The 144179-nt window shown below is 42.4% G+C and overlaps 1 protein-coding gene across 3 annotated transcripts; it reads right to left on the bottom strand.

Moving 5' to 3' along the window:
- Positions 1 to 17780: 17780 nt before the first annotated feature.
- Positions 17781 to 95233, bottom strand: PARM1 (prostate androgen-regulated mucin-like protein 1). 3 transcript variants are annotated; one of them, XM_075849783.1, is made up of 4 exons: positions 94992 to 95233; positions 52660 to 53358; positions 25826 to 25904; positions 17781 to 19938 (listed from the first exon to the last, which is right to left on the bottom strand). In XM_075849783.1, exons 1-4 carry the CDS (start codon positions 95062 to 95064, stop codon positions 19854 to 19856), a joined length of 936 nt encoding a protein of 311 aa, XP_075705898.1. In that variant the 5' UTR covers positions 95065 to 95233; the 3' UTR covers positions 17781 to 19853. The 3 variants fall into 3 exon arrangements, 2 of the variants coding, with proteins under 2 accessions (XP_075705898.1, XP_075705900.1); XR_012880602.1 differs by lacking the exon at positions 17781 to 19938 and adding an exon at positions 36404 to 36621 and having other exon boundaries at positions 25825 to 25904; XM_075849785.1 differs by lacking the exons at positions 17781 to 19938; positions 25826 to 25904 and adding an exon at positions 50128 to 50210.
- Positions 95234 to 144179: the final 48946 nt, after the last annotated feature.

Below are 144179 nucleotides of genomic sequence, written 5' to 3' on the forward strand. Positions count from 1 at the left end.
AGGAAGGAGGGGGTGAGGTATTGTTCTCATCTGAATAGGTGTGAATTAGGGATAGTACAGTGAGAAAAATAGGGCAATGATTTTGCTGGATTAGAAAGGGGTTGGAAGCAGTTAGGGCTAAAATAGGTGGTGGAGAAGTGGTGAGAGTATTACCTGTATAGAATTCAGAGTAGCAAGACAGAGACTGCAGCAAGAACAGCAATGAAACCATAGATCTGTCTAGCGTGGCCGCCATTACCGCCAGCCCGATGGACCTTAAGAACTTTTCCACCACTGAAGTCAAGCCCAGTAAGTCCAATCCCAAGCGTAGGTTGGAGGCTGGGGAGCATTCAATGGTTCCCATGTCGTGACACCAGCAGTGCAGGCTCTGGATTTGTCTTCAGCCTGGCTGGGCAATGTCTAATTGGGGGCTGGAGATTCAAATTTAAGCAAGCGTATTAAAAATGTGGTTGAGGACACTGACAGGTTTAGTGCACTGGGAAAAAATTTGAGGGAAGACCTAGATGACCTATGCGAAAAGCCATTCTAAGCTGATTATGGGAGAGGCTTAGGGGTTACTCTGATAAAGCTAAAGCTTTAAGGGAAAGTTTTACTGTTGGTTTAAAGTTAACGGTTAATGGTTTGTTTACGGGTGCTAAGATGTTGAGGAACTTGAAGTTGGCTGATGAGCTACCAGAGGTGCTAGAGGAGAAGCTCAGTAAGGAAGTGTGGCTTGAAAGGATGTAGGGGCCATTCAAGAAACCTCCCATAGAGGTTATGTTAATTTAACCCTTGGGAGTGCTACTAAAAAAGGTGTAAGGAAAGATCAAGATGATTCAACAACTTTCCTATCTGAAAGAGGATTCTGTAAATGATGCAAAAGCATAGGAGCTGTCAATCATTTGAGGTAGCTGTGAAAATGATGAAAGGGTGTGGAAAAGCGGCATTGATGGCTTGATGACTTCTTGATGGTGGGGCCAGCTGGGTCTGAGATGTGTGGTAATTTGTTGCAGAAATTTTGAACATTGCTGGAGGAATTGGCGGTACCAGTAGCTGGGGACAAGATGATAGAGATAGGTTGCCATACCTTGGGATTAAGGTGGACTCGGTGGAAGGTCTATTTAGTTTTCCAGAGAATAAGATGACATAATTAAAGAGGGAAGTTGGAAAGGTCATAAGTAGTAAGAAAATCTAACTCTGTAGTATGCAGTCATTATTGGGATCATTGAGTTTTGCCTGCAGGGTAGAGTGTTCTCAAGGAGGCCGCCATGTAGCATGGCAGGTGTGAGACAGGCGAATCATAAGATCAGAATTACTAAAGCGCTCAGGGAGTATTTGGCTGTTGGGGTAAAATTCTAGTCTAAGTTTAATGGGGTAAGAATGTGGATGAAGGAACTATGTTCTAACCAAAAGCCTAGACTTTTTATGGATGCAGCTGGCTCAGTTGGATTTAGAAAGACAGTGTGCAAGAGAGCGGCATGCAGATTGTGAGGAGGGTTGGCTGTGAATCCTCATACTGTTGGAATTCTTTACGATGGCTGTTGAGTTGTGGTAGGACAGGTTAAGGTATAGGTGGATAACATTCTGGATGGACAATGGGTCTGGTTGGGGTTATGAACAACGTGTCAAGCTGTTCAAGGCCAGTGATTGCTTTATTCAGGTATTTTGCAGTGCATGCAGTTTAATATTAATTTCAGGGCAGAACATGTGCTAGGGGTTAATAATTATATTGTGGATAAACTGTCAAAAGTGAGAGACATTCTTTTTTTTGGCACTATATTTTGAAAGAACTGGTGAAGTATGCCCTAATACTATTTAGCAGGTAATGGTTCATTTATAGAGTGGCTGGTGGAGAGCTCATTGGCACCAAGCACGTGTATGGCTTACGAAATGGCGTGGAAGCAATGGGAATAGTTCCTGAAGCAGAAGAAATTCGGTGATGTTGCATGGCACTTTAAAAAAATATTGAGTACCATGTGGCAAGAATGGGCAACGAAAGGTATGGCCTCCTTCTTTTCCAAGGCGGATCCGACCTGGAATATTGGGCAAATGTAGAATGTTAAAAGGGGTAGTTCAGAATATGGCTTAAGGAGCAAGAAAGGAGGGAGCCCCTCGACTCGGTAAGGGTGACGGGCCTTGAAACAGGTCTGGAGGCATAATGTAAGAATGCTTATTAGAGGGTATTATTTGCAACAGCTTTTGTGTTAGCACACACTAGGGTAAGACTGATCAAGAGGGGTGAGGGGCATGGGTGCACATGCCCAGGAGAGAGGGTATTGGCAATGTCAAGAGCATCAAGGGGTATTTCTTTTAGAGGGTGACATGTGGAGGGATTCTTACTCAGGCATAGATATGGTAGTGCCCTATCACAGGCAGGATCCACCTGTTATCGATCACATCTAAGTTCCTGACCCACTGTCACTGAATATGTCAGTCCCGCTGACCTGATGGATTCAGGTCTCAGCTCACGACACAGCTGCTGAGTATCCAGGATACAAAGCAGCTCTATCTGAAAAAGTACAAATATTTTTCATTAGTGTTGCTGATACTGTAGTTCCACAAGAAGATGATGCCGGGAAATCCAAGTAACCTCCTCTCACAGACACTATGGGTAGCGAACACAATTGAACATAGTGTAAAACCACAACCACTTTTGAAACAAATTAGCTTTTATTATACTCACAAATTATAAAACTCAAACAAGCTTATTAGTATTTTAAAAAAAAATCAACACCATTGTGCTGAGGTATACAGGGATGAATCGCGTGACTATTAACCATTTCACACCGACAATCTGTAGATTCACGTCCTATCCGTATATACCCCGTGCAGATAGGACGTGAATCTGCAGACCTCTCCTTATGCCGGCATATTGCTGGGGAGAGCGCTCTGACGCCGGCGGTGTCAGTGTCCCCGGCTCCCCAGCAACCTGTTCTCTGATAGCCGAACCGATTGGTTCGGGTACAGAGAATATGATCACCGTTATTAACTGCTTCCTGACCGCCCACAGTAAATTCACTGTGCAGCGCCAACGTGAATTCACGGTGGGTGTTAAAAGTGCCATCCGGGTGTCTCAGAGTAGCGGTGACACCCGGATCGCGCTGTCAACCCCTGCCTCTGGTTTCCGGACACATGATCGGGACCTGATTGGTTCAGGTCCCGATCATGTGATTGAGGGGAAAGTTTGTTGTAGCAATTGCGGGTGCTGCCGTCGGTTGCATGGCAAAACCGGAGGCCATACAACGGACTCCGGTCTGCCATACACAGAAGCCTATGAGGACCAGCCGGTCCTCATAGGCTTCCTGTCAGTGTGACTGTCAACGTCACACTGACAGTTTATAACACATTACACTACCTAGGTAGTGTAATGTGTTATAGCAGCTATCAGTCTTCAAGTAAAAATAGTAATAAAAATGTTTTATAAAAGTGTAAAAATAAGTTCTAATTTACAAAACCAAATGAAAACGTTAAAAAAGTATACATATTTGTTATCACCGCGTTCGTAACGACCCAAACTATAAAACTATAATATTATTTTTCCCGCACTGTGAACACTGCAAAAAATAATTTAAAAACAATGCTAGAATCACAATTTTTTTGGTCATCACCCCTCCCAAAATATAGAATAAAAAGTGATCAAAAAGTCCATGTACCCAAAAATAATACCAATAAAAACTACAACCTCTTACACAGCTTTTTTGACTGAAAAATAAAAAAATTATGGCTCTCAGAATATGGTGACACAAAAAAGAAATAATTTTATAGAAAAGTGATTTTATTGCGTAAACGCCACAAAACATAAAAAAAAACCTATATACATGGTCTTTTACATATGTTACAGATGGCCGTAGTTGTACACGGTTGTTCATTTTGCTAGTGTGGAAGAAAATTGAAAAGGAGTAAGGGTACTGAGTTTTCTGTTTATACATGTAGAATATGTCATGTTTCTGATGTTCGAATGTCATTTTGGAAATTGGATATCATGTATGTAACATGGATTGTTTTTTGTTTTTATTCTTTATTTCTTCCTTTGTATACTCTGTACCTCAATAAAAAGAATGTTAAAAAAAAGAAACTTTCTGAATGCTGTTTTGAATACTTTGAGGAGTGCAGTTTTTAAAATTGGGTGATTTATGGGGACTTTCTAATATATAAGGCCCTCAAAGCCACTTCAGAACTGAACTGGTCCTTGAAAAATAGCCTTTTGAAATTTTCTTGAAAATTTGAGAAATTGCTGCTAAAGTTCTAAGCCTTGTAACGTTCTAGAAAAATAAAATAATGTTCAAAAAACAATGCAAATATAAAGTAGACATATGGGGGATGTTAATTAGCAACAATTTTGTGTGGCATCACTATCTGTTTTACAAGTAGATACATTAAAAATTATTATAAGTTTTGCAAATTTTCTTTACATTTTGGTGTTTTTCACAAATAAGCTATGAATTTAGTGACCAAATTTTTCCACTAACATAAAGTACAATATGTCACGAGAAAACAATCTCAGAATCGCTTGGATAGGCAAAAGCATTCCAGAGTTATTACCACATAAAATGACACATGTCAGTTTTGAAAAAATGGGGCTGGTCCTCCAGGGCCAAAATGACCTTGGTCCTGAAAGGGTTAATCCCTGCGTCTTGAGGTGAAATGCTCCTTCCTCCTCCTGGTGGTGAGCTAGACTCTTATTTTTTAATTCTCCTTCGTTCTCATGGTCCATACCTTTATAGATCCCCACTGTCTCCTATTTTCAGAAGACCCCTTTCAAGAAATTGTAAATGCAGCTGTTTGAAGAACTTCAATACAAATCCACTTAAATTCTTCAATTTGCCAGTCATTGCCATATATCTTACAAAATGACATTAAAATATATTATAACTTTTCAAAAAGGGCTCTAGGTCTTCCCCGGGTAATTATAGACCAGTAAGCTTAACATCCATCATGGGGAAAATGTTTGAGGAGCTAATGAGGGACTATATACAGAATTATGTGACAATAAATAGTATTACAAGTGACAGCCAGCACGGTTTTACTAAGGACAGAAGTTGTCAAACCAACCTGATTTGTTTTTATGAAGAGGTGAGCAGAAGGCTAGATAGAGGGGCCGCTGTGGATATAGTGTTTTTGGACTTTGCAAAGGCATTTGACACTGTCCCCTCATAGACGTCTAATGGGTAAATTAAGGACTATATGTTTAGAAAGTATTGTTTGTAATTGGATTGAGAATTGGCTGAAGGACCGTATCCAGAGAGTTGTGGTCAATGATTCCTACTCTGAATGGTCCCCGGTTATAAGTGGTGTACCCCAGGGTTCAGTGCTGGGACCACTATTATTCAACTTATTTATTAATGATATAGAGGATGGGATTAATAGCACTATTTCTATTTTTGCAGATGACACCAAGCTATGTAATATATAGATGCAGATCAGCAGCACAAGACAATTTTTTCAAGCGGGTGCACGCCTCCTAGGTCACAGTCCAAGAGTGACCCCTCAATCAGGACAAAAAGAAATTGAGACAGCACTACCAAATATTCAAAACGAAGATCCTTTTATTCCATGTGTGTGCAACGTTTCAGCTCGATGTGAGCCTTTCTCAAGCATAACAGTGTGACACTCAAAGCACATATATATGCAGTACAAAATCACAAAACCAATTACATATATATAATAAAATCGTGAAGAAATGATACAACAAATATATATAATATTATATCAATAGGATCCCTTATGAATATGACGATACATACATAGGGAAATATATGTAAAACATTGCATGTGTTTAATATAAATAGTGTGTTTACTATAATAAGGCCAATCAATCAGATGGGCTACATGTGTATGGTAACATGTGAACAGTGTCAAAGACAGGTGTGTATTATAAAATTTAAGTTAAAAACATCTTACCCTCGCTGGATCGGCTGATGGCATTTTACACTCTCTACTACGCAGATCTAGACGTTATGTAATCCTATCACCTGTTGGTGTGAGTCATCGCACAACGCGTCATTTCGCGCATGCGCATGGCCCACTCATAGCGATAATCGCCATTTTGGAAGAGAGCCATTCACCCTTTCATGTTTCATGTAAATGGCGTCAGATACTCTCAATTTCGGATATGAGTCACAGAGCATATCATCAGTTTGTCCTTTCCCAAAATAGGAATCGTCAGTGAGTTTCGCGCATGCGCGAACTGATGATATGCTCTGTGACTCATATCCGAAATTAAGAGGATCTGACGCCATTTACATGAAACATGAAAGGGTGAATGGCCCTCTTCCAAAATGGCGATTATAGCTATGAGTAGGCCATGCGCATGCGCGAAATGACGCGTTGTGCGATGACTCACACCAACAGGTGATAGGATTACTTAACGTCTAGATCTGCGTAGTAGAGAGTGTAAAATGCCATCAGCCGATCCAGCGAGGGTAAGATGTTTTTAACTTAAATTTTATAATACACACCTGTCTTTGACACTGTTCACATGTTACCATACACATGTAGCCCATCTGATTGATTGGCCTTATTATAGTAAACACACTATTTATATTAAACACATGCAATATTTTACATATATTTCCCTATGTATGTATCGTCATATTCATAAGGGATCCTATTGATATAATATTATGTATATTTGTTGTATCATTTCTTCACGATTTTATTATATATATGTAATTGGTTTTGTGATTTTGTACTGCATATATATGTGCTTTGAGTGTCACACTGTTATGCTTGAGAAAGGCTCAAGCTATGTAATATAGTTCAGACTATGGAAGATGTTCGTGAATTGCAAGCGGATTTAAACAAACTGAGTGTTTGGGCGTCCACTTGGCAGATGAAGTTTAATGTAGATAAATGTAAAGTTATGCACCTGGGTACGAACAACCTGCAGGCATCATATGTCCTAGGGGGCGCTACACTCGGGGAGTCACTTGTTGAGAAGGATCTGGGTGTACTTGTAAATTATAAACGAAATAACAGAATGCAATGTCAATCAGCTGCTTCAAAGGCCAGCAAGATATTGTCGTGTATTAAAAGAGGCATGGACTCGCGGGACAGGGATGTAATATTACCACTTTACAAAGCATTAGTGAGGCCTCATCTAGAATATGCAGTTCAGTTCTGGGCTCCAGTTCATAGAAAAGATGCCCTGGAGTTGGAAAAAATACAAAGAAGAGCAACGAAGCTAATAAGGGGCAAGGAGAATCTAAGTTATGAGGAAAGATTAAAAGAACTAAACCTATTTAGCCTTGAAAAGAGACGACTAAGGGGGGACATGATTAATTTATATAAATATATTAATGGCACATACAAAAAATATGGTGAAATCCTGTTTCATGTAAAAACCCCCTCAAAAAACAAGGGGGCACTCCCTCCGTCTGGAGAAAAAAAGGTTCAACCTGCAGAGGCGACAAGCCTTCTTTACTGTGACTCCATGGAATAGTCTACCGCAGGAGCTGGTCACAGCAGGGACAGTAGATGGCTTTAAAAAAGGCTTAGATCATTTCCTAGAACAAAAAAATATTAGCTCCTACGTGTAGAAATGTTTCCCTTCCCTTTTCCCATCCCTTGGTTGAACTTGATGGACATGTGTCTTTTTTCAACCGTACTAACTATGTAACTGCATGTGCAAATGATTGGATCACCGTGAAAGTTTAAAGGGGTTTTCCCAGAATCATAAATTATTACCTATCCTCAGGATAGGTGATCATTTTCTGATTGTTGGGGGCCGCACTGCTGGAATCTCCACTGATCGTCCCTAACCCACTATTCCTCCTCACTGCCGGACCTCAGTGAGGAGGACATTGAATGAAGGGGCCATCAAGCATGCGCACTGCCACTACATTCAAAGTCTATGGGAATGACGGAAATAGCAAAGTTCAGCGTTGTCATTCCCATAGACATTGAATGGAGCAGCGGGCGCATGTTCGACCTCCGCTTCAGTGCAGGGGGTGCAGTGAGGCAGATCTGGGGTTTGAGACCCACATTCTCCCTGTGGATAGGTGGTCATTTATGATTGTGGGAAAACTCCTTTCATTTGTACATCTTCCTTATAATGAATGTTAGGTATTCAAGCTGATCTATTATGAAAATATGCTGGCGTGTTTCAGGGCTGAATATTATAGTGTCAGGTCTGCTGGGCTATTATACCAAACGGACCAAAACAATATAGTGCTGTTTAGATATTAGCCTATAAAATGTATAAAACAAGCATATAGTTATGAGTTTGCTGTATTCACGAGCCCACCAACCCCCTCCCCATCTCATCCCACCCCTCTCACCAATGCTTGATATATACAGGCATACGAACAGTGGCGGTCAATAATTAGAGACGAGGTGGATGTAACGCAGCAGACTCTTAACTAGAAGTACACTGTGTTGTTTCTTAGTGGCTATTAACCCATGTTTTTGTGCACTTTGGAATGCTAGTTAGCCGGACCTGTCATATTAATTACCACAAATCCCATGCCTATATGTCTATCTGTACCTACAAGAATATATCATAATAAATAAACGCAAAACTAGATGCGGATACGAAACAGATCCCATCCCCACAGCTAAAAACCATAAGGGTATGTTCACACGGCTTAGCAAAATACATCTGAAATTACGGAGCTGTTTTCAGGCGAAAACAGCTCCTGATTTTCAGACTTTTCTGTAACTACTCGCGTTTTTCGCGGTGTATTTTACGGACGTTATTGGAGCTGTTTTTCAACGGCGTCAATGAAAAACGGCTCCAAAAACGTCCCAAGAAGTGACATGCACTTCTTTGATGCGGGCGTATTTTTACGCGCCGTCTTTTGACAGTGACGAATAAAATTACACCTCGTGGGAACAGAACATCGTAAAACCCATTGAAAGCAATGGGCAGATGTTTGTAGGCGTAATGGAGCCGTTTTTTCAGGCGTAATTCGAGGCGTAAAACGCCCGAATTACATCTGAAAACAGTGCGTGTGGACATACCCTAATAGAGAAAAGTCTATGTACTATATTGTTTTTAGCTGTATGTATGGAATCTCTTTCTCAACCCCATCTATTTTGGGTTTTTGTAATTTATTATGTTATATTCTTCAATGATTTTTTTAATGTAAATTTGTCTCCTAATGCATCATTAATAGAGTAATTTGGTATTTATATTGTAATATCGTCCTGTCATTATTTTATACTGCTCTTTAATAGGCCAGCATATGTCTGCTATATACTACTGTATTGATAATCATATTTTTTCATTTCTTTGACCTGTTCAGCTAAATTTTTAAAGATCTTTGTGATTTTCTATAAATTCACACATTTTGGTGTGAATTCATTCATCTGAGGGAGGCAAAGAATGTTGCATTGCTTACTTATCCATGAGTTCCGTAGCTGAGAAGTGGAACATATTGAAGAGCTGTCATGTCCAGTCCCTGTAAACATAAATCAATAATAGCACACAGCAAGGACAAATATAGTACCAGCGAAACGTACAATAGCATATTAATGAGGGATACCTTATAAATAAGTAGTCGGTGAGTCATACAGTATTGTTTACAGGCATCCTATCAAACATTATTACAGCTGACCTTTCATAGGTTAGGGCATGACCACACATGGCGGAATTCCTCCGCAACTGTCCGCATCAATGCCGCACAGAATCTGCGTTGCAGATTCTGCAGCGGATCTGCACAAAATGTGCAGAAAATTGATGCGGACTGGCCGCTGCGGACTGCAGGAAAAGTGCTTCTCTTCTCCCTATTCAGTGCAGGATAGAGAGAAGGGACAGCACTTTCCCTAGTGAAAGTCAAAGAAATTCATACTTACCGCCCGTTGTCTTGGTGACGCGTCCTTCTTTCGGCATCCGGCCCGACCTCCCTGGATGACGCTCCAGTCCATGTGACCGCTGCAGCCTGTGCTTGGCCTGTGATTGGCTGCAGCCGTCACTTACACTGAAACGTCATCCTGGGAGGCCGGACTGGAGACAGACGCAGGGAGTTCTCGGTAAGTATGAACTTATATGTTTTTTTACAGATACATGTATATTGAGATCGGTAGTCACTGTCCCGGGTGCAGAAACAGTTACTGCCGATCGCGTAACTCTTTCAGCACCCTGGACAGTGACTATTTACAGACGTCTCCTAGCAACGCTCCCGTCATTACGGGAGCCCCATTGACTTCCTCAGTCTGGCTGTAGACCTAGAAATACATAGGTCCAGCCAGAATGAAGAAATGTCATGGTAGTAAAAACAATACGCTCCGCAGCACACATAAGATCTGCGGACTTCATTGCGGAATTTTGACTCTCCATTGAAGTCAATGGAGAAATTCCGCCATGAGTCCGCAACCAGTCCGCCACTGCTCCGCAACAGACAGAGCATGCTGCGGACAACAAATTCCGCTCCGCAGCCTATGCTCCGCAGCGGAATTGTACGCATCGTGTAAACGAACACTGCTAAATTAAAGTGAAAGTCAATGGAGAAACGGCTCCGCTGCGGATTAACGCTGCGGAGTGTCCGCAGCGGAATTTAAGTGAAATTCCGCTATGTGTGAACCCGCCCTTACTCTCATTTATTTATGATTTTAATGCCATTATTCTTCAGAATAGAGCAGAGTGGAGTCAACCAACAAAGTGTGGGGTATAAGAATGAAACAAAATTTCTCTGTGCTTATTAAGGTGACAGTCACTGTGTTGGGTATTATACAATTAGAGTACCTGGCTGCTGATGGGTAGAGTTTTATAATGCTTGGAGTAAAACACAGATACTCAGTATATTGTATAAATAAAGTGGTGACTAATAGAACATCTGTCTTCATGACTTTGAGGTATGAGTAATAGTAAGGGGGGTGTTAGAAATTAAAGGCGTCTCATCAGGACAATAACTGTCCCTTTTAGGGAAAATGGGTGTCATAGAAGGGGTCGGGCTAACCCTCTATTAGCCAGAGCAGAGAGCCGCTGCAAACAGGGTCTGTCGCTCCGGCGTACCCGGCCTATCCATGTTTTGGAATGGCTGGCATGTAATATTACATTGATTTCCCTGCAGTGGCCTCTGCATGGGAAATGTATGGCTGGCCAGATCTAAGTGATCAGCTGATCGAGACAAACCCTTTAAGAACTGCAACAATAACTAAAGTTCTTCTTTGTGTCACATGACAATCACAACAATAACTGCATCTATTACTTGGCATCTCAGTAGTTGCTATTGGTTTGACTCCTATTCCTACCAGCCCATCTTCGTAACACACAAATTTGGCACACCCCAATATAGTAGATTAAAGGAACAGTAAACATAAAAAATTCACAAGAAAATAAAAAATATGCCAGCAATTCCTCTCATAAATTTCCCCTCATTTTGTCCCATATTACAATTAATATTAAGAAATACATCAAGAATTCTAATACATGTGTTCTAGATCAGCCATTTCGCCCCCATCCTTCTCACATTCCTGTGTCTGGCTGAAAAACAATTGGCTGCAACAGGAGGCTCCTCCTCTGCTGTAGGACACACAGATTGTTCAGCCCCGCCTTTTTGTAAGCCCCACTCCTCAGCCGTTCACCAGCGGAAATGGAACAGATCAGTAGGAAATTAAAGGGGTTTTTCAGTGAAAAGAATTTGATGACCTATCCTCAGGATAGGCCATTAATATCTGATCAGTGGGGGTCCAAATCTCAGCACCCCCACCAATCAGCTGTTTGGAGGGGCTGCGGTGGTCGTGCTGCTTCCACTTCATTCTTGTCACTGCTCTGTACTGTAAAACGACAACACACTTGTAAAAGTGCTTCACAGTATTACAGCCACTTAAATGGGAGAAAGTTTGAAGAAGTTTGATTTAGCGGTGGGAGGGCAAAGGCAGCGGTAGCTCATAAAAACACCGGACTCCTACCTCATAGTGATATGCAAGTGCTGCAACAAAAAAAAGTGTACGTTTTACAAAAACGACACCACAGCATCTGAAATCAGTGTCTCTGTCACTACTTATAGGTTTGAAGAGAACCTGTAATGTTAAAATTGCAGTCTTTTTGGCAGACTGCATGTTATAGAGCAGGAGCTGAGCAGATTAATATATAGTTTGGTGGGGAAATATTATGTATAACTTGTAATCTGTTAATTCAAACCTCTAATCATTCTGGGCTTAGGAGTCCAGTGGGCGGTCAATGATTGAAAACCTCTACTGTATAAGTGTGCTTACAAATAACTGAGTAGGACCGCCCACATGACCCCTAAGCCCAGAGTGAGCAGAGGTTTAAATGAATAAATAACAAGTTATACGGATTCTTTTTCCACAATACTATATATCAAACTGCTTAGCTCCTCCTCCAATCAAACATGCTGCTCACAGATTGGACTGCATTTTCACCGTGACTGGTTCCCTTTAAAGAGGACCTATCACCTCTCCTGACATGTCTGTTTTAGTAAATAATTGTATTCCCCATGAAATAACAATTCTGGAGAAATTTCTTAGAACTTTACGTTGTACAGTTTTTCTGTCATTGCTCCTAAAAATGTATGAATAAATTGACAGCTGGGTGTTACCAGTTGGGGGTGTGTCCCTACACAGACTGACAATGTCCAATCAGTGCTCACAGAGTGAGACCATGTAGAGACACGCCCCTTTGACAAGTGGAATGGTAACACCCAGTTGTCAATTTATTTCATACATTTCTTGGAGAAATAAGAGAGAAACGAAACAAAGTTGTAATAATATATGTTCCATAATTGTTGTTTCATGGGGAAAACAAGTATTTATTAAAGAAGACATGTCAGGAGAAGTCACAGGTCCTCTTTAAGGGGTTAAACTGTATCTCCATTTTGGAGTTGTTTTACATACAGTAATATATCAGCCAGGTACAGACTGCATTTTAAAGGAGTTGTATTACAGTAGAAAAAAAAGGTTTGCTTTTTTTTCTAGAAATAGCGCCATTTCTGGCCATCCATGGGCTGTGTCTGGCATTATAGGGTTAGGTATAGTGTGTGTGTGTGTGTGTGTGTTTTCCTGGTTCCAACCTGCCCCTCCCCAGAGCTAGGGAAATAGTCATTACAAAATAATCACTCACTGCGTTGATGAAACGGCTTCCAATAAGACAGCAAAATGAAATGGAGTTTAAGCCTTAACACTTTATTGATTGAAAGAGGCAAAGAAATGATATACAGAGTGTGTAATACATATGTGTCTTAGGTAATGCTTGCTGTGCTCTACGAGCAAGGACAGGTTTACATTCTCATCAATCCAGTGTGTTTCAAATATGGTTGTAAACTGATATTTCTTAGTTACAATGATGTATCATACAAAACATCACAGTAGGTCAAAATAAATAGCAAGCTACAAAATGCCTTGAATGCTGATTAGCTGAAAGCATCATAAGAAACTGGAGGCTAGTAAGTGACGGCATTCCTAATGTCACCATGTCACAACTAAAACGCAAAACTATTGAATTCAACAGCTGATAATAAAGGTGGAGTGTGAGAAAAACATGAATGTTTTTGGAAAGTAACTTAAAGAGATTGTCCAGTTTAGACAACCCTTCAGACTCAGAGTGCCCCTGGGGCAAAGTCTATTAGTTGGAAATGCTTACATTCCCTGCAGAATTACAACAGTGCACATAACACAGCTTGTGCATTTTATAAGAGTTGTTCAGTAGACAACCCCTTTAAAAGCAATGATTATTAGGGTATGTGCACACACACTAATTACGTCCGTAATTGACGGACGTATTTCGGCCGCAAATACCGGACCGAACACAGTGCAGGGAGCCGGGCTCCTAGCATCATACTTATGTACGACGCTAGGAGTCCCTGCCTTGCTGCAGGACAACTGTCCCGTAGTATAATCATGTTTACAGTACGGGACAGTTGTCCTGCAGCGAGGCAGGGACTTCTAGCATCGTACATAAGTATGATGCTAGGAGCCCGACTCCTTGCACTGTGTTCGGTCCGGGACTTGTGGCCGAAATACGTCCGTCAATTACGGACGTAATTAGTGTGTGTGCACATACCCTTAAGGCGGTTGTCTGCATTTGGCAATCCCTTTTTACTAGAAGGTTGCACTGGAAATCAGCTGATGATAGGATGTCCTGCTGCTGGGACCCCATGCAATCAATTGTAATCTGCAAAGGAACCTGGTAGCAAGTGTTCAATTCCCCTGCAGTGACACCACAGGGGGAATGAAGCATTACATGGCATCCATTGAAATCAATGGGTTGTCCATGTAATGCATGTTTAGGTCCTCCAGAGTGAGAGACGCTCTTTGTAACTGCTCCATGCTCTGGCTTGTTAATGGAGGTCTAGAATGAAGGATATTAGCTATAATCTAATAAAATATAATCTGATTAGGCATATGAAAATGGGTTGTCTAAACCAGACAAACCCTTTAAAAACAATTATATATTGTGTGGGTGAGGTTCCCTGTGTTCTCATACTTTCCGCTGGCAGTTTGATCCAGCTATAGCTAATGTTATATTGCGGATGTTGTAAATCCCTAATATTTTCACTAATTCGGGGAACCTTTTACGTTAAATAATAGCTATTTTTACATAATACCTCTTCATCTCATATCCCTCAAAATTGTAAAATACCACATACAGTACAGTTCAAAAGAGGCCACAACACAAATGAAAAGACACGGCAATGATACATTAAGCAATCACCACAGGGTATATATTTCCAGCAACTGGGCTTCGATCTATTTCCCTGCTTCCAGCTGTTCAGCCCTAGGATTTCCTCTGCAAATGACTCACATTTCTGAAAAAAGTCACACAGCATAATACTTTGTGATACAATACTTCCAGTGTTTAGTAAATGTTCTTAAGGTGATTTAGTATAAAACCAGTGTACCAAGCAATGTATTGAAATGACTGATATGGTTCACCAAATGCGAAAAAGGCTAAGGGCGGGTTCACACGTGGCGGAATTTCACTGAAATTCCGCTGCGGACACTCCGCAGCGTTAATCCGCAGCGGTGCCGTTTGTCCATTGACTTACACTTTAATTTAGCAGTGTTCGTTTAGACTAGGCGTAAAATTCCGCTGCGGAGCATAGGCTGCGGAGCGGAATTTGGTGTCCGCAGCATGCTCTGTCTGTTGCGGAGCAGTGGCGGACTGGTTGCGGACTCATGGCGGAATTTCTCCATTGACTTCAATGGAGAGTCAAAATTCCGCAATGAAGTCCGCAGATCTTATGTGTGCTGCGGAGCGTATTGTTTTTACTACCATGACATTTCTTCATTCTGGCTGGACCTATGTATTTCTAGGTCTACAGCCAGACTGAGGAAGTCAATGGGGCTCCCGTAATGACGGGAGCGTTGCTAGGAGACGTCTGTAAATAGTCACTGTCCAGGGTGCTGAAAGAGTTACGCGATCGGCAGTAACTGTTTCTGCACCCGGGACAGTGACTACCGATCTCAATATACATGTATCTGTAAAAAAAAAATATAAGTTCATACTTACCGAGAACTCCCTGCGTCTGTCTCCAGTCCGGCCTCCCAGGATGACGTTTCAGTGTAAGTGACGGCTGCAGCCAATCACAGGCCAAGCACAGGCTGCAGCGGTCACATGGACTGGAGCGTCATCCAGGGAGGTCGGGCTGGATGCCGAAAGAGGGACGCGTCACCAAGACAACGGGCGGTAAGTATGAATTTCTTTGACTTTCACTAGGGAAAGTGCTGTCCCTTCTCTCTATCCTGCACTGAATAGGGAGAAGGGAAGCACTTTTCCTGCAGTCCGCAGCGGCCAGTCCGCATCAATTTTCTGCACATTTTGTGCAGATCCGCAGCAGAATCTGCAACGCAGATTCTGTGCGGCATTGATGCGGACAGTTGCGGAGGAAATCCGCCACGTGTGGTCATGCCCTAAAATTAGTTAGAACATGAGGATACAAGAAGCCAATGCAGAGGGAAAGCTGAACATTTCACTAAAAGTAAATTCTCCAATTTGCATAGGGTTCTTTAAGAACAAAAAGAACAAACCACTTTCATTTAGGTAAATGCGTTACAATACATAAAAGCTATGTACACCTTTGAAAAGTTTATATATATATATATATATATATATATATATATATATACACATATACACATATATATATATATATATACATATACATATATATACACACAAATGTCTATCAATGTCAGTGGTGCAACTTTGTAATTACTACAGGTTATTAAAAAAACAAAAACTTTTTGAGATAAAGCTGCTTTGTATCTTGCACTAAGACCTGAATCCGTCAGGTCATCGGAACTGATGGGTTCAGTGAAAGCGGATCTCATCCACCTGTTATCGATCACATCTAAGTTATGAACTTAGATGTGATCGGTAATAGTTCGATCTTGCGTGTCAGAGAAAAAAATATTTTTTAAAGGCGTACATAGCCTTTAAGGGCATAAACTGGGACAATGTCCTCAAAAATAAACACACACAAATTAAATAGGACATTTTTAAAAGCCTCTTAAATAGGCCCTGAGAAAAATATATACCTTATGAGAATAAACAAGCTAGAAAGAATGAAACCCATGTGGTTATATAAAACAGTAAGGGGGCAATAAATGATAAAAAGAAAGTGTTCAAACTACTAAAGCAAGACAGTAGTGATGTGGCATTAAATAAGTATAAAGAAAAAAATAAGTTGTGTAAAAGACAAATAAAGGAGCAAAGATTGAAATAGAGAGACTTGTCAAAGAAAGTAAAAATAACACAAAAATATTTTTCAATGACATAAATAAGAAAAAGAGAAAAATAATAAATAAATAAATATTTTCCAAAACAAACCAGGCACTCTTTGGGATAAGAATAATTTTGTATAAATTTTATTGAATTCCATATAAAAATATATTTTTTGGATTTTTCATATATATATATATATATATATATATATATATATATATATATATATACACATGTATACCTATATCTCTTTCCTCTTTTTTCCATAATAGACATTTTTGGGGGAAGAGGAAAGGGTTTGAATAAACACATTTTTTTCAAACCAGATGTACACAATTTAAAAATGTCTCCTGGCCAGGATACCAACACAAACTTTTATAACCTTACTTCCATCAATTTATCCTCCTCTAAACATAGTGACATATCATCATGATAGGTTAACTAAGTAATATAAATTTTATACACAAGCCATTTAAGAAACACATATGAGTAATTAGCTGGAAAAAAACGTTTTTTGAGATTTTTATTCAGACACCGTTGGTCTCAGTTCACACTTGCGTTTTTTCTTCTTTTTAAATTTTGATCCGAAACTAGCAAGGACAGTTCCTCTTATATGATGGCAATGCAAGTATAGGTAAAGAATTTAATACTCATCTTCATGTTGATCTCACAATTCAGGACGGAGAATTGTGATCGGCCATTGAAAAGACCGAAGGGGTAAAAACCCAATTGGTATATCTCCAAAGTCTGCCTCAACCCTACAATTGTTCCAGGAGGAGGAACATAGTGGAAAGGAGCGAATCTCCAGTCCGTGCTGAATTGTGAGATCAACATGAAGATGAGTATTAAGATAACCTATCATGATGATATGTCACTATGTTTAGAGGGGGATAAATTGATGGAAGTAAGGTTATAAAAGTTTGTGTTGGTATCCTGGCCAGGAGAAATTTTTAAATTGTGTACATCTGGTTTGAAAAAAATGTGTTTATTCAAACCCTTTCCTTTTCCCTCAAAAATTTATATTATGGAAAAAAGAGGAAAGATATATATATATATATATATATATGAAAAATCTAAAAAATATATTTTTATATGGAATTCAATAAAATGTATACAAAATTATTCTTATCCCAAAGAGTGCCTGGTTTGTTTTGGAAAATATTTATTTATTAATTTTTTTTCTCTTTTTGAATTATTGTCTTCCAAAACGGCACCGTGCTATATATTGAGTGCATATTTTGGGATTTCTATTAGGTATGGTTTATAACCATTCTTTGTGTTTAGCTCATAAATAATAAGAAACTGAAAGTATTGGCCCACTCAAAAATAATCTGGATATAATTGTGGAGGAGGATGAGGAAAAGTCCAATCAATCAAATGCCTTCTTCTCTGATATATTCACACAGGAAAATCCAATGACAGACGACATGATTATAGAGATCAAGTAAATTCTACATTAAATGTCACCTGCTTAACCCAGCAAGAAGTGCAGCGCCGCCTTAAAATCACTAAAATAGACAAATGCCCGGGTCCGGATGACATACACCCCCCGCGTTCTGCAAGAATTAAGTACCGTGATAAACAGACCCTTATTTCTGATATTTAAGGATTCTATCATGACTGGGTCTGTTCCAGAAGACTGGCGCATAGCAAATGTGGTGCCAATATTCAAAAAGGGGTCAAAATATTGGAGGGTCTTCTAAGAGATGATATTCTCGAGTATCTCAATGCAAATAAACTGTTAATGCAGCATCAGCATGGGTTTATGAGCGATCGGTAATGTCAAACCAATCTGATCAGCTGATAAACTTAGATGTGATCGATAACAGGTGGATGCTGCGACTCAGAGACCCGCAGGACCCGCAGTCACTAATTCCAAGATATTTGTGGTTTATTTAGTCAAGCGATACCGATACTCACCTCAGAGCGTCTGGCAGACGCCATACCACTATACCAGGCTTTACTCCTATACAGCGATTGTGACAGAGGCCTGGGATAGGCCGAAACGTCCAACAAAAAATCGCTTGACTAAATAAACCACAAATATCTTGGAATAAAGCATTTTTAAAAATCTACATTCATTCTTTCTACTGAGTGCTAGGGTTGTTCTTTGTATATCATATATCTATTGGTTACACATTGTCTTCCACAAGCCCCCTTATGAGCGGAAAGACACCCCCCATCCCACCCTGTAGGGTGTACCTGAAATAACCTTGTGTAGCATCGGAAGGCAATATATAGCAGAAAGAACTTCCTGTGACCTCATCTAAACATGTAGCTACATGTATTGAAATGGTAGTCACCCAGGCAGGAAGTCAAGTTGTTGCTAGGCAACTTGAACACTCACACTTTACTCAGTATATAATCTGCTACGGTATGTAATACTAATGCATGTATGTAGTTACTGCAGTAGAGTTCGATTTTAAGGTGCCAGATAAATTATATAGCTCAGTACCAAATGACAACTTGACTACATCTCTTCTGTTGCAACTCACTACACCCTGTACTGTATAAATAGGAAAATAGAATAGGCTAGTATAATGGAATATAAAATAAAGAAATCAAGTACTAACATAAGTGAGGTGGTCTATACAGGGGCAAGACTCCGCTGACCTAAACAGCCCTACCTAGTGCAATATTTGTACATTATACCCTGGCGTATGCTAATGGCAATGTGAATCACACTTCATTTTTATGTGCTAGGATGCTCAATAATTTACTATCAGCTATCGTTCTGCATAATAATAATAATAATAATGATACAAAATGATCTGGATTAACCTTGATGTACATCTGTTATATAAACTGTAATTATGTGTAACAACGCTTTTCTTTGGGTTTATAAAAAATGCTTTAATAATGTTAATATTCCTTAAAATTATTGATTGAATGCCAGGATCATTTCACATGTGCAAAACTGCTATTTCATTAAAAAATATATATTTATTCATTTCTTAAATAAGGCTAGTAGTTATTAGGATATGGAACAGACTATGGAGCCATCATCTATGTGATTTGCTATAAGCCAGAAGACATGTATGGAGAATGATGATTACACAGAATAGTACAGAAATTTCACTTTGGTTTTCAGTTCATGACTTTGTTCATTACACAGCAGATATACAATGTGATAGGTTATTTCAGCAGGCCTGAGGATTTAAAGGAATTGTGTATTTGTTGCTCTGACCCGGCACAACAATAGGACCAAAGACAATGTTTTGTTCTTCTTGACCATGCAGTCCTTCCCTCATGAGTCATCATAGAGAGGATTGTTGTAGTTTCCTAGAGACCCATAATCTTGGTCTTCTAGTAGTCTTCCATATGATGAATGCCTAGAAGATATAGATTAACAATATGAGAAAATAATGTTGTTGGATTAGAAATACTTCATTTACATAATAATTGGATATTTAAGGGAGTCTGTCAGATGATTTACGCCTGCCATACCACTTACAGTGCTTGGTAGAGTACTTACAATGGTGGACATATTTATGTGGGCTTTCATAGTGTTTTCATTGAAGAGAAAACAAACTTTAATCCAAATTAGCCCGCAAGTGCTCCGAGGGTGGTCTCAGGAACGGAAAATGCTCCTGCTCTTGCCACTAAACCCTCTACTAAACACCGAGGAGGAGTTGGACATGGTTACAAAGTGAGACCCGGAGCACTGGTTGGGACTGCCCGCGTGGCACTTGCCACCTCATTTGCATACTGCAATAAAGTTAATTTTCTTGTCAATGAAGAGGCTATGAAGGGACACGAAGGTATGTGTCCACATGTTTTTAAGTGCCCAGCGCTGGGAGTCGTTGGGTGGGCATAATTCTGCTGACAGTTTCCCTTTAAAGCTGAGGAAAGTGTTTTTGTTTATTTAAATATGTTGACAAAATTCATTGCATTTTATGAAAAGAATTCTAACTAGTATTAATGCGTCAGATTGCATCAGGATTGGATTATTAGGGCATGCCCACACGTGGCGGATTTCCTCCGCAACTGTCCGCATTAATGCCTTACAGAATCTGCGTTGCAGATTCTGTTGCGGATCTGCCCAAAATGTGCAGTAAATTGATGCGGACTAGCTGCTGCGTACTGCGGGAAAAGTGCTTCCCTTCTCTCTATCAGTGCAGGATAGAGAGAAGGGACAGCACTTTCCCTAGTGAAAGTAAAAGAATTTCATACTTACCGGCCGTTGTCTTGGTGACGCGTCCCTCTTTCGGCATCCAGCCCGACCTCCCTGGATGACGCGGCAGTCCATGTGACCGCTGCAGCCTGTGATTGGCTGCAGCCGTCACTTAGACTGAAACGTCATCCTGGGAAGCCGGACTGGAGACAGAAGCAGGGAGTTCTCGGTAAGTATGAACTTCTATTTTTTTGACAGGTTTCTGTATATTGGGATCGGTAGTCACTGTCCAGGGTGCAGAAACAGTTACTGCCGATCGCTTAACTCTTTCAGCACCCTGGACAGTGACTATTTACTGACGTCTCCTAGCAACGCTCCCGTAATTACGGGAGCCCCATTGACTTCCTCAGTCTGGCTGTAGACCTAGAAATACATAGGTCCAGCCAGAATGAAGAAATGCCATGTCAAAAAAGCAAGACGCATCCGCAGCACATATAAAATTTTCATGACAGCTGCGGACTTCATTGCGGAACTTAGAATCTCCATTGAAGTCAATGGAGAAATTCCGCCATGAGTCCGCAACCAGTCCACCACAACTCCGCAACAGCCCTAGCATGCTGCGGACACCAAATTCCGCTCCGCAGCCTATGCTCCGCAGCGGAATTTTACGCATCGTCTAAACGAACACTGCTAAATAAAAGTGGAAGTCAATGGACAAACGGCTCCGCTGCGGATTAACGCTGCGGAGTGTCCGCTGCGGAATTCAAGAGGAATTCCGCCACGTGTGGCTTTGCCCTTACAGGAACCAAAACTCAGCAAAATTTCTATAAACAAAACTTTTGTGCTCCACCAACTGTCCCACTAACTTCCTTGGTCATTTCAGCATAGAAAAGACCAAATTCACATAATACAACAATCCAGCTTTTTTTCGTGGGTGTCCAATTAACTCTTTTTTTTGTGCCATTGCTCTATTTATTATCTACACTTTAACTTTGACTATGAGGCGTCCATCAAATAAAAGGCAATTAATTGGAGGCTATAATTGTTACATGGCACCATGTAATAACGCAGGAAGAGCTTCAAACTCTTGGCTCAAAGAGATGTCGCTGTGAGGCTGTTTTAAAAAAAATAAAGGCTACCCTACTGAATAATGATCGATAGATTGATCATGATTGCAAAATTTGCAACATCATTTATTTTGTACTAGATATTTGAATTCTGTTTTTGTATTACATTCAGCATTAAAGGGGTTTGCCCATCAGGGACATTTATGGCATATCTACAGGATATGCCATATATGTCCGATAGATGCGGGTCCAACCTCTGGGACCCATACCTATCTGTAGAGCGGGACCCCCTAAACTCAGTTCTACCTAGGGGATTGGGGGCATGTGTGAATGCATCTTCTCTGCATGTCTGTGTATATTCATTACTGGTAATAGTGATTTAATTGTAAAATTAAACAAACAAGTAAAATCAGAAAATAAAAGTAAAAAATACAAAAACAGACTCTCTACCCCCCTAAAAAGCGTACACCTCTCTGAATCCACAGGCACCAGCTCCAATTTTAAATAATAAGAAAGCCCCGTGTCCGAAAAAAAAAACAAAAAAAACCCAAAACTTAGGTTAAGCCTACATTCACACGAGCGTATCAAATTCAAGCGCGTGAAATACGTGCGTAAATCTGGTCCGTGTGCGTTGCATTATTGCATCTGTGCTTTGCGAGTGGCATGTGTTCTTCACGCACTCGCAAAGCACATCTTTTTTATTTTTCAATGGAATTGATGTGCAAATCACGCACAGCACACAGATGTGCATCCATGTGCTGTGCGTGATTTTCATGCACCCATTGACTTCAATGGGCGCGTAGGTGCGTGAAAAACGCACCAATATAGGACATACAGTGAGTTTCATGAAACGGACACACGCTGTGTGAGAACTCACGCATGTGTGAATGGCCCCATTGAAATCAATGGGTCAGTGTGCTGTGCGGGATTCTCACGAACAGCACACGGATGAGTTTTACGCTCGTCTGAATGAACCCTAAGAAATATTCACCTTTAGAAAACATGATTCCAAAAAGAGAAAATATTGCTTTGAGCATCAAGGTCTGAAACCAGCCGGTCATGAAAGGGTTAGATGCCCCTGGTTGGACCATTTTACTAGATATGAACATTTGCCTGAAGTTTGACTTTCGGTATATGTCTCTTTGATGGCACCCATAGTTGCTGATGGCTTGTGTGGCTCACTCACAAAAACGAATTTCATCTTCTTTTATTTGGCCATGAATGTGTTTTTTCTTATCCTTTACTTTGCTGTTGGTTTCATAGACATAATTCTAAGTGCAATTTATCACAGTCAAATTTCAATATCAGATAGCCATCCCTTAACAAGCCAAACAGATGTTCCAATGCCAGTTGATCTGCTGACTACATCGTAATCGGAACCGACAGACAGGAACTTCTTATTACAGATAGCAGACGGCTTTTCACAAGTTGATGAATACTGTAATGCAATGTTCTGCTCTGAGAGGTGAAGACTTTAACCTTATCAACTCAAATAATATGAATGCAGGAAACAAATTTGAGGTATATCTGGCAATTTTTGTCCAAAAGGGTACCTATCATTTTGCAAAGTTTTGTGCTGATTAATTTTATGATATTTCTTAAAAGGGGTCAGAGCTAAGAGCTCTACATCCCTTCCTTCCTTGCTTCACACAACCATCTAGATAAATAATTAAATTCTGGCAGCCAAAATCTTATTGAAGATAGATTCAGAGGCTTTAGTTACTGCCAGACCTCAACACCCCCATGCTGCTGGTATTCCGCGAGAGGAGAGGATGAAAAAAAAAAGCCAATGCCCGTTCTAAAATATAGAGCTTTTTATTTCTGAAAAAAAAAAAGAAGAAATAATATACACATAAAATTTGTATTGCCGCATCCATAACCAGCCGTACTATTAAACTATGTTCTGCCCGCGGTCGCAGACCGCCGGCACGTCCTACTTACTGGCAAATGCGACCGCAGGACTCTTTCTTCATGCCGACATCTCCATCCCCAGAGACGCCGGCACACGCGGCTGCAGCTCCCTTCTATGTCATGTAAGGTGCACGTGCGTGCTCACTCTCGGCCTTAAAGGGCCAGCTCGCGCATTAGTTCAAAGTTCCCCAGCCAATCCTTTTACACCCTGGACTTTAAAAAGGGCCCTTCCTCTCCTTGCCTGAGCATTGTTGTGTTTGCCCCTGTTAGCCTTTTGCAAATGGTCCCTTAGTTGTATCCTGTATCCAGTGTTCCCATTTCCTGTATCCCGTATCCAATAATTATGTTTGTTCTAGTGCATTATCTAGTGTCGGAGTCGAGAGTGTCATCTGTCCAATGTGTCATCTGTGCCAAGTGTCTACTACGCCACGTTTCTACTACACCTAGTTTCTGCCACGCTGAATGTTTGCCAAATCATCTATCCAGGTACTCTTATCCTAGAGACTGTTATTGACTTTTGGCGGAGTGGCCTAGTGGGTCCACATACCCCATAGCCATGACAAATTAACATAAAGTAAAAAAAACTAAAAGACGATAGTATCTGTTTTTTGTTCACCTCGCCTCTAAAAAACAGGAATATAAAGTAATCAAAAAGTCAAATGTACCCAAATGCAAACTACAAGTTATCCCTCACAAGCCCCTATAAAGCTAAGTGGATGGAAAAAGAAAAATGTTATGGGTCTTGTAATGCGGCGCCACAAAAATGAATTATTTTGTAAAGAAAATAAAATGGTTTTCATAGTGGTGAGGGCACAAAACATTGACATTCAAAGTGGAACATGAGACATCTGCATTATCTAGGCATATCCTAAATTTTTTATTTCTTGCTATTTTCTGGGGTTTTGAATTCTGCAATCAATAGTGTGACCTTCAGCCGCTTTCAAACATCCTTATAAGTATAACATTTACAAGGCCTAGTAAGAAACTGACACAAAGGTAAAGTAGTCAATAAAAGTCATGACATACATAAATGGTTACCAGGCCAATTTTATACACTCTCTGGGCTACTTTTTATTTTATTACTCTATTACTTTATGGCCTTCAACAATGTACCATATTGGAAAATTAAACAGAACATTTCTGTAAACGTTTTAATGGGATTTTGTTAATCATTTTATTAACCCTTTATTGCTTTGTAATGTTTACTCCTCAGCTTTAGATAAGCTTACTCTCCCTGTCAAGGTTCTAAAGACAGCTAATAATAGTATGTATTCCCGTCTCTTGTAATAACTAAAATAGTCTAGAGTGGAGGAGGGTTAATCTAGTGGACTCAAGTGAACCGACTTTCATTTCCCAGTTTAGCTAATTGTTTACTATCCATTGAATTGAAACATTAAGGTTCTGCTTCCCTCTTAAAGACAAGAGCTGGCAATATATTTAACAAAATTTGCAATAGGGTCTTACGGTGTCCATAGACATAATTCCAATTGTAAGCAACATGACTGGAAAAGACTATCTTTAATAAATATCATTATGTGTATGGTACTAAAACAAAATGTGTTCCATCAATTGTATCATTTCCTTTAAATTGTATGTTCACACTAGAAAAAGAGATGCAACTTGGTAAATATTATACATATCCTGAATTACAATTGGTATTATAGTCCAGAGCTGCATTCACAGTTCTGCTAATTGTTGTTGTAAACAGTCGACAAACTGACTGACAGATTTCATCACTCCTATAATGCGGTGGGAAAAACGTTTTTTGTTTTTTTTCTACATTTGACTACTATACAGTCGCTGGTGTAATGTATACATCTAATTAAACTATGCAAGGTATTCTTTGTGGACATTGATCCCGCAGGAAACACAAGAAGATTTCAGAATTGTGAATTTAGTTAGTGAATGTTTCTCAGTACAACATAAATTCATGCGTGAATTTGACAGTCTCAAATTATTGCACAATAAAAAGAAAGGAACTCAAAAAGGGGGCGATTCTGATAGCAGAAAAATTGATAAAGCGGGAATTGCTGTTTATATTATTCCCTTATATGAGTAAAGTTTTAACTCTGTCTTGTCAAAGCTAAAATTGAGTGTAAACTCCTGAAGTAATATTAAGGCACTTACCTAATCTTCCAGTATGCTGCTCCTCCAAATATTAACAGGACAATGACAATTACTATTATTGTAATGGCAGCAACACTTCCTGCATAAAAATGAAAAACAAAAGATCAGAGGTTAATGTTTAATACATTTACAGAAGTTAAGGTTCTACACAATAACAATGCGAAAGATAAACTTCCGTGTTAAGAACGAATGATAGGCAGTTACATAAATCCTACTGGTCTAAATAACTACATCCAACGTTCAAGGCTACGCCCTCATAAAACAGCATGATGAATCCATGGCCCTTACATAAATAGAGAGTAAAAGTATACGTCCTCTAAAAGCGAAACAATGAAGGTTCTCATTCAATGACTGAAAACCGTAAAATGTAATAACTTTTCATTATACAATAAGTAATGTTTATTTTCTAAAACTGAAATACCCCTCTATGGGTGTGTTCACATCAGAGTAAGGGTATGTTCACACGGCCTATTTACGGACGTAATTCCGGCGTTTTTGCCCCGAATTACGTCTGAAAATAGCGCCTCAATAGCGCTGACAAACATCTGCCCATTGAAAGCAATGGGCAGACGTTTGTTTGTTCACACGAGGCGTATATTTACGCGCCGCTGTCAAAAGACGGCGCGTAAATAGACGCCCGCGTCAAAGAAGTGACCTGTCACTTCTTTGGCCGTAATTGGAGCCGTTATTCATTGACTCCAATGAATAGCAGCGCTAATTACGGCCGTAATGGACGCGGCGTTCAAGCGCCTGCACATGCCGGTACGGCTGAAATTACGGGGATGTTTTCAGGCTGAAACATCCCCGTAATTTCAGCCGTAACGGACGCCCTCGTGTGAACATACCCTTAGGTTCCGTTGATGGGTTCCGTCAGGCCTTTTCGTCAGGGGAACCCATCAACAGAAAGGCAAATGTTTCCGTTGCCAATGGTTTCTGTAGGGATTCTGTTGTTTTTTTGGCGGAAACAATAGCACACTCGACTTCGTTATTGATTCTGTCAAAAAAAACTGAAACCTTACAGAACCGAGACAAATGGAAACCATTAGCAACGAAAACATTACCATTAAGATAAATGGTAATGCTAACGGGAAGCTATGATTTTTGTTTGCCTTTCCGTTGATGGATTCCCCTGACGGAAAGGTCTGACGAAACCCATCAACGGAACATAACGCTGATGTGAACAGGCCCTAATGGGAAGAGACCATGAATGCACCGCAAATTCTCTGCTAGAGACAGGGATAGATAAACGTCCTAGAAGCTGGAAGTCAGAGCCCTACCCATCACACGTTTATGGCATAACTGTTGAATGAAAACATGACAGAGCCTTTCTAGCAATGTGAACTAGGCTAAAAGGTCAACAAGCGCCATGCTATGTCGCGATTAACCACTTCCCGTATATTCACGTACATGTACGACACGGGAATGGTCCCCTTGTGGAATTGTGATGTGCATGTACTTGGTGATTCGTACGGGCCGACAGCCGGGCTCCTGCTGCAACAGCCGGGATCAAAGATAACTCCAATCCGTTTAACCCCTTAAATGCCGTGGTTAATAGCGACCATGGCATTTAAGTGGTTTCACAGAGTGAGGGGGCTCTCTGTCACACATTGGCGGCCTGAAAACGAGGCCTTCAGCTGATAGGTGGTTTAACAAAGGCCCCATGGCCTGCCATAACTGTATGCCTAATAGGCCGTGCCTGAAGCCTGGCCTAATAGTCTACCTGTCAGTTTTACACTGACAGTTCCAAAGCATTATAGAAGCAATCAGCAAATCGTTTTGTGAAGTCCCCTAGTGGTACTAAAATAAAAAAAATGTAAATACAGTTGATTAAACTTTAAGAAAAAAATAAAGAAAAAGTGCGCATTTTAAAAAAAGTAATAAAACCATTCTTCTCATAAAAAGTGGTTATTTTCTAAAAGTAATTGTTGAAGAAGAGCCTCCAATTTTGTTGATATTTTTATTTTTTATTTTTTATTGTCCCTCCGTGCTCTGGTGTACACCACCTATTGAATAATAAAAAGTGTAGGTATGGGTAAAGAGGGAAAAGTAGAGCACGGTGGGTTTAATGTCGCCTTCAATGGTTTTATTGATACCGACTAATGTAGTAGGGAAAAGATTTGTCCTGTGCAATGTCCCCTTTTATTGCCACAATTGATAATATTTTTTTTTTTTTTTTTTTTTTTTATTAATAAAGTCTTTCAACCTTATTTTATTATATTATGTATTTCTTGGTTTTCAAATTCCACTGATAAGGAAGCTATTGGAAGCTTTTCTCCTTCAGTGGAAATAGAAGAGGTGGTGCTGCAAGCGTCTGTATTGGATTTATTATAAACCCTGCGTATGCACACCGCAAGGAATCGTGCTCTGTCTCAGTGAACAGCTGACTGGTCACTGAGTATATTGTTATATATATATTCTCTCCCAGCGTGGCCACTCGGGTCTTTAAATAATTAGCAGCCCAGGATTACCAGCTGCATCTGTAATTTAGTAGCAGCGCAGGGTTAACAGCTATCGTTGCGTTTAGACAGGCAGACAGTCTGAGTGAGCAGCTGATTGATCACCAATGCGTTTTATTTGTGTGATTTTCTCCCAGCGTTGCCACTCCAATCTATTGTTGAACAGCAGCGCTGGGATGACGGTTATCACTGTGTTTAAACAGACGTAAAGTCTCAGTGAGCAGCTAACTGCTCCCCGAGTACGTTTTCTCCCAGTGTTACTGCTCCAATCTGTGTTGAGCAGAGGTGCTGAGATGACAACTATCGCTGCGTTTAAACAGGCAGACAGCCTAGTGAGCAGCTGACTGATCACCAATGCGTTGTTATTGTAATTTTCTCCCAGCGTTGCCACTCTGATTTATTGTTGAGCAGCAGCGCAGGGATGACGGCTATCACTGTGTTTATACAGACGTAAAGTCTCAGTGAGCAGCTGACTGCTCACCGAGTATGTTTTCTCCCAGCGTTACTGCTCCAATCTGTGTTAAGCAGAGGTGCTGGGATAACAGCTTTCGCTGCATTCGGATAGACCGACAAGAATGCCCGTTAGCAGTCAACACTCTTAGGTAGTGAGACTGGAAAATTGCTAGCTGGATTATGTCTGCAATATTCAGAGTCTCAGCCGTGAGAACGGCTGAGTGGTGTGCAGTGTAATCGCCACTACACTCATTCGTTCCCGCTCTGTCATGAGCGATTCTCTAGATGCGGTAGGATTAGTTTATGTTATATTTTCATTATGCTAATCTCTCCCTCTATGTAATCTTTCCCTACTATCAGAGTCGGTATAGTCCCTATTTTCTAAAAGTGTAAAACAAAAAAATCCTGACACATATATATGGTATTGCCGCAACTGTAACGACCCGAACAATAAGGTTAGCGCATTATTTAAACTCCATGGTGAACACCGGGCAAAGAAAACACGAAAAACTTCGGTAGAAAGGCTTTTTTTTTTCTTTCACCCTACATAAAGTTTCATGTACCCCAAAACTGTACCATTAAAAATAACATCATGTCTCGCAAATAACAAGCCCACATATGGCTACATTGACGGAAAAAGAAAAACTTTATGGCTCTTGGAATGTGGCAATGCAAAAACAAATAATTTTTGTCTAAAAGTGTTTTTATTGTGCAAAGTAGTAGAAAATATACAAATCTTTACTTATTTGGCATCGCCGTAATCGTACCAACCCATAGAATAAAGCTAACATGTTATTTACGCAGTATGGTGTACGGCGTCAATTTTAACTGCAAAAAACAATGCTGGAATAGATGTTTTTTTAAATCCCCTACCACCCAAAAAAAAAAGTTGGAAAAGTTGATCAATATTTTATTTTTACCCAAAAATGATGCCATTAAAAAAATAAAACTCGTCACGCAAAAAACAAGCCCAACAGAAAAATAAAAAAGATTTGGCTCTTGGAACGAGACGATGAAAAAACAAAAAGAATACTTGGTCACTGAGGCCAAAATAGGCCTGGTTGTTAATAGGTTAAAAGATGTTCCTAAAGAGATGAGAAAGAAAGTTATTGAAATATATAGTCTGGAAAGGGTTGATCTAAATCACTCCAATTTGATCACTCCGAATGACTAAAAAAAAAAATTAAGGATTTGGAGAGTCAAAATCCTGACTTCAACCCATTGGGATGCTGTGGAATGATGTTAAATGGACTTATGGCCTCATGCACACGAACGTAAAAACGCCCGTAATTACGAGCCGGGAAGATGCCCGTGCCATTGAAAAATATGGAACATGTCCTATTTTAGGCTGTAATAACGGCACGGGCAGGCCCATAGAAGTCTATGGGGCTCCCGTAATTACGGGTGGCTACTTAGATGCACCCATAATTACGGGAGCGTTGCTAAGCGACATCAGGGGATAGTCACTGTCCAGGGTGCTGAAAGAGTTAACTGATCGGCAGTAACTCTTTCAGCACCCGGGACAGTGACTACCGCTGGAGTTAATAGTATTAAAAGTTAACTTACCTGCTTCTTCCTCCAGTCCGGCCTCCCGGGATGACGTTTCATCCCATGTTACTGCTGCAGCCAATCACAGGCTGCAGCGGTCACATGGACTGCCGCGTCATCCAGGGAGGTCGGACTGGATGTCAAAAGAGGGACGCGTCACCAAGACAACGGTACGTATGAACTTCTTTTACTTACAATCGCTGTGGAAACTCTGCCCGAAAGGGCTGCCCCTTCTCTCTTTCCAGCACTTATAGAGAGAAGGGGCTGCAGATTAGTGCAGAGAAAACGGGTCCGTAAATACGGGTGGAATACTGGTGATACCGGACCCGCATTTACTGGTGGAATACGGGTCGAATACGTGTGACAAAGGACCCGTATTTGCTGGAGGAAAAAAAAAAGTTTGTGTGCATAAGGCCTAAAGCAGGGGTGGGGAAGCCTTTTTTTGCTATGGGCCATTTGGATATTTAGAACATCATTCGCGGGCTGTACAAAATTATCAACTTAATAATGCCACCCCCATAGCTGCCCCACACACATTATATTAAACACAGTAAAGCCATTTGGCTTTTGGAGTGCAGATTTTGCTTGGCAGTTGTTCTGTTTGGAGTTTTGCTGGTATTTCAGTTTATAATGTGGGGGCATATGTAATCTGTGCGGAGAACATCCAGGCATAATAAGAGGGTATAATAATGTGGTAAATAAATAATATTTCAGAGATATGTGGCCAGTGTCGATCTGATAAATGGTGCCCGATCTTATCCGCTTTTGGACACTCTGCACATTATGTGTCACCATATTCTGAGAGCCAGAACTTTTTTATTTTTCAGTCAAAAAAGCTGTTTAAGGGCTTGTTTATTGCGGGACGGGTTGTAGTTTTTATTGGTACTATTTTGGGGTAAATGCGACTTTATGATCACTTTTTATTCCATGTTGTGTGAGGGGTGGTGATAAAAAAAAAAGGGATTCTGGCGTTTACTTTTGTTGTTTTTTTTGCGGTGTTCACTGTGCTGGAAAAATAATATTATACTTTTATAGTTTGGGTCGTTACAGACGCGGCGATACCAAATATGTGTACTTTTTTAACATTTTCATTTTTTCCCAATAATAAAATCTTCTTAAAGTTATTGTTTGCTTTTATTAACTTGAAACTTTTATTTTTACACTGCTATTCAACTTTTTTATTAACTTTTTTCTTTTGTCACACTAGGGGACTTGAGGTCCTTCACCTCTGATCTTCACTCTAATGCATTGCACTACCCACGTAGTGCAATGCAGTCATTCACTGACAGCAAGCCTATTAGGTCCCATCTGTGGACGGGGTCTAATAGGCTATCGTATGTGGCAGACCAGGAGGCAATTATTAGGCCTCCAGTTGCCATAGCGGCGATCGGTTTCGTCACGATTACATCGTGCCGATCGCTACAAACCACTCAGATGCCGCGATCGGGGCATCTGAGGGGTTAATGGCAGAGATCAGAGCTCCGTTCCCTGCCATTACAGCTGACACCAATGGCTGATGTAACAGGCTCAGCTTCTGAGCCTGCGGCATCTTGAAACTGCGGCCGGACGCCTCTGGGCGGGACCTAGCAGGCTTCCGTTCTAGGCAGACAGGAGGCCATTGTTAGGCTTCCGGTCTGCCGGAGCAGTCATCGGAACCCCGCAATTTCATTGCAGGGTTCCGATCGGCTTGTAAACACCATAGATGCAGCGCTCGGTTTTGAGGGCTGCATCTAAGGGGTTAATCGGCCGGATCAGCGGCTAGCTCCGGTCCTGGCCTTGAAGCAGTGATAGCGTTAAGCTATCACTGCTTTAAAACTGTGTCTGCAGACGTGTCTGCCGACACAGTGCCCTGTTAATTCTGTGACGTAATAGTCCGTCAGTTTGTGTTAACAGGACAACTCCTGTGACAAACTATTACGTTACATAGCGGGAAGGGGTTAAAGGGGTTTTCCAATACTTTTTTTTTTTAATCACTGCAACGCTTCTCAATTTATCTATTAATGCCCCCTGAATATCGTTATCTACATTTTTATTTTTTTATTTACCATTATTTCTTTTTACCTCTGTTTACATTGAGAGGTTTGTTTACTTCCTGTGTGTTCGTTGTCTTGCTCTTCTGGTCATACAGTTCCCGGCAATGCGCCGGCAGCAGGGACTCATCACGCCTACTACACCCAGCTATAAACAATCTCCGTTGCCATTTTACTGTTCTCATTAGATCAGTGAGAGCCAAAGATAAACCTGCAACATATCCGTGCTGTACCAAACAACACTCTCTTACATAATTGTTAAAAAAACCTTCATTTGACTATAGAGTCCCAGAGCAGGGCAGAGCGCTAGTATAGGCTCTGCTACGGGACTCTGTAAAATCCCCTGACATCACTGTCCATATAGGCTCTGCTCCGGGACTCTGGGGAATCCCCTGAGATCACTGTCCATATATGGACAGTGATGTCAGGGGATTCCCCAGAGTCCCGGAGCAGAGCATATACTATCGCTCTGCCCGGGACTCCAGCTCTGGGGAAGACCCTGACAACACAGAGTCCCGGAGCGGAGCATATACCAGCGCTCTGCCCTGGACTCCGCTCTGGGGAAGACCCTGACACACTGTCCATATAAGGACAGTGATGTCAGGGGATTCCCCAGAGTCCCGGAGCAGAGCCTATACTAGCGCTCTGCCCGGGTCTCCAGCTCTGGGGAAGACCCTGACAACACTGTCCATATATGGACAGTGATGTCAGGGGATTCCACAGAGTTGCGGAGCATATACTAGCGCTCTGCCCTGGACTCCGCTCTGGGGAAGACCCTGACAACACTGTCCATATATGGACAGTGATGTCAGGGGATTTCCCAGAGTCCCGGAGCAGAGCCTATACTATCGCTCTGCCCGGGACTCCGCTCTGGGGAAGCCCCTGACAACACTATCCATATATGGACAGTGATGTCAGGGAATTCCCCAGAGTCCCGGAGCAGAGCCTATACTAGCGCTCTGCCCGGGACTCCGGCTCTATCCCCAGCACCGGAGTCCTTGTCGGAGCGCTACTAGCAACTGTCTGCTGACATCACATAATTTCTAAAGATAGTTTTCAGTCCGCTGCTAGGGGGGAGAAAATGACGTGCAGGCGCTGTGATAGTGCAGGAGTGGCCATGCGTGGTAAACACTGCTAGTGTAGAAACAACGCATGCTCAGAGACTAGCAGTGTTTCTCTCCCCTAGCAGCAGACCGTAAACTATCAGAAAAAGGGGTGTTTTCGGTCCACCACTTCCCTCAGTGTACAGTGACGTCAGGAATGACGTACCCGTATATTGAGCCAGCCGGAAACTCAGATCATGGACGGGCTAGCGCCGGAAGTAAGGATTTCGCATCACGTGACCAGCGCTGGAATAGGCTGTTAGAGGATGAAATCAAAACGTAAGTATATTACAAATTACATTATTTTTATATGTGCAGTGAAATAGAAATTTGTTAATTGGTTCTGGAAAACCCCTTTAATAAAAGCGAAAGACATGTCACTAGTTATGCTGCTGAAGGTGGCACACCAGGTATTTAAATAATGAGGGGATCCAATTACTTTTTCACATTTTTTCCTTTAATAAGTGATATTAAAAATTTTGTCTGAGGAGCTAAAATAATTATGCGTTGGAGCAAAAAAAATTGCAAGGTATTGTAATTAAAGTGGACAATTCTAATAATAATGTGCGATAATGAGCTAATATTTTCTGAACAGCAACTGTAAGGTCCCATTCACACGAACGTGAATAATGTCCTTGTGCTGCGTATGGAAATCATGTGCAGCACACGAACCCATTGATTTCAATGGGGCCGTTTACACATGCGTGTGTATTCATGCAGCGGGAGTACGCTGCATGAAACATCCGTGTGTGGTGCACGATTTGTGCATCAATTCGATTGAAAAAGAAAAAAGTACTTTGCGAGTGCGTGAATAACGCATACCACTTCCAAAGCACACTGATGATGCATAACACAACACACACGGAACATTCACGCGCGTTTTTCACGTGCGTGAATCTGATAAAGCTACATTCACACAAGCTTATCACATTCACGCACGTGAAAAACGTGCGTGAATCTGATAAGCTCGTGTGAATGTAGCCTTAAGAGAAGCTTCACTTTAAAGTAAATAAAGTTATAAATAAAAACATTAGCGTATTTTTCTCATTTTGTTTTATCTACTCTTTGCAGTTGCAAAAATTGTGGCCATTCGATTTTCCAAGTAATACATCTAGGCTACAGTCCAGCTCGGGCGGGTCTGTTATTGCGCTATACACTTATCAATAATACAAGTTGTGGTATTAACTGCTACGATTGCTTCATTCCAAGCGTTCCTATAAGATTACAGTGAATTGTGTTTACAGCTAATCCATATTATATGCAATCAAAAAATGTCATTTACTGCACACAAAAAATGCTCTTTTTTAGTGTATTCACACAACCAACAAAACCTATTTGTGTGAATTCACCTTCATTCTGATAGATTCAGCTCTTACTAATTATTCGCAGTTATATGCTTTTAAAGGCTTTGTCATCCTTTGCAACCATTTTTTATTTCATTGTTCCACTGAAACTAAAATGAAAAATTACTTAACTTTAGGCCTCATGCACACGACCGTAGCCATGTGCACGGCCGTGATTTCCGGGTCGGCCGGCCACGGAGTGACAACCGCGAGCCACCCGCAAATTGCGGGCTGTGCACATGGCCGCAGCCCTTATTTTCAATGAGCCCGGCCGTAATAAGGCTTGCCCGTTCTTTCTGCGGTCCGGACTCCGGGGCCATGCACGGACCGTGAAAACCACGGTCGTGTGCATGGCCCCATAGGAATGAATGGGGCCGTAATTCTCCAGTGGATTTTCGGGGGAATTGTGGCCGCAAAAGCACGTTCGTGTGCATGGGGCCTTACAAATAATCTTCATTAAAGGATTCCTTCCATTTTGTGTGTCTATAGCTGCTATGCAAACCTATGTGGCTCCATGGTAACAGACTACAAACAAAACTTGTGTAGTCTAATCCTGCAGTCATACTATACTTATGGTTAGTAAGAAGTAGAGGATGGATGGAAATGAGTATGACTGCAGAATCAGACTGCACAGAGTTTGTGTGTAGTCTGTTACCATTAACATAGGTCTGCATAGGAGAGGTAGACACAAAACTGTAGTTAATTTGCTTCACATTTCATTTAGATACATTGGAGCAATAAAAAAAATTGGTTGTGAAGGTGTACATAGCATTTAAGCCAGTTACCACCGACCACTTGAAAGCTTTTTCAAATGTATGAAAAATTTCAAACATAGTATAACACGCCATAGGCTTAGATACACTTCCGGAACTGCACGATTGTTGGCAACTATGGTATTTCAGTAAATATGCTGAAGTGGTAGCAAGAGAAAGGATCAAGGAAGAGAATTTTCATTCTCATTTGTTGAGGTATCCATGGTCTTAAAAAAACGCAGAATTTAATGGGTATGTGCACCTTTAAACACTATTTCACAGTTTATATATAGAATAAGTTCTGCAGCTTTAAAAATAGATTCCATTACTTTTACTATTATATACTGATCCTGAGTTACAACCTGTATTATACTGCAGAGCTGTATTTACAATTCTGTTCACGGTCATTGGAAACAGTCAACAAGCTTGCTGTCAGAACTGAACCTCACAGTATCTCAGATCACGCAGGATGAATGACACCTGCATTGCCGTCTCTTCAAGTAGTAGTTGAGATAAAGATTTAAAAAACACTAATAAGTCCTCATTTCCCTTCCTCTATGCTGTAGACAGACTTCTGCATACAGCAACCACCGCAAAGCATCATGGGCCCAGCAAAAAGTCATTTAGGAAAGAATTTTTAATTAAATGTTGCTAATGCAATAGTAATCCATGCAGACTAATTACATCCATATATAAATAGCTACGTAAATAATATCACTATTTCCAAAGTTGAAGGAACGTCTTATCCATTATTGTAAATTCCTGCAGTGTCTGCTAGTCAGCAGCACCAACTATTTGATGCTCGTCAGGGCTTATAATTTATTAAAGCTGTTTTGCGGTAATTATAATGAATCATCTGCCATTGCTGCCTTTCTATCCTCACTGATCTTTACCTCACTTCGGAGATTACAGCTCATTTGCTTGAGCTGCTAGTAAATTAATTTCCCCGTGTTTCAGAGATGAGCAGGTAAGGCTTCTGGCCTAGCTCGATGAAAGTTCAGTTTTCATGATGTATTGTGTTACACAGCCTGCGTAATGATATGAGGATCATCACGATGTTCCCTTGCTTTGTTATGTAACTGCTGGTTTGGACAATGCTTCGTAACCGTTCCTTGAAGAGAGAAGTAACATCAAAAAGTTTAGCCAGAAATTGCTCTATTAAAAGCTTTATAGTGTTGTCGACACAAGTTACATGGACAACAATGTTTGTTGGGTAACGCTTGCCAGGTGAGGTACGGGCACAAAAAACGTTATAGGCTGCACGTCTTACAGGGAGTATGCCACCAGAAATTTTCAAAAGCAGCAGCACAGTAATATAGCGTAAACTCACCTGAATCTAACGCTGTTTTCATTTTTCCGCTGAGTGGCTCCGTTGCAGCGATAATTACTTTATTCTTCATATGCAAATTAGCTTTTTGGAGCAACGAGGGCGTCACCGTTGCTCCAAACTGCTCTACCTTCTATCCCCAGTCCGTCCTTTCCTTCTTTGGCGCCGTATGCTCCTGACCACACCCGCGCCTCGACTTCTGAATCGGCGCATGCGCAGTACATGACATTAAACCCAGGTGCTGTACTGCGTATGCGCGGATTCCGAAGCCGAGCCACGTTCAGAAGAATACGGGTCCAGGCGTGATCGCGTCTTTTACACTGACTGGCCCTGTCAATTAAAGAAGGAAGGGAGAGACAGACTGGGATAGAAGGTAGAGCAGTTTAGAGCTCTATGTAAAATGTCCTTAGTTTTCCTGTTTTCTGGTTTTAGTTCTCTCAGCCACTATAGGGTATCCTATTTGACCAGATATTTATCAGGATAAGTACGCCATGTTTATCCTTTTTTAATGTTTTGGTTTGCCAGTACATTTAAGCCTTGTTCACACGGCGCTAAAAAACCTGACGTGTAAACATGTCAAAAAACGCTAGCGTTTTTGTAAAGTGCTTTTTAAAATACAGGTGGTTTTTTTTACTCGTTTTTTTAACACATTTTTTGACGCGTTTTTAGGACTCCCATTAACTATGGAAATAGGTGCGTTTTCAACGTGTTTTACGCGCCAAGAATTCACCTGACGCTTCTTTTTTTACACAATGCGTTTTTAAAAAATGCGTTGTATGCACTACAATGCTTTTTCCCTATGGCTGTCAATGGGAAGCTTAAAGCATGCGTTTTTTACGCATTTTTTGGCACAAAACGCGTCAAAAACTTATCAAATACACGCCGTGTGAACAAGGCCTTAGGTTTTCGCTGAATCCTATTAGATGGACATTATGTAAACACCAATGGCGTTCAAATTCAATATATGCTACTAATGGTATGTATTATTTATCTATGAAAATGGTTGGTTGCGTGACTTTAAAAACGGACTTTCTATTCATAAAAACTGAATTTGAACAAAAAACATAAATGAGTTGCTAAATATTAAAGCTTCTGAACCTGAAAACACAAGTATGACAGCTGTTAAACCCTAAATTAAATAAAATAAATGTGCACAAGGCCCCAGGACCAGATGGGTTACACCCTAGAATTCTTAAAGAGCTTAGTTCAGTTATTTCTGTCCCCCTTTTCATAATATTCAGAGAATCTCTAGTGACTGGTATAGTGCCAAGGGACTGGCGCAGGGCAAATGTGGTGCCTATTTTCAAAAAGGGCTCTAGGTCTTCCCCGGGTAATTATAGACCAGTAAGCTTAACATCCATCGTGGGGAAAATGTTTGAGGGGCTATTGAGGGACTATATACAGGATTATGTGACAATAAATAGCATTATAAGTGACAGCCAGCACGGTTTTACTAAGGACAGAAGTTGTCAAACTAACCTAATCTGTTTTTATGAAGAGGTGAGCAGAAGTCTAGACAGAGGGGCCGCTGTGGATTTAGTGTTTTTGGACTTTGCAAAGGCATTTGACACTGTCCCCCATAGACGCCTAATGGGTAAATTAAGGACTATAGGTTTAGAAAATATAGTTTGTAATTGGATTGAGAATTGGCTCAAGGACCGTATCCAGAGAGTTGTGGTCAATGATTCCTTCTCTGAATGGTCACCGGTTATAAGTGGTGTACCCCAGGGTTCAGTGCTGGGACCACTATTATTCAACTTATTTATTAATGATATAGAGGAAGGGATTAATAGCACTATTTCTATTTTTGCAGATGACACCAAGCTATGTAATATAGTTCAGACTATGGAAGATGTTCATGAATTACAGGCAGATTTAAACAAACTAAGTGTTTGGGCGTCCACTTGGCAAATGAAGTTTAATGTAGATAAATGTAAAGTTATGCATCTGGGTACCAACAACCTGCATGCATCATATGTCCTAGGGGGCGCTACACTGGCGGATTCACTTGTTGAGAAGGATCTGGGTGTACTTGTAAATCATAAACTCAATAACAGCATGCAGTGTCAATCAGCTGCTTCAAAGGCCAGCAGGATATTGTCGTGTATTAAAAGAGGCATGGACTCGCGGGACAGGGATGTAATAATGCCACTTTACAAAGCATTAGTGAGGCCTCATCTAGAATATGCAGTTCAGTTCTGGGTTCCAGTTCATAGAAAGGATGCCCTGGAGTTGGAAAAAATACAAAGAAGAGCAACGAAGCTAATAAGGGGCATGGAGAATCTAAGTTATGAGGAAAGATTGAAAGAATTAAACCTATTTAGCCTTGAAAAAAGACGACTAAGGGGGGACATGATTAACTTATATAAATATATTAATGGCACATACAAAAAATATGGTGATATCCTGTTCCTTGTAAAACCCGCTCAAAAAACAAGGGGGCACTCCCTCCGTCTGGAGAAAAAAAGGTTCAAGCTGCAGAGGCGACAAGGCTTCTTTACAGTAAGAACGGTGAATTTATGGAATAGTCTACCGCAGGAGCTGGTCACAGCAGGGACAGTAGATGGCTTTAAAAAAGGGTTAGATAATTTCCTAGAACAAAAAAATATTAGCTCCTATGTGTAGAAATTTTTCCTTCCCTTTTCCCTTCCCTTGGTTGAACTTGATGGACATGTGTCTTTTTTCAGCCGTACTAACTATGTAACTATGTAACTATGTAACTATATATATCCTATTGCCTCCATCCGCACACTCACAGGGGTCTAGAAAGTTGTGATATGGAGATTTCTTCAAACGGGTCCTAAAATTCCCTTAATTTTTCCCATGTAGCATTTGCCTATGATGCAGTTAAAGAATAAATCTCTCTATTTATATATGACTTGTGTGTATAGGTTCACCTTCAGGAATAGCTCTTAGGCTATGTTCACACGGCGGATCTTGCATGAAGTAAAATCCGCCGCAGAATTATTCCTGCTGTCAGCAAGAACTTTCCTACTCCCATTCACTTCAATGGGAGGTTTGGGTGGAATCCGCCTAAAGATCGGGTAGGACACTTCTTTTGTTCACTAGCTGAAAAAAAATCAGCTAGCAGGAAAAGGAAGCGTCCGCAATCTGTGGCAAAAATTCCTCTGTGTGAACATAGTCTTATATTGTTTGGATAATACACTTATTAGAATCTGAATTGTTCTCTATATTAGTTGAAAAATATAAACATAAATAAATAATAATTCCTAATATTAAAAGAACATGCTGTAAAAATTCACCAATTTTCTTTTTTTTAATCTTGTACAGGTTTAGAATCCTAATTGTTCATCAGTAGGAAAATCTACGTGTCCATGTGCAATGTATCTCTTATGGTAGCTGAAAGTGAAGCTGGGAAAACATTGTAATCTCCTATGGAAATGATAAGATATAGATGTGTGTATTATAAGATAGCGATCTGGTCCTGCTGACAACCCTATACCCTTTTGTGACATAGCAGTTGTTTGATGTTAAAAAGGCAGACTATAAGGGCACATGATTCCAGATTGTTTCATGTGGCTAATATTCTGTTTCTTTTGCAGGTTGCAAACTGTAAACTATTGTTTTCCATGTCTTTATATACTCAGTGGTCACTTTATTAAAAGGTATCTCTAGTTATATAGATTCTGCTTCGAAATAGCAGCATGGACTGGACTGGCTGTTGGTCATGCTGCGAGCATCCTGATCTGTCTCCTAGGCTCCTGTCTACAGTACGGGAACTAGCACTGTATAATGTAATGTAATCCTACTGCAGAATTATGAGCAGTAGAGTCATGGTCCGACCTGCACTATAATTATTTTTCTATATAATTGAAGGTACACTCTAAGTACACCTTTTCTATAACTCAGTAGGAACCCCATTTAACCTTAGAATAGTCTAAATTCGTGCATAAATTGTATAAGAATGGAAATATTATTTCGGGATTCGGCCATTAGATATGGTGAATGTGAACGAGTTGGTGGGTTGGAAGATAAAGAATTCCATAAAATTCATTCCAACATTAAACTTTAGCTAAAATTTGCTGAATATAAGGGTATGCTCATACATGGCAGATTTGTTATACACATTTACAGGGCCGGCATTAGGGATGTGCGACCTGTGCCTTCGACACAGGGCGCATCTTTCCAGCAGGTGGAAGGGGGCGCTGCGCTGGCTCCCTTCCCCTGCTTGTTTCAGAAGTGCCCCGGGCCTGGCGCCTTTCCGCCCGGGCGCTTTTTCACTCAGTGCCGTCCCTACCGCTGTACCAGCCATAGCGGCTGCTAGTGGCGACACCGGGCATGAGGGCGGTGGCGCCGCTAGCTGCGGCTGCTACAGCGGTAGCGATGGCACTATAGCAGAGCAGGGAGGTATCTCTCTCCTCTGCTATCTACAAGCGCCACTGTAGCTCCCTGAAGGGACATAGACGACAGGAGTTTCTCCTGGAGTGGAATCCCTGGTCACAGCGTCGGCAACGCTGTGGACGGGGATTCCGCTTCAGGATTTTCCCCGGATGTCACTGTCCATATATGGATAGAGAAATAAAGCGGAGCACTCCAGGAGACACGGGAATTCTGCTCCTTCAGGGAGCTACAGTGGCGCTATCTACAGGAAGGGGGGGGGGGTGCTATCTACAAGGGGGCTATGGGTTGTGTGGCACTACCTACAAGGGGGCTGTGTGGTACTACCTACAAGGGGGCTGTGTGGCACTACCTACAAGGGAGCTGTGGGCAGTGTGGCACTACCAACAAGGGGGCTGTGTGGCACTACCTACCAGGGGTCTGTGTGGCGCTCCATACCAGGGGTCTGTGTGGCGCTCCCTACCAGGTTTCTGTGTGTCTCTCCCTACCAGGGGTCTGTGTGGCGCTCCCTACCAGGGGTCTGTGTGGCGCTCCCTACCAGGGGTCTGTGTGGCGCTCCCTACCAGGGGTCTGTGTGGCTCTCCCTAACAGGGGTCTGTGTGGCGCTCCCTAACAGGGGTCTGTGTGGCGCTCCCTACCAGGGGTCTGTGTGGCGCTCCCTACCAGGGGTTTGTGTGGCGCTCCCTACCAGGGGTTTGTGTGGCGCTCCCTACCCGGGGGCTGTGTGGCGCTCCCTACCCGGGGGCTGTGTGGCGCTCCCTACCCGGGGGCTGTGTGGCGCTCCCTACCCGGGGGCTGTGTGGCGCTCCCTACCCGGGGGCTGTGTGGCGCTCCCTACCCGGGGGCTGTGTGGCGCTCCCTACCCGGGGGCTGTGTGGCGCTCCCTACCCGGGGGCTGTGTGGCGCTCCCTACCCGGGGGCTGTGTGGCGCTCCCTACCCGGGGGCTGTGTGGCGCTCCCTACCCGGGGGCTGTGTGGCGCTCCCTACCAGGGGGCTGTGTGGCGCTCCCTACCAGGCGGCTGTGTGGCGCTACCTACAAGGGGCTGTGTGGCGCTACCTACAGGGGGAATCTGTGAGTGGGGGGCTGGTGGTCATTTTACTGTGAGTGGGGGGCTGGTGGTCATTTTACTGTGAGTGGGGGGCTGGTGGTCATTTTACTGTGAGTGGGGGGCTGATGGTCATATTACTGAAAGTGAGGGGCTGATGGTCTTCAAGTGGTTTCCGCCTCTGACCTCCAATTGAAATTAATAGGAGGCAGAAAATACCTGCGGCGCTCGTTTGGAGCATTTTTGCCTGCGCCTTTTGCATTTGCTTCAACGGCTTAAAGGACGAGTGTCACGAAAAAAAAAATTTTTTAGATGAATTTGCTTTTAGTGTTTTATTAAAAAATGTTTTATTTATTTGTGTGTTTGTGTTTTACTTTTTTTTATTTTTTAACTTTTTCTTGTCTATGGGGGCTGCCATTTTTTTTTACATCTCTGTATGTGCCGATTAACGACACATGCAGACATGGAATACGGCACATACAGCCCCATAGTGAATGCGAACGGGGCCCGTTCCATCCACTATGCTGTACGCCGTCTGTGTGGGAACGGCGCATGCGCCGCTCCCACACAGTCCAAATTGAAGGTCTTCGGCCGAGCGACGTCCGGCGCCATTTTCTTGTGGACTGGAAGCCGCGGCCGGACAGTAAGATTACTACTTCCAGTCGCGGCTTCCGGACTGTGTTCTGAAGCAAGCACAAGGAGCGGAGGGAACAGACGGAGCGGACGGACCGGAGGGAGCGGCAGGAGCAGGTAAGTTAGGTCTGTGTATGTACGTGTTTTAGTGTGTGATTACTACTGTATGTAAACCTACTACACTGTGTGTTAGCTCAAAAAATGGCGACACACAGTGTAGGAGGTTTGACCGTTCAATCCCCTCCTTTCTCCTGGCACTAGCCAGGATAAAGGAGGGGGGATTCTGTGAGCTCACTAGAGCGAGTGTGTATTCTCAAATTTTCTGGGAAATGTTATAAATTAGAATCTAATTTATAATATTTCCTGACTCGTGAAAAAATTAAAAAAAATTAGAACAATGTTTAATCATATATACACTAACTGTTTAACTAAAAAAAAAAAAAAAATTTCTAGCGACACATTCCCTTTAAGAAAAACCGCAAAAAAAAAAAAGAAGGTCTAACAACGCTGTCAATTCCTGAAGGAATTTTGAGGCAGATTTTTTATGCCTTACAAAAACGTGTGTGAACATACCCTACGAGTGTAGTTCTTGTTTTTAGCCGTTTTCGGTCTCCCTCAAAACTATTTTTGGTAGGCGGGCCCTGAGGAGATTTTATTTTTCCAGTGCTGCCTCGAGTCCAAAAAGGTTGGGAAACTCTGTACTAGGCTACAGGATCACGCCGGCCTATGCAAGGATCCCGTCGTGGAGCAGCTCAGTTCGCTGTGGGAACGGGGCCTAGGTGAGTACAATTTTTGTTTGGGGCACTGTTTACAAGGAGGAGGTGGGGGACTGTATGGCACTGTCTACAAGGAGGAGGTGGGGGATTATGGCACTGTCTACTGGGAGGCTGTATGGCAAAATCTACAGGCTGGCACTATACTGTGTGGGGGCCACTAAGTGGAGATAATACTGTGTAGGGGTACTACAGGGGGCATAATACTGTGGGCACAATTAGAGGACAAAATACTGTGTCCTTGAAGGGGTTGTAATATATTATATTATTAAATATTATTATTATACTGTATGGCACTAAAGGGGCATTATAATTTTTTTATGGGGCATTTTTTTTTAATGATGGGGGTGGGGCGCCGAAATATCATTTCGCATGGGGATGTCATCTATCCTAAGGCCGGCCCTGCACATTTATGTGATTGTCCCACACATGAAAATAGGGTTTGCAGAAATAGATGCACGCACAAACAACCCCATTCCCATGTATGGAAAGGAGTTTCCGTAGCAGAAATTTCTGCAAAAAATCTGTCGTGTAAACATACCATAAATGTGGCGGCTCTTGCAGCTGCTGCCTTCTAGGGAATCCCAACCGAGTTACAAACACCCAAGAGATCAGCAGTTTCTGAGATACTCAAATCTTACTAACTGGGACCAATAATCATTTCATAGTCCGGGTCACTTAGATCACATTTCTTCCCAATTCTGATCATTTGTCTGAACGACAACCGAAAATCTTGACCAAATTTCTGCATTCTTTTATCGCTTGGTTATCGTTATATATTGAGTTGCTGCCGAATGATTTACTGACTAGATATTTGAAGGGGCCACTGGGTGTATCAACATGAACTGACATGAAAGAGATTTAGCGAAATGAGAATTAAGAACTGGCCCACAGACATCAGTCAGAGACCCTTTGAAAAATGAAAGCAGCAACCTTTTTTTTCTCTTGTAGTCTTCCCCCTATAGCTAGACACCCATAGGCTAAATGCCTGCATTCATGTATGATGTGGTTATGTACGTATTTTAACTTAAAACGTATGTCCAGGCTTATGGAAATATTGTAAGAATACAAGTTATGCAACATCTTTAGGCCTTATTCACACGAACGTGTCCATTTTGCGCACGCAAAAAAAGTTGCGTTTTGCGCACGCAAAACTTCCGTGTGGCATGAGTATTTGGTGCGTGCCTGCGTGATTTCCGCGCATATGGCAGCGTGATGACACTCTGTTTTTATGTTTACAAACATAAAAGCAGGAGGTGCTTTTCTTTTTTCATTCATTTATTTTACTACTGTAGCGCGAATCACGCGCGGCACCCGGAAGTGTTCCGTGTGCGATTTTCACGCACCCATTGTCTTTATTGGGTGCGTGATGCGCAAAAAATGGCCAAGTATAGTTTTACGCAGCGCACATACGCTGCGTGAAAATCACTGACTGTCTGAACGGCCCCATTCACTAACATAGGTCCATGCTACGCGAGTGATTTTCACGCGCGCATCACGGACGTAATACACGTTCGTGTGAATAAGGCCTTACAAAGATTATTAGCTTGCTGTCGGTGTATGAAAACATTCTGGTTTAGGCTGAAAACCTATCCTGACCTAAAGGTACTTTCACACAGATACATCGCAACAGTGTAGGCAATCTTTAGTGAGTTAGGCCTCGTTCACATCTGCGTTGGGGTCCCGTTCTGACGTTCCGTCGGAACTTCCTGTCAGAACGGGACCCTGAACAGACACAAACTAACACAGACGGAAACCAGAGGTTTCCGTTTCCATCACCAATGATTTCTATAGTTTTGCCAGAAGCAATAGTGTAGACTGATTAAAAAAAGTAGTAAAACACATAAAAACTATATAGGTTTGGTATAGCCAGAATCGTACTGACCCGAAGAAAAAAGTTAACATGTAATTTATACAGAATGGAGAACGTCGCATTAAATAACCTAAAAAATATGCCAGAATTCCTGTTTTTTTTTTTGGTCACCGTGCCTAAGGGGAGCATTTCCTCTGCTTCAAGGCCCTAAATTTAGGGAACCAGGAAGGTGAGGGCTCAAACATATCTGCTGGAAGCGATGGTGTCCGTATTATACCAGGACAGCACTTTCCCATCAAAATTCCCCAAACTGGAAAGGTGCGGAGTGTGGACTAAAAGGGGGATAAGAAAGGACGACACTGGCCTGTGCATAAAGGATTGCTTCAAAGCATGCCAAACGGTTTATTCTTTTTTTACCCCATTATTATACCATCTGATTATGCACTGATATGCTCTGCACAGCTTACATATGCCCCCACATTAGATACTGAAATACCTATACAACTCCAACAAAACTACAACCAAGCAAAATCTACGCTCCAAAAGCCAAATGGTCTCCCTCCCTTCTGAGCCCTACTATGTGCCCAAACAGCAGTTTACTTCCATATATGTCATCGCCATACCCGGGAGAAACCTTTTAACAGTTTTTGAGTTGTGTGGCACAATACTAACGTATTGCAGTATATTGTCATTTTTACAGGCTTCTGTTAAGCCCTGTATGTGGCAGCCCTTGGGGCCTTCATTAGCCCCCTGGGTTGCCATAACAACCGTCATCACCCCCCGATCTCACTGCGGAGGGGGGGCGATGAGCGGTCGTAGGGGGCCGCCCCCCTCTTTTCCACGACTCAGATGCTGATGTCGCGATTGACTGCAGCATTTGAGGGGTTAAACAGCCAGGAATAGCGCGATCTCTGCTCCCGGCTGTTAGTCCCGGGTGTCCACTGTAAAATACAGCCGACACCCACAGCATATGGAGCGAGCTCAGCGCATGAGTGTGCTCCAAACATCACCCCCCGCACCAGGACATAATAGCACGTCTGAGTGCGCAAAGGGGTTAAAGCCATCTACTGTAGCTAATGTGACCAGCTCCTGTGTCAGGCTATTCCATAGATTCACAGTTCTTACAGTAAAGAAGAGTTATATTTCTTGTATGGGCAAATCCATATATTAATATAAGTTAATCATGTTCCCCCTTTAGTCGTCCCTTTTCAAGGCTAAATAGGTTTAATTCTTTTAATCTTTCCTCATAACTTATATTCTCCATGCCCCTTATTAGTTTAGTTGCTCTTCTTTGTATTTTTTCCAACTCCAGGGCATTTTTTCTATGAACTGGTGCCCAGAATTGAACTGCATATTCTAGATGAGGCCTCACTAATGCTTTGTAAAGTGGGAATATTATACCCCTGTCCCGCGAGTCCATGCCTCTTTTAATACACGACAATATCTTGCTGGCCTTTGAAGCAGCTGATTGACATTGCATGCTGTTATTTAGTTTATGATTTACAAGTACACCCAGATCCTTCTCAACAAGTGACTCCCCTAGTTTAGCTCTCCCTAGGACATATGATGCAAGCAGATTGTTGGTACCCAGATGCATAACTTTACATTTATCTACATTAAACTTTGCCATGTGGATGCCCAAACACTTAGTGTGTTCAAATCAGCTTGTAATTTACAAACCTCTTCCATTGGCTGAACAATACTACATAGCTTGGTGTCCTCTGCAAAAATAGAAATAGCGCTATTAATCCCATAATCTATATCATTAATAAATAAGTTGAATAATAGTGGTCCCAGCACGGAACCCTGCGGTACACCACTTATAACTGGGGACCATTCAGAGTAGGAATCCTTGACCACAACTCTCTGGATACGGTCCTTGAGCCAACTCTCAATCCAATTACAAACTATACTTTCTAAACCTATAGTGCTTAATTTACCCATTAGATGTGTATGAGGGACAGTGTCAAATGCCTTTGCAAAGTCCAAAAACACTATATCCACAGCGGCCCCCCTGTCTAGGCTTCTGCTCACCTCTTCATAAAAACAGACCAGGTTAGTTTGATAACTTCTGTCCTTAGTAAAACCGTGCTGGCTGTCACTTGTAATACTATTTTTCGTCACATAATCCTGTATATAGTCCCTCAATAGCCCCTCAAACATTTTCCCCACGATGGATGTTAAGCTTACTGGTCTATAATTACCAGGGGAAGACCTAGAGCCCTTTTTGAAAATAGGCACCACATTTGCCCTGCGCCAGTCCCTTGGCACGATATCAGTCACTAGAGAATCTCTAAATATTATGAAGAGGGGGACAGAAATAACTGAACTAAGCTCTTTAAGAACTCTAGGGTGTAACTTCTCTCGTCCCGGGGCCTTGTGCACATTTATTTCATTTAACTTTGCTTGGACCATATCTACATTCAGCCAATTCAGTATATCAACTGATATATTAACAGCACTGGCACCGGCTACATCAGCTGCTCTTTCTTCTGTTGTATACACAGAGCTAAAGAACTTATTTAGTAACTCTGCCTTCCCTTGATCCCCTGTGACCATCTCCCTATTACCACTATTTAGGGGTCCTACATGTTCAGACCTTGGCTTTTTTGCATTTACATACTTGAAGAATTTTTTGGGATTTGTTTTACTATCCTTGGCCACCTGCCTTTCATTTTGTATTTTTGCTGATTTTATTACCTTTTTGCAGATTTTATTAAGCTCTTTATAATTTATAAAGGCTACAGCTGTACCCTCAGATTTGTATTTTTCAAATGCCCTTTTTTTGTCATGTATTGCCCTTTTTACAGAAGGTGTAAGCCATGTGGGGTTTAATTTTAGTCGTTTATACTTGTTACCTATAGGAATAAATTTTGCACTATAATTATACAAAGTAGATTTTAAGATTTCCTATTTATCATTTGTACCATTATTTAACATTAGTTCTTCCCAGTCTATATCCTGAATTGCAGCCCTCATCCTGGGGAAATTGGCCTTCTTAAAATTAAGTGTTTTTGCCCTCCCAGCCTGTGTTTGTTTTTTACAGTATAGGTAAAATATAACATTTTGTGATCACTGTTACCGAGGTTTTCACGAACATTGACATTCCCAACAAGCTCTGCATTATTAGAAATGTCCAGATCCAACAGAGCTTCACCTCTAGTCGGGTCTTCCAGAAACTGGGCCATAAAATTTTCCTGCAACAGGTTGAGGAAATTCCTCCCCATTGCAGTTGAAGCCGAACCATGACACCAATTAATATTCCAGTAATTAAAATCTCCCATTACCACTACAGTACCAGCCTGTGCTGCCCTCTGCATCTGTTTATATAGCTGACCTTCCATCTCTTCAGTTATATTGGGGGTGTCTATAAATTACACCAAAAGTAATTTTTTCAGTGTTTACCTCCCTTTGTAATTCCACCCACAAGGTTTCAACCTCCTCACAATCTTCACCCTCTAATGTCTCAGTCACACTCACCTTCATATCGCTTCTCACATACAGACATACATCACCACCTTTCCTATTTGTCCTGTCTTTCCGAAAAAGTGTAAAACCCTATAGATTTACAGCCCAGTCATGTGAAGAGTCTAGCCATGTTTCAGCAACACCAACTATATCTATATTTTCCTCCAGTACCAAGGCCTCCAGCTCCCCCATCTTGCTAGACTTCTGGCATTTGTGAACATACACTTTAACTTGCCTTTTAATTTTTCACTTTCAGTATCAAAAATGTGATTATTTGACATTAATTGGGCATTTTTATTTTCATCGATGTTTTGTAACAAAAGGATCTCCTTATCCTGTTGTCTAGTCCTCTCCCCACAGTCTTTCTCCCCCCCACCAATATAGTCTGACCCCTCTCTAACCTAACTACCCATTTATTTTCTACATTGACCTCCCTCCTCAGTCCTAGTTTAAATACTCCACCACCCCAGCTAGAATTCTCTCCCCCAGCACAGCGGACCCCCTTCCATTTAGGTGCAAAATATCTGCAGAATACAGTTTGTACCCTCAATGAAAAGTCAGCCCAGTGCTCTAAGAACCCAAAGCCTTCTCCTCTACACCAAGACTTAAGCCATGCATTTTACTCCCTGAGCTCCCGCTGTCTTTCCTGTGATGCACATGGCACAGGCAGTATTCCTGAGAATACTACCTTGGAGGTCCTTCCCTTCAGCTTGTATCCTAGTTCTTTAAAATTATTCTTAAGGCTCCTCCACCAACCATTTATTCTGTCATTGGTTCCCACATGGACCACGTCAGCTGGATCATTACCAGATCCTCCTGTTCCACCACATCTCGAACACTGGCACCAGGGAGACAGCAAACAATTTGGCTGAGGTGGCCTTTGCGACAAATTATTCTATCAGTCTTCCTAATTATAGAATCCCCTACAACTACTAATTGTCTTGCCTTACCTGCATTACCATCTCGCCGACTACTAGCTGGACTGTTCTCCTGGCTATTAGGCAGATCAGTATCCACTAGGGCTGCCATTTCTGAGACCGACACCCTCGCATCATCACCCTACTTGGAAATTTTGCTTGGAATATCAGAAACCGGATTGGCCTTCCTTTTCTTGGACCCCTTTCTACTGCCGCTAACTACATTAACCCAGCTACTTGCCTGATCCTGCTGACCCATGTCTTGACCATCCAATTCTACTCCACTAACTGCTTGCTCAGTGAGCAGCATGCTCCGCTTAAGATTGTCTATCGCTCTCAGTGTTGCTCATAGCTTGGTGTCATCTGCAAAAATAGAAATAGTGCTATTAATCCCATCCTCTGTATCATTAATAAATAAGTTGAATAATAGTGGTCCCAGCACAGAACCCTGGGATACACCACTTATAACCGAGAACCATTCAGAGTAGGAATCATTCACCACAACTTTCTGGATACAGATACATTAAAATTTAGAAAAATTCAAATTTTTGCTAATTTTATCTAAATTTGGGTGTTTTTCACAAATAATCAATGAATGTATCAACCAAATTTCACCTCTGACATAAAGTACAATATATCCTGAGAAAGCAATCTCAGAATTGTTTGGATAGGTAAAAGGATTCCAAAGCTATTACCACATAAAGTGACACATGTCAGATTTGACAAATGAGGCTCTGTCAGGAAGATCAAAAGTGGCTGCAGTGGGAAGGGGTTAATAGATGAGATGAGATATAGGCAAACAAGCATTCCTCCTGCCCTGTAGGTTCGAACTGTTGAAGAAACTATGAAAGTAGAGTACATCTAGTCCTCAGTTACTTCAGCTATAGTCCCATACCCCAGGATACCCCAGTAATAAGTCATATAATGCTTATCTGTAGGACACGGCGTGGGAGAGAAGAGATAAACCCTTTATGTGCTGTTAAAACATGTGACCCAGTGACTACTCTTATCTGATGAATTTGATACTCACAGCGTATGATCTCCGCTTGTGCCAAGTCATTTCCTAAATAGAACTCTCCAAACTGCATCTTAAGTTTATGTAAATATGAATGTCTAAAACATTTCTCAGGCTGTATAGTTTGCTTCTTAAAACAAAACAATCTATTTTTCCCCATGGTATCCCAGCATAACATAAGGGCATATTTCCAAGTTGTCTGCTTGTTCTGTCTTGGGGATTTCTCTTTTCCAACAGCTTCCGTATTTCAGTATAGAACTGGTCATCTAATGTGCAGAAGCAGAACAATGTAAACCCTCACTGTTTGTTTAAGAAAATATAGGCCAGGTTGTGTAGTGTACAGTCACAGCGTTATTGACGTTGGCTAATGTCCTGATATCTGGAGTCATATATGAAATATGGCAGCTATTAAACACTAAACATGGGCTCTACTTGTAGAAAGTACTGATATTTTTTTTCCTGAACAATAAATATGTGGCAATGCTTTGCAGATCGTAAAAGATGGCAATGTATAAATGTTTAAGTGCGCTCCTATGAGTTATGTACAGTACAATTGGCAGCGAGATACAGTAACAAAAACCAACAAAAGTAAAAAAAACTCCAACTGCCTGCCCATCAAAGGAGGATGCCAATCTGAATTGGCCATAAAACCGGTACCAGTTTTTAACAGCTTACTACTTATCAGTGTTTGAAGTTACAAGCCCAAAGCCTTCAGCATCTGTGATCTGAAAAAAACTTGTTTTTCTATGTTTTCAAGTTCGGGGTTATCACGGACATTGTGTGGCTCCAAATCACCATTCAAATCAATGTAAGCAGGCAGCCGTACAAAATTGGCGCTATTGAAGACAGAACAATGGGGACATTTATGTGGTCATCTTAATGTCCCTATGACAACCTTTCTTGACAAATTTAGAGTAGGACCACAGAGGGCGGATATGTTGCATAAAAGTACACAGCATATCCGTCCTGGAAACCGCAGGGAATTCCACCCAAATTGTGGCAGTTTTTTGGGCGGAATGTCCGCTGCGGAAATACTGCAGGAGACAAAAAAAAGTTAAACTTACCACCCGGGCATTGTCATGGCGACGTGTCCCTTTATTCTGAATACAGACCAGCCTCCTGGGATGACGCTGTAGTCCATGTGACCACTGCAGCCTTTGATTGGCTGCAGCAGTCACATGGGATGAAATGTCATCATCCCAGAAGGCCGAACTGCTATCAGTGCAGAGGATAGTGTCGCTATAGAACAACGGCAGGGGGTTTTGCGATTTGCGGTTTTTTTTTCTTTGCAGTGGAATCGCAGCGTTTCCACCGGAAAAGTTGCAAAACATGGCTCTTTGTTGCGGGTTTTACCTCCCCATTGAATTCAATGGGCAAAAACCCGCAACAGAAAAGCAGCGATTTTCACAGCATAAATTGACATGCTGCGAGTTAATAGATCGTACCGCAGGTCAATTTATGAACGATTTTTTTCCCTCACTGTGTGGATGAAATTTGTTCAAATCTCATCCACACTGCTGATACTGTACTACGCTGTGGATTTTCCGGAATGAAATCCGTTGCGTAATATCCGCAGTGTTTACGTTGTGTGTTCCTACCCTAAAAAAATGAAGTCAGAAGCTGCAGGGAAAGGTTCTGCATCTACAAATCCAAGCTTTTCCCATAGTTGGATGACAGAAGTCCTGGCTTCTGGGAGATAGTTACATGACAACCCACGTGGGAGCTGCTATGGTAGCCAGATTGGTTGAACAGGGGGAAATGTTTTGTTTCTCAGACATTTGAAGACACAACACTTACCTGGACTTAGAGCCCTCGGAAGCCCCACATTATGTTCAGGTGTTGCAGCAGTTGAGGATGTATCCTTTTGAATTGAGTCCTGAGTTACACTTACAGGTGTTATTTCCGAGATAACAGTTGGTTTACTGTGTGGTGAAGACTTTGTTCCAGAAGACTGTGAAGTGTCTTCAGTAACTGGCTTAGTAGGTGAGGTAACCTCGATGCTAGTATTACTAGTAGATCCTATATTTCCAGATTGAGACGTGCTTCCTGTCTCCACGGTCTTATTTATTGTCTCTGTGTTGGACTCTGTTGGTGCACTTGTATGTTCGGTTAAATTTGCGGTGGAGGGTTCGTTGGTTGTATAACTCAATGTCGTTGTATTGGTTGGTGTTGTGTTTGGAAAAGCTGATAACTCAGTAGTATTTAAGGTGGTTCCTGTTGTTTGAGTTGAGTCTGATGAATTGTTTGTCTTGATAGTAGAAGATACCTCGGTAGTGGTTACACTGGCGGTGTTATTATTTGATGTAGATGTTTCTTCGGAGAGTTCAGTTGATGTTTTGGCGTTTAGTCCTTCTGTCGTCACTGTTCCAGGAGGAGTCACAGAGTTTGTATCGTTTGTACTTCGAGATACTTCTGTTGCCACATGTGTAGGTGCTAAGGATGTGTCCTGCGTTGATTGTACGCTCGCTGTGGATGATTCCGCTTTAACATGTAGACCTGTAAAAAGAACGCCTATTAGAATAATGCAAAATCACACGTTTATAAATAAGTAAAGCTCCATGTTTAATGAAAAACAACTATTCATTATATTTATTTTTACTTCAGGCAGATTGGCACAGCGGGGAATGATGTGGCAGAGGGGCTTGTCGTTTATGGTTGGTCTGTGAAGGTTATCGTTTTAGACGGCAATGCCATAAGTTAAAACGACAAATCGCCAACCTTGATCTGTGGCCTGGTTTGGGCCTCTATTGGTGGTATTCAGATCTGTCATTTAGCAGGACTGTACCACACAACGACAGAAAAAAATCCAACAAGGCAGATCAACTATCTAAAGATGTCTGCCTTCGGTTGGTGTCTGCCATGCTTGTTCGTGTCATGAAAATGTGCCAATCCAGCTTCACTGCGCCAAAACTGCATGTACTTTTACGCAAATTTCCTGTGGTACTGTAATGGTGCAGTGCTCTGCCACACTATTCTGCCGTGTGAGTAGACACCCTAAAATACTTTGAACAGTACATCTATCTACACTCAAAGCAGAGTGATCAGTGGGCCCAATGGTGCCCATACAAGTAGTAACCGTGTGGCAGTAGTGTGCTGTGCGGCCAAGAACCGGTCGGCAAAACTGCATGAGGTTTTACCGCAAATTGCCAAGGATTTGCAATGCCTTTTTTTGGCCTCGCAGCTTGTACAGGTGAAGCACATGATTTCAATGTGCTTCACCTAAACACACCGTGCTGTCAAAAACCGCAGCAATTTGCTGTAAAACCTACAACCACATGGCCACTACGTGTACCCTAGTAAGCTCAATAACACCATTTTTTAGCTTGTTTATTAATTCATTAATTCATGAATACCCATTATGACTGGCCTTACTAAAACATGAATGGTCAATGCAAGTATTAGATATTAAGGATATATGTTTAATTTAAATAAAAAGTGAGGGCTGGAAAGATCTCCGGAAGCAGATAGCCAATGCACCTAAAATTAGGTAATGGAATCAAACTTTTTGGGTTGTTTTCTTTAAAACAAAGTTTTTATTGCCTGCCTACTAAAAAAAATCATGTTGGCTCCTGGGATGGTGTAACTAGCTAGTATTTTCTCCATACCTGTAAAAGTGTGATAAGATTTATCAACTTACTGATGGTTTCCATGCACCCTAACAATAAGTGAAAGCAGCAAAAAGTGCAATGAGGATATGTAACAAAGACGTTCGTTTTCACATTTGCTGAGTTTACAGCCAATGTTAATCAAAGGTAGAACTTCACTTCACTTTTTCCTAAATAATACCTACACCATTTAATAATAACATTTAATTCACAGGAACACTTTTATGTGAGTTGTACTAAATAAACAAGGTTAAAAAGTTGACTAATCAGTTTTAACACATTTACGGGGTTTTCCAGGTATAGGTTAATAAAACAAAGGAAAAGGAAAAGTTCTACAACTTAATACACTTTGGGGGAACTCAGTAGCCTTTCTACGCCAGTAGAAAAGTCGCAAAAGAGCTTAAAAGTCAAAATTTTCACACCTTTTGGCCTTTTTACGCCACCCCATGACCACTTTTGTAGAAAGGGAGCATGGATTCCCATAAGGAGCGGGCCACAGTGACCCGACAAGTTTATTATAATTTATAGCAGAAATCTGGCGTGAATTATAGTAGAAATCTACGCCAACTCCAATAAATCTAAGCCAACTGTGTTGGGCCTCGTACCTTGCCAACCCCCATTTCCCCCTTCAAACAATTAAATAGATAAAAAAAGTAATGCTCATCTCCCCGCTGCTCGTCCCCTCACTTCCCCAGTATGCCATGTGGCTCTCGCAACGTACTAACGATGGGTAGCATTAGGATGTATTATGTGACGCAGCACTGCTCTGTGTCAGGACCTTGCATGAGCCATGCTGGAATGCTGAGTGGAGCTGGAGGGGAGAAGACAAGAGGAAGAGTGAAGTGAATATCATTTTTTGATTTTATGTCCGATTGCAGGGTAAGAATGAATGCCGCACGGTCATGGCCAGTAGGAAGATCTGTGCGCCTCCTAATAAATTTGTTGCATCATTCTCCAGCTAAGCAGATGCTTAAAACTGGCATATGAAATGCCAGTCTTTGTAAATCTTCCCCTTGGTGCCTCAATTCCTCATCATTTTCAAGATATTAGTTTGCTGTCAGTGAATGTGAACACTTGCTTACATTCTGAGGCTGCAAACCCCTAGGTACACAGTCCAGGCAATGTTCTGTGAGGTAAATACAACAGCAGCATCTGCCCTAATCTCACTGGTAGTTTGCTACAACGAAGACTGGATATGATTCACTTCTATCCATTTCTCAGCTGATAACCGGACTAGCTATGTACTGTGCAGTCTCTGAATGTAAACAACAGTGTTCTCATTCACTGACAGCAAACTAATATATTTAAGCTTTAATTTCATAAAAGACAAAGACACATATATTTCACCACAAATTATATATATATCAACATATCTTATACTAGTCATTCCTGGACAAATATCAAACAGTTCTAGGAGCCAGCAATGACAACCTGTAGGGCCATGTTCACAATGTAAACGGAGATATGCAAGCTTGGCTTTTAACATCACTTGCTCTAATAGTAAAAAACCTTTTTTTAAAAAGCCTGCCTTCCTCTAGTTGTAAGGGTATATTCACACCCACCCTGGTAATTGTGTCGGAGAGAGCTGCGTCATTGCTGCAACATAGCAAAATAACATGTGAAAACTGCTATTTAACTGCACCATTACCACCACTTGTGAATGTGTGCTCTCCTTTTGACTTGCCGATCACTTCATCAGTCGTCAGGCTAGGCCTCCACTTCTTCTGTAGGCACAGCAGTCCTTTGCCACTCCCCAAGTAGTCATAGCAGGCAGCTTACTTCCTTAGTAAATACAGCAAGGTTTCAAGCCAGTCCCAGTTCTGGGTGTATGAGCAGATTACGCTGTGCTGTCATTTACAGCGAGGGTTCGCGAGACTACGCTTACTGTGGTGTAAGTCCCACACAAACGTTACCGAAGTGTGGGGATTGTGAATATACATCCCATCCTGGCTAGAGGTGATGTTTATTCATTGTCAAGACACTTCAGTAACGTTAATGTGGTTGTATGTGACAGCACATAGTGAACAACGCAGGATCACTATGTGCTGAGTACATGAATGGAGAGAAGTGTATGACGCTGATTGGTCAGCGTCATACACTTCTCTCCACAACGTCAACTTGGTCAAAAGTAAAAACACGCCCAGTTGGGCATTAAGAAAGCTCATTAGCATAAAGCTAAAATCGCTCATAACTTGGTGAAAATAGATCGTTTTTCTAAATAAAAAGCATTACTGTCACCTACATCACAGCGCCCATCTCCTTATGTAGGAGATAGGGTACTTATAATGTGGTGACAGAGTCTCTTTAAAGGATTTGCTGCTAACATCTTGGTGCCAGCTACCTCCAGACACCTTCAGAGGTCTTGTGGAGTCCATGCCTCAGCTGGTCATAGCTTCTTTGGCAGTACGAGGTGGCAGGTAGTTTTAATGTAATTGCTGAAAGTTGTGTGTGTGTATATATATATATATATATATATATATATATAATAAGATGGTGTAAGGGATAGATAGATAGATTGGATAAAACAAATAAAAAATAGAATGGACAACTAGGTTATGTCTTTTTTTTTCTTATCTCTCTCCACCCGGCTGTGATCTGGCCATGAAGCTAGATACACTAATCCTTACTGAAATAACATGATGATATTTTATATGAAACGATTGTATTCGGTTGCATATGTTGATTCAGTCATAAAATACAGACAATAACTACCGTATACTGTGGGTAGAACGATCTAGGAGAAACTGTTCCCTATGAATCCCACTTGTGATGCAAGCAGAATACATGTATTAATAAAGGAAAAATGAATTTCATGACTCACATGCCTGCCTGCTGCAAGTCAATTAATCTCCACACTCCACTATTAGGAACAAGGACACTTGTTGCCTTGTCAAGTGTCCTTGTTCCTGGTTTATCTGGAAAGAACACTGAAAGGTCTCGGCATTCATGTTTTATACCGCTCTTCACTTGTCTTGAGTGTGCGTTGGATTCATTTCTGTACATTTTATTGCTTGTGCAGAAGAATCTCACAGGACATAAGTGTTCACAATGAATTAAAGGGCTATTCCAGAGGCCTCATATACTGCAGTTCTAGATGGGATAATGCATAGTGATGAAAAATGCATGCTTTATTCTAAGTGATTCATCCACTCTGTGTCCTCTGCAACTCCATGTACCTACCGGTACTATGTATATCACTGTTCATACTAAGGGTAAGTTCACACGTAGCATAAATACTGTAGATTTTCCGCAACATATTAAGTTGTGGAAGATCCACAGCATAATATAGTACCAGTAGAGTGGATGAGATTTCAGCAAATCTCCTCCACACGCTCTGTAAAAGATAAGCGGAAAAACCGTTCATAACTTGACCAGCGATGTGTTTTTTTAAAATCTGCAGCATCTCAATTGTATTTGCGTAACCGCTGCTTTTTCGTTGCCAATTGAATTCAGTAGGAAGGTAAAACCCGGAACAAATAGCAGATGTTGCAATTTTTTAGGCGGAAAACCCAGAAAAAAAATAAAATCTTATACTTACAGAAAAATCTGTGCTTCTTCGTCCAGGCCGGCCTGCTGGGATGACGTTTCATCCCATGTGACCACTGCAGCTAATCACAGGCTGCAGCGGTCACATGGGATGAAACGTCATCCCAGGGCTGCAGGACGTCGGAGGGACGCGTTGCCATGGTAAGTATATCCTTTTTTTTTATTATTGCAGGATTTCTGCAGCTGACATTTTGGGCAAAAAACGGCACCACAATTTGGTGCGGCTTTCCATCGGGAATTCCCTGTGGCCGCCAGGGTGGACCTGCTGTGTACCTATATGTAGTGTATCCGCCCTGTGTGAACGTAGCCTAAGCCTCCTGGTTCAGGAAGAAAATGAAAGAACTGAGCAGTACGAGAAAAGAGAGAGAGCTCTATTAGCCATTACCCATAAGCATTGTAATGATTATCATCAGTGGTTGTCACTGAATGTCTGTTCGCCGAGCACAAGGCCAAGGTAACTCAGAAAGGGCTGAGTAAAATATGGAGACTTGTTTGGGTTTGTTTCCATTGATCAGTGTTGAAGAATCTAGTTAAATCCACTGTGATTCAATGATGTCACACAATAAGGGAAAGGCGACACGTCAAGGTTATGTTGCAGCATTTTGCTGTGATTTTTGGAAAATCACGTCAATTCTACAATGCTCTAGGACTAATCCCTTTCGATTTGGGAATATGCTTTCTAGCTCAGCTCCATCAGGGAAGAGCTGTGATCTGTGAGTACAGCTCAGCTACAGTGTACGAGATAGTCTAAAATCCAGAAAAACAAGACTATCAGGTAATTGCTGCACAAATACTGAGGCAAATGAGCCTCATGGAAATCCTGAGAGGTGTGGTAAAATATAAGATATTCATGATTCCGTAACCGTTCATATAAGATAATACTGTACACAATGTTCATTCCTTTTAAATAAAATTATTCCAAATGCCGTACAAGTGTGTGTATGGAATAGATGGTTCAGATTGATAGATCAGCGCTGACTCCGTGCCCAAGTTGGTAGTTAATGCCCTATTATTATATTTATTTATAGCGTATTCTGTATTTCCTAATCGTGCAATCTTTCAGGTGACATTGGCAGTTAATAGTGAAAATGTAACCACGGATGAGATGCTGGGTAAGCTTGGGATAAAATCTAATGCCACTCAAGCAGACCAGCGCACTATAATCAGCAGGGTACATAAAGCTTGTTCTAATATCTAATTCCATGATGAGTAATGGCACTGCATGGTTGTGCCCAAAACATTTACCCTAATTGCCCGCTGCTTTCTGATGGCATCAGGGGATGGACGCATTCAAGAAACACAGATATGTGGTATCTCTAAAACGGAAATGTCTTAAAAGTGTTGGCCAGTCTTATTTAAACTAATAATAAAAAAATATTCTGGTCCTTAAAGCGCCACTCACTTGGTTATACACGATTGAATTTAATAATCTATTAGCCATGGGGCAATGCTAAGAAGGGCACAGCTTGTACCTGAACCCCTGCATTACATTTATCACGTTGCTCTAAATTCTACTTTTTTAAGATGACTCTTCAGAAAAATCCAAAATTACAGTCCAGAGGGCGTTCCCTTTCAGTCATACGTAAACGACAAACACTTCCCACTTCCCGTCTGAGCTTTCCATCTGGGGAACCCATGAACGTAACCCTGACTGAGACAAACGGAAACCATAGGTTTCCGTTTGCATTACCATTAATTTCAATAGTGACGGATCCGGTGAAAATGGTTTCCGTTTGTCTCCGTTGTGCAAGGGTTCCGTCGTTTTGACAGAAGCAATACCATAGTCGACTGCGCTATTCATCCCGTCAAAACAACGGAACCCTTACACAACAGTGACAAACAGAAACCCTTTGCACTGGATACGTCACTATTGAAATCAATGGTGATGCAAACGGAAATCTATGGTTTCCGTTTGTTTCAGTTTGGATTCCGTTCATGGGTTCCCGTGACAGAAAGGTCAGACGGAACCCATGAATGGAGTCCCAACGCAGATGTGAACAAAACCTTAGTGAAGAATGGTTGTATTATTAATACTATTATTATTCTATAAAAGTAGCCGTTATTCTTTTGGACACTGTCCTAAAAAAATGGTCAAACCTTTAGTCCTTATGCACACAACCATAGCTGCAATTTTGCAAGTAGCACACGGCCCCGTTCATTTCTATGGAGCAATGCACACAACCATGATGTTCACAAATCCGTGTGGTGCCATGAATCCGCACCGAAAAACTGAGGACAAGTCATTTTATGGTCCAGATTTGCGGCTTGACAAAATGGTGACATCAATTTATATTGTTGCGGATACGTGAATACTGAGGACACACGGATGAATTACGGAAGTTTTTTTGCGGAAAAAAGGACCACAAAGGATCCGTGGTATTGCTGCCCACATAACCAGTACCGTCGTGTGCATTAGGCCTTAATGAGAAAGTTGGAGTCTATAATTTCTATTAAAGGTTTCCAATCCTTGTGAAAGAACCCATTATATCCAGGCAATCGAACAATATATTCTCTGGATTTCCTCCAGCTTAGTAACTTACGTTGAACCCACAGACATCTCTGTGATAGGAATGTATCATTATTTTAGCTTGGAAGATTGCTGTAGGCAATTAGGGAAGCACAAAAGTAGAAAGCAGTCCGGGTCAAATAAAAGCCATCACAAAAAAGAAACAGCCAAAAGTACAAATAGTTTTTCTTTGAGAATACAGCAAAAGATATAAAACATGACAAGATCTAAAGAAGCAAAATTCAAAAGACAAAGCACTTGTCTTGCAAAGTTCCAAAGTCTTTTAAGCAAAATGAAGTATGCTACAAGTCTGACCCTCTCCTTGATCCAGTGCTTTTATTATGCCATGCTACAGACCTTACAGGAATAAAAATGCTTTTTGGTGGGAAGTAATACAGTAACTCATTATCTGTGCAGGATGAATGTACATGTATTACAAAAACTGACAAATAAATCAAGCAGCGGGAGCAAAGGCCACCATGTATCCATAAAATCTATACACAGAAGGCACCTATCATAGAATTATGTCCCTCTTACTACAATGTCATCATGTCTAGCGTTATGATATGTGACAGAAGCTTATTAGTTACATTGGGCTCCACAAACCCAACTAAGGTAACTCCGTATAATCGTCATGCCTTACAAGATTATAACCAGAACAGTAATACAACATCAATGGGATGTCCACCTCTTAGGCTGGGTTCACACCTGCGTTGGTGTCCGTCAGAGGAGCAGAACAAGGGAATAACGGAATCAATAGTTCCACTGTACAACGGAACCTGCCGGTTGCCGGCAGAACCCATTGAATTTAATAGGTTCCGTTGGCTCTCCGTGATTTTACCGGACACAATTGCGCAGCGTGCTGCGCTATTGTCTCCGGTAAACCCTGCCGGATCTGCGACGGAGGCCCCTAACGGAGCCTCCGACACAGATGTAAACAGAGCCTTAACATTCCTTTTTCGGTGTATAGTAGTAAATATAGAGAAAACCCTTTAGGATGTAGTTCTCTTACTAGGAACTATTGATTTTTAATAGAGCAACACTTTCTCCCCATTCACATATGTCTGTCCCTTCAGTCTCTATCGAAGAAAATGAAAACTGATCCTATAGTGTTCTGTGGGGCTACGGGTAATTTGTGTGACTGGTGACATTAATTGTGACGCTGGACGTCTCCCCGAGCCAGATAGTGAAAGGCTGCATGCAACGTTTCTCTGTTCGGCTATGGACACCGGACTGGTGTACAAAGTGCAACATTTTTTCACCAGTTGTGTCTGGCTCTGGCAAGAAACAAATGTTCGGACACATATGATAAATGTGAACGCACCCTAACAGGCCTCACTTGCCATTTTTTAAGTTAAAGGGGTAGTCTACCATTTTCATATTCGCTATTAGGGAATACTGAGATAATAGAGGGGTCTGCTGTTTAGGATCATTTTCTCTTGGCCAGAATGGAGAGCATTACAAAGAGAATCTCTCACTTGGGAGGACCTGTCCTATCCTGCATTACATGGACAATATATCAATTTGAATGGAAAATGTGTGATGCTTAATTTCCCCTGTGGTGGCGCTGCAGGGAAATTAAACACATACTGTCAGGTTTCCACAAAATATACAGCTGATCAATGGGGGTCCCGGCAGGGGGGGCATTTTGTGATCAGCTTATTGTCAAGGGACTCTTCTAACAAATAGGAATTTTCCAGTACAGACGATCCTTTTTACAGCATGTAGAGAACAATGCCGGTGGCAGCCAAAAAAGACAACAATCTCAAGACCAAGATTTGAAATACAGCAATACAAATGACCATAGGCAAACACTGAATACAAACTAAATTGGAAAATGATTGATACCTAACAGAACAACCATAAAGTCTTGTGAAATAAGGGTAAACTTCTGGTCAGGAACTCCAGGTACATACAGGAAAGTGTTGGGAAGAGGGAGCCAGTTCTTGGCTTTACGTAATCATGGGTTACACAGCATTTACTTCTCTTACCATTCAAAAACGAGTGCCCTCTCAAAACTTTCATGAAGATTCCAGCAGTCTGAGTCCATGACACGGACCAAGAAGCTAGTCCTCTAGGTTCCAGGTTCTCAACCTGTGGTACATGTACAAACCATGTCTCTATGGGCTACTCGCACTGTCCTTATATTGTGCTTTTAATACATTTTAACAGCACAGTACATGATCATGGTCTTGGGGGTATATTTTATAATTTATTTGAGTAGGGGTAACTTGGTTCATGAACATTGACAAATGCTGCTCTCAGTCAAATTGGAGAAGCATTCAATGAACTGAGGTTCTGTTATAATGAACTGAGGGCCTACAGTGAGTCCCCATTCTTAATATGTTGGGTGGGGGGGACTCAGAAGGACTGGATAGCTGGCACCTGCAAACCTACCACACACAATAAAACCACATTCAAAGTCACTCAGATCACTGTTGAGAGTTAACAAAAAAAAGTCACTAATTAAAGAGAACCACCTGATTTTAAAATTTTATTTATACTTAATTTGAAAAAATGGAAGATTGAAAATTATATTTTTATTGGGAACATGTACAGCATGCTCCATTATTGTATATGCCAATAGAGGGGTGAACAGGCAGCAAGTAGCAGACTTGTATGCCTAGAAGCCGTATGGCAATTTTGGCTCCTGTAATGTTGGTGAAGATATGGAAAAAACAAATCTATGTTCCAGGTTGTCAAAAACACAATAATAAGAAGCAAGCTACATTCCCTTCGGGCAGCCATATTGTTCCTACACTGTGGCCCAGGTGTAGCCTTAAACTTTCTCTTAATTATGAACAGGGCCGGACTACAAATGAGCCACAGTGGCACTTGTCTATCGTCAGTCCTGCTAGAAGAGTGACAGCAGAGGCGTTCACAGACAAATGAGAGGGGGGACTCTGTTCAGCAACTTTAGGGAAAGGGGGACACTGCTGTGAATACGGTTTGGGTAGGTACAGTTGCTCCTACTGTTGTTACAGAAGAGCATGGCCTGTGCGTTTTTAGTTCCAGAAAATAGTTCTACGATACAAGTGTGTCCTAATGGATTTTTTAGGGGCACAGGCCAAACCGCTTAGCATCATGTATCTATAGATTCTTGATACGTAAATCCAGTACTGAACATGAAGAATAGCGTTAGATCATTATATGCACATTTGATATCTACCATATGAAAATAAAGCATAAAAAATCATAGTGGAAATGAAGTAAACAAGCAAGAACCCAAGACTACATATTTAGACAACAAAGTGATTCAGCGTGATCTCTTGACATGAGCCGCCATGCGCTTGTCTAAAACCTGATGACAGAGCGTGCTCACTACACTCATTCTGAATGTTTTGTGCATCAAGATGCAGAAAGATTTACAAGTGTTTTCTCCTCATTAAGCTTATTTGTAAGAAATAAGCTCTTAAAATACTTTGAGGAATAAAAGTTTATTTTAGTTTAACCAGAGCAAAGGTCAGGACAGGTGAAATACTATGTAGCCGAGCATAATGCCTGGAACTGGCAGACCTCTATATAACCGCTTCTAAATTGAATAAAAATCCTCATTGTTGTATCTATCTATCTATCTATCTATCTATCTATCTATCTATCTATCTATCTATCTATCTATCTATCTATCTATCTATCTATCTATCTATCTCTCATATCTACCTATCTATCTATCTATCTATCTCTCATATCTATCTATCTATCTATCTATCTATCTATCTATCTATCTATCTATCTATCTATCTATCTATCTATCTATCTATCTATCTATCTATCTATCTATCTCATATCTATCTATCAATTCAATTCAAAGAAGCTTTATTGGCAGGACCAAATACATATTAGCATTGCCAAAGCAAGTAAGAAGTAAGGGAATGAGGGATAGGGACTGAGGGATTGGGGGATAGGGACACATCTAGGGTCAGGGTTATACAAGTCCATGGCATATCATGTCTCTCTCCGTCTATGGCATTCAGTGACATATTGTGCCGCTATGCCCACTGTGGTTTCCTCTTCACCCAGCAGGATGTAGAGTTTCTCTTCCTCTTCCATGGAGCTGAAGTCCGGTAAGAGATCAGAGAGTCTCCAGAAGTGAGTGTCCCTCACTGCTGAGTATTTGGAGCAGTGTAGCAGGAAGTGGGCCTCATCCTCCACGGCCTCCTGGTCGCACTGTTGGCACAGTCGGCTCTCCCTGGGCTGGTAGGTTTGTCTGTGGCGCCCGGATTCGATGAGCAGGTTGTGGGTGCTCAGTCTGTAGCGGCTCAGGATCTGTCTGTCTCTGGGGTTTGGCAGTTTCTCCAGATATGGCGCCAGTTTATATTGTCTCTGTAGACTCCGGTATATTGTCAGTTTCTGGGATGTCTTTATGTCGTTCCTCCAGTCACTGACATACTCCTCTTGGCCTTTGTTTATTGTCTCCTTGATTTCGGCTTTTGTGAGGCCGCGCTGAGTGACATTTTCTTCAGGCCGGGTCAGGGTGAGATGTTCTGGGGGGCCTGGTTTACCTGGGACCCCTTGGTGTAGCAAGGCTTTATGGTGATAGGAACTTTGCCTGCTGCTGTGTAGATGGGCCCAGAATGATAGCGCCCTCTTCTGGATTGTGAGGTGTAGTGGGAATCTGCCCAGTTCTGCCCGACAGGCACTATTTGTGGTACTCCGGTGGACTTGGAGAAGGTGTTTGCAGAATTCTAGGTGGAAGATTTCTGTTGGGCTGGAATCCCACCTTGACCAGTCTGGGTATGTGTCCGGACCCCAGACTTCACTGGCATACAGGAGGATTGGGGAGATGATGGAGTCAAAGATTTTCAGCCAGACCGTTACTGGTGGTTTGAGATGATAGAGTTTTCTTCTGATGGCATATCTATCTATCTATCTATCTATCTATCTATCTATCTATCTATCTATCTATCTCATATCTATCTATCTATCTATCTATCTATCTATCTATCTATCTATCTATCTATCTATCTATCTATCTATCTATCTATCTATCTATCCAATTATCCATTCTTTTAACAATTTTTTTTCAATCTAAGGGTATGTTCACACGACAGCGTCTGTAACGGCTGAAATTACGGGGATATTTTCAGGAGGAAAAATGACCGTAATTTCAGCCGTAACGGCATGTGCAGGCGCTTGAACGCCGCGTCCATTACGGACGTAATTGACGCTGCTTTTCATTGGAGTCAATGAATAACGGCTCCAATTACGCCCCAAGAAGTGACAGGTCACTTCTTTGACGCGGGCGTCTATTTACGCGCCGTCATTTGACAGCGGCGCGTAAATATACGCCTTGTGTGAACAGACAAACGTCAGCCCATTGCTTTCAATGGGCAGATGTTTGTCAACACTATTGAGGCGCATTTTTCGGACGTAATTCGGGGCAAATACGCCCGAATTACGTCCGTAATTAGTGTGTGTGTGAACATACCCTAAGAGACAAAGCCCATTCGTACAAACGTTAAAAAAATATGCCACAGAAATGAAGCATAATGAAATCTAGTATGATGTTTTAGAACCAAGACTGCAAAGATTTCTACCCTCCACAGTCCTCTGAGGATTTGACAGCTGTTGCTGTGATTAAAAAAAATAATAATAAATAAATATGGGATTTAAAACACGTATAAATATGATATCCAGGACTAATTGCTGACATTTGTTAGCCGTATATACTTACAAGTGCAGACACCAAAGGAGAAAATAAGTGGAAATTAAAGCACATGTGACTTCGAACCATGACCTAGAAACTAAGCCAGCAGACTAAAACTGGCACAATAACAGACAGGCATATCATATTATGTCTCCGATAGACTGCAGCGCAGGGGGCAATGCCATAAACATGGCTCGATAGAGGGTTCAGCATTTCCATTTCAAAGTATCTGAACTTTTACAATTCAGTCTGTCAAAATAACGGCATAATTGTTTGTTTTTATTAATTATTTAACCCATTAACACCGCAGCCATTTTTACATTTTGTTTTTTCCTTCCCAGATTCTAAAAGCCATAACTTTTTTTTTTTTCCCAACTATGTAGCCGTATGAGGGTTTGTCTTTTGTGGGACGAGTTGTAGTTTTTCACTATTTATTGTACCATATAATGTACTGGAAAAAAAATTCTATGTGGGGGCTTGGGAATGGGAAAAAAACAGTGATTCCTCTATTATTTTTAGGGTTTTGTTTTTACGGCATTCACGATAAGGTAAAAAAAAGACATGTTAACTTTATTTTGCGGGTCAATATGATTATGGCAATACCAAATTTATATAGGATTTTTATGTTTTACCACTTTTACAAAGAAAAAATGAATTGTTAGAAAGGAAACATTTTTGTGTTGCCATAATCTGAGACCCATAACTTTTTTATTTTTCCGTCGATTGAGTGTTGTGAGGGCTTTTTTTTTCTGCGGGTCGAGCTGTAATTTTTATTTTATACTATTTTGGCCTATATCCAACTTTTTGATCAGTTTTTATTCCATTTTTTGAGGGAGACGAGGTGACCAAAACCAGAAATTCTAGGTTTGTTTAATAAAAAAATTTTACGCCGTTCACCGTCACGTGAATGTTATATTGCTATAATGTTATAAATATTATAATGTTATATTGGAATATGAAAAATAGGAAAAGGTTTTTTCTTTTAACATATTTTTGTATAGAAAAAAACGTTACTGTTTTTTACTTTTATTTATTAGTTCCCACGAGCGATCATAGGATTGCTTGCACAATATACTGAAATACTTATATATTGCGGCATATTGTTTTTTACCGGCTCCCATGGCTACTATCGGCACTCCGTGATCGCGTCACAGGGGGCCGGTGGGCTGTCGCAGGGGACCGTACCCCTCTTTCTATTGAACACGGCATCTAAGTGGTTTCACGGCTGGAATCAGAGTTAGCTCTGATCCCGGTCGTTGCAGTGAGGTGTTGTCTGTAACATTCAACCCGTAAGACCATTCCAAACTCGCCCTTCCCGGTTATGACATAACCCTACGTCAAATGTTGGGAAGTAGTCAAATGTTGTACTAACTAAATCATATATTAGGTTCGACACAAATTCATCCCGAAAGTGTTTAATGGGGTTAAGGTCAGGGCTCTGTGTAAGCCACTCAAGTTCTTCCACACCAAACTCGTCAAACCATGTCTTTATGGACCTTGTGCACTGGGGCACATACATGCTGGAACAGAAAAGGGCCTTCCCCAAACTGTTCCCACAAAGTTGGAAGCATACAATTGTACAAAAGGTCCTTGTATGGTGTAGCATTAACATTACCCTACACTGGAAATAAGGGGCCTAGGCCAACCCCTGAAAAATGGCCCCAGACCATTATGCCTTCTCCACCAAATTTGACAGCAGGCACTATGTATTCTGCTAGGTAGCGTTTTGATGGAATCCACCAAACCCATATTCATCATTCAGACTGCCACATAGTGAAATGCAATTCATCACTCCAGAGAACACGTTTCCACTGCTCCAGAGTCCAGTGACGGTGTGCCTCACACGACTTCAAACGATGCTTGGTATTGTGTATGGTGACCTTAGTCTTGTGTGCAGCTGCTCGACCATGGAAACTCATTTCATAAAGCTCCTGATACACAGTACTTGTCACTTTCAAAGGCAGCTTGGATCTCTGTAGTGAGTGATACAACAGAGGATAGGTAATTTTTTACGCGCCACAAGTGTCAGCACTCGGTGGCTCCGCTCTGTGAGTTTGAGTGATCTACTGCTTTGTGGCTGAGATGTTGTTACTCCTAGATGCTTCTCTTTCACAATAATAGCCCTTCCAGTTGACTGGGGCAGTTCTCGCTGATAAGAAATATCAGAAATTGACGTGTAGCAAAGGTGGCAACCTATGACACCTATCACACGTCATACGTTGTGTAAATAGTAAAAAGTATTTAGTTGCGGAAAATCCGCAGCATAATACAATAGCAGCAGAGTGGATGAGATGTGAACAAATCTCATTCCAACGCTGCGTAAATGATAAGCAGAAAAAACGCTCAGAAATTGACCTGCGTGGCTTTTATTCATCGGCAGAATGTCAATTGTTTTTGCATAATCGCTGTTTTTTTTGTTGCGGGTGTTCCCCATTGAATTCAATGGAGGTAAAACTGGAAGCAAACAGCAGATGTTGCGATTTTTGCGGTGGAAAAACTAAGATTCCACCGCAAAATTTTGCAAATCAGGAACCAAAAAAATAAAATACTATTCTTAACCAGAATTCTGTGCTTCTTAATCCAGACCGACCTGGAATGACGTTTCATCCTATGTGACAGCTGCAGCGATCACATGGGATGAAACGTCATCCCAGGGCTGGAGAACATCAAGACGTCGGAAGGACGCGTTGCCATGGTAAGGATAAACGTTTTTTGTTTTTTTTTCACTGCAAGATTTCCACAGCGGACATTCCAATCGAAAAACTGCACCACAATTTGTTGCGGTTTTTCAGCCGGAATTCCCTGCTGGAAACAGGATGAAAATATTCCAAACATCTTGATTTATTTAGTATTGAGTATGAGCGCATTGCGCAGAAATACGCGCACTTTCACGCCTTGGCAGGCTATTAATAAGGTTATTAATGGTTGTCTGAGGAATGTTATGCCATTGTGAATGGACTTCGGCACGCAAATCATCAAGGTTGGCTGCTGGCAGCTCCCTTTGCAATTGCCGAACAATGACGTCCTAGATGTGCTCGATGGGAGACAAGTTCGGAGATGCTGCAAGCCATGGTAGCAGGTTTAGGCCACATAGTCTGCTCACAGTAGCATGAGCAACATGCGGCCTGGTGTTGTCCTGTTGAAAAACGGCTTCTGGGACACTCATCACTTACAAATCAATGTAACGCCGAGCTGTTAGTATAACTGAAATGAAGATTAGAAGGGTTTGGCTACTGTACATTTTGCCACCCCACACCATAATCCCAAGAGTAGGAGCAGTGTGACGTTCCCTTGTGAAGGCCTCTTCATGGCATTGCCCACTTGGTTTTCATACCAATCTCCTGCTATCATTGCATCCGAGACAAAAGTGTGACTCATCGCTGAAGAGGATAGACCGCCATTCCAACCTCCAATGCCATCTTGCTGTGCACCATGATAGCCCTTGAGCAGTGGTGTCTGGTCAATGGAACACCTGTAGCTGGATGTCTGGCTCATAGCCCAATGTCGTGTAAACGTCTTCTGATGGTGTTACACTGGTTTCCGCCCTAGGCTTGGGATGTGACGTCCAATTTCACTTGCAGTACAGAATGGAACACTACCCGCCATTCTTCCAATCAGACAATCCGTCCGTGCTGAGATTCGCCTCCGTGTACCTCTTGTTGTCATTCCCGTTCGTTGTTGTTCTCCCAACCTCTGGGACACACAACGTCGAACAGTGCTGACATCTCGGCCTAAGCGCATAGTGATCTGCAGGAGTGATAAACCAAGGTCTCTCAGTTCAAGGATTCTGTCCCACTCAGTTTGTGACAAGTGGCGATAACTGACACGTCAACTAACACAATCGCACAATCAGCCCACACCACTTGATCCGATTTTTGAGGCTTCATGTGGCTAAAAAAAACACGTTACTTTCAATCTGGCTTTTATGCCTCCCAAATGCCACAGATTGGAGTGACGTGCTTGAATATGTGATCATTTGCAGATCTTAGCGACACCTGCTACTTCCTCGATTTGCATAACCTTACGGCTTGTCCTTCCTGGTGTTGCAATTTTAATGTTGAGGAGTGTATTTCTAAGTCTTCACCTCATTGTCCTTCTACTGAGCTCCCATCTCCTAGCAGTACTAACTCCTACTGACGTTTATGGAACTCCATACAGATCACTCCCCCTAGTGGTGGCCATAATTCCCTGGATTTCTCCAAGTTAATACTGTAGGCAAATGAGGAAGATGGCAGATAAACTTTGATAAATATTGATTCCTATGAACATAGTGTTTGTCTACATTTTTGTAAATGCCTACGCCCTAAGATCTATGTCTGTAAAGTAGATATTTTCATAGAATATATTAAAACGGTAAAGCACATTTAGTGCTTTGCTATAAGAACCATATATGATTAAATGAAAAAGCTCATGAAAAGACGCTAAAATGCTGTAAGTCCTTCAATCACAGCCTCTGACTTTTCTGCCAAATATTAACTTTTACAAGACTTGTACTCATGTATACTTCCTTGACAATAAATGTGCCAAAGTACAGATTTCTCACGTATTATATCTCAGTTATGTTTGTGTACTTTGACATTTTCGTTCTTCAATCCGTCAAGTCTGACACACCCAATTGTGACGCTTCTGAGTTTACAAATTAACTTCAACATGTCTCAAATAACCCACGTAAGGAATCATAAGTCAAAAATAAAGTTACTGCTCAACGTTTGCCAATGGTTGCTTGTGTCTTTGTCCCAGTAAGGAAAGCTTCAGACTACTTGAAATGTAGACTTTTGTTCTAAGAAAGTGAGGCTGGGAATACTTTTAATATAAACGGTACATTGGGACATGAGTATGAAAATATAAGCGGTGATACAGTCATTCCCATTTCCACTGTCATGTTTTTACTGTAGGTCAATAAAATTTTCAGTATTTATTTACTTTGCTTTATTCACCTGGTACAAATTTGATGTCACATGATGGCTTATTCTCCAGTCACATGCAAAGCTAAATTTAGATTTCTGATGATTTTTTGTTACCAGTGTGCAGTACATTATATTTTCTAAGATGACATACTGTAATTAAAACTAAGATGTAAGGTCAAATGCCAGAGTATGAAGTATAGACAGTCTGTTTCCAAGGACATGCAGCTTAACTATGAATATAGGTGGAGAAAAAGATAATATTAGTGAGTAGAGCTACTGTAAGTATTAGGCCTCATTTACACGAGCGTGTGCGTTTTGCGCACGCAAAAAAACGCTGCGTTTTGCGTGCGCAAAAGGCAATTGACAGCTCCGTGTGTCATCCGTGTATGATGCGCGGCTGCGTGATTTTCGCGCAGCCGCCATCATAGAGATGAGGTAGTCGACGCCCGTCACTGTCCAAGGTGCTGAAAGAGCTAACTGATCGGCAGTAACTCTTTCAGCACCCTCGACAGTGAATGCCGATCACAATCTACACCAACCTGTGAATAAAAAAAGACGTTCACACTTACCATGAACTGCCTGCTTCCTCCAGTCCGGTCTCCCGGCCGTTGCCTTGGTGACGCGTCCCTCTCTTGTCATCCGGCCCCACCTCCCAGGATGACGCGGCAGGCCATGAGACCGCTGCAGCCTGTGATTGGCTGCAGCCTGTGCTTGGCCTGTGATTGGCTGCAGCTGTCACTTGGCCTGAATTGTCATCCCGGGAGGTCGGACTGGAGGAAGAAGCCGGGAGTTATCGGTAAGTCAGAACTTCTTTTTTTTTTTACACGTATATGTATATTGTGATCGAAAGTCACTGTCCATGGTGCTGAAACAGTTTAAGTCTTTCAGCACCGTGGGCAGTGACTGTCTCCTGACGTCGCGTACCCGAACATTTTTTGCCGTGTTCGGTTAAAACGAGTTCGGCCGAACCCGGTGAAGTTCGGTGCGCTCATCTCTAATTTGACACTCCGTTTGGATGTTTGTAACCAGAAAAGCACGTGGTGCTTTTCTGTTTACATTCATCCTTTTGACAGCTCTTGCGTGATTTTCGCGCATGCAACGCAGGACCGTCAGTGTGGCATGCGTTGTTTTCACGCACCCATTGAAGTCAATGGGTGCGTGTTGCGTGAAAAACGCAAGAATATAGAACATGTCGTGAGTTTTACGCAACGCACTCACGCTGCGCAAAATTCACGCATCGTCTAAACAGCCCCATAGACTATTATAGGTGCGTACGACACGCGTGAAAAGCACGCGCGTCGCACGCGCGTATAATACGCTCGTGTAAATGAGGCCTTAGAGTATGTTCACACGACCTATTTTCAGACGTAATTCAGGCATTTTACGCCTCGAATTACGCCTGAAAAGACGGCTCCATTACGTCTGCAAACATCTGCCCATTTGCTTGCAATGGGTTTTACGACGTTCTGTTCAGACGAGGTGTAATTTTACGCGTCGCTGTCAAAAGACGGTGCGTAAAAATACGCCCGCGTCAAAGAAGTGCAGGACACTTCTTGGGACGTTTTTGGAGCCGTTTTTCATTGACTCCAATGAAAAACAGCTCGAATTACGTCCGTAAAAGACGCCGCGAAAAACGTGAGTACGAGCAATTACGTCTGAAATTCAGGAGCTGTTTTCGCCTGAAAAAAGCTCCGTAATTTCAGATGTATTTTGCGTTTGCGTGTGAACATACCCTTATACTCTAAAGGTAGTCTGAAGAAATCTAAAATTCACCTTCTGGCTCAGATGGTAGCTGCTGTGTCTCTTTCCCTTGCTGTATGCTGCAGCTCTGCCTGTTTAGATTGGCTGCTGTGTATTATAGGGATGTCACGATACCACAATTTGGACTTCGATACCGATACTTTGTGTAGTATTGCGATTTCGATACCAAAACGATACTTTGCCAACAGTAATATATAAAAAAAAAATAAGTTCTTTCATTTTCTGATGTGAGGCACGAGGTGTGATGAATTTTGAATGTGCCTCACATTAATAGTAATTAACCCCATCATGTTTCTCAGTCATAATGGGTTAATGTGTGACGTACATGATGGGGTTAATTACTATTGTGAGGCACATGGAGGTTAAATTAATCACACCTCGTGCCTCACAATAAGTGATAGAAAGCATTTTTTTTTTTTTTTACAGCGTACACATCATAAATGCCGCAAAAAATTGTTGTGCAGGTTATTACGGCCGCGCCAATACCGAATATGTGTATATTTTATGTATTTAGACTTATCTTAATATTTATTGTAAACAAGGTGTATGTGTATTTTTTTAATTTACTATTACTTTATGTTTTTACTTTATTTTTAAACTTTAATGTACTGGCATATATCTGTATGCCAGTACATTAGCCTGTGTACGGATAGAACACAGGCAGTTGTTAGGACATACCTAAGTATGCCCTAACAGGAAATATGGTAAGACAGCCCTGGGGTCCTTCAATGGACCCTGGGCTGTCTGAACATATATGGAATGTCCCTCAATCTCGTCACAGGGGAATAACGGTGGAGATGAGAGGTTTCTCTGATCTCCGCCGTTATAGAGCCATTGCCCCGCTCCTGACAGTAAGTGCGCGGTCAGCATGCGGTGATGCGGCCGGCACTACACTAATGAGCAGCGGTTCAGGCACTGAAGACAGAACATGGGAGTGTTTTGCAGTGCGCCCGCCATGTTCTGTCTTCAGTGACGGGGCTCATTAGTGCAGCGCTTGTCGCATTACATCATGCTGACCACGCGCGCACTTCTCAGGACTCAGGAGCGGGGCAATGTCTGTATTACACAGCCGCAGCCCCGCTCTCATACATTCATGTGTTACTATACTTAGCTGTACATGAAATAACGATATCGAACTAGGATACTGTTTCTTGTACTTCAAGATATTACAACAGAAAACTGTTCTACTGTACAACCTGCCAGGAACAGGTGTCATCAAGGTTGCCAAGTGTCCTGAAATTGCTGCATAGTCCGTAAAAATAGGGGACTTTTCTCCAGTGTCCTTGTGCAGATTATTGTGATAGTAATTATTATTTTACGTACACAGAAAATGCTGATATTATGTTCATATTGATATCTGAGCTATAGATTGCCTCCTATTAATTTCAATGGAAGGTCAGTGGTGGAATCCGCGGCAAGAAAGGACATGCCACTTTTTTTTCCTCTGCCTCCCATTACATCAATGGTGATTTGGGCCGCTTTTTGGTGCTGATTCCGACGCGGTTTCCGTGTCAAGATCAGTGCCAGAAAAACTCTATGTGAACTGACCCTTATTATCTGCTATGTATACGTCCAAAATTGCGCTACCGATGTGCATTCAGAGTCTTCGTCGAGTCCTGCCCTGATAGATATATTAGAATCACTTGTGTATGATAATGACATCATTTGATTACATCACTATGGCTTATATACAGAGTATAAAATAATGGAGGTATGATAACACTGGTGACCGCTAATTCTAAAAATATGTGTTTGCTTAACATTTTCCCATCAATTGAACAGGTGCACACACATTGCTGTACTTCTAGATATCAAACCACAGTAATCCCGTATGCTCATGGAAGCCCATCAAACAAATTTATTTGGTAGACTATGACACATTCATGGCAATAAAGCATTCTAGAGTTTAACAATGGAGAAGGACAGGTGAAATACGCACGTAAATACGCCACACCAAGTTATCAATTCACACAATACATAGCATCTTGTCATCTGACATTTTCCCAGCACTGAAGATCTAACCGACTATATTTACCTACAATAAAGCACACTGTTGTTGAAACAGTATAGTATGGCTTCTAGATAATCCTACTATACATACACAATAGTGTAAGTTAGTCAAAGCCTTGAACCATATCACATACAGTCATTTAATACGCATATTTCTTATTTTATAGTCATCCAAGTTGAAAGGATTTGTCCCTCGATTAACTATTGGAATCAATTTGTTATAGTGCCCCCTGGTGTACTTTTGGTTCCCTCTCAGAACATCCTCCTAATGTGTCTAGTGCCAATGCACGTCCAGTAGCTCAGTCCCGATGCCCGAACACTCTTATACCTCTTATACATGGGCGGCAGGGTGATTGCAGCTATTGTGCAGGCAAGTCAACGAGAATCGGCACAGTAGAAGCGGCAACTTTTCATCAGCACTGGACACATTAGCATATGTTCACATGACAGACATGAGGGGCGAAATAATCTGCATCAGAAAGCTGATTACATGCGTTACATGAATCGGAAAATTATAAAATGGCAACGCGGATCTTTAATTGAAAAAAATGGGAGGCGATTTGTGGGCGGATTTTAGGACGATTTTTTTTTTCCAAATTAATTACAGATCATGAATTCATCTGCCACACTCAGGAATGTCCAATATGTTTTCATTATATTACTACCATTACAGCATATTTCAAAATGACTTGTCTATTAGAGGTCTCCACAAAAATGGTGCCAAAGAGAAGACTTTCATCAAGGTAGTGGAGATGTTATTTTACAGACATCATTTCACTGCAGTACAATCTATCGCAGAATACCAGCATTATCAATGGTCTGTTACCAACTGGCTGTCATGTTACTTGTCTACTTGTATCTTCACATCAGAATACCCTGAATCATGGATCAAAATACAGTGTTAGGCCTTATTTACACGAGCGTGGCGCATCTCGGACGTGAAAAACTGCAGTTTTTGATGTCTGAGGTGCATCCGTGCTCTGCGCTGCAGGACACGATGTCTCGAAACCCCCATAGATGAGAGTCTATGGAGGGATGCGTGACGCGTGAAAAACTAGGCCCTGTCCTATTTTCTCACGGACCCTTCACACGGTCCATTGAAATAACGGCTGTGTGAACGGCCACATTGAATTACAAAGGTCCGTGGGACGGCCATGTTTCAACGGCCGTCACACGGACGTTTAACACGCTCGTGTAAATAAGGCCTAAGGATATGTTCACACAAGCTATTTTCAGTAATTTTTCGGGAAGAAACGTCCCAAAAAACGGCTGAAAAATCGGAAGCAGAACGCCTACTAACATCTGCCCATTGATTTCAATGGGAAATTCGGCGTTTTTTTACGCCTCGTTTTCCAAAAACGACACGTAAAAAGACGCCTGTGAAAAAGAAGTGCATGTCACTTCTTGGGATGTTTTTGGAGTCGTTTTTCATTGACTCTATAGTAAAACAGCTCCGAAAACGGTCGTAAAAAACGTGAGTTGCTAAAAAAAAAAAAGGTCTGAAAATCAGGAGCTGTTTTCCCTTCAAAACAGCTCCGTATTTTCATACGTTTTTTGTTAAGAGTGTGAACATACCCTTTGGCTGGGTTCAACTAATTATGTGAATTCTGAAGTCATTTTTTTTTAACTTATTTAGGGGTTTCATAGCAAACAGTGTGAATACATGTGCACTCAAAACTTTTAGGCTACATTCACACGAGCGTAACACATTCCCGTGCGTGAATCAGGTCCGTTATGCATCAGTGTGCTTGCGAGGTTCATGCGTTATTCGCGCACTCGCAAAGCGCATCTTTTTTTAAATTATTATTTTCAATTGAATTGATGCGTAAATCACGCACAGCACACGGCTGTACATCCGTGTGCTGTGCGTGATTTTCACGCACCCACTGACTTCAATGGGCGATAGGTGCGTGAAAAATGCACCAATATAGGACATGCAGTGAGTTTTACGCAACGGACACATGCTGCCTGAAAACTCCTGCATGTGTGAACGGCCCGTTGAAATCAAGAGGGTGAATACTTTTGCAAGGCACTGTACAGTATATGTCAATACATTAGCCTGTGTACTGATAGTACACAGGCAGTTGTTAGGACAATAGGAAATATGGCTTTGATTCCTTCAATGGACCCTGCCCTGTCTATGGGCCTCGATAGTGTCACAGGGATTCCTATTAGCAAATACACCGCACTAAAAAAGGGTCTGATGTGTCTATAAACCTCAAAATCAAGCTGCGCCAGGAAGAAGACGCGCAGGGAAGAGGTTCGGGGTGTGTGGAAAGAGAGGAAGAGAAGGAGGGGGTTCGGGATGTGTGGATGTAGAGGAGGGGTATAGGAGAAGAAAAACATAAACCTTAGTGACCAGCCGACTTCATTGGCCCGAAACGGAGTTCTGCAGTCACGCGATCGCCACTGAAAACGGTGAAACGGCGCATTTGACCTACGCAGCATTCATCTATAAGTAACATCATTTGTCATTTGAAGCCCCAACCCCTATAAGTGCATAACCAAGGGTACATTCTACCTTTCGCATCTACTGTATTATTAAGGCTTATGGCCTAGCAGAATCGGGATACATTGTTGGACTAATCTGTCTACATTTTTCAAGTATGTCAGATATGGGAAAGTTTCATGTTACAAAAATAAGCTCTGCTGATCTTGCTTTTAAATTTTCTGTCATTGGAAAATTCCCAGTAAAAGTCATGACTCATTTAAATAGATTTATATGTAAAATGATAATATTTGAGTTAAAAGCAGAGATATAAAATGTAGGTCAACGCTTAGACCCAGCATATATTTGTGGGCTTTTATCATGTGACAGCACATCCACTGAGATGTGATTGTCGGATAACGTTCTGTGTAATGCAGCAAGCAGGATGTGTGTGGGACATGCAAGATCTTGTGATCGACCACAACAAAAGCCCTGCACCTGCCACATACAGTGACAGCTATTCATACACCGCTCTGAATGGCGTAGAAGCTGCAGAATCCTCTATCTCTGGACTAAATGTAAATAGACCTTGGCCATAAGAAGCATTTTTTGTTGTTGTTGCTGTTTTTCTATTTTAACCTTGTATTATTCCAATGACTCAGGCTTTTTAAATGAAAAAGAAGAATGTGACATAAATGATAATACTGTTATATACATGGGCGTAGGTAGGATTTTGTCAAGGGGGGTTAAATGGTATGGTAATGAATATGTGGCACGCACCGACATAAAAAATAGATGAACACGAACTCAATAGACACAATCACTATCCTCATTATAATGTGAATAAATAATGCCACTGTACAGTGTATGTAGATTGTGATGACATGTACACATAACTAATGCCACCATACAGTGCACATACTGTACACATAAATAATGCTGCAATACAGTACACAAAAAAAACGCCCATAGTACTACAACCAGTATCCCCATTAACAGCACATCAGAGTACACCCGTGAATAGCCTCATCATAGCCCCATATAAACAGTGCCCCCTTCCACACACAATAGTGCCAGCAGAGTACCCCCATAAGTAATAGTATCAGAAGAGTACCCCCTCCACACACAAAAGTGCCAGCAAAGTGCATTGGTATTATCTGTGGAGGTCTAGATCAATAAATGGGTTCAAGTGTCACTATGATTTTGTTTTATTAAAAGGTTTTTTTTCATAGGATATGCCATAAATGTCTAATAAGTGGGGGTGAAGGGAAGTGGCTAATGGTCTTTGCCTGGATGTGGCTGCCACTGGTTGCCTCGTCTGGCAGAACAGAAACTGTATAAATCTGTATTCAGTGAGGTCCCCCTAGTGGCAGCTGCAGGCATCCAGAATTTTAGAATTTTACACTATGGTTGTGAAAAGGGATATGTTACCATTCCCCTTCTCAAAGGGGCGTGTCCCTACAAAGTCTTGCTTTGTTAGCACTGATTGGACATTGTCAGTCTATGAATTGACACACCCCCAACTGGTAACACCCAGCTATCAATTTATTCATAAACTTCTAGAATGAGTAACAGAAAAAGTTGATCCAGAATTGTTATTTCATGAGGAATACAATTATTTCTTAAAACAAACATGTCAGGAGAGGTGATTAAACCCTTCACGACATGTGATATAACTGTACCTCACAGTCGCCATGGGGGAGTATACAGCGTGCTCACCGGCTGAGCCCCTCCATACTCAGCGGGTGTCAGCTGTATCTTACAGCCGACACCTTACTGCATTGACCCGGGATCGGAAATAACTCTAATCCTGGGAGTTTAACCACTTAGATGCCATGGTCAATGTAAAGCTGGTAAATGGAGGAAATAAACTGCAATACATATTATTACATACGTATTGCAGTGCATTGTACCAGCAATAAATCAAGCACTTTTTCAAGCCCCCTAGGAGGATTGGAAATAAATATAAAAAACAGTTAAATAAACATTTTAATAATGTACAAAGAATATTAAAATTTAAAAAAAGAAACTTTTAAAATGTTTCCCCTTATGTAATATAAAAAAGTAAACTATATAATTGGTATGTCACGTCGTATTATTTAACCCCTTCCCGCCGCAGCCCTTTTTCAGATTTTCATTTTCGTTTTTTCCTCCCCACATTCCTAAAGCCATAACTTTTTTATTTTTCCGTCGATATAGTCCTATGAAGGCTTGATTTTTGCGGGAAGAGTTGTAGTTTTTCGTAGCACCATTTATTGTGCCATATAATGTACTAGGAAACAGGAAAAAAATAAGTGTGGGGTAGAAAATGAAAAAAACAGCGATTCCTCCATTGTTTTTTGCGCGTCGTTTTTATGGAGTTCGCTGTGCAATTAAAACAACATGTTAGCTTTATTCTGCGGGTCAATACGATTACGGCGATACCAAATATGTATAGTTTTTTCTATATATTACTACTTTTACAAGTAAAAACCTAAGTGTAAAAAAGAAAATTTATTTTGTGTCGCCAAATTCCGAGAGCCACAACTTTTTCATTGTTCCGTCGATTAAGTGGTATGAGGGCTTATTTTTTGCGGGCTAAGCTGTCGTTTTTACTGATACCATTTTGGGGTACCTGCAACGTTTTAATTATTTCACTTTTTATTTCATTTTTTGTGGGAGATCAGGTGACCAAAAAATAGACATTCTGGCGTTTACAATTTTTTTTATGGCGTTCACCGTGCGGGTTAAATAATGATATATTGTAATAGTTCAGACTTTTACGAACGGGGTGATACCAATTATGTTTATTTAAAAAAAACATGTTACTATGAAAATAGGAAAAGGGTTTTTTTTTTTACTTAAAATTTTTTTATTGTTTTTTTTACATAAAAAAAACTTTATTTTACTAATTTTTACTTTTTTTTATTAGTCCCCCTAGGGGACTTCAACCAGCGATCATTAGATCACTTGCACTATGTACTGCAATACTAATGTATTGCAGTATATCGTGATTCTGACAGGCAACTATTAAGCCCTTAATAGGAGCAGAAAGATAGCGGACCTGGGGGCCTTCATTAGGCCCCCAGGCAGCCATAGCAACTATCGCCCGCCCCCCCCCCCGCGATTGCGTTGCGGGGGGCGCGATGAGCTGTTAGAGGGGGTCGCCCCTCTTTCTAACGATTTAAATGCTGCGGTCGCTATTGACCGCGGCATTTAACGAGTTAAACGAGCGATGCTGCTTGTTACTCTGAAGTGTCGGCTGTGACAAATAGCCGACACCTGCATCGTATGGAGCGGGTTCACTCTTTGAGCCCGTTCCATACTTCCCCATACTTCCCCTACCCGACTTTGGCGTATGGATACGTCAAATGTCGGGAAGGGGTTAACCCACCGGATGAACACCGTAGGAATAAAAAAAAATCACAATGCCGGAATTGCTGTTTTTTGGTCACCTGGCTTTCCCAAAAAAAGGAATAAAAAGTTGTATATACCGCAAAATTGTACCAATAAAACTACAGCGCGGTCTGCAAAAAACAAGCCATTAAGCCATTAACAGCAAAGTAAAAAAGTTACGGGTCTCGGAAAATGGTAACACAAAATAATATTTTTTTTTAACAAATTGTTTTATCTTTGCAAAAGTAGTACATCATAAAGAAAAATTAGGTATCGCCGTAATCGTATTGACCTGTAGAATAAAGTTAACATGTCATTTTTATAGCATGGTGAACGCCGTAACAACGAAACCCAAAAAACAATGTAGGAATCACAGTTTTTTTTCCCACCCCACAAATCATTTTTTTTTTCAGTTTCCCATGACATCATATGGTAAATTAAAAACTACAATCACTTACTTAAGATTTTCTACTGGTTAACATAAAATACACAGAGCAACGTGCATTTAGAATTTCCAGTGCATTACTATCTGATGAAATGGCAATGCCTCCTATGGCCAATATTTACTATACTTACTATGGAAGAATATAGCATCACATTGGGTGACTTGTTTAGCCCTATTTTTACTTCATGTGTGATCTACTAATCCTATTTGAATGATGTAGTTGACAAGTTTACTCTTACGTTTATCCTCTAGCAGTGAACAGTATAAAACATCACACATGGCCACCTTTTCCATGACCTTTCAGCAACTCATCCTCACTTACTGTTTACATAAGACTTAGGGCTTATTTAGACGAACGTGATATACGTCCATGCAACGCACATGATTTTCACACGCCACATGGACCTATGTTAGTCTATGGGGCTGTGCTGACTGTGTCCGCTGCGTAAAACTCACGACATGTCCGGTCATAGATTTCCGCTAGAATTTCTGCCAGTTTTGGCGTAAATTATAGTAAATCCATTGGGCCGTAATTAGCCTCTCTCCCTTCCGCTAAACTCTGACCCTTTTTTAAAAAGAGGTGAGAGCAGTGGAAACAACCCATAGGTCGCATTTTTTGCTTTGGGCCATTTGCTACATTTCTATGCCAGAAAATTGGTGGAAAAGCATTTGGATTTCCCGCTTTGGATTTCGTCTTTTTTAGTGTATTTCTGTGCCAAAAATACCAGAAAACTGGCCCATGGCCACTGCATTTTTAAAGGGGTTGTTTCTTTAAAGAGGCTCTGTCACCAGATTTTGCAACCCCGATCTGCTATTGCAGCAGATAGGCGCTGCAATGTAGATTACAGTAACGTTTTTATTTTTAAAAAACGAGCATTTTTGGCCAAGTTATGACCATTTTTGTATTTATGCAAATGAGGCTTGCAAAAGTACAACTGGGCGTGTTTAAAGTAAAAGTACAACTGGGCGTGTATTATGTGCGTACATCGGGGCGTGTTTACTACTTTTACTAGCTGGGCTTTCTGACGAGAAGTATCATCCACTTCTCTTCAGAACGCCCAGCTTCTGGCAGTGCAGACACAGCGTGTTCTCGAGAAATCACGCTGTGTCGTCACTCACAGGTCCTGCATCGTGTCGGACGAGCGAGGACACATCGGCACCAGAGGCTACAGATGATTCTGCAGCAGCATCGGCGTTTGCAGGTAAATCGATGTAGCTACTTACCTGCAAACGCTGATGCTGCTGCAGAATCAACTGTAGCCTCTGGTGCCGAGGTGTCCTCGCTCGTCTGACACGATGCAGGACCTGTGAGTGACGTCACAGCGTGATCTCTCGAGAACACGGCTGTGTCTGCACTGCCAGAAGCTGGGCTTTCTGAAGAGAAGTGGATGATACTTCTCGTCAGAACGCCCAGCTAGTAAAAGTAGTAAAAACGCCCCGATGTACGCACATAATACACGCCCAGTTGTACTTTTACTTTTCAACACGCCCAGTTGTACTTTTGCAAGCCTCATTTGCATAAATACAAAAATGGTCATAACTTGGCCAAAAATGCTCGTTTTTTAAAAATAAAAACGTTACTGTAATCTACATTGCAGCGCCGATCTGCTGCAATAGCAGATAGGGGTTGCAAAATCTGGTGACAGAGCCTCTTTAAACAAATTTGAACTGAACTTTGAGACAGCAATTGCAATTTGCAGTAATAACTCTTAAAAAGCCAAGGATTTCCGCCTATAAAAGAAAGAACCTGATAAAATGACTCCTCATGATTATGGAAATTTATACATTGCAATATGAAATTTCTCAATACTCTTGGACGCAGTTGTTTATAGCAGTGTTTCCTTAAAGCGCTGATGGGATCATTAGTCAATGCAGCCAGAAGAAAAGGACGCTTATCTCCAATGTAACTCTAAGGGTATGTGCACACACACTAATTACGTCCGTAATTGACGGATGTATTTCGGCCGCAAGTCCCGGACCGAACACAGTGCAGGGAGCCGGGCTCCTATCATCATACTTATGTACGATGCTAGGAGTCCCAGCCTCGCTGCAGGACAACTGTCCCGTACTGTAAACATGTTTTCAGTACGGGACAGTTGTTCTGCAGCGAGGCAGGGACTCCTAGCATCGTACATAAGTATGATGCTAGGAGCCCGGCTCCCTGCACTGTGTTCGGTCCGGTACTTGCGGCCGAAATACGTCCGTCAATTACGGACGTAATTAGTGTGTGTGCACATACCCTCATTATAAGTGAAGCTACTCAAGGAAGTTGCTCAACAATATTGCAATAAGTCAGGTAATGATTGTTAAATAAATCAGGGGATTTCTCTTACAATAGTCACAGAGGTAAAAATTATTATGGCTTTATATAACAAAATACGACAGAAGGAGCGCAACATAACCCAAGTGGCCACATCCCCAAATAATTACTAGTATAACAAAAAACGTCACTAAAACACCACAAAATTGCCTCAAAAACGGCACAAACCAAAACACAGTTGTGTTTAGTGCATTTTATTTTGTACTATAGACTTTAATTCAACATCTGGCCGCACTAAAGGAGGCAAAAACAAAAACCTTGAAAAGCTCACAAAAACGCTGCAAAATGCTGTGTGTTAATCCAGCCTTAAAAGGGCTATCCTGTTTTTAAATATTATATTTTTATCAATTGTTTCCCCAATGTATGCCACTTATTGTAGTGGCCACCAGCATTACTTACCCGCCAATAGTCGTGACCGCAGACCTGTGAGCTCTTGCCCGCATCTCCCACCTCTGAGACGTCGGTACACAAGACTGTCCTCAGCTGCTGCTGTGCATAGGGTGCACCAAGATAATGTCCCCCATCCTATCCCAGCATACCAGGAACTACAAAAAGGACTCTGCCCTATTCCTCCTTGCCTGAGCGTTGTTGTATCTGCCCATGTTCGTTATTGCAAATGGTCCCTTAGTTGTATCCTGTTTTCCCATACCCTGTATCCCATATCCAGTAATTGTGTTTGTTCTAGTGCGAAGTGTCTACTCCGCCACTAGTCTGCTACGTCGAGTGTTTGTCAAATTATCTATCCAGGTACTCTTGTCCTAGAGACTGTTTGGCCAGATGCTACTCCGCTATGGTGAAGCGGCCTAGTGGGTCCACAAACCCTAGAGTCGTGACACTTACTAATATATGTTATGTCTTGAAGATGCACAATTTTTCGGTTTTGTAATGTAGTCACGTTACCACTTCCCCGCTGTCTCTGCCCCATATCAGTGACGTTTCGCATTACCATCATGTGCCGCTTTCCCGGCATTCATAGGAATGAGAAAACGAAACGTCACTGATCACGTGACGTTTCCTCTTCTCCTATGAACAAAACATCACATCTTATGTGACTTTTTTGGCTCCTTCAGAAATGTCCCATGTTGGTAAGTTCACAGGTCATGAGACGTTTCTCCCTGATGCAATACACTCCACTCCGAATGAAACGTCACAGGGGAGTGATCCAAGCAAATCTAGTTTGTGCTCATTTTCCATGTAGACAGGGGGAGGGACATTTACTAGGAGGCAGGGGGCGATGCGAACTCGGAGAAGGTAGGGAAATTCCTAGAAAAGAGACCTGGCATGAGGAATCATGGGAGACTTAGTATTTAGAAGAAATCGCCCAATTCAGGGTAACAGGGATTGTAAGGAAGAGTGTAGCGAGGCAGTGGGAAATACTGTGAGTTGCAGGAACTGAAATAGAAAACTATTCAGGAGGAACCTGTGAATAACTGTTAGGCCGGACTCACACGAGCGTGTGCGTTTTGCGCGCGCAAAAGGTCCATAACAGCTCCGTGTGTCAGCAGCGTGTGATGCGTGGCTGTGTGATTTTCGCTCAGCCGCCATCATTATGACACTCTGCTTTTCTGTTTTCATTCATAGTTTTGACTACTGTAGCACGCATCACGCGCGGCACACGGAAGTGCGTCCGTGTGCCGTGCGCGGTTTTCAAGCACCCATTGACTTCAATGGGTGCGTAATGCGTGAAAAACTGACAAATATAGGACATGCCGTGAGTTTTACGCAGCGGACATACGCTGCGTGAAAATCACTGACAGTCTGAACGGCCCCATTGACTAACATAGGTCCGTGCGAGGCGCGTGAAAATCACGCGCGTTGCACCGACGTATTTTACGTTCGTCTGAATAAGCCCTTACTGCAATACTTTTGTTCTTTTTTTTTCAATTCACCCCTATAGGTAAAGGGGATTTTTTTTTTAAATGATAAGATAATAATAACATTGTACAAATAGCAATTCTCAATATTATATGACAAGATTTTGTAAACATTTGAATATATTTCCTTTTGTAACGCAGATTTCTCCTGCTTTCAGTCCATACCTGTGCATGTGACCATGGCAACCAATCGCTGGCCACAACAGCGATGTTACTATTTGTGACACGCCAACAGGGTTTTGCTGCCACGGTCATGCCATTGTGCAGCAATGACAAGGATACGTGGTGGGGGTCCCGTTAACCTGCGGCTCCAAATTACTAATGTTCGTTAAAAGTTTGTACCAGTATAAAAAAAAGTTTTAGGAGTCGGAAAACCCTTTTAATGATCAGACACAGTATTTTAGCATGCACGAGTTTAACAGCTATAACGCTTTTATTTGTTAGGCTACTCAAATTTGTTTTTTAGGGTGTTTTTGCAACAGAAAAGGCAATGTGTTATTAGTGATAGAGAGGGGAAAACTAGTAATACATTTTTTTTTTCATTAGCACACCTATGATTTTTGTGCCCCTATAGTCTCCAAAAATGCCTTACCTTTATTTGAATATATATTATATCAAGTACAGAATATCTAAGGTAGGCCCAGAATTTTACAAGGTAGAAGCAGTTCCTTAGCACTTCTGCCTTCCTTTGAGGATCACCGATATTCAGGCCCCATACATAAGGCACCATGATAAAGTTCCAAACAGTGCTTGCCGGATGAAACACATGGTGGTCATTATGGGGTTAAACGTCAACTAAAACTGGTGAGTAAAGAAGCCACAGTAAACTTGAAGTTTTGCGTTATTCTCCACACCAAACCCCAGCACGCAACCAGTAAAACAAGTGCTGCCAAAACCAGTTTTGTGACAAACAACTATTGACAGTCCACCAGGGACTTGGTTATTCTCAGTAAACTATGTAAGCATGGCTGCTGCTGAAAGTAAATGACGTAATCATGATATGGATGGCGCATATTTCCTGCTGGCTACACAATAGTCCGTCTTTTGCCTCAGGTGCTATAGGGCAGGGGGGCGGGTTGGGAAGGCAAGTCAGAGCACAGTCCATGGAAGAACATAATAAGTTACATTTTTTACAATAATGGTAAAGAGTTACAGGTGTAGCAGAGCTAATTGTCTCATTTAACTCTTTGAAGCTGCATTGTTTGAGTTAAATAAGAGTCTGAGTTACGGCCCTATTACACGGTCCGATATTGGGCTGTGAAAACGAGTGCCGATCTACGAGACAGCTCGTTGATCGGCGGTCGTTTGCTCCTTTCACAAGGAGCTATGATCAGTAATGTATGGAGACGAGCGAACATTACTATGATCATTAATCTCTTTACATTTCCATCTTGTCAGCAGCACACGGGGAGATGTGCTGCCGACAACGACAATATTTAATGCTGCATAAATGAGCAGATCAGACGATGGGCGACCGTTTACCTGGTCATTGGCCTGTGTAAAAGGGCCTTAACCCCTTAAGGACACGGCCAATTTTAGCCTTGAGGACAGAGCAATTTTTTTTACATTTCCCTCTTTGCATCCCGACGCTCATAACGCTTTTATTTTTTGTACGACATAGTTGTATGAGACATTGTTTTTTGCGGCACGAGTTGTACTTTATGTACGTACCATTTTTTGGTACAAATACATTATCGTTTAATTTCTATAAATTTTTAATTAGATTAAAATGAAGAAAAAAAGCAGTTGCGCAGCAGTTTTAATATTTTTTTTTTTTACACCATACACCGATCATCATAAATAATGGTATACATTTGTTGTACACGTTGTTACGGTCGTGGCGATACCAAATATGTCTATATTATTTCATGTTTTGGGACTTATATTTTAAAAAGTTTATTTATTATAAAAAATGTGTGTTTCTCTGTATTTTTTTGACTTTTTATTTATTTATTTACCATTATTTTTTTTTTACATTCATTTAACTTTTTTTGTTAATCCCATAAAGGGATTTATCATTTTGATTTTTATTTTGTAACTGTGATGTACTGGCATAGATCTATATGCCAGTACATTAGCCTGTTACTGATCGTACACAGGCAGTTGTTAGGACATACCTCAGTATGCCCTAACAACAGGAAATATGTTCAGACAGCCCTGGGGTCCTTCACTGGACCCTGGGCTGTCTGGCCATACGAGTTGTGGGCTTTGATCGCGTCACAGTTATATTCTGTGACGCGATCAATGTGCAGTCCCCTCTCTTTGAACGCCGCGATCAGCTGTCATCGCGGCGTTCAAAGGGTTAACAGCGGAGAGAAGATGTTTCTCTCCTCTCCGCTGTCAGAGCGGGGCCGTGGCTGTGTATTACAGCCGTTGCCCCGCTCTCGATCGCACACACAGAGACGGCAGGGACGGCTGTCACACAGGACGAGTATGCTCGTCCTAATGCGCGAAGTGCTCGCCGCTCAGGACGAGCATACTCGTCCTGTGTCGGCAACCAGTTAAAGAAGATCTGTCACAAGTTCAGTAATGCCCTATCTGCTAGCTAATCTAATAGGCGATGTCACACTGATAATGCTGGTAAAATTGTGTCCCAAAAAGTCTAGTATTTTAAAAGTTATGAGCTTTTTTCTAAATATGCAAATTAGGCTATACTAGACAAGTGGGTGTCAACAGCAGCGATTCTCCTGAAGAGGAGCTACCTCACAGCCTCTGACGCTGTCCTATCAGCATGAAGCTGCTTCACACTGTGAGACACTGAGGCTGCACTAGACAAGTGTGTGTCAACACCAGCGATTCTCCTGGAGTGGAGCTACCTCACAGCCTCTGACACTGTCCTATCAGCATGAAGCTGCTTCACACAGTGTGGGAGACTGAGGCTGCACTAGACAAGTGGGTGTCAACACCAGCGATTCTCCTGAGGTGGCGCTACCTCACAGCCTCTGACACTGTCCTATCAGCATGAAGCTGCTTCACTCAGTGTGAGAGACTGAGGCTACACTAGACAAGTGGGTGTCAACAGCAGCGATTCTCCTGATGTGGAGCTGCCTCACAGCCTCTGACGCTGTCCTATCAGCATGAAGCTGCTTCACACAGTATGAGAGACTGAGGCTGCACTAGACAAGTGGACGTCAACACCAGCGATTCTCCTGAGGTGGAGCTACCTCACAGCCTCTGACGCTGTCCTATCAGCATGAAGCTGCTTCACACAGTGTGAGAGACTGAGGCTACACTAGACAAGTGGGTGTCAACACCAGCGATTCTCCTGAGGTGGAGCTACCTCACAGCCTCTGACACTGTCCTATCAGCATGAAGCTGCTTCACACTGTGTGAGAGACTGAGGCTGGAGGGAAGGGGGCTCAGTTCAAATAGCCATATCTCCGGCTATGGACCACCTAGAACAGTGGAATATGAAAGAGGAGCTTCTAATCTTTTCAATACAGTTGGGGCTGAGGGATCTCAAAGTATACCAGACAAATTTTTGCCAAAAGGACACTGTTTTGGCACATTTGACCATGGGCAAGTCCCCACTTATGCCACGACAGTACACTACAACCGTATTGTGAATCGAGCCTTAAGGGTATGTTCACACGCACTGTTTTCAGATGTAATTCGGGCGTTTTACGCCTTGAATTACACCTGAAAAAACAGCTCCATTACGCCTACAAACATCTGCCCATTGCTTTCAATGGGTTTTACGATGTACTGTTCCCACGAGGAGTAATTTTACACGTCGCTGTCAAAAGACGGCGCGTAAAAAGACGCCCGCATCAAAGAAGTGCATGTCACTTCTTGGGACGTTTTTGACTCCATTGAAAAACAGCTTCAATAACGTCCGTAAAATACGCCGCAAAAAACGCGAGTAGTTACATAAACGTCTGAAAATCAGGGGCTGTTTTCAGGCGAAAACAGCTCAGTAATTTCAGACGTATTTTGCTACTGTGTGTGAACATACCCTAAGGGTACATACACAAAGGGGCGGAAAATTCAATTGGAAATACAGCTTCAGTAATTCACCATAGATTCACAGCGCTTCTACAGCAAATTTCAATTGTTAAACAGTTTGCTGTGGATTTTGTTGCAGTTTTCACCGCAAATTTCACCTCTATCATTAAAAAAAATTAAATCCGCAGTGAAAATACGTAATTTAAAATAAAAATCCGCACCACAGGTTGATTTACATGCAGAAATTTTCCGCAATGTGTGGATGGAATTTGTAAAACTGTAATTTACTTTTCTGCTACTGTAATATGCTCCAAATCCAGACGGAAAATCTGCAGCATATCCGTCACGTGTGAACATACCCTAAAGGTTTTTTCTGTGTTTTATAACAAGTAATATCTCAGGACTTAAAAATGTAAAGATAAAATCATCCCTGCTACAGCTACAGCAACCATGGAATACCCCCCAACTATCAATCAGGGTGCATGTCCCTCTTGGCTGACATAACCGACTCTTTCCTGTAAGGAGTCATGGAGAGTGTTAAAGAGGCTCTGTCACCAGATTTTGCAACCCCTATCTGCTATTGCAGCAGATAGGCGCTGCAATGTAGATTACAGTAACGTTTTTATTTTTAAAAAACGAGCATTTTTGGGCAAGTTATGACCATTTTCGTATTTATGGAAATGAGGCTTGCAAATGTACAACTGGGCGTGTTTAAAAGTAAAAGTCCAAGTGGGCGTGTATTATGTGCGTACATCGGGGCGTGTTTACTACTTTTACTAGCTGGGCTTTCTGATGAGAAGTATCATCCACTTCTCTTCACAACGCCCAGCTTCTGGCAGTGCAGATCTGTGACGTCACTCACAGGTCCTGCATCGTGTCGGCCACATCGGCACCAGAGGCTACAGATGATTCTGCAGCAGCATCAGCATTTGCAGGTAAGTAGCTACATGGACTTACCTGCAAACGCCGATGCTGCTGCAGAATCATCTGTAGCCTCTGGTGCCGACACGATGCAGGACCTGTGAGTGACGTCACAGATCTGCACTGCCAGAAGCTGGGCGTTCTGAAGAGAAGTGGATGATACTTCTCATCAGAACGCCCAGCTAGTAAAAGTAGTAAACACGCCCCGATGTACGCACATAATACACGCCCAGTTGTACTTTTGCAAGCCTCATTTGCATAAATACGAAAATGGTCATAACTTGGCCAAAAATGCTCGTTTTTTAAAAATAAAAACGTTACTGTAATCTACATTGCAGCGCCTATCTGCTGCAATAGCAGATAGGGGTTGCAAAATCTGGTGACAGAGCCTCTTTAAGTAAAGCCTAGACAAGAACTAGCTGTTAGGGTATGTGCACACACACTAATTACGTCCGAACACAGTGCAGGGAGCCGGGCTCCTAGCATCATACTTATGTTTGATGCTAGGAGTCCCTGCCTCGCTGCAGGACAACTGTCCCGTACTGAAAACATGATTACAGTACGGGACAGTTGTCCTGCAGCGAGGCAGGGAGTCCTAGCATCGTACATAACTATGATGCTAGGAGCCCGGCTCCCTGCACTGTGTTCGGTCCGGTACTTGCGGCCGAAATACGTCCGTCAATTACGGACGTAATTAGTGTGTGTGCACATACCCTTAAATATAACTCAAATCATCAGTAATATTCTCTCCATAGTGTCCTCACCGACCCAACACAACACAAAGAGTGGCAGGACAACACATACTGGCACCGGCGGGGTCTATCCTCTAGAAGGCCATTATTACAAATATGCTGCTTTTGGTATTTAATATCCCACACGTACATGATTAATGAATGTTCCCGTCTAAAGTTACCGTGAGAACTGCTAAATAATCTAATAAAGAAGGCAATTCCCATGACAGGGTGGGAAAATCCCAGATCATTTCTAAATGTCATTTATGTTCTAAAATGCTCCAAATAATTATTTTTTAGAAAAAACAATCTAAGGATGAACATTTTACAAACTTTTCCGACGTCATACAATGATCTCTCCTGCCCCAATGTTCACATATAATATTTTGTTACAATAATTTTTAGATTACTGGTGTCAATCACATCAATAAATTTATAGTATATCATTTTACTCGAGTTTAACCTTAAAGCAGATCTTTCATTAGACTATGCTGACCTATATTAGGGCAGCATAGTATGGAGGGAGGTTCGCTCTCCTATTAGCCAAAACGGTACAAAAAAAATATGGCATTTGGCTTATAGGAGCTTTTAAAGAATACAGCAAACTCATAGTGATGCGTCCGGTGTATTCATGAGGAGAGCGCCCCCGCCCTTTCTTACCAGTAATTGATGGCTGACTGCTATGTATCTGCATACACAGCAGCCTGTCAATCACTGTCATTAGCAGCTTAGTCTCATGATAGATCCAATATGAAGAATTTTAACAGATATGAAAAATACTGTTTTATGTAATACTATGAGAAATGAAAAAAAAAAAATACTATATACTATAAGAAAAGAAGGGCACTATATATCTATTGCAAGCTGTTGATGTGGGCACTATATATCTAAGGGAAGCTATTTGTCAACCCACCAATGATGCCCTTGATGAATCTGAACTAGAAGGCAGCGATACGCGTGGGGAAACTTTTCCAAACTGCAGTTTTTCTTTTGTCATGTATATGCTTACATTTATTTTCTTTACATATATTTATAAGAATATAGTTTTTCTTTTCTGTCACACTGCTTTTTGCTTTAAAGTGGCAGTAATATGTCAGTAGTTTTGATCAGTAAGGGTCCGAGCACTGAGACCCCCACCGATCACTAAAACAAAGCGAAAGAAGCCCTCGAGTGAGCGCTGAGCCACTTTGTTTCTGATCGGCTTTTCTCGGAGAGCTGATGTAACAGTGTACGGACTCAATAAAAAGTCTATGGGCTCGTACACAAATCGCTCGGCTTTCCGGAAAAAAAAGCCAATCAGAAACTAAGTGGCTCAGCGCTCACCTGAGCGCTTCTTTCGCTTCGTTTTAGCGATTGGTGGGGGTCTCAGTTATGTACAAAACAGCGCTGTTTGTATGTTGTGTTGCACTTTGGACACTTTACATGCTGGTTGCAGATGTAGGGGAGGATTATATTAACACCATTGTTGCTATATTTATTTGTGGCAGTGGCTACATTTTTCTTATCATAGCCTCTCCTATACACAACTAGTTCCTCTTTTATATAGTACTTATTTTTAGCATGTGATATGACTATATGTATTTCCTTGCAGTATATTTATAGCACTTATTGCTGTGTATATTGTCTGTATATATTATTGACCCATATCTATTTTCCAACACTGTATCATATGTTTAAACTGCAGCAGGTTCAGTTTCATATTGTGTGGACTTTGGTCTTTTGTTGTTTTTTTGATATTTAGATATAATAAAACTTGTATATTTTAAACTTTGAGTGTGTGCTTCCAATAATATGTTTCTTTTGTGTACAATGTTGCAGTTATGTGCTGTTGTTATAATAAAGCTCTTCACACACGTGCCCCAGTGAGAATATATTCTCACCATCATAATGAAAAACTAACAATTGCAGCGTTTTAGGCAGCAAAGACTTTCCTATAAACCAATCCTCTTCCAGTGAACGTTTTATATCACAGTCCATAGACCTCATGGTAGGAGAATCTATTAAATGCAACCCCCCCCCCCCCTCTGCTTGTAAGGTTGAAGGTTCGTATAGATAGAGATTTACAATGTTTCAAATCATAAACAGAATCCTAGCACCTAAAAGATATATAGTGCCTATGTCAATACCTTACAATAGATATATAGTCCCCATGCCATTAGCTTACAATAGATATATAGTGCACATGCCATTAGCTTACAATAGATATATAGTGACCATGTCAATAGCTTACCATATATATAGTCCCCATGTCAATACCTTTACAATAGATGTCTAATGCCCATGCCATTAGCTTACAATACATATATAGTGTCCATGTCAAAAGCTTACAATAGATATATAGTCCCCCTGTCAATACCTTACAATAGATGTATAATGCCCATCTCAATACCTTACAGTACATATATAATGCCCATGCCAATAGCTTACAATAGATATATAATGCCCATGTCAATAGCTTACAATAGATATATAATGCCCATGTCAATAGCTTACAATAGATATATAATGCCCATGTCATTAGCTTACAATAGATATATAGTGCACATGTCAATAGCTTACAATAGATCTATAATACCCATGTCAATACCTTACAGTAGATCTATAATACCCATGTTATTAGCTTACAATAGATATATAGTTCCCATTTCAATAGCTTACAATAGATATATAATGCCCATGTCAATAGCTTACAATAGATATATAGTCACCATGTCAATACCTTACAGTAGATATATAGTCCCCATGTCAATAGCTTACAGTAGATATATAATGCCCATGTCATTAGCTTACAATAGATATATAGTGCACATGTCAATAGCTTACAATAGATCTATAATACCCATGTCAATACCTTACAGTAGATCTATAATACCCATGTTATTAGCTTACAATAGATATATAGTTCCCATTTCAATAGCTTACAATAGATATATAGTGCCTATAACAATAGCTTACAATAGATATATAGTCCCCATTCCTTTAGCTTACAATAGATATATAGTCCCCATGTCATTAGCTTACAATAGATATATAATACCCATGTCATTAGCTTACAGTAGATATATAATACCCATGTTATTAGCTTACAATAGATATATAATACCCATGTCATTAGCTTACAGTAGATATATAATACCCATGTTATTAGCTTACAATAGATATATAATACCCGTCATTAGCTTACAGTAGATATATAGTGCCTATAGCAATAGCTTACAATACATATATAGTGCCAATGTCAATAGGTTACAGTAGATATATAGTGCCTGTAACAATAGCTTACAATACATATATAGTGCCCATATCAATAGGTTACAGCAGATATATAGTGCCTGTAACAATAGCTTACAATACATATATAGTGCCCATGTCAATAGCTTACAGTAGATATATAATGCCTGTAACAATAGATTACAATATATATATAGTGCCCATAGGCACTATATATCTATCATATATATAGCTCTGCTACATCTAACAAGCTCTCACCGTGTTATCTATGGTTTTCCATAGTAAATGCACCACTTTCTGTGGAAATGCAACTACTACTGATCTTCTGATGTGTCACAGGTTCAATTTTTCAGCTTGGAAAACAACCAATTCCAAAAATAAAGGGGACATCGAGCACCCAAGCTCCGTTATCAGACTTATTGGAGTTCTGTGACCACCACTGCGTGATATCGTTTCCCCATTCGTTGTCACTTTTAGGTAAATTACCCCTTTAACTGATAGAAACAGTTCAATGATAAATGGAGCTCTGCAACATCTAATCATAACTTTCTATAAACAACTAGTGTACTTATTGTTTTGTTGTATACACCGATGTAGCAGAGCTGAATTTGTTGACTGAACTATCTTTTCAGTTACAGTTATCATAATTCGGTAGATTGACCTACAATCTCGTATAAAATCGCCGATAACATAGTGAGCACTGCTACATCTGTACATAATCGTGCATATGTATATATTTATAAAGATCTCATAGGATTACAATGTACAGCGGCCCTATCCGAGTCCACCGATGGCAGGCTATGACCGGCGACCACCTGTTCCCTTCACAAGGCAGGTTGATCAGCAGAGGAGGGTGATACAGCACCCAGCACATTACCTGTAAAGAGCAGAAGACAAGCCACCAATGCGCTCCACTGTAGCGGGGACCCCGCACTCCGCTTTACGCCCATGCTGTATTAATAGCCCAGAGATCGATAAGAGGGGATCGGGCGATGTTGTCCTGGCAGCACTAGAGGATCAGCAGCGGTGCTGAAGCTAAGAGCGACTGTCCCTGATACATCGGGAGCAGGTGCCTCACAACCTATGAGCGATCTCTCATCTGTTGTCCATGTTCCTTCTCCTTCCTAGACCCGCCCGCCCGCACCTTCCCACGCCTCTCCCGCACCTTCCCACGCCTCTCCCGCAACCCTGAACTGAAGAGTCACTGCATACAGCGCGACAGTGACCGGCCCCACAGCGACACCTACTGGACATTGCGCTGCATCCCTGCTGCCTGCGGCAAAAAGTTACTAATATGTCTATCATCTGTTCTCATAAGCTCATATGGGTTTTCCTATGGTAAGGTCTTTTGACATGTAGGTGTTGTCTATGATAATTGGTAATATGTATGATCAGTTCTACCAATGGAAACCTTATTGTAGATAATCAATTCCATTGATACGCAAATCTCGAATCGGACTATTCAGTTCCACCAACTCTATTCTATTCAGTTATTTTTGTTGTTTACTGGCCAAAGAAAGGCAATTGCATTATTTACTCCCACAGGTGTTTAAGGACACGGCCAATCTTGGCCTTGAGGACAGAACAGTTTTTTTTATATTTCCCTCTTTGCATCCCGACGCTCATAACTTTTTTAATTTTTTTGTACGACGTAGTTGTATGAGACTTAGTTTTTTGCGGGACGAGTTGCACTTTAAGTAGGTACCATTTTTTGGTACAAATACATTATCGTTTCATTTATATAAATTTTTATTTTGGCGAAAATGCAGAAAAAAAGCAGTTCCGCTGCAGTTTTAATATTTCTTTTTTTATACCATACACCGATCATCATAAATAATGTTATACATTTGTTGTACAGGTTGTTACGGTCGTTACGGATACCTAATATGTCTATATTATTTCATGTTTTCGGACTTATATTTTAAAAAGTTTATTTATTATAAAAAATGTGTATTTGTGTCTTTTTTGTAACTTTTTTTTATTTCTCATAATTTTTTTTTTACATTCATTTAACATTTTTTTTTAAACCCATAAAGGGATTTTTCATTTTCAGTTTGATTTTGTAACTGTAATGTACTGGCATATATCTATATGCTAGTACATTAGCCTGTTACTGATTGTACACAGGCAGTTGTTAGGGCAGATCTCAGTATGCCCTAACAACAGGAAATATGTTCAGACAGCCCTGGGGTCCTTCAATGGACCCTGGGCTGTCTGGACATACAAGTTATGGGCTTTGATCGCATCACAGAGATTTTCCGTGACGCAAGCAATGTGCAGTCCCCCCTCCTTGAACGCCGCGATCAGCTTTTATCGCAGCATTCAAGGGGTTAACGGCGGAGAGAGGATGTTTCTCTTCTGTTAGAGCGGGGCCGAGACTGTGTATTACAGCCGTTGCCCCGCTCTCAATTGCGCGCAGAGACGGCTGTCACATAGGACGAGACTGTCAGCAGCAGATGGTTATTCCTATCACAGAGTGGTGTGACAGTCTCCTCTACTGCGGAGGAGACTGTCAGCAAGATTGTATGGGGACGATGGAGGAGACTGTCAGCAAGATTGTATGGTGATGCGTCCCCACCCGATCTTGCTGACAGTCTCCTCCATCATCACCACCCAATCTTGCTGACCGTCTCCTCCATCATCACCACCTAATCTTGCTGACCGTCTCCTCCATCATCACCACCCAATCTTGCTGACAGTCTCCTCCAGTATCACCATACAATCCTGCTAACAGTCTCCTCCAACATCACCTTACAATCCTGCTGACCGTCTCCTCCAACATCACCATACAATCCTGCTGACAGTCTCCTCCAGCATCACCATACTAACCTGCTGACAGTCTCCTCCAGCATCACCACCCAGGATTGTATGGTGACACTTGAGGAAACTGTCAGCAGTATTGGGTGGTGATCCTGGAGGAGACTGTCAGCAGGATGGAGGGATAAAGACATTTAGCAGGAGAGGCATGAAAAATGTGCAAAAAAAAAACGTGTCAAATATACGCCGTGTGAACCTGTCAACTGAAAAGTCATTCACTTCACTTTCATCATTCTAAGGGTATGTTCACACGCAGTGTTTTCAGACGTTTTTTGTCCCTGAAAAACGGCTGAAAAAATCTGAAGCAGTTTTTTTACACTGACATTTTCCAAAAACGGCACGTAAAAAGACGCCCGCCAAAAAGAAGTGCATGTCACTTCTTGGGACGTTTTTGGAGCCGTTTTTCATTGACTCTATAGAAAAACAACTCCAAAAACGGCCGTAAAAAACGCCGCCAAAAACGCGAGTTTGATTAAAAAATCAGGAGCTGTTTTGCCTTTGTTTAGTAAGCGTGTGAACATACCCTTAGCCTTTTGTTTTGGTGTGTCCTATAGCTTCTGCGAGCTGCATTTCAACAATTATACCCAAAGTGGCAGCCGGACACTGCTTAGCAATTTGAAGACACCTTTTCCTGGCTTGTGGGAGGGGGGGGGGGGGGTGAGATTCCCTCCCACATTTACGGCTGCTGTGAGTCAGGTTCCTTTGCCTTATTCACCTTGCTGTAATTCTGGGAAGTGCTCCCTCTGGTGGCCAACATAGGAAAACATGTCAAATTATTATTTCATTTTTAATACTTTCCACCATGTAATAGAAATAAGTAACTTACTTTTTTTTTAAAAAAAGGTTTAATTCGGTTTAATTTGCGACACATTCCCTTTAAAATCTGCTCTCAGGGTTTACATTGAATGGAAAAGCTTAAAGGGATTTTCTCATCAGGATTGTCTCATCTGCTCACAGGGACCTGCTCCAGGCAAATAGCTGATTTTACCAAGGGAAGTCACGGGCAGCCAGGCATCTTTGTAATACAAGGAAAGCTCAAGTCCGCCAGGACCGAAACCCCTCGTTCAGAGCAGACCCACCTATAAGATGTCCATATGCCTTAATAGGGCATGTGAACAGCGGTTATCTTCATAAAACAACCCCTATCAACACTACACCAGCTCATTCAATTTATCCCTACAGTATCTTGGGTATGAAATTCCAGAAATATGAAAGGAGCATTAAGCTAAGATAAGTGGCATATAAAAATGCAGGTTTTCAAATATTTAATATGTATGTAAATGTGCTCTGTTATCATTAATGTAATCTTTTTCATTTGATTCCTGTATAATAGGATGGAACCGGTTCTACCTGCCAAAGAGTATAACTCTTATATTTCATGTAACCAATAGGCAAAGGGTTTGCTATGACGCCCTTGGAGAGAGGGGGACCAGCTCCGGTAGGTCCCACCCTCTTTTCTCATGGGTGGCGAGAATCTGCGCAGGATTCCCCTCTCCTGAGTAACTGGATTTTTAGAAAACAAGTGAGTTGGGAATTGTCCCAAATGTCATGGAAAGGACATGGAGGAAGAAAACAATAAGGAGTACTAAGAACCTAGGTTATCACGTTATATTGTAGTGCGATATAAAGCCTAATGTATCCCTATGGGGTTCATGGAATATCAAAATCAAAATCGCAAATCACAATATCAATAAATCCCCATTGGGTTCCATTAATATCACATGAAATATAACATGATATTGCAATACAATAAAAAAAAAATCTTCAAAAAGAAGGCTCCTTCACTTATTTGCAGAAAATTGCATGCGATTTGGCATATTCTAGACATCGCATGCGATGCGGAACCCCAGCCTGAAGTGCAGTTCACACTGTACCTTTCAGTTTCTTTTCTCTGAACTTACAAGTTGTAAGCTAGAAAAGGAAACCAGGCTAAATTTAGTCCTCTGTCATTCTCGCTGACACCTATTTGCTATAAGATTACTTATCATCATTGCTTCTATTTGCAGTTACTTGTTTTACTGTTTGGAGACATTAGCAACTGAAAAGTAAAACTTGTCGCCACATAAGATTTATTGAAACCTTCTAGTAGAGATGTGGCTCGAGGTACAATATTAACCTGTTAAATGGGGTTTCCTGTTTTATAGTAATACTGTATAAGTGAAAAGTTCAACAACGTTTTTATATACAGTATTTTTCGGACTATAAGACGCACCTGACTATAAGATGCACCCAGGTTTTAGACAACAAAATATTGGAAAAAAATAAATTTTTTACTACTTTTACAGAGCAAAAACTATTTGTTAAAAAAAATTATTTGTTCTGTTTCACCACATTCTGAGAGCCATTTTTTTGGTACATACGACTTTTTTTTATCACTTTTTATTTCATTCCTTTTTTTTATTTTTTACATTGTGCTTGGCGAAAAATGGGAAAAGGTTTTTTTTTTTAACTTTAATATTTTTTGACACCCCTGAAAATGTATTTTTTTTTTACACATTTTATTAGCTCCCCTAGGGGTCTTGAACCAGCGATCATTAGATCGCTGGTACAATACACTGCAATACATGGATGAGTTACGGAAACAGCGTAACTCGCTGAGCTACGCTGTTTCCGTAACTCCCATAGTAGAGATTGGCAGTTACAGAAGCAGTGTAGCATGCTACGCTGTTTCAATAACTACTATTCAGTTCTATGGGAGTTATGGAAACAGAGTAGCTCAGCAAGTAACGCTGTTTCCGTAACTCGACCATGTACGCTGTTTTCTGAGCATACCGAGTTCTGTAAACAGCGTAGCTTGCGGTGCTTTGTTGTTTCCTTAACTCCCATTCACTTCTCTGGGAGTTGCGGAAACAGCGTAGCTCAGCGTTCACTCGGCTATTTCCGTAACTGCCGACCACCTAACCAGGAAGTGGCCGGGAGATAGCGGAGCGAGTAAGATAGAACGGGGTTTAGGGGGCTCCGTTCTAGAGATAGGTGCGGGTCCCAGAGGAGGGACCCGCATCTATCTGACATTTATGACATATTCTGTGGATATGCCATAAATGTCCTTCATGGGAAAACCCTATAAATGCCACCCAATATTGACCACGGCATTTAACTAGTTAAACGGCCAGGAACAGCGCCATCGCTGTTCCTGGCCGTTAGAGCAGCATGTCAGCTGTAAAACACAGCTGACAGCTGCAGTGTATGGAGCGGGTTCAGCGGCACATCATGGGTCGGGAAGGGGTTAAGTAAGAAGCGGTTAGGGTGCCCGGCGCTGCCGGGTCCCTTGACTGCCGACTATAAGATGCAGGGACTTTTTAGCAAGATTTATTCTAGCTAAAAACTGTGTTTTATGGTCCGAAAAATACGGTACCTTGGGGCAGATTTGTTATGACTGTCATTTCGCATACCAGTCTTAAACAGAAGAGCGTTGGAGTAAAATGCGCCAAATTTATTAAGAGGTGCCTGCTATGAGTGGGCGTAGATTTGTGCCATAATGTCTGTGAATTTCTGGCTTAAATTATGTTAAATCTGTCAGACTGATGGTGTCCCTAACCTTGCCCACTTTTCTAAAGTGGTGACAGTAGTGAAAAGTCGCACATTTTAGCGCAATTATGACATGCGCCAAAGTTTGTGACTTTTCAAAACAAGAAAACTGGCGTAAAAAGTTTAAGAAATTCCCCCCTATGACTTTCAATTCCTCACCATTTTCAAGATATTAGTTTGCTGTTAGTGAATGAGAACAGGAGTAGATATGTACAAGTTTGCAGCCTGTGAACATAAACAAGAATGTTCTCATTCACTAACAGCAAACAAATATCTTGAGAATGGTAAGGAATTGAAACAAAAAGTATACTTAGTTGTCGAAGAGAAATGTACAGAAGAGAAAACAGAACAACTTTAAAACTACTTCTGTTTATTCTGATTTGGCCCACACATCACTCAATGATCATTTGACTGATCACGTGATCGCTGGAACACTGATTGCAATAGGGAGCTGCTGGATCTAACTAGTAAAAAATAGAGGGGTTAAGTAAAAATAAACATAAATACGTAAGTAAACATATACAAATTTAAAAAAAGTTGCTGCCAACCCAGCCTTATTAAAGTGACCGTATCAGAAAAGGGAACTGATTTGACAATATTATTTTAAAATAAAATTACAATACACTACCCCTTTTTTGCACATTTATCCCTTCATAATGCAAAAAAATTAAATATATATATATTTACATTAGGATCTAGAAGTATTGGACAGTGACATAATTGTGATTGAAGTTTAGACTTTCAGCTTTAATTCTGAGGGTATGTTCACACGGCTTATTTTTGGCCGTTTTTCGGGCCGCAAATGGCTGAAAAACGGCCAAAAAAATCAGAAGCAGAACACCTCCAAACACCTGCCCATTGTTTTCAATGGGAAAAACGACGTTCTGTTCTGACGGGCCGTTGGAGCCGTTTTTCACTGACTCTATAGAAAAACAGCTCCAAAAACGGCGGTAAAATACGCAACGAAAAACACGGGTTGGCTTAAAAAATGTCTGAAAATCAGGAGCTGGTAAGCGTGTGAACATACCCAAAGGGTTTAATAAAAATATTGCATTAGTCGTTTAGAAATTACAGTTTTTACGTAGTCCCTCCATTTTCAAAGGCTCAAAGGTATTTGGACATACTAACATACCATAATTCTAAATGTAAGGATTATTTTTAATACTTGGATGCAAATACTTTGAAATCAATGACTGGCTGAAGTCTGGAATCCATGGACATCACCAAACGCTGAGTTTCCTCCCATGAGATCCGTTGCCAGGCCTTTACTTTAGTCACCTTCAGTTGCTGCTGGTTTGTGGGTCTTTCTGCCTTCAGTTTTGTATTAAAAGCATGGTCAATCGGGTTGAGGTCAGTTGTTGACTCGCCATTGAAGAATATTACATTTATTTGCCTTAAGAAGCTCCTGGATTGCTTTGCACTATGTTTTGGGTCATTATCAATATTTCCTATCAGTTTTGCAGAATTTAAATGAATGTGAGTAAAAAGTCTTGCCCTATACACTTCAGAATTCATCCGGCTACTTCTATCCGCAGTCACATCATCAATAAACACCAGTGACCCAGTTCTATTGGCAGCCATACATGCCCATGCCATAACACTGCCTTCACCATGTGTGATAGATGATGTGGAAGGCTTTAGATCACAATCAGGGCCAGTTTTAGGCAAAGTGTGGCCCTGGGCAAAATTATAAGAGGGGCCCCAAATTTTAAAATAATGCATCAAAAACATAGTTACATTCAGTCAATTCCGTATATAAAAACAAATATAAATTGGGTATCACTGTAATTGTATTGACCCACAGAATAAAGATAACATGTCATTTTTACTGCAGAGTGCATTTTTACCCCACACTGATCAGCTGCTCTGGCTGCCACTGGGCACCAGATGTTATGCACTGTACGCATAGTTTGGAGCCGGAAGCAGTTGGCTCTGTACACTGTATAGCGGGCGTGATGCAGAACTGCAACTCTGCTCCTATTCACTTAATTACTGCAGTTCAGCTGCTATTCTGTGACTGGAGCCATCTGCTGTGCCTGGAGGCAGACAGAGCAGCTGATTGGTGCGGGGTCCGGGTGTCGAGCCCCCACCGATCATATACTGTGGATAGGTCATCAGTTGCCCGTGCACAGACAACCCCTTTAAAGGCTATGTACACTGTCGAAAGCAATTTTTTTAAATTAAAAGGCCAATCAGTGTGTTTTGTGCAACGTTATAATTACTTTTTATTAAAAAACTTTTTGAGATACAGCTGCTTTGTATCCTGTATCCAGAGCAGCTATATCAGGCGCTAAGACCTGAATTCGTCAGGTCCACGGAACTGACGGGTTCCGTGTCAGTGGGTCCTGCGTGTCTCGATCACATAGACACCGCTGATGCTGAATCAGTCAGTCCCACGGACCTGGCGGATTCAGGTCTTAGAGCATGATACAGCTGCTCTGTATACAGGATACAAAGCAGCTGTATCTCAAAAAGTTTAAATAATTTTTTGAAAAAAACTAATACAGTTGCACCAATCACACTGATTGACCTCTTTTTAAAAATAAAATAAAAATTACTTTCAAAGGTCTACACACGTAGCCTTAGGCCTCGTTCAATTCAGCGTCAGGTTCCGTTAGACCTTTCCGTCGTAGGAACCCATGAACTGAAAGTCAAACAGAAACCATAGCTTCCATTTGCATTATCATTGATTTTAATGGTAATGCTTCCTTTGCAGACAATGCTATATTTTTTTCCACGAAAAACAAAAACCTTACGAAACAGAAACAAACGGAAACTATTTGCAACAGAAGCATTACCATTGAAATTAATGGTAATCAAACGGAAGCTATGGTTTTGCCCCCCCCCCCCTAACACTGGCCCTGATCACAAGCTCTTTCTTTCCTTCACCACCCTGTTCTCTTGTCATCATTCTGGTACAAGTTCATCTTGGATTTTATGTTTCCACAGAATCTTATTCCAGAACTAGTCCGCTTTTTTAGGGGTTTTCTAGTAAAGTCTAATATGATTTTTCTGTTCTTGAGTGTTTTCAGTGGTTTGCATCTTGAGATAAACCCTCTGTATTTACATACATTAAGGCGCTTCTTTATTGTAGACATGTAGACAATGATACGCCTGCCTCCTCCAGAGTGTTCTTGATTTGTCTAGATGTTGTCAAGAGGTTTTTTTTTTTACCAAGGAAAGAATTCTGTGATCATCCTCTTTAGCCCCAATTTACATCAAGTTTTTTCTTCGTTTCGCACATGCGCACGGAAAAGCAACTGTCGTGTTTGCTAAGCGGAGGCTGAGACGGACACCTGAGCATGACGATTGTGCTAAATGGATGCCATAATAGCCTATGGGTGACGGATACCACTGCATCCGCCAAAGGCATTTGTCACCCATAGGCTATTATGACATGTTTTTAACATATACATCATTGAAAACTATTAAAACGCTCATGATGTATACATACAGTGGAGGAAATAAGTATTTGATCCCTTGCTGATTTTGTAAGTTTGCCCACTGTCAAAGACATGAACAGTCTAGAATTTTTAGGCTAGGTTAATGTTACCAGTGAGAGATAGATTATATTAAAAATAAAACTGAAAATCACATTGTCAAAATTATATATATTTATTTGCATTTTGCACAGAGAAATAAGTATTTGATCCCTTTGGCAAACAAGACTTAATACTTGGTGGCAAAACCCTTGTTGGCAAGCAGAGCAGTCAGACGTTTTTTGTAGTTGATGATGAGGTTTGCACACATGTTAGATGGAATTTTGGCCCACTCCTCTTTGCAGATCATCTGTAAATCATTAAGATTTCGAGGCTGTCGCTTGGCAACTCGGATCTTCAGCTCCCTCCATAAGTTTTCGATGGGATTAAGGTCTGGAGACTGGCTAGGCCACTCCATGACCTTAATGTGCTTCTTTTTGAGCCACTCCCTTGTTGCCTTGGCTGTATGTTTTGGGTCATTGTCGTGCTGGAAGACCCAGCCACGAGCCATTTTTAATGTCCTGGTGGAGGGAAGGAGGTTGTCACTCAGGATTTGACGGTACATGGCTCCATCCATTCTCCCATTAATGCGGTGAAGTAGTCCTGTGCCCTTAGCAGAGAAACACCCCCAAAACATAATGTTTCCACCTCCATGCTTGACAGTGGGTACGGTGTTCTTTGGGTCATAGGCAGCATTTCTCTTCCTCCAAACACGGCCAGTTGAGTTAATGCCAAAGAGCTAAATTTTTGTCTCATCTGACCACAGCACCTTCTCCCAATCACTCTCAGAATCATCCAGATGTTCATTTGCAAACTTCAGACGGGCCTGTACATGTGCCTTCTTGAGCAGGGGGACCTTGCGGGCACTGCAGGATTTTAATCCATTACGGCGTAATGTGTTACCAATGGTTTTCTTGGTGACTGTGGTCCCAGCTGCCTTGAGATCATTAACAAGTTCCCCCCGTGTAGTTTTCGGCTGAGCTCTCACCTTCCTCAGGATCAAGGATACCCCACGAGGTGAGATTTTGCATGGAGCCCCAGATCGATGTCCATTGACAGTCATTTTGTATGTCTTTCATTTTCTTACTATTGCACCAACAGTTGTCTCCTTCTCACCCAGCGTCTTACTTATGGTTTTGTAGCCCATTCCAGCCTTGTGTAGGTCTATGATCTTGTCCCTGACATCTTTAGAAAGCTCTTTGGTCTTGCCCATGTTGTAGAGGTTAGAGTCAGACTGATTAATTGAGTCTGTGGATAGGAGTATTTTATACAGGTGACCATGTAAGACAGCTGTCATTAATGCAGGCACCAAGTTGATTTGGAGTGTGTAACTGGTCTGGAGGAGGCTAAACTCTTAATGGTTGGTAGGGGATCAAATACTTATTTCTCTGTGCAAAATGCTAATAAATATATATAATTTTGACTATGTGATTTTCTGTTTTTTTTTAATATAATCTATCTCTCGCTGGTAAAATTAACCTAGCCTAAAAATTCTAGACTGTTCATGTCTTTGACAGTGGGCAAACTTACAAAATCAGCAAGGGATCAAATACTTATTTCCTTCACTGTATAACAGATGGCTGTAACGTATGCCACACAGTGGCATACGACACCCATAGGTGTCGATTTTAAAAGACGTATACAGTGGTGTATAGATTGTATGGAATGGCGTAGTTCACGATGTTTTTCCTTGGCTAAAAAAAAACCATATACCAACAACGGAGGATAAAAAGTACAGAATTTTGTCCTCCGTCAGGCTAATGGAGCCCTATGGACAAGTTTAGCATGTACAGTACATTGGGAGCTTTCCTGGCATTCACGCTTAATGTATGGCTTAATATACTCTATTGTAAGAATGTACCAAATTGTTGATTTGGCCACTCCTAAAGTTTCTGCTATCTCTCAAATTTTTGTTGTTGTTATTGTTGTTGTTGTTTTTTCAGCCTAATGATGCCGCCTTCATATGCACTGACACCACTTTGGACCACATATTGAGAGTTCCCATGAACAGCTTCCAAATGCAAATTCAACAGTTGTAATCAACTCAAGATATTTTATCTCTCTAATGAAATAAGGAGGGAGCAGGCCACACCTAGCCATGAAATTGCTTATCTGTAAGGAGGGTGAACTTTAGTTCAATTTCCAGCCTATGGTAACTTTTTCTGGTTGCCTCTCTTTTATTAAATAGACTATTTCGATGTTCACTATATATGTATATATGTTGTGTTGCACTGTATATAAGTTTTTTTGTGTTGCCGGCTGGCTGGATGATAGGTTGTGGTACCCTGCGTCACCGTCGTATGGGCGATGCTGTCACTGTATGAAGGAATCAGAGGCTTATGGGTGTAGGGCTGGGACAAGGGGTAGGCAAAGTTGTCATTTGCCTAGGATACCATTCAACTTCAAATTTGAGGGGGCGCAATTTAACCAAGACAAAAAAATCTTTGTTTTTTCTTTCAGTACCTCTATGCTATATCCAAGCCACTGGTTATACAGTGCAGAGTGCGATAAGCGACTCCCCTGCACTATGTAGAAGCACTCATTGCTTGTAGTGCAGTGCCTGAGGTACAGGAATAGCCTGTAACTTGTGAAAGGCGCCTGCTTCAACTAATTAGGAGCCCCCCAAGCAAATTAAAAAAAACTTGTATTCACCTTGCCCGGTTCTCGCGAGAAACAGAGCTGCTCAATAGCCTCATCTGCCACGTTAGGCTTGCAGCCAAAGGCGTAGCTGGGTTCTCCTGCACCCGGGGCAAAGATTCAGTTTGGCGCCCCCCCCCAAACCACTTTCCCGACATCTTCTTCTCCCTCGCCATATTTGCTTTCTCTACCAATCAATGAGATTTAATTTGCTTTTCCACTTTTTTTCGAGCATAAAACCACTTGTACATTTTACAAGCAATATAGTTATATAAAGTAGTTAACATAACAATTAATTAAAAGAAAATAAATAAAGAGGTCAGTGCCGGACTAAACAGATTGTATATCTGAGGCTAGTGAGACTATATGGTGACATAATGAACAGCCCCCTGTAGATAGTGCCACACACCCCTTCAGAAAGTGCCACACCTCCCCTTGTAGATAGTGCCACACACCCCCCTGTAGATAGTGCCACTCACCCTCCTGTAGATAGCACTACATCCCCCCTCCCTGTACATAGCTCCATTGGGCCTTCCTAGAGGTGCCCCTGACGTCACTGTCCATATATGGATAGTGAACTCAGGAGCTTCTCCGGGAGTGGAAACCTCGGGAAAAGCGTCGGCAACGCTTTGGCCGGGGATTCATCTATACCTCCCAACTTTCAAGTATCACAAAGAGGGAGAAGCGATGAGGCGCGCATAGCAACACAGTATAATGCCCTCTAGCTGCCTCCACACAGTATAATGCCCCCATAAAGTATAAAGCCCCATAGCTGTCACCATACAGCATAATGCCCGCATAGATGCACCTATACAGTATAAGGCCCACACAAATTCTCCCATGCAGTATAATTCCCACACATATGCCCCTATACCGTACAATGCCCACACAGATGCCCCCATGAAGTACAATGCCAAATCAAATTCCCCCATACAGCATAATGCCCCTATAGCTGCTCCCATACAGCATAATGCCCCTATACAGTATAATGCCCCATACAGCTTTATGCGCCCAAGGCTGCCCCCATACAGTATAATGCCCTATAGCTGCCTCCATACAGTAGAATGACCCTACATTTGCCCCATACAGTATAATGCCTCCTATAGCTTCCTCATACAGTATAATGCCGCCATAGCTGCCCAATATAGTATAATGCTGCCTTAGATGCCCCCATGCCGTACAATGCCCACGTAGATAGTGCCCACAACAGCCTCTGTTGAATTTCAGAAAACGTTGGTGTGCACATACACGTATGCAAAGACTACGGCGCGGTTTCACACTGTGCTGAGGTATATGTTTGTTTTTTTTTTGGGGGGGGGGGGGTTTGCATCTGCTTTTGGGTGGCATAAAACTGTATACTACTGGAGCATTTGTAACCTGTGTCCATTTAGGGTATGTACACATGGATCAAATTTGCTGCAGAAATTTCTGCAGCAAATCCAACCCAGAATTCGCAGGGAAATCTGCCAGAAAATCTGCACCAAATCGTGCTGTGGAAACCAGTGGAGATAAAAAAAAAAATACAAAAAAATAGACTATACTCGCCTCCCTGGTCCTCTGGATGGTCTCTATACAGCTGGCATCGTGTGATTGGTTGCAACGGTCAAATGTGATGAAACTTTATTACAGGATCCCAGCTGTACAGGGACCATCCAGAGGACCAGGGAGGCGAGTATAGTCTTTTTTTTTTTAAAACTATTAAAAAATACTGGGATATTTTTTGGGGACTTGACATTTGTTGCAGATTTAGACAGAGAGATATGAGAGCTAGATAGATAGATAGATAGATAGATAGATAGATAGATAGATATGAGATAGATAGATGGATATGAGATGGATAGATAGATAGATAGATAGATAGATAGATAGATAGATAGATAGATAGATAGATAGATAGATAGATAGATAGATAGATAGATAGATAGATAGATAGATAGATGGATATGAGATGGATAGATAGAGAGAGAGATAGATAGATAGATAGATAGATAGATAGATAGATAGATAGATAGATAGATAGATAGATAGATAGATAGATAGAATACAGACAGACACAATACACACACATAAACACTTACCTTTTGCTGGACTTTTCACATGCAGACAGTCTGGTCCAGTAGTTGGAGCCTCTTCATAGGTCAGCAGTGATGGTTGCCTGGAGTTCAGTAGTCAGGAGGAGGAGGGGTAGGGAGCCTGCAGATACAGTGCTGCCCCGAGAGGAGGTCAGGCAGAGTGCACGCCAGGCTCTGTTATCAGTGCTTCAGTCATGTGACAGGAGGAGAGCCTGACATGAACTTCCCTGACCTGCTTTCTGCCTGTCCTGTCTCTGCAGACTTCCTCCCCTCCCCCCTGCTTGTCCCTGACTGCTGACAGCTAATGATAGAACAGCTGGAGCAGAGAAGGTACATACAGGGCGGAGAAACGAGTGCGTGATGGTTTTAACCAGCACACTCGTCCAATGCTTACAGCGTGTGGGCGGCCTCTCTTTTGCCGCCCCCACACAATGCTGAAGGCTGTCGCCGGAGACCAGCAGCTCATCCTGCCTCATGGTAGGTGCGGCACTGTGCACCCGGCCTGGCGCCTACCTTCTCTCTTAGTTGCGCCCAGGGCACATGCCCTGCCTGCCCCCCCCCCCTAGCTACGCACCTGCTTGTAGCCGGCGTTATCCAGTGACGTCGTCGCGCTGGCCTGCACAGGGATCCTGCCTTAGTGTCTTATAGGCTGCATTCCTAACGTGGCCTAGTGACTTACGGAGTATGGCGCGATCTCCCTCCTCCACCATAGTGTTTAATTGTACCTGCGACCTGAGGACACAGATACGATTGAACGTGGCAGTCGCTAGCACCGGGCATCGCTAGCATGAGGGGGTCCGTGCTGCCCGACCTGGCACATAAATGTTTTGTGCCAGGCCGGGCGACACGGGCCCACTCATGTTACAGGCCCCATAGCAGCAGCTATGGCTGCTATAATGGAAGTTCCGCCACTGGAGGTACACCTATATTGTACGTGTGTTCTATTAGGAGCTAGCTGAATAGGAGCTAGTTTACAATACTACCTCCACAAAACTAGTTTTGATGCCACCAAACCTTCATACTCACCCGCCCCCTGAATAATGACCAGCTCTCTGCAGGGAAGACTGAGAATGTGCAGATAAGTACACTGCTTAGTCTGTTCTGCTGCATCTTAGGAGCTTACTGTGTAGACAAGAGGAGAATCTGTAGGTCAGTAGCTCCTAAGGCACCAGACCAAGGGAACTCTGTCACTGCTGCACTCAGGAAGTCTGTGCCCCCCCCCCCCCATACCCAACAGCAAATGTACAGCTTATTGTCTAAAACAGTATATTAGATTGTTTTGTGCAACTTTATAATATGTTTTCATTTAAAATAATTTTTACTGTTTCAGATAAAGCTTGTCTTCTTCACTGAAACAGTGTATTATAGTGTTTGGTGCAACTTTGTAATATGTTTTTTTTTTTTTTAATAATTGTTACTTTTTCGATACAGCTTCTATGTATCCTAGATACATAGAAGCTGTATTCTGCGCTGAATCCTTAATCCGTCAGGTCAGCGGGACTGACGGCTTCGGAGACAGCGGGATCTAGCTGTTGTCGATCGCATCTAAGTTATGAACTTAGATGCGATCGATAACAGGTGGATCCTGCGTGTCAGACACACGCAGAACCCGCTGTCACCGAAGCCATCAGTCCCGCTGACCTGACGGATTCAGGTTTCAGCAAACAATACATCTTCTATGTATCCAGGATACATAGAAGCTGTATCGAAAAAGTAACAATTATTTAAAAAAACAAACATATTACAAAGTTGCATCAGGCACTATAATACACTGTTTCAGTGAAGAAGACAAAAGTCTACAAAGGTTTACATAGTCCTCAAGTGTTGTCTTGATTGTAATGTCTGAATATGTGTGTATGTGTAGAGAGTATATACAGATTGTATGTTTTATGTGCAATAAGTGCTTGCATAATAAGTATGAGCAAGTACTTGGTGTATGCAGATGTGAAGATTGTGTGTCTGGAGACTGTAGAGCTGTGCAGAGTGCATGTCTGGTGCGTGTATAGGTGTGCAGTGTGTTACTGGTGTGTGTGCAGTAGTGTGACTGGAGTGTGTATCGGTGTACAGAGTGTCTAACTGGAGTGTTTGCAGTGTTTGACTGAACTGAGTGTATGCAGCGTGTGTGTCTAGATTGTGTGCAGGTGTGCAGAGTGTATGATTGCTGTGTTTGCAGTGCGTGACTGGAGTATATGCAATTGTGCAAAATGTGTGTATAAACTATAAGCGAGGGTGTGACTGGAGGACGTGCAGAGTGTATGTCTGAGGTGTATGCAGCTGTGCAGAGTGTGTGTACACATTGTATGCCGTTTTGTGGAGTGTTTGTCGAGTGTATGCAGGTGGAGAGTGCATATGTTTGTAGAGTATGTATAGATGTTAAGAGTGTTTGCAGGGACTGTCAAAATATTTCCCCCTTTTCTAATGTTTTTGGTTTGTTATATGAATTGGGCATCGTTGGTGTAACATGAACAAATGTACATTCGACAGCTACTACGCTAAACTTGAGTGGTTGGGGACACATTTTAAACCCTTTGACTTGGGCTTTAATAGGACTTGTCCCACCCCTGTCTGAGGGACAGGGATACCGGAGGTACAGAGGACTGGCTAGGCCAAGAAAGAGCCTGGTGCTGGCTAAGGACGGGGCGTAGGACACTGAAGCGCTGCACCACCACATACTCAGGTGGGACAGTGTGAACCCATATAAAGTTATAGCACCATTTAGGGTAGTGCGGGCTAACCGCATGTGGAGTTAGACCGGAGTGTTGGAGATCGAAGCAGTAATAGGCTGGGACCTAGTCACTAGTGAAAGTGTCAGGGATCATTACTATGTATATTGTCTGAAAAATATTATCCTCACACATATGTATATACATTTCAGTTCTTTGTGTAATATACTGATATATATAACAAGTTCTTTGTTCATGTCGGACACACCTATGGAAGACACCGCCCCCTGGAATGCAAAGAGGAGTGTGCAGAAGAATGTATAGGAAAAGTTACAGCTGGGGAGCGAATAGAATTTAAGCAAGTCACACATCTATAGGGAGGGGCATGTGTCTTCTCTGTGTCTGTTTCTTTGTTCTGAATAAAGTTCAGTTCTCCTCTTTTCTGATGAAGGGAAAGTTGTGTTGCGAACATTTCTGACTCGTTCACTTCTTTCCAGGCATGCCTTCAGCTTTCAATTTACAGAGGTGGTTATTCGGTGTGAAATGACAGGGAGAAAGGAGCTTCCCTGATTTACGGACCTGACATTTTGGCACCCCAGATGGGACCTCACTCGAGGAAATATCGAAATCCGGATAACCGACAATCACAGGGTGAAACAAAGGACCCGAGATTGCCCACTGATAAGGAATTTGATCACCTCCGCAATAACACGGATCGTGCGTAAAATGAAGAAATTGATGGAAGTGTGTGGGATCCATAGAGGAGGGCGGCTCCAAGCCGCAGATTGGGCAAAAGGTATTCTGGAGAACAAAGGGAAGTTGGAAGGTAGTAAGTTGATGGAAAGTGCTTTAGAGGGATTTGCAGAAGAGGAAGTTAGGAATAAGAAAGGTATTGTATGTTGTATGTATTAGAAAACACGACCAGCCGACGCCCGGTAATGGCGTCCGTACCTCATGTTGAGTGTGTCCTCATTGTTGGTGGGAAAACCACCCCCCCCCCCTTTCACAGCTGCGCACTGTGTTTCCAATGGGAGAGGCTGCCCCCCCCTGCCCCTGATGTGGCCACGCCCGGCCCAACCAAATCAGTATGAAATAATCACCTTGTTAATTTTGTCATTTGTAGTGTTTTTTCTATTTACAGAAGTTCCAGTCTAGTTCACTGATGAAACAACACGTCATCATAATATAGAGATGGTGGCCGACAAATTGTACGGTTAAAGATGTGTTTGATACGTAGATAATTCCTATACAATGGTGTGATGAATGATTGCAGATACGTATGTTGTTTTGCCGGCATTGAAAGTGTTAAGATTGTGAGAAGCTGTGAGAAGTGGCGAGAAGCTGTGTGACCCCCCTCCCTCCCCCCTAAAGTGTGCTGTGTTTGGGAGGAGGAGGAGGGGGGCTGACTGGGTGCAGTCTGCAGGGCTGATGAGACAAAGGGATTTCAATATGCACTGCTGAGATATATATATATATGTAATGTGTACAAACCGAAATAAATTTCTTCTCTTTTGCGCATGCGCTGTTGGTTATAAAAGTTACGATATTTATGTGTTATGATGTGATCAGATTTCATGTGTTTTGATGTTAATTCAGATGTATTAAACTTTAGATACTGTGAGACACGGGGTTTTGAAAATGTATGTGCCCCCACCGTTCCCTATTTTTATATACAGTTTATTGGTTTGCAGTAATTAATGTTATCAGAGATAATATTTTCTGTTTTATTGAATAACTAACTACAATTGTTTTATTTTTGATTTCACACATGAGTTATGTCATTGTAAAGATCAAATGTATTTTCGTCAGGAAAAAGTCATTTTTGTTTCAGGCTGTTGTACATTACAGAGGGTTAAATTAGTGTTATGTTGAGATGTCGTTTTGAACTCTGCTACATCACTCTCGCAGAGTCCACAAAGGGGGGAAGGGTGAAGGAACTGATCAGGTACAATTTTGGTTTGTTTTGAGTTAATTAATTTGGTTTCAGGAGATCTAAAAATGTGTAAGAGACCATCCCCCTCCAGCAAAGTTACACAGGAGGCAGAGGTGACGTCACTCACACGAGTCCTTATGGATTTAGATGTGGGAGAAGGCAAAACAAAAATTGTCTGGACATTGTTAATTTGATGTAAAGTTTTTAGGAATGTTTTCTTTTTATTTGTTTTTGTATTAATCAAGTATTTGCAGAACCTGATAAAAGTGAGATTCTCAAAGTGCTCGTGATTATCAGATGAGTGTGGAGAAGAGTATAACATTTGGTTTTATTTTAGAGAATGAAGACGCCACCCCTTTGAGATGTTCTATCTATATGTGACATGGGTTTTTAATGTAAATTTGTAATAAAGAGATATTTTATTATACAATATGTACAAGACAGGATACGAGGCACCAGGTAAATCACCCAGAAACCACTCTCACCTTCTTGTTCATCTCAAGGAGCGGAGCTGGAGGTGCTCGCTGAGGCTGTAACCTGGCAGAAGGTAAGACGGCCGACATTTACACTGACTCTAGGTACGCTTTTGGCATCGCCCACAATTATGGGCCCATTGGTAGTAGGAACTTTGTTGGATCATCGGGTAAGCCAATTGAGAGAGCAAGAGAAAACAGAACTGACAACAAGGGTATATGCAGCCAGGTGTCAGTAAATTGGCTTGTCCCTGGATACAATAATGCCACCACTAGGTTTGTAGCAGCCGGCATGATGTGCGCGTGGCATGACATAGGTAAAACAGCAAAGGTACCTGTGAAAAGTGCAGCCCGGCCAGATTAACAGTCCCAGCGACTGCAGAACATACAACTACCCGAGGTAGAAGTGTATGACGCGGTGCTCGTATGTGTAGACCTATTCTCAGGGGGGGCCTGAAGCCCGGCCTGTATTTTCCCCACTACAGACGTTGTGTGTAAGTGACAGGGGAACAATGTTATCCCAAGTATTGAACTGGTGTTTGTACAATGATAAGATGTCAGCAGTTCTCTAGACATTGTCCCAAGGTTAGTTTGATTAATAACTGTATTTAAGAAGTGTTGTGGGAATATTAAATACTGAGGTTAAGTTTTATGTAAAGTTCTGGACCAGCCTTAGCATTGGACTATTAGAGTCATGCGTCAGATAAAAGGTACAGAAGTGGAATATTCCCATTAGAAAACAGTTTTATTTGTTTATTTTTTATTTTTGTTGTGAAAGGGAAATTTTAGAGCAGAGAATTCTGTGCAGTGTATATGTGTATGTGTAGATATGTATATAAAGAAGAAGAATCAATTTGTAAGTTTTAGTTACTGACCAGTGTGAACGTTTGATGTAAAGATGCTATTTGTTAATGTTTTTCTTCAATTGAATTATCTGATTAAGATCAATTACTGATTAGGCTATGAAAAGCTTGTTCTCCACAGGAAGAGTCCAACAGGGAGCGGAAGGCGTGAGAACCAGATTCTGACAGAATGTGGACGGATAAGGGAACGTGAACCGGTAACACCCAAGGCAATCTTGATGGCTTTTGCATTGATGGTGTATGACCTCACATAGGCCCCAAGACTGCAAGGATCGATTTGGTAAGATCTAATTGGTATGTCCCAGGCTTTACAGCTGTTGCTGCTAAATTCTGTTAGAGCTGTTTGATTTGCCTACAGAACAGTCCTGGCAGACCGGTGCCAACCTTATCATACCCGCCTCCCACAAAGAGAACAGACCTTGAGAGGCCTTCCCAGGTAGAACGAACCAGATTAGAGTAAGAAAAATAGGTTTAAGACGCTTGTCAGATAAACATGTGGAATCTGTGTATCTTTCTGTGAGGTGGAGATGTTCCAGGCAATCAGCTGAGATCAAGGTACAAATCCTGCTGAAAGAGTATCACCAAGTCCAAATGAAATGTACCCAATAAGTTACACATCTTCTAGGTGCCCTGTCCATTGTAACAGAGAAGTTTTTCCTTATATAAAGGTGTTTGATGTCATTTAGGGGCCTGACATTATTGTATGTACTTAGAACAACGTTTATAATGTATGCGGATGATGTTATCACCAGATTAGTATTTATTTTAACAATTGACAAGAGTTGGGGGTCCCCAGCAAGTGCCAGTAAATATGAACTAAAAGACTTTTAACACGATGAACTTAATCACTGAGATGCGGCAGGCGCAGCCTGAGCCAGTACAACGCGTTTATCATGAACTGACGGCAGTGTCACAATTCTAAGCGGCCGCCCAGACAAGTAACTTGCCAGAGGAAGAGTACAGATGCGGAGGGTTTGATAGTCACAATACAACTCCACTAATCCGCCTACGTGGGATCTCACCCCAGGCTCACAACATGAGGTGCTATGTACAGCCTGATGACGTAAACTAAAGGAGACGGTGTCGGACAGATGAGAAGGACCAAACCAAGTCCTGAGGACATCAGCAAAGTAAAGACCAAAGACCTGAGTGAATCCGTCAGCAGGATCAAGTGTTTTGATAAGTAAGTGACCAGGAGGGGGTAATAATAACTCCCCCACTGGACACCAACGTAGTCTGACTCCACAATTGTGTGGGTTACCCTGAGGGTGACAGTCAGTGAAGAGCAGAAGACAGGAGAAGAAGAAGATGATGGTGTACAGGACTGGCAATGAACTGATGGGACCCGAGACCTGAGGGTGATAGCATGAGATTGGTGATAGCATTATGTTATTAGCTGAGGCCCTATTGTTTATAATGTCTGAGGTTTATAATTATAATGTGTGTAAATATGCCACGGTGCTGCAAATTACAATCTGAGGAGTTTTATGTGAAGGTGTGAGGTGAAGGTCACTGTGCTGCCCATGACCTGTCATATCTGCAGGGGTAAAGTCCCATTAGGACACTAAGTGACAGTGCGACAATTATTACTGTTAATAAAAATGTAGACCGGATTAATATATATATATATTACAACCAGCAACGGTTTGTAGATTATATCAAGACAACCATCCTGTATCCAGAGGAGAATAGGGAAAGTTAGGACCACTCCGACACCTTGGAAGTCCAGGTACAAAGGGGGGTTACTCATCAGGAGTAGCTCGTCTCAAGCTGGTGAAGAAATCCAAAACCCCTACCCGCCTGGTTCGAGTGGTCAGTGGTAGGTTGCTAGGCAAGACTCAGGGATAGAGTAATAATATTTTTAGGGGGGACTGTCAGGGATCATTACTATGTATATTGTCTGAAAAATATTATCCTCACACATATGTATATACATTTCAGTTCTTTGTGTAATATACTGATATATATAACAAGTTCTTTGTTCATGTCGGACACACCTATGGAAGACACCGCCCCCTGGAATGCAAAGAGGAGTGTGCAGAAGAATGTATAGGAAAAGTTACAGCTGGGGAGCGAATAGAATTTAAGCAAGTCACACATCTATAGGGAGGGGCATGTGTCTTCTCTGTGTCTGTTTCTTTGTTCTGAATAAAGTTCAGTTCTCCTCTTTTCTGATGAAGGGAAAGTTGTGTTGCGAACATTTCTGACTCGTTCACTTCTTTCCAGGCATGCCTTCAGCTTTCAATTTACAGAGGTGGTTATTCGGTGTGAAATGACAGGGAGAAAGGAGCTTCCCTGATTTACGGACCTGACAAAAGCGGTGGAGGCCTGTAGCTGAGGAGCAATGTTCCCTCTAAGTCTTGGCAGCTCCTGAGCGGGGCAGTTAGGGAGCCGGGCGAGTCTCCATCAATGGTGGGCGATCTGATGACCAAAAGTAATGCCCCCAGTAAACGCTAATACAGCGACTAAATAAGAGAATAAGAAAACTTATGTTAAATTAGTTTTAATTACTTTTTTAAATACTATAATATTACAAGTCCAGCAGTAAAATAGACAGTTATAAACACCAATTATAGGCATCAATGAAAGAATCCCTCCTTACACCACTGTCCTTATAGATAGCGCCACACAGACCGCCTGTAGATAGCGTCACACAGACCCTCTGTAGATAGCGCCACACAGAACCCGGTGTAGTTAGCGCCACAGAGACCCAACCGGTAGATAGCTCCACACAAACCCCCCTGTACATAGCACCACACAGACCCCCCCTGTAGATAGCGCCACACAGACCCCCTGTAGATAGCACCACACAGACCCCCAGTAGATAGCACCACACAGACCCCCCTGTAGATAGTGCCACACAGACCCCCCTGTAGATAGCTCCACACAGACCCCCCTGTAGATAGCACCACAGAGACCCCCCAGTAGATAGCGCCTTACAGACCGCCCTGTAGATAGCGCCACACAGACCCCCAGTAGATAGCACCACACAGACCCCCCTGTAGATAGCTCCACACAGACCCCCCTGTAGATAGCACCACATTGACCCCCCTGTAGATAGCGCCTCACAGACCCCCCTGTAGATAATGCCACACTTCCCCCTTGTATATACTATCACACAGACCCCCGTGTATACTGCCACACAGACCCCCTTGTATATACTGCCACACAGCCCCCTTGTATATACTGCCACACAGCCCCCCTTGTATATACTACCACACAGCCCCCCTTGCATATACTGCCACCCAGCCCCCCTTGCGAATACTGCCACACAGCCCCCCTTGTATATACTGGCCCACAGACCCCCTTTTATATACTGCCACACAGACCCCCGTTTATACTGCCACACAGACCCCCGTATATACTGCCACACAGCCCTCCCTTGTATATACTGCCACACACAGCCCCCCCTTGTAGATAGCCAGACACAGCCCCCTTGTAGATAGCCACACACAGCCCCCCCTTGTAGATAGCCACACACAGCCCCCCCTTGTAGATAGCCACACAGCCCCCCCTTGTAGATAGCCACACACAGCCCCCTTTGTAGATAGCCACACACGGCCCCCCCTTGTAAATAGCTACACACAGCCCCCCTTGTAGATAGAAACACTGCCATGTTGGGTTCGTGGACCGACTGGGCCATACCGCCTTGGCGGTATGACAGCTGGCCAACAGTCTGCAGGTTACAGTCTATAGTTTATATAGAGTACCTGTGGTAGCTCGGACAGTAGCAGGGCAGGCTCGGCTGGGACTAGGCAGCAGGTAGACGTCAGGCATGGTGTAGCAGGACAGGCGTGGTATACAGCACAGCACGACTTCAGCTCAGCACGGCACTTGACCAGGATAGCACGGGATACAGGATACAGGAGCAGGGAACACTGGGAACTAGGAAACATTAGGAGACCATTTGCATAGACAGACTTAGGGTACGACAACAATTCTCAGGCGTGGGAGGAAGGGGCTGAGCCCTTCTTATAGTCCAGGGTGCTATGGGCTAATTAAACATGAAAGTCCAGCCGAGGTGAGCGGAAGTGAGCACTGGCGTCTCCTGAGGAGGAGACTGGGGCCAGCGCTCGCAGATCCATGGCTGCGGGCGTTAGGAGGTGAGTGAGCCTGATAGCCCGCAGCCATGGGCATGACAATATCCGCCCTCTTACGCCCCCTCTCCTTGGGGCCAGAGCGAGAGAGAAACTTCTTCAGAGGGGTAGGAGCATTGAGGTTCTCCTCTGGCTCCCAGGACCTCCCTACAGGACCAAACCCCCTCCAATCCACCAAATAAAAAGTCTTTCCTCTTACTTTCTTGGTGTACAAGATCTCCTTAACTTCGAAGGTGTCTGAAGGGCCGCTGGAGGCAACCGCAGGGCTAGGAGTCTTGGTAAAGCGGTTCAGAACCATCGGTTTCAGGAGGGAGACATGGAAGGAGTTGGGAATCTTGAGGGTAGGAGGCAGCCGAAGCTTGTAGACGACAGGGTTGATCTGCTGCAGGATCTCGAAGGGTCCGAAGAAGCTGGGAGCAAAGTTGTAAGATGGCACCCTCAGTCAGATATTCCTGGAGGACAGTTAGACCTTCGTGCCAGGGAGAAACTGAGGCGGTTCTCTTCTCCTAGTGTCCGCCTTCCATTTCATGTGGTCGACCGCCAGCAGGATGGAGCATCGAGTCTGCTGCCAGATCTGCAAAAAGTCCCTAAAAGCAGTGTCAGCAGCTGGTACCTCGGACGTATCAGGCATCGGGAGAGGAACTCATGGGTGTTGGCCATAGACAATAAAGAACTGTGTTTTCCTTGTGGACTCGCTGGTATAATAATTGTAAGAAAATTCAGCCTACGGGAGCAACTGCACCCAGTCATCATGCTGCTTGGAGATGAAATGGCGTAGGTAATTCTCCAAGAATCCTCCAGATCCTCACCGACCTGACCATTGGACTGAGGATGGTAGGCTAAGGAAAAGTCCAAGTTTACACCTAGGAGTCCGCAGAGGGCTCTCCAGAACTTTGAGGAGAACTGAACCCCTGATCAGACACAATATGCTGCGGCAAGCCGTACAGGTGGAAGATGTGTTGGATGAAAAGCTTGGCCAGTTGAGGAGCAGAAGGGAGACCGGTCAGAGGAACGAAGTGGGCCATCTTCGAAAATTGTTCCACCACCACCCAGACAGTACTGCATCCTTCAGAGAGAGGCAGGTCAGTGATAAAAATCCATAGCTATATGCTGCCAGGGAGCATCGGGCACATACAATGGCTGGAGCAGGCCAGCAGGTCTGGAGTGAGCGACCTTGTTAGCTGCACACACTGAACAGGAAGACACAAAGTCCATAATGTGTTTGGGCAGCGTGGATCACCAGAAATGACGGGCAATCAGATCTCAGGTTTTATGGGTACCCGTGTGACCTGCCAGTCTAGAGGAGTGTCCCCAACAGAGGATTCTCCCTCTGTCAGCCAGGCGCACAAAAGTCTTCCCTGGAGGAATGTCCCCAACTTGCAGGGGGTTGACAGAGACAATGCAAGACGCATCAATAATGTTCTGTGGAATCTCCATGGTGTCTTCTGTCTCGAAAGACCTGGACAAGGCATCGGCCCTCACATTTTTGTCAGCCGGGCGATAGTGGAGCTCAAACTGGAACCTAGTAAAGAACAGCGACCACCTGGCCTGACGAGGATTCAGTCATTGGGCCGTCTGGAGATAAGTTAGGTTCTTGTGGTCCGTAAAAATTAGGATGGGATGAGCTGCGCCCTCTAGTAGATGTCTCCACTCCTCCAGATCCAATTTGATGGCCAGTAACTCCCGATCCCCAATCGAGTAGTTGCGTTCTGCAGAAGAGAAGAGCTTAGAGAAATATCCACATACCATTGACTTGCCCTTGGAAGCTCTCTGGAACAGCAGTACACCAGTACCGACAGAGGATCCGTCTACCTCCAGCGAGAACTGTAAGGAAACATCTGGATGATGGAGGATAGAGGCGTGAAGGCATTCTTCAGGCTATTGAATGCGGACTCTGCCTCAGGAGTCCACACCTTGGCGTCCATGCCCTTCTTGGTGAGGTTAGAGATGGGAGAAGTCAGTGAGGAGAAGTTTGGGATGAACTGTCTGTAAAAATTGGCAAATCCAGAAAGCGCTGTATGGCCCTCAAGCCTTGAGGACGCGGCCATTCCAGGACAGACTTTACCTTTTCAGGATCCATCTCGAGACCTCGATTCGAGACAATGCAGCCCAGGAAGGGTAGAGCATCTTTCTCAAACACGCACTTCTCCAACTTAGCGTTCAGACGATTCTCCCTTAACCGCAGCAAAACTTGACGGACATGTCTTTGTCATAGGATCTGGAGAAAAAATCAAGATGTCATCAAGATAGACCACAACACAAACATAGAGGAGGTCACGGAAGATGTCATTAACAAACTTCTGGAAGACCGCGGGAGCATTACACAGGCCGAAGGGCATTACTAGGTACTCAAAGACAAACCAACAACGCCACCACCCGATCGCCATCCGTCCTTACCCCATCCAGAACTGCCAGCCAACTTTCCCACAAACGCCACGCAGAATCATAAGTAGCCCAAGTCCCCGGAGCAAGCGATGCCCGAATCAATCCTCATGCGGCTCGTAACCCAGCCCCCACATCCACTCCGGGCAAGAGATCCCTTCCGCATCCGCGTCCGGAGCCACCATCCGGAAACGGTTCCACTGCTATCGAGAAAGAGAATCTCCGATGTCATTCTGGACACCCGGCACATGAACCACCACAACCCAAGCGTTCAACGACAGGCAACGTAAAACTAAGTGTGTGTCAAAAGCCGAACGACCGGGGGGGGATGAAGCTGACACATTATTAATAGCCCCCACCACCCCCAAGTTGTCACAATGGAAACGGACATTGCTGTCCCGAAACCTCTCACTCCAAATTTCCACCACCACCACGATGAGAAACAGCTCAAGGAAAGCAAGGTTCTTCACCAAACCCAACTCCACCCACTTCTCCGGCCACCGAGCCGCACACCACTGTCCCTTGCAGTAAGCCCCAAAACCCCCGCCCCCCGCAGCATCTGTAAACAACTCCCAATCCACGCTGTCAACCACTGGGGACATGATCAAGGACTTCCCATTATAACAATGCAAAAACTCAAACCAAACTACCAAATCCGCCTTTAAGCTCTTTATTCAGACGAATAAAATGATGTGGGGCCGAAACCCTGGCCGTCGCTCCCGACAGCCACCTGCTAAAAATTCGACCCATGGGCATGATCCTACAAGCAAAATTGAGCTTTCCCAACAAGGACTGCAATGCGCGCAAAAAGATCTTCCGCAAGTGCCTAGCCCGATCCACCTCCGCCCGCAAAGCCTCCAATTTATCCTCCGGAAGCCGACACTCCATCCTCACAGAATCAATGGTGATTCCTAAAAAGACCAGTCAGGAGCTAGGCCCCTCTGTTTTGTCCTGGTTCAAAGGTACACCGAACATCTTCGCCACCCGCTCCATCGTTCTCAACAAAGTAGAACAAACCGAAGATCCGGCCGGACCAACACACAGGAAATCGTCTAAGTAATGTATTACCAACGAGACCCCCGCCACATCGCAAACCACCCACTCCAGGAAGGAACTCAAAGCCTCAAAATAGGCACAGGAAATCGAACACCCCATGGGGAGGCAGCGATCCACAAAATAAGCCCCGTCCCAATAACACCCTAACAGCCGTATGCTATCAGGATGTACAGGGAGGAGGCGAAACGCCGACTCAATATCCATTTTCGCCATTAAAGCCCCCGCCCCATAACGGCGCACCCACGCAACCGCCGCATCAAACGAAGTGTAAACCACTGAGCAAAGTTCCGGAGAAATCCCATCATTAACCGATCGCCCTCGCGGATAAGATAAGTGATGTATAAGCCGAAAGTTATTGGGCTCCTTCTTGGGCACTACCCCCATCGGCAACACCACTAAATCTGGTAATGGGCAACACTCAAACGGACCCGCCATACGCCCCAATTCCACCACTTTCCGCAACTTATCCCCAACTACCCCCGAATACTGCAACGCCGACCGCAAATTACGCAAGGTAAACGGCACCTTATATGCAGGGGCAGGGATACGGAAACCAACCTGAAAACCACTCAATAACAAAACTGCCCTGGACCTATCTGGGAATGTATTTAGAAAGGACTCCATTTCTTCCCACTTCACCGGCGTCAGGCCCTTGACTAGCGCCGCCGGCCCCCGTCCTGTACAAAAACATTTAACGGCCCCGTGAGAGATCCCGCCGCAGGAGGAACAGCTATGTTTAAACTTGCAACCCGGTCCGAACTTACACTGGCCCTCATTAAACTGCCAGCAGAACCCGGATTTTCCACATGCCCCACCTGATCCCCCACCAGAAGGCAAGGAGGGGCCGGCTGACCCGGCCACACCCCCAGCAAAGGACTGACCAAAGCGCACTGGAGCCATAACCCGCAACCACAACCCAATATCCCTGTTATCCCATCTAATGTCAGATCGCACGGCCTTCCGCTGTCGGAACTGCTAATCATAGCGCAGCCACGTCTGCCCGCCGTAAACTCGATGAGCTTCCCCGATAGCATCCATATAACAGAAGAGGCCGGAACAATGTTCAGGCATCTTCTGTCCTATTACGCTCGCTAAAATCGCAAACGCCTGCAACCAATTGACAAAAGTTTGAGGAATCAAGCGATAGCGACGTTTTTCTTGCTTCTCCTTTTTGCTTTCCAACCATTTCCCTTTATCTAAATTAAACTTCTCCAAAGGCAATAATGAAAAAATGTCAACATATTCGTCCCTCCATATTTTTTCCCTTACTTCAGGCTTCAGATGCGCCCCCAATGGGCCCTCAAAACATACATACACCTCGCCCTTCGCCTTATCATGAACCGCACCTCATCCTCCGCACCATCCTTTTCCGTCTGCACTGAAACTGCCACTCCCGATTCCTTAGACACCCCCCCAGCCCCACATGGCGTACTATCCACCACTGCAGGCCCCACCGATGGCCCCACCCATGCTGAAACCGGGGAGAGGGAACCCAACGCCCCCCCGGATCGCGCCAAAAGCTCACGCACACAACCCAACAATTCACGAATCTCCCCCCCCCCTCACCAACTGCAATCCCAGGACTACCCCCGCTACACACCGGCAACCCCGTAGGAGCAAGCGAACCCCCACCCCCACCCCCGGGGACCGAAATATAGCAGGCAAAAAAAAAGTAGGAGACATCAACTCACCGGGCTGCGCAGGTGCTGTGTCCCCACCAGCCGGGGCGAAGGATACATCCAGACGTCCCTCTTGTTCACCGAACCCCCAGTCGTCCACTTCATCCTGACCAGCCGGCCCAGGACAAGCGCCACACAACTGACATCCACCACTCTCCAAGGAAGCGCTCCGGACTAGCGCAGATGAACTGGGCCTCTCCGCCCATCTGTTGGGGGCTTCGTCGGCCCGCATGTAGCCGCCCACCTGCCCGCCGTGTCACCACCGACCGTGGTACACGCCTGGAACCCGTGACATCATCTTGGGGACAGGCGGGCCGCCCGACTGGAACATCGCCAGCACGGCCCCGCCGCGAATCCTGGATCACGTCGTCTGGAGGCAGAGGGCGGTCCCAGCTGCAAGGGCGCCTGCCCCCCCACCTCCGCTGAGCCAAGCCGGCTGACAGAATTCCTCTCAGACCGGGCCGTCCTGCTCCCGGCAGCCGAGCGAGGGGCCCGGCCTGGAGGGTCCCTCGTGAGGCTCCTTATCCTGCGCCTTGCTCGCGGCATAACGTCCGGGCTCAACCTCTACGGAGGCCTCGTGCGACGGAACCGCCGCCGAGGAGATGACATCACCGCCTGCCCCCGGATCCAAGCACCGACACTTCCTCTGCTCCTGCCGCCGGAGCAGAGGGCTCCACCCGCTCCTCGCCTCGTCCGCTCACCGCCGAGCTTGAAGCCGCCGACGGCGGGCCGGAAAGCCCCTGCCCCTCCGCAAGCCAAGCCATGCCTCGTTCTGCCACTGTCGCCTGGACCTGAGTGAGTAGTGCATTCATGTTGTAAAGCAGTACAGGACAAGCTTTCCTGTGCTGCTAGGTGTAATGGCGGCGTCCTTCCTCTCTGCCTCCCTTAAGTATCCTAGCCTCGCCCCATTAACCTCCGCCCCCCACTACCACCTAACCCCCCTCTCCTAACTCACTTAACTCCTTCCCTGCCTACATCCCTGATCATGGTGGCTTTCCCCTAGGGCATTCTGCCGTGTCCGGCCTGTACTGGATAGTGGGACAGAGTCAAGCCAGAGTCTTAAAAGCAAAGACAGTAAAACGGGGATAATCCCTCCTCCTGTAATAACAGAAGTCAGTTATTTCTATAATCTGCAAGCAAGTTATCTGTGTTATTGCTACCGTTGATAATACTTTATACCACTGAAACAAGTAAAGTGAAGTGATTTTTAAGTTTAATTTTTGATTTCGAAACAGGACTTGGGCATTCCTACCAACTTCCAAAGAGTGTAAAGTGGGACAACACTTATGGCGCATGCGATGCCGCAAATTTTTATTACGTTAAGCCATAATTCTAACCCCGCCTAATCCCTGTACATACGCGTCCAGTCCACTTTGTGCCTCACACAGTAATGGTGCCCTTCTTTGTGTAACAAACAGTAATAGTGCTTCCTTGTGCCCGACACATTTTCATAGTGCCCTCTTTGTCTGGCACCAGTGGCGTAGCTATAGGGGTCGCAGCGGTCGCAATTGCAACCGGGCCCCGAAGCCAGAGGGGCCCACGGCCCCCCGCACCACATCAATAAAAAGTTACTGTAGTAACTCGGGCCGCGGGCCCCAGTTACTATAGTAACAGACTGTACTTACCTTCCTGGTTACGGATCGCAGCGGAGGTCCTGACGTCAAGCGCTGTGCGCCACGCACAACATCGAGAGGACAGGACCTCTGCCGCGGCTGAAGAGGAAGGTAAGATTAGTAGCCCTGACTGCTAAAGCTGACTGGCGGGGTCCGACTCCCGGGACCCGCCAATCAGCTGTTTTGAAGGGGCCGCAGCACTCATACGAGAGCTGCTTCCCCTTCATTCCGGTCACTTCATTCTGGTCACTTGCTCACACTGTGAATCGTTGTCGGCGATTCACAGTGTGAGCGAGTAAGGGAAATGAAGGGGAAGCAGCTCTCGTACGAGTGCTGCGGCCCCTTCAAAACAGCTGATTGGCGGGTCCCGGGAGACGGACCCCGACACATCAGCTATTGATGGCCTATCCTGAGGATAGGCCATCAATGTTTAGGGACTGGAAAACCCCTTTAAGCCTATGATGTGGCAGACTTAGAGGGCCCATGAGACAGGATCACAGATTGTGTGATGCTGTCTGCTGGGCCCTGTATCTAAGCCAATCACATGGTAGGCTTAGATACAGGGCCCCAGCACACAGTAATCTTATACTGTATAAGATTACTGTCTGCTGGACCCTGTATCTAAGCCTGCCTTGTGGTAGGCTTAGATACAGGGTCCCACAGACCGTATCACACATGGGCCCTGTATCTAAGCCTAACACATTTGTTACTAATCGGTTTTTTTGTGTGTTTTCTTACAGGTTCGGTCGTTGGACTACGTCGGATTCCAGGACTACTTCGATGACGGCTTTTTTTATTATCAATAAAATGGTTAATGAGGGTTGTGTGGGTTTTTTTTATTTCAATAAAATATTTTTTCTATGTCTTTGTGTTTTTTTTTAAACTATATTACTACCGCCTTAGTAATGGCCGCCGGTTGATTGACAGCGTCCATTGCTAAGGCAAGGCTTAGTGTTAGCCGGTGCAGAGGCTAACACTAACCCCCATTATTACCCCGATACCAACCACCACCAGGGATGCTGGGAAGAGCCGGGTACGATCCAGTACCTGACCATCTGTAGTGACGGGTCGGCCACTGGGGCGGCCGCAGGCTGGTATTATCAGGAGGGGAAAGGCCAAAAACAGTGGCCTTTCCCACCTTGGTGATGCTAGGCTGCTGCTGCTTTATTGTATCTGGCTAGTTATGAAAAATGGGGGTGACCCCACGTCATTTAAAAAAAATTAAAAACTGGAAAGAACGATGTGGGGTCCCCCCCCCAATTTTCATAACCAGCCAGATACAACACAGCAGCAGCAGGCAGCATTACCAGGGTGGTAGGTGCCACTGTTTTTGGCCTTACCCAGCCTAATACTACCAGCCTGCGGCCGCCCCGGTGCCTACCCGTCACTACAGATGGTCGGGGACTGGTTCGTACCCGGCTCTTCCCAGTACCCCTGGTGGCGGTGGGTACCGGGGTAATAATGGGGGTTAGTGTTGGCATTTGCACCGGCTAACATTAAGCCCCGCCTAAGTAATGGAGGTTGCCAATCAGCCAGCGGACATTACTAAGGCGGTGATAATAAAGTTTAAAAAGATACAAGCACATAGAAAAAATATTTTATTGAAATAAAAAAACACAACCCCCATTAACCATTTTATTGACAATAAAAAAACGCTGTCATTGAAGTCCTCGAATCCGAAGTCCAACAACCGAACCTGTAAAAAAACACAAACACACAAAAATAATCAGTAACACATAAAGAAGCTAAATTATTATTCTTACCTTTCCTGGGTCCAGCGCTGGAGCTGCAATTTCAGCAAGCTGAGTCCTGTATCTAATCCTATCATGTGTGATACTGTCTGCTGGGCCCTATATCTAATCCAATCATGTGTGATACTGTCTGCTGAGCCACTGTATCTAATCCTATCATGTGTGATACTATCTGCTGGGCCCTATATCTAATCCTATCATGTGTGATACTGTCTCCTGAGCCATTGTATCTAATCCTATCATGTGTGATACTGTCTGCTGAGCCATTGTATCTAATCCTATCATGTGTGATACTGTCTGCTGAGCCACTGTATCTAATCCTATCTATAGTTGATAGGGTCGTAGTGCTATAGATATGCTATGCTGTCTCATATACACACATACATTTTTTTTTTGGGGGGGCACATACAGTGGAGGAAATAAGTATTTGATCCCGTGCTGATTTTGTAAGTTTGCCCACTGTCAAAGTCATGAACAGTCTAGAATTTTTAGGCTAGGTTAATTTTACTAGTGAGAGATAGATTATATATAAAAAAAAAAAGAAAATCACATTGTCAAAATTATATATATTTATTTGCATTGTGCACAGAGAAATAAGTATTTGATCCCCTACCAACCATTAAGAGTTCAGCCTCCTCCAGACCAGTTACACGCTCCAAATCAACTTGGTGCCTGCATTAAAGACAGCTGTCTTACATGGTCACCTGTATAAAAGACTCCTGTCCACAGACTCAATTAATCAGTCTGACTCTAACCTCTACAACATGGGCAAGACCAAAGAGCTTTCTAAGGATGTCATGGACAAGATCATAGACCTGCACAAGGCTGGAATGGGCTACAAAACCATAAGTAAGACGCTGGGTGAGAAGGAGACAACTGTTGGTGCAATAGTAAGAAAATGGAAGACATATAAAATGACTGTCAATCGACATCGATATGGGGCTCCATGCAAAATCTCACCTCGCGGGGTATCCTTGATCCTGAGGAAGGTGAGAGCTCAGCCGAAAACTACACGTGATTGGGAGAAGGTGCTGTGGTCAGATGAGACTAAAATTGAGCTCTTTGGCATTAACTCAACTCGCCGTTTTTGGAGGAAGAGAAATGCTGCCTATGACCCAAACAACACCGTCCCCACTGTCAAGCATGGAGGTGGAAACATTATGTTTTGGGGGTGTTTCTCTGCTAAGGGCACAGGACTACTTCACCGCATCAATGGGAGAATGGATGGAGCCATGTACCGTCAAATCCTGAGTGACAACCTCCTTCCCTCCACCAGGACATTAAAAATGGCTCGTGGCTGGGTCTTCTAGCACGACAATTACCCGAAACATACAGCCAAGGCAACAAAGGAGTGGCTCAAAAAGAAGCACATTAAGGTCATGGAGTGGCCTAGCCAGTCTCCAGACCTTAATCCCATCGAAAACTTATGGAGGGAGCTGAAGATCCGAGTTGCCAAGCGACAGCCTCGAAATCTTAATGATTTACAGATGATCTGCAAAGAGGAGTGGGCCAAAATTCCATCTAACATGTGTGCAAACCTCATAATCAACTACTAAAAATGTCTGACTGCTGTGCTTGCCAACAAGGGTTTTGCCACCAAGTATTAAGTCTTGTTTGCCAAAGGGATCAAATACTTATTTCTCTGTGCACAATGCAAATAAATATATATAATTTTGACAATGTGATTTTTTTTAATTTATATAATCTATCTCTCACTGGTAAAATTAACCTAGCCTAAAAATTCTAGACTGTTCATGTCTTTGACAGTGGGCAAACTTACAAAATCAGCAAGGGATCAAATACTTATTTCCTTCACTGTATGTATTGGGGCTATTTCCTCTGACATTTTAAGCCCTTAGTGACGCCCCTGGCTGCTAGTGCGCATTGTTGGGTCACTTAGGAGACACAGCGATGCAGCTGAAAGCTGCGGACCTTCGGCCATGAGAAGTTTGCGGGGGGGCAATAAGAACTTTTGCATCGGGGCCCATGAGCCTTTAGCTACGCCCCTGTCTGGCACACAGTAATAGTGATGAAACCGTGTTAGTGCCCCCCCTACAGTATGATACCTCCATTATCCCTCACACAGTATTATCCCTCATAATGCCCTACACAGTATAATGTCTTCATAGTACCCCACACACAGTATAATGCCCACATGGTGTCCCACACACAGTATAATTCCCCCATAGTGCCCCACACAATATAATGCCCCTATAGTGCTCCCTACACAGTATAATGCCCCCATAGTGCCCCTACACACTATCCTGCCCCCATGTTGCCCCCACACAGTAAAATGCCCCCATAGTGTCCCCACACAGAAACAGTGCATCTAAAAATAATAAAATAAATTCTTAGCTAGCACCGTTCCCACACCGAATGTAGCAGATCACTCTGCAGGTAACCTCCAGTCTGTGATGTGTGTGGCCCGATGCAGACAGGCGCGATAACGTCACTGCATCACACCTCCCTTTGCTAAGCCTCAAATGGCAGGCGTCACAGGGTGAATGGTGCAGCAGGGAGCTAATGGCATCCAGCACATGCATCTGTTAAAAGTATACATCATAAGTAAAAATAATGATGGAAAAGGGAATGGGGAGGAAACCTCCAGCTCACCAGTCAAAACACTCCAGTGTTTGTAATCGCCCGGATCGACCGCGACGGCACACGGCAGCAATAGAAGAAAAGACCAGAGGAGATCCAGCGATGAAGATGTAAATAGGAAAAACTAAGTTTCCATTTTATTTAAATACAGGAACAATGCTTGAAAAACACCAGGAGGAAAGGACAAGGTGGTGATATGCGGCAATAGATAGCCTACGCGTTTCAGGCACTGGCTGTGCCCTTAATCATGGCTAAGTCGAGTGAGCTCCAGCAAGCACACGGAGTGAATAAATACTAACTAAATGGGAGGTTGGACCTAGAACGAGGCAGCGCTCGCAGGTGAGTTGATTAGCTATAACAAATTCAATCCTCCGTCGTTATTAAGTTTCAAAATACTATAATGGCTGTAATTATAAGCAATGCACTAATGCATATGATAGAAATAAGAATTGAAATAAATAAAATACAGCAGAAACTTATTGTTTATAAAAAATTGTGTGTATAATACGAGATTTCATAGAATTGATAGAGGATCATGTCCCCGAAGCTTGCGGAGCATCACCCGACATATATTGATACATGGAGAACATGTGTACAGAAAAAACCACAGAGAAAACACAAATTCATATGCATTATGTGAAGAAAAAACAAACAAACAAACAACCGCATGAAGATATATAAAAGTGTGAACACAGGGAATAAGAAAAAGCATATATATGAAGAGACAACATTGCTGATAAGACTGACATGCAAACAATAACTATAAAAAATGCCTGGTATTCCACCTAACATATATGTCCAGAAAATAGTACATCTTTAATGGCAAGGCTAACAAATAATCCTAATACAGCTGGACAATATATAAAGGCAGATTGATTGTAATGAGGCTATGTAGATAAAAACATAGCAGCCAGAAATAATCTTTATATACATGCATGAACAATAACAAAATTGAAATAAATATTGAATGATCAATAAATAATGCTAGAATGATTTTTGTAAGCTCCACTGGTTTGCCTAAACGAATGTATTAAGATTAAAGCAAAAGGAGCTGGATCCCTATGTAAAGAACTAAATGTGAAGGATAAAAATAATAAAAACAAAAAATCTTGGTGATAGGATATCAGAGTGAGAATATCACATTGGAGGCAGATAAAAGGCTCTGTTATATTGTAATATTCACAACCGTCCAATATGAGTGAACATGAATTGTAGAGTCCTCGTGGGTATCCATTTAATATGTTTGATGGAACATTAATATGATAATTGGAAACATGAAAACCCACAAGGGTGACACAATTATATCGGACCACTTGGAATAACCGCAAGTGGGCACGAGAGCACCAACTAGAGCAAGACAATAGCCGCAATAACACAGAGGCAAAAAATGTATATGTATTTCACCAGTGTCAAACCGGCAGGAAGTCGTGCCATTTCCAGAACAACTCGACGGAAATGCAGACAAAAGTGAGTAACATAAGAATACATATGCTAACTCAAACCTATATGGGTACATATGGAGAGATAATGACAGTGTGAGATAAAGATTAGCATGGTATAGTGTGTCTAACACAAAGCTAGGAGATCGCTATATTGTCCCAGTGTAGATGGAATGTGAAGACTATATGATAAGAGGGTCATTTGATTAATATGTATATGTCACCATAATAAATACCAACTAGTGGGCGAAATCTATAACGAAAGGACACAAATGCCACTATATTGTTGAAAACGAATGGCCCTACTACATGCTATATGTGGTTGACACAAGAAATGGCAACAGGATCAATATAATTGTCAGTGTCACGAAATAGATGGTCCCGAATGAAATAGAACCAGAGTAAGTCTGAATAGAAGCCCACAAGATAGGATATAATAAAGGCCAGACTAAAAACTTGATCTGTAAGTATAGTAGAAATGATAAGAATGCCATACACTAAATAACATGAAAGGAAAAAAAAAGGAGGGAAAGAGACAAATTTAAGAAAAAATATAAAAAAAAAATAAAAAAAAAATTGATATATATAGATGGAGCTGATCTAACAGGGAAAAGCTAATTTAATGGTATCAATAGTGAAACATTAGATCCTTGGTGGGAGGAAACTACGATTTTCTCCGCCCGCAATCCTTTTTTTCACCATCTACATTGGTATGGCAGATACATTGACGACCTCTTGATCATCTGGGAGGGCGATGTATCTGCCATACCTGAATTTTTGGAATTCCTCAACTTGAATACATTCAACTTGAAATTTACGCACACGTGCCATTCCACCATCATTCATTTTCTAGATTTGACACTCACGGGGTTTGCAGGCAAGAGTATACACACTGAGATTTTTCATAAACCCATTTCAGGTAATACAATCCTTCATGCCTCTAGCAGCCACCCTAGACACACCATCATGTCCATTCCTGTAGGAGAACTAACTAGGGCAAAAAGAAATTGCACCAACCAACAGGGTTTTCTATCAGAACAGCAAAAAATATATAACAAACTAAACAATAGGGGCTACAAAAAATGGACATTGGATCGAGCACAAGCAATAGTGAACCAGAAGGATAGGAAAGATCTACTCTCTCTCAACAGGGTTAAGACAACTAAAGATACTCCTACAATAAGCAATACATCAAAACCAACACTTGTATTGCAGTACAGCAACCAGTTCTCTGAAATCCGTGCCATGGTCCAACGCTATATCCCCATACTGTATGAAGATGTCAAACTTGAATCCATTCTAGCAAACGGTTTTAGAATAGTCTCCCGTCGGGCACCCACCCTGGGAAACATCCTTTCCCCTTCTTGTCTACCATCAAAAGCCAAGTCTCCAACATGGTTGCACTACACAGGTTATTACAAATGTGGGTCTCATCCTTGCAAGGTTTGTACGGTTAGTAAAACCACAAAAACCTTCTTTAACTTTAATGACACTATCAACTTTCCAATCAAAACCCATATTAATTGTAACAGTGATCATGTGATCTACATAGTGGAATGCTCACAATGTAAGCTCAAATATGTAGGCTGCACCATAAGGAAATTAAAGGTTAGAATCCTCGAACACCTAAGTTATATTAGAAACCCAGCAATGGTCAACATCTCAAATGCCAGTAAACACTTTATTACTTGCCACAATAGGAATATCAACTCTTTCAAAATCTACGGCATAGAAAAAATGATCAAAACTAGCAGAGGGGGCGATCTTAAACATAGATTACATACACGGGAAGCTTTTTGGATCTACCATTTGAATACTAGATTTCCAAGCGGTCTCAATCTCCGCAAGGATCTAATGTTTCACTATTGATACCATTAAATTAGCTTTTCCCTGTTAGATCAGCTCCATCTATATATATAAATTTTTTTTTTTTTTTTTTTTTTTTTATATTTTTTCTTAAATTTGTCTCTTTCCCTCCTTTTTTTTTCCTTTCATGTTATTTAGTGTATGGCATTCTTATCATTTCTACTATACTTACAGATCAAGTTTTTAGTCTGGCCTTTATTATATCCTATCTTGTGGGCTTCTATTCAGACTTACTCTGGTTCTATTTCATTCGGGACCATCTATTTCGTGACACTGACAATTATATTGATCCTGTTGCCATTTCTTGTGTCAACCACATATAGCATGTAGTAGGGCCATTCGTTTTCAACAATATAGTGGCATTTGTGTCCTTTCGTTATAGATTTCGCCCACTAGTTGGTATTTATTATGGTGACATATACATATTAATCAAATGACCCTCTTATCATATAGTCTTCACATTCCATCTACACTGGGACAATATAGCGATCTCCTAGCTTTGTGTTAGACACACTATACCATGCTAATCTTTATCTCACACTGTCATTATCTCTCCATATGTACCCATATAGGTTTGAGTTAGCATATGTATTCTTATGTTACTCACTTTTGTCTGCATTTCCGTCGAGTTGTTCTGGAAATGGCACGACTTCCTGCCGGTTTGACACTGGTGAAATACATATACATTTTTTGCCTCTGTGTTATTGCGGCTATTGTCTTGCTCTAGTTGGTGCTCTCGTGCCCACTTGCGGTTATTCCAAGTGGTCCGATATAATTGTGTCACCCTCGTGGGTTTTCATGTTTCCAATTATCATATTAATGTTCCATCAAACATATTAAATGGATACCCACGAGGACTCTACAATTCATGTTCACTCATATTGGACGGTTGTGAATATTACAATATAACAGAGCCTTTTATCTGCCTCCAATGTGATATTCTCACTCTGATATCCTATCACCAAGATTTTTTGTTTTTATTATTTTTATCCTTCACATTTAGTTCTTTACATAGGGATCCAGCTCCTTTTGCTTTAATCTTAATACATTCGTTTAGGCAAACCAGTGGAGCTTACAAAAATCATTCTAGCATTATTTATTGATCATTCAATATTTATTTCAATTTTGTTATTGTTCATGCATGTATATAAAGATTATTTCTGGCTGCTATGTTTTTATCTACATAGCCTCATTACAATCAATCTGCCTTTATATATTGTCCAGCTGTATTAGGATTATTTGTTAGCCTTGCCATTAAAGATGTACTATTTTCTGGACATATATGTTAGGTGGAATACCAGGCATTTTTTATAGTTATTGTTTGCATGTCAGTCTTATCAGCAATGTTATCTCTTCATATATATGCTTTTTCTTATTCCCTGTGTTCACACTTTTATATATCTTCATGCGGTTGTTTGTTTGTTTGTTTTTTCTTCACATAATGCATATGAATTTGTGTTTTCTCTGTGGTTTTTTCTGTACACATGTTCTCGGTCCAACCTCCCATTTAGTTAGTATTTATTCACTCCGTGTGCTTGCTGGAGCTCACTCGAAGCTCACTCGACTTAGCCATGATTAAGGGCACAGCCAGTGCCTGAAACGCGTAGGCTATCTATTGCCGCATATCACCACCTTGTCCTTTCCTCCTGGTGTTTTTCAAGCATTGTTCCTGTATTTAAATAAAATGGAAACTTAGTTTTTCCTATTTACATCTTCATCGCTGGATCTCCTCTGGTCTTTTCTTCTATACATCATAAGCTTTTTAACCCCTTCCTGCTTTGGCCACTTTTGACCTTCCTGACAGAGCCTCATTTTTGAAATCTGACATGTTTCATTTTATGTGGTAATAACTTCAGAATGCTTTTACCTATCCAAGCAATTCTGAGAATGTTTTCTTGTGACACATTGGATTTTATGTTACTGGCAAAATTTAGTCGATACATTCAGTATTTAATTGTGAAAAACACAATTTAGGGAAAAATAGCATTTTTCTAAATTTAAATGTATCTGCTTGTAAGACAGGCAGTTATACCCCACAAAATTGTTGCTAATTAACATCCCCCATATATCTACTTTAGATTGGCATAGTTTTTTGAACATTCTTTTATTTTTCTAGGACGTTACAAGGCTTAGAACTTTAGCAGCAATTTCTCACATTTTCAAGAAAATGTCAAAAGGCTATTTTTACAGGGGTCGGTTCAGTTGTGAAGTGGCTTTTAGGGCCTTATATATTAGAAACGCCCCAATTAGTAACCCCATTTTAAAAACTTCACCCCTCAAAGTATTCAAAACAGCATTTAGAACGTTTCTTAACCCTTTAGACGTTTCACAGGAATTAAAGTAAAGTAGAGGTGAAATTTACAAATTTCAGTTTGTTTTGCAGAAATTCATTTTTAATCCATCTTTTTTTTGAAACACAGAAAGTTTTACCAGAGAAACGCAACTCAATATGTATTGCCCAGAATTAATATAGGGGTGTAGTGAGCATTTTGACCCCCACAGGTGTTTTATAGATTTTATTAGAATTGGGCAGTGAAAATCAATAAAATCCTTTTTCTTCAATAAGACGTAGCTTTAGTTCAAAATTTTTCATTTTCTCAACAAATAAATAAAAAAAGCACCCCAACATTTTTAAAGCAATTTCTCCCGAGTACGACAATACCCCATTTGTGGTCATAAACTGCTGTTTGGTCAGACAGTAGGGCTCAGGATGGAAGGAGCGCCATATGGCTTTTGGAGTGCAGATTTTGCTGGATTGGTTTCTGGTCGCATTTGCAAAGCCCCTGTGGGACCAAAACAGTGGAAACCCCCAGCATTGATCCCATTTTGAAAACTACACCCCTCAAGGGGTGGAGTAAGAATGTTAACCCCGCAGGTGTTTTGCAGAAATTAGTGTGCACTTGATGTTGCTGAGTGAATATGGGATTTTTTCCATAGATATGCCAATATGTGGTGCCCAGCTTGTGCCACCATATCAAGACAGCTCTTTAATTATTATGCTGTGTTTTTTTAGAATCACCCTACATGTGGTCCTAATCTTTTGCCTGGACAATCGACCAGGCTCAGAAGTGAAACAGTACCATGCGAAGTTGAGGCCTAATTTGGCTATTTACAAAGTATTGGTTCACAATTGCAGAGGCTCTGATGTGAAATAATAAAAGAAACCAATCAGAAGTGACCCCATTTTGGAAACTGCACCCCTCAAGTCATTTATTAAGGGGTGTGGTGATAATTTTTACCCCAAAGGTCTTTTCCGTAAATGAAAAGCTGCGGATGGTACAAAGTAAACATTTACATTTTTCCCCAGATATGCCATTGCAGTGGCAAATATGTCGTGCCCAGCTTGTGCCACTGGAGACACACACCCCTAAAATTGTTAAAAGGGTTCTCTGGGGTATGACGATGCCATATATGTGGAAGAAAAACTGCTGTTTGGGCACAGTGTAGGACTCAGAAGGGAGGGAGTGCCATTTGACTTTTGGAGCAAGGATTTTGCTTGGTAGTATTTTTGTTTGGAGTTTTACTGGTATTTCAGTTTATAATGTGGGAGTACATGTAAGTCGGGCAGAGTAGATCAGGGGCATAGTCAGGTGGTATAATAATGGGGTAAAAAATTAAATAATCCATAGATATTTGTTACACTGTGAAGCAATCCTTTCCTGCACAGGCCAGTGTCACACTGATAAATGTCCTTGCTTATCCCCCTTTCGGTCCACACTCCGCACCTTTGCAGTTTGGGGAATTTTAGAGGGAAAGTGTTGTCCTGGTATAATATGGGCACCCTCATCTCCAGCAGATATATTTGAGCCCTCCCCTTCCTGGTTCCCTAATTTTAGGGCCTTGATAAATCGCCACTTGAAATAGAAGAAATTTTTCCCTCGGGCCTGTGCTACTGCATATTTTCTTTCCTGAATTATTGGAGCCTTAACTAATTTCATTTTTTCATAGACGTAGTGGTATGGGGGCTGGTTTTTTGTGGGACGAGCTGTAGTTTTTATTGGTACCATTTTGGGGTACATGCGACTTTTTGATCACTTTTTATCCTATTTTTGGGAGGCAAGGTGACCAAAAAACAGCAATTCTGGCATAGTTTTTTTTATACAGTGTTCATATGCGTTATAGATTACATGTTAACTTTATTCTGCGGGTCAGTACGATTCTGGCGATACCTAATTTATAGCACTTTTTTATGTTTTACAACTTTTTGCACAATAAAATTACTTTTGTAAAAATAATGTATTTTTTCTGTTGACATGTTGTGAGAACCATAACTTTTACTTTTGTTCGTCGACAGAGCTGTATGAGGGCTTGTTTTTTGCGAGATGAGCTATAGTTTTTATAGGTACCATTTTTGGATACATGCGACTTTTTGATCACTTTTTATTCCAATTTTTGTAGGGCAAAGTGACCAAAAACAGAAATTCTGCCATTGTTTTTTACGTTTTTTTCTTACGCCGTTTACCGCGTGGAATAACAACATAATATTTTTATAGTTCAGGCCGTTACGAACGCGGCGATAGCAAATATGTATGGTTTATTTATTTATTTCAATAATAAAGCACTTGATAAGTGAAAGAGGGCGATTGTGTTTTATTTTATTACTTGAAACTTTATTTTACAACTTTTTTTTCCCACTTTTTTTCACCTTTTTGAAACTTTTCTTTAGTCCGACTAGGGGACTTGAAGGTCCAACTGTCAGTTGTTTTTTTTTAATACATTGCAATACCTGTCACATTTGGTACCCTTAGATATCAGTTGTAAATAATCACCAATATAGTAAATGCTGTTGTTTTAAATAAATTATAAACCTGGCTGAAATTTCTTATCAGTTGCCCCCAATTAAAATCTATTTACATGTCAGAGTCATATCACATTTTTTGCCTCACAAGTTATATTATTAGCTGGAAATAGTTATGCGCAGAAAATTAAACTGATAATTTAATTATTGATTCATGTTCAAACTGCATTCTGTGGACTCACCACTAGATGTCCTTAAAAGGAACTAAAGTACAAACATGATGCTAATGGCTCATTCAGACGAGCATGTTCCGCATCCGTGTGCTGTCCGTTGAAATAACTGAAAGAACACAGACCCATGCAAGTCAATGGGGCTATTCAGTCATGCGTGATTTTTCACGCGAGTGTCCGTTGCGTGAAACTCTCCGCATGTCCTATATCTGTCAGTTTTTGCGGACCTTGTCGCCCATTGAAGTCTATAGGGGCGTGAAAAACACGGACGACATCCTTGTGATGTCCGTGTTTCACGCATCAGTTGCTAAAGAAATACAGAGAAATAAAAAAAAAAGGAAGCGCTTGCAGAGTAGAATCACGGATGTGAAAAACGGATGCCACAAGCAAAGCACGTTGTAAATATGTTATTAAAGCTGTGTTGTTTTGCATGATATTAGTTGTGGTGTTATAGGTAAGAGAATCAAAAGAAGGTTATTAGGAGGTCATTTTATAACTCCTTCTGACACAGAAGATACAACTGATTTACATAAGAAATGCAGATCTTTGGCCATCAAAGGATGTCCACTGTCTGACAAATGTTTAATTGGCTCTTTCCTCACCAAGGTGCGAGATGTGCTGATTACGAATTTGTCACCAGGGCTTGTATCTGGCCATAGATAGGATTCTCACACAGAGTTAGAAATGATTGCCCCAAACATCCTGACCAAACATCTAAAGCTATGCAAATGGATGCCTGTCGTGTGTCTGCCTGTGGACCAAGAGAAACATGTGACAATGGCTTATGTTCAAAGAAAATATGATACATCAAGGCAAACCCCATCATAATTGATATTTGTAGTGACCCACATAGTTAGTTATGATTAGGGGAAATAGCCCTCACATATATGTCAAATTCACATCCATACGCCCAGAGGAAGTACCTGAAATTGGATATTGGCTAAAAACATGGGCCTATTATAGTGTTGTTTGATATGCCCTGGTTGGTAAATGTCTGCACAGGTGAATGCAGGTAATATTATATTTCTAGGGGATTTCTGCAAGGACACATGACCACTTTTATGTTTCTCTATAGAAATACAACTGTGTAATGGGAGGAGTACGCTTCATTATCATATGAACAGCCTCCTCTCAGTGACATCACCAGCCAGTGACCTGGAGGGAAAAACTGGGTTTAAAATGCCATGAGAAGTGAGCGGCAGGGTCAGTCTTTTGGGGATCCATATCTCGGTTGGAGTGACTGCCCATATTTTCAGCTGTCCCCACAGCCAGGATATCGCCGCTGCACATCAGTAAGGTTTTGTTCTGTTTCTTTTATCCCTTTTATTTTCATAAACTGTTGGATTGCATTGTAACTGTATGTATATTTTTCATCTTTTAATCTGACAACTATTTTTTGTATTGCACTGCACTATTGTGTATTAAATTTGAAATATTTATAAGTCTCTTCCTTGTAGTCTTACAGAACTTAATCTTCCGAAGGTGAGGAACGTTACCTGTATTTTGTGTTCCATTTAGATAATCTGGTATTGTAACTGGTGTAAGGTAACATAGAGACGTAGGCCCCTATTGCCTAGATAAGTATAGGTGGTGGTAGCATACTGTGGTATAAATTGTTGGGGGGTTGGAAACCTATGTGAGTAATTTAGCATAATCCTGTCATCTAGAGTAGGTGGGCGTGGATTTATGAGGTAAATTAATAAACTCAGTAGTGTAGTTCACCCCTGTGACGTGACCTGAGATCGGCGATCGTCACAGATTGGTGGCATAGCGGTGGGATAGTGTTATTGTCATTTACACTGTTAAAGACGTTAAGTGTTTTGTTTAAGAAACTAACCTTTACACTTAAGGGCTGGAGTATCTTTGAAAATAATACAACAGTCCACAAGGAAGAACTCAGTGCATACTATTTGTCAGCTAACATACATACGTGCAAAACAGTTTCCCTTCCCCTTCTTGTTTTTTCTTTTCTTTCTTTTCTTTTGAAAAAACCGCTGATAAGATGGCAGAGGTGTATTGAAATAAGAGGAAGGCTGAGGAGGAGAGAAGGCTGGACGGAACAAACAAAAGTAAAGCGGATCTGATCCAAGCGTTGGTGGCAGATGATACACAGCTCCACCATTCCGTGGGACCAGAGCAGGAAACTTCAGCCTCAGAGGAACGGACAGGAGACTCAAGTCAGGAACTGGCTGGGCATGGCAGTACCAGCAGTACCAGGTCTCAAAACGGTATGGAGTCTTCTCTTTCTCTAATCCTCCAGCAGATGGGCAACTGTGATCTGAATATGCGGATGCAACTGGTAATGCAAGAGCGCCAAGCAGAGCGAGAAGCTGCACAACGCCAAGCAGTGTTTGCACAACGCCAAGCAGAGCGAGAAGCTGCTCAACGCCAAGTAGAGTTTGCACAACGACAAGCAGATCGAGAGTTTGCAGAACGTCAAGCGGATCGAGAGTATGCAGAACGCCATGCAGAACTGGAGTACCAGCTCAAGTTGACCCAAATGCAGCTGCCAAGTGCTTCATCCTCACCTCAGAGTGAGTCCACGGGCACAATCAACCTTAAACCCCATCTAGAGTGTTTCCCTGTCATGGAGAAAAACGGCAATCTGGATGTGTATTTGAAAGGTTTTGAAAAGGTCTGCAGACAATTCCAACTGCCACCTGCAGACTAGGCTAAGTATTTGACTCCAGGGCTGAAAGGCAAAGCTCTGGAGGTGTTTGCAGCCCTGCCCACAACTATTGATCAAGATTATGAGGCTATTAAAAAGGCCTTAATCCAACGATTTAACCTCACCCCAGAGGTATACAGGAAACGATTTCGGGCTTTGCAGCGCACGGGTACTGACAGTTACTCAGACCTGGCCGATGGACTAAAGAACCACTTCAGGCAGTGGACGCAGGGATTAGCTGTCAACACCTTTGAAGATTTGGAGGATCTGATGATCCTGGACCAGTTTCTCCACACCTGTCCTATGGAAGTACGACAGTTTATTTTGGACCGTGAGCCCAAGACCCTGGGTAAAGCTGCCCAGATAGCGGATGTATATACCACCAACAGAGCGCCAGAGGCGCGGAAGCCTGCTGTTCCAGGCTGGAAAGGGGGAAAGCCCCCTATTAACACTTTTGCCCCTACTCGCAGATCACCAGGAGGTGTTGCCCCTGCCCCACTTCCCAGGCCTGCTGTTGTGCTGATAATCGTAGGTTTTTTGGATGCAACCAAGTGGGGCATATCAGCACTGCTTGCCCAGAGAAGAGGAAAACCACCCCTTTGCCCAAACCATCTATTTTGTCACCAGCAGTTTTGTTTGTGGGTGGGAGGGAGAGGGCATCTTGTGACAATTTACAAGCGGTCACTGTGGGCAAGACGGTTACCATGGGACTGAGGGACACTGGTGCCGAAATGACTCTTGTCCACCCAGAGCTTGTTTCTTCAGAAGACATTATCCCAGGAAAAACTCTGTTTCTAGAGTTGGTGGTCTGATCCCGGCCTTACCCATGGCACGAGTTTACCTGGATTGGGGGGCGGGAAGAGGGATGATGGATGTGGGAGTGACGGATAAAATCCCCACTAATGTGTTACTAGGAACCGATCTGGGACGTTTAGTCTCCAGATATATTTCTTCAGACCATGAGGAGGACTCTAGCGTACTTGCTGCCCCATGTGTGTCACCGCAGGTAGTATATGATAATAATGAAACTGTCAATACTATGGAATGTGATGACCCTGTGTCCAGCAATGTTAAAGAATTACATAATGTTACTGTGCTTAGTGATAGCCTAGACTCATCTAACAATGCATTGGATATAGACTGTATAACTAGCAATGATGTAGGATGTGGTGATTGTATAGCGTCAGATAATGATTTGTGTGTAGATTTAGTAGTGGGAAACGTCATAAACATGCATGAAATCCCTGTCACATCCACACACACACACACCAGTCCACCAAGAAGGGGAGAAGGTTGTGTCCATTTCTCCTGTAACACGCAGTCAGGGTGCCTGTAACACAAACCTGTGTCTGGGTTCTGGGCCCCCTACTGTGTCTGCTACAGAGGAAGCAGGGACAGCTGACAGCCTGCAGCCAGCGGCAGAAGTTAGTCAGAATGTGTTGCTATCAGCCAGTACAGACACAGAATGTCAGTTGTTTCAGACGGCCCTACGCACTGACTGTCTGATAGTCTGCAGAAGCTGGCTGATCGGACCCCAGAGGAGGGGGACACTGAAAAAATAACCTGGGACCAGGGGAGACTGTATAGACAAAGTATTTCCACCAACCCCCAGCAGGATGTATTAAAAGACAGGCAACTAGTGGTGCCACGTCAATTCAGGGAACAACTCCTGCGGGTGGCTCATGAGATACCACTAGCTGGTCACCTAGGGATAAGTAAGACTAAGAGTCGTTTAAAACACAACTTTTACTGGCCTGGCCTGGGGAATGATGTCACAGATTACTGCCGTTCCTGTATTGCGTGCCAAAGGATGGGGAAGTCGGGACCTGTGCACCGGGACCCCCTCATTCCTTTGCCCATAATTGATGATCCTTTTCGACGGATTGCTGTGGAACTGGTAGGGCCCTGGGCCATACCCAGAAGTTCTGGAAAACGCTTTATCCTGACGGTAGTGGATTATGCCACGCGTTACCCAGAAGCCATAGCATTATCCTCCATCAGGGCTGATAAGGTAGCAGACGCTCTTCTGACCATATTTTCCCATGTAGGATTTCCCAGGGAGATGCTCACAGATCAGGGGACCCAGTTTATGTCAAATTTGATGCGGTGCCTCTGTAAGAAAATACAGGTGCAACACCTGGTGGCCAGCCCTTACCATCCTCAGACTAATGGTCTGTGTGAAAGGTTTAACGGGACCCTCAAGCAGATGCTACGAATGCTTGTGGAGTCCCAAGGGCGAGACTGGGAGCGTTATCTCCCGCACCTGCTATTTGCTTACAGAGAGGTACCGCAGGCATCAACCGGTTTCTCACCCTTTGAGCTACTGTATGGAAGGAGGGTACGGGGATCCCTAGATCTCATGAAAGAAGCATGGGAAGGAGAATTGGTTACACCCGAGGTCTCTGTGATTGATTATGTCCTGAAATTCAGAGAGTGGATGCAGGAACTGACAGGCTTAGTACATGAGAACATGGTGCAGGCACAGGCAAGTCAGAAGAGGTGGTATGATAGAAATGCCCGAGAGAGAGTGTATGAGGTGGGTCAGAAGGTATGGGTACTGGTCCCTATGACCCAAAACAAATTCCAGGCGGCATGGGAAGGCCCATATCCCATTCATCAACGCCTCAACGATGTGGACTACGTAGTCACGATCGATCATGTTCGCAAGAAACACAACGTTTTTCATGTGAATATGATCAAGGCGCATTATGACCGGGATATGTGCGCTCTGCCAGTCTGCAGTTTGCCAGAGGAGGGAGAAAGTGAAACACTGCTGGATTTAGTGGCTTCAGCAAAGGAGATAGGATCAATTGAGGATGCCATAGTTAATTCACAGCTGTCTGAGAGTCAGAAGTCCCAGCTGCAGGAGGTACTTAACCCCTTCTTTGCCACTTTTACAGGGAGACCTGGGAGAACTCCGCTAGCAACTCACCATGTAGACACGGGGGATCACCAACCTGTTAGGCAAGCAGCTTGTAGAGTTTCCCTAGAAGTGAGGGCTGACATGAAGAAAGAAATAGAGAAAATGTTAGGGCTGGGCGTGATCCAGGAGTCTCAAAGTGCCTGGGCATCACCTGTAGTGCTTGTCCCCAAAAAGGACAAGACAGCACGATTTTGCGTGGACTACAGGAAGTTGAATACCATCACTGTGTTTGATGCATATCCAATGCCCCGCATAGATGAGCTTTTGGATCAGCTAGCCGGTGCCCGGTACCTAACAATTATGGATTTAAGTCGGGGGTATTGGCAAATCCCTATGTCCGTGGAAGCGCAGGAGAGGTCCGCTTTCATCACCCCCTTTGGACTCTATGAGTCCAAGGTAATGCGCTTTGGTATGAAAAATGCTCCTGCCACATTCCAGCGCCTGGTGAACAAGCTGTTAGAGAAGTTTGAAGGGTTTGCTGTCGCTTACCTGGATGACATTGCTGTGTTCAGTCAGACCTGGGAGGATCACCTGACCCACCTGTCGCAGGTGCTCAG

The sequence above is a fragment of the Rhinoderma darwinii genome, chromosome 1, assembly GCF_050947455.1.
Source record: "Rhinoderma darwinii isolate aRhiDar2 chromosome 1, aRhiDar2.hap1, whole genome shotgun sequence".
NCBI classification, from domain to species: domain Eukaryota; kingdom Metazoa; phylum Chordata; class Amphibia; order Anura; family Rhinodermatidae; genus Rhinoderma; species Rhinoderma darwinii.

What these genes read in the sequence shown, in the direction of transcription:
- PARM1 (XM_075849783.1), bottom strand. Translation starts at nt 95,064, where the DNA reads ATGGGCGTAAAGCGGAGTGCGGGGTCCCCGCTACAGTGGAGCGCATTG. An exon ending in TTGTCTTCTGCTCTTTACAG is followed by an intron (nt 53,359 to 94,991) that starts GTAATGTGCTGG and finishes TTCTTTTTACAG; the next exon opens with GTCTACATGTTAAAGCGGAA. An exon ending in TCCGAGGGCTCTAAGTCCAG is followed by an intron (nt 25,905 to 52,659) that starts GTAAGTGTTGTG and finishes ATTTTTATGCAG; the next exon opens with GAAGTGTTGCTGCCATTACA.